Source organism: Salminus brasiliensis, chromosome 15 (genome assembly GCF_030463535.1).
Source record: "Salminus brasiliensis chromosome 15, fSalBra1.hap2, whole genome shotgun sequence".
Lineage (NCBI taxonomy): Eukaryota > Metazoa > Chordata > Actinopteri > Characiformes > Bryconidae > Salminus > Salminus brasiliensis.
The window spans coordinates 26,239,786-26,383,964 of NC_132892.1; the positions used below are offsets into that span (position 1 = coordinate 26,239,786).

The 144,179-nt window shown below is 40.6% G+C and overlaps 2 protein-coding genes and 1 non-coding gene across 4 annotated transcripts; 1 reads left to right on the top strand and 2 right to left on the bottom strand.

Moving 5' to 3' along the window:
* Positions 1 to 3,887: 3,887 nt before the first annotated feature.
* cd99 (CD99 molecule) lies at positions 3,888 to 34,110 on the bottom strand. The gene is made up of 14 exons (XM_072657218.1): positions 33,853 to 34,110; positions 21,507 to 21,530; positions 21,234 to 21,266; positions 20,221 to 20,247; positions 20,092 to 20,124; positions 19,884 to 19,940; positions 18,959 to 18,991; positions 18,827 to 18,847; positions 17,026 to 17,103; positions 15,793 to 15,825; positions 15,566 to 15,589; positions 7,136 to 7,252; positions 6,021 to 6,074; positions 3,888 to 5,410 (listed from the first exon to the last, which is right to left on the bottom strand). Exons 1-14 carry the CDS (start codon positions 33,908 to 33,910, stop codon positions 5,382 to 5,384), a joined length of 621 nt encoding a protein of 206 aa, XP_072513319.1. The 5' UTR covers positions 33,911 to 34,110; the 3' UTR covers positions 3,888 to 5,381.
* Positions 6,221 to 6,312, bottom strand: trnar-ucu (transfer RNA arginine (anticodon UCU)). Its single transcript is given in 2 exon segments — positions 6,221 to 6,256; positions 6,276 to 6,312. It is a non-coding gene; the product is annotated as a tRNA-Arg (tRNA).
* Positions 34,111 to 36,879: 2,769 nt separating the features above from the next.
* Positions 36,880 to 109,108, top strand: dhrsx (dehydrogenase/reductase (SDR family) X-linked). 2 transcript variants are annotated; one of them, XM_072657307.1, is made up of 7 exons: positions 36,880 to 37,395; positions 57,879 to 57,986; positions 61,927 to 61,995; positions 89,532 to 89,633; positions 94,301 to 94,508; positions 98,411 to 98,618; positions 108,492 to 109,108. In XM_072657307.1, exons 2-7 carry the CDS (start codon positions 57,932 to 57,934, stop codon positions 108,672 to 108,674), a joined length of 825 nt encoding a protein of 274 aa, XP_072513408.1. In that variant the 5' UTR covers positions 36,880 to 37,395; positions 57,879 to 57,931; the 3' UTR covers positions 108,675 to 109,108. The 2 variants fall into 2 exon arrangements, with proteins under 2 accessions (XP_072513408.1, XP_072513406.1); XM_072657305.1 differs by lacking the exon at positions 36,880 to 37,395 and adding an exon at positions 51,780 to 51,943.
* The last annotated feature ends 35,071 nt before the right edge of the window (positions 109,109 to 144,179 follow it).

Genomic DNA, 144,179 nt, shown 5'->3' on the forward strand with positions numbered 1-144,179 from the left:
TCAAGTCCTCGCAGCAATGCTAAAAGAAAAACTTCCCTGGACAGTGCAGGCAGTTACTCCAACAAAATCAGGATAAACTCTTTTTAATACCCTTGATTTTGGACGAAACAATGAATGAGCAGGTGTCCCAATACTTTTGTCATATAGGGACATATAGGTATTTCCATTTGTTTAATAATACCAAGTCCTCTAACCCCCATTATAAATGATATTCAATGTTTAAATATGGATTTAGGCCTAAGCACACTTTGCAGGTTGTGAACATACAGTATGACTAGCACACATGTTGTAACCCCTCTAAAACTCTTTCCCAAATGGTTGTATTGCCTTATGTTGCTCCTGAATCTCAAAGTCCCGATCGCAAGTAGTTACTAGAGCTAGAAATCATGTGCACACTTTTTACGGATTTAACTAAAAGTCTGACACTTTTAACTTCTATTACAGTGTGGGAAATCCAAGGATAAATCAACAGTAAATATTTACATGCCAGTGCCTCCCACCTCAGCCTGCTAATATGAGCAGGCTTCTGATGTGGGCTTGATTAATCAGAGGCCTCCCGTATTTGATTAGTGACACACACGTCTCTCTGACCTTCTTCCTTCTGCCAGACCAGAGGAACAGATGGCCATTAGATGACTATAATGTCACTGTTCATTGGACAGAGACAGAGGTTGGGACGGCCGATGGGATATGCTGACATGTGGAATAAAATCTAATTAAAAGAAATACAACATCATTTTTATTGTGCTTTGTAATCGAGTGACGACAGTGAAGTCTCCTTTAGTGTTCTTTAAGAACCCATACTTTCTGTTACTGTTGCTTAATATAGTTGAGGAATAGTATGCAGAAGTAATGCTTTAGTATAAGGTATACTATAGTATAATTAGTATGCAATATTAATGATTTAGTTAGAAGTATACTACAGTATGATGAATAATGTACAATAGTAATCCTTTAGTATTAAGTGTACTGTAGTCTAATGAACAGCAGATGCTTTAGTATGAAGTATACTACAGTTTAATTAGTATGCATTATTAATGCTTTAGTATGATGCATACTACAGTATAATGATAAATAGGATGCAATACTAATGATTTGGTATGCAGTATACTGCAGTATAATGAACTATATGCAATATTAATGCTTTAGTATGAAGTATACTACAGTATAATGAATAGTATGCAGTGCTTTAGTAGAAGGTATACTACAGTATAATGAACTGTATGCAGTAGTAATGCCTTAGTATGAAGTATACTACAGTATAATGAATAGTATGCAGTGCTTTAGTAGAAGGTATACTACAGTATAATGAACTGTATGCAGTAGTAATGCCTTAGTATGAAGTATACTACAGTATAATGAATAGTATGCAGTGCTTTAGTAGGAGGTATACTACAGTATCATGATGTAGTATGCAAATAATGCTTTAGTATGAAGTATACTACAGTATAATTAGTATGCAATATTAATGCTTTAGTATGATGTATACTACAGTATAATGATAAATAGTATGCAATATTAATGATTTGGTGTGCAGTATACTGCAGTATAATGAACTGTATGCAATATTAATGCTTTCGTATGAGGTATACTAGAGTATAGGGATTAGTATGCAGTATCAATGCTTTGGTATGAAGTTTACTACAGTATAATGAATAGTATGCAGTGCTTTAGTAGGAGGTATACTACAGTATCATGATGTAGTATGCAAATAATGCTTTAGTATGAAGTATACTACAGTATAATTAGTATGCAAATAATGCTTTAGTATGAAGTTTACTACAGTATAATGAATAGTATGCAGTGCTTTAGTAGGAGGTATACTACAGTATCATGATGTAGTATGCAAATAATGCTTTAGTATGAAGTATCAATGCTTTAGTATGAAGTATACTACAGTATAATGAATAGTATGCAGTGCTTTAGTAGGAGGTATACTACAGTATAATGATTAGTATGCAGTAGTAATGCCTTAGTATGAAGTTTACTACAGTATGGTTAACAGTATGCAATAGTGCACTGTAATACTCTACTCTCTACTCTAATGAACTGTATACTTTAGGCATTCTGTAATATGAACTATCCTTTAGTGTAGTGACCTGCATGCTATACAGATCCTTCAGTAATGAACTGTATGCTATAAGAATGCCTTAGAATGAAGTGTGCTTCAGTTTAAGAAATGATAATTATGTTATAGATATACTTAAGCATGAAATATATACTACAGCTTAATGAGCTATTGTGAGTATACTACAGTTATAGAGTAAGCAATAGAAAGGTGTAGACGGAAGTATACTGTAGTTTACAATTATGAGCTTGTGATGAATGCTTAATATAAAGTATGCTGTAAGTGCTCCTGCATGAACTATTTCATTAAAATCCACTTTTAGCCTGTTCAAGAACTGAAATCTCACTCACCTGGCATTCTGTCATGTGGTCTGTTCCTGTGATTCCTGGTAGACCTATTTCCAGTACAAATGTATGTTGCAACGACAAATCAAAGGACAAAAACAATGGTTAGTGCACAAAGTTCGTTCCCTAGACAGCCACCGAGCTCTACACTGTCACTCTGTCACTTTCTGCCTGCTTCAAATATCTAATTGGTTATAGATAAAAAAGAAAAATGCTACCAGACAGCCTAGTCTAGTCTCCCCTGGATTAGGCAAAAGCCACTGAAACTCAGCCGACAGAAGGTCAGCAGGAGAAAAAAATAAACAAATGTTTCTCTGGGCATAACGGTCATGAGGCCCTGAAGGTCATTCAACTGAGCGCCCACAACCTGCAGGAATTACGCCACTTTAATAATAACGTCTGGCAGCTACGTCATCTTTAAAAGATAAAGATGTACTACTGCTCTCCACAAAGCATCAGATTCATCCGGATTACAAACAACACTTTGGTCTTTACTGAGGTCATTTGATTTTGAAGTCACAGAAGGGTAAACACTGACAACCAGGGATGTCCTGATCTGATCCAGTGGAATCAGGGCCGATAGGTATATTTGAATGAATCGGGCATCAGCTATTTTAATCCCAGTCTTGTTCAGAGCGCCATCTGGTGTCCTCAAGGCGCCATTCATGGACGTTATTGTATATATAAAAAAAAAGTTATTTCACACCAGTAGACTGCAGTGTTGTAAAGGAGCTGGGATCTAATTGGTCAGGGAGGAGAGTCAGACTGGATTATAGTTTACTAAACTAAGTCAGTCAGTCCAGAATGTCTCATAGAAACTGACACTAACAATAAAGGGATTTTACTGAATGTATTAATCAGCAGCTCATCTCATCTGAACTGTGTGACTATATTATTTCTCCACACACAAACATCCAATCAGTATCAGCTGATACTCAGCATCATCTCTACTAACATTTAAACACACTGTTTAAACCACCTTTTTTGAAACATTGTCCCCCATATTTTGGGCCTTGTGGTATACCAGGGAGTTAGAATCACAATATATGCTCAGGTACATATTATATATATGAAAAAAAAAAATTTGCTCTATGGTTTGAACCCTGTAGCTGCTCTGTACACTGTTATTAATTAATTAATTCACTTGGAACAAACTTTACATTGACTTCCATTCAAACATTTTTGCCTTCTGCTGTGAAGCCACTATTCTGGATACACAGGTTTTTCCATTGGACAGCGACAATATACATGTTGATGTCACAAAAAAATGGCAACTTTACATTAGACAAAACAATACTTCTTATCTTTGAATGGAAATCAATGCGAGAACATTTCATTCACAGTCATTTTACGCATTTCTATTGGTTCAAATAGGAAAAATGTTTCCAAAAAAAAAGTAAGAGACATCAAATGTAGACAGAAGATTTTTGTGTAACAGCAAGGTGTGTGTGTGTGTGAGAGAGAGAGAGGGAAACTTAAAAGGCCTAGTGTTTATTTTATTGTTAGGCATTCCATTATGGTCACTGCCTTTATTTGGTTTAATCCATAACATCAACTGAAGAACGCAAATAAATGTAGCACTCAAAACACCAACCAGGGTTGAACCACAAATCTGAATCACTATTCAGATGTAAAAAGCAACACACACACGCTCAGATAACACAGCTTAATTTGACCTAATTTTCCATTTACAAAAAAAACAAACAAACAAAAAAAAAAACACACACCCAAGCACCACTCATTTGCAGAAAGTGTGAAATTCTTCATTGGCATTAAGAACAGAAAAGGTTGGCAAGTGGATTCATCGTCAAATAGCAAAATGCATTCTGTTAAACACGCTTCTATTAGTGTCGTCAGTGCACCGGACCATTGCACGACTGTCATGTACAGAACAGTTAGTGATGTTACTTTACTGATTGTCACCTGCAAGGAAACTGAAGGATAGCCTAGTGTAATTAAAACTGATAAAAGCCCCTTTGTACAGAAGGAAAAGAAAACTGAAGTGGACAGAAAGGACAGAAATGTACTGCGCACAGTTATGCACAAAGTTATAGTAATGTATACATCCATATAGAATTTCAGCCCATCCATATCAGCTTGTACTGTAATAAAACTGTACATTTGACAAACATCCATCAAATATCCACATTCTCCAACTGCCTACATACTCAGTATGCTCAATATAACTGCATTCATCACTTGTTCTATTTTACAATGGTTTTAGTGCTCAAAAACATAAAAATACCATCATCACTAATGCAAATGCAGTGACTGAAAGACGTGTGATCTTATGGGGCCAGTTCTGGTCTTTATATAGCAGTGTTTGTATAACTGGAATGTTGCTTTTATTGATGCATTATCACAACTGCTTTAACCAAACCTTTTCATCTCTAAAATGGTAACTACTTAACCTGCGATGCAACACGATTGTATCCTGGACCATTTCTATTGGTCCACTCATGTTAGATGTGTATTTTTTTTTTTTCAAAATAATGTAACATTTTAGGCAGCTGAAGCTATATGTATACTAAATAAACAAACAAAAACAGCAAATTAGCAAAAAAAAAAAAAAAAAAAAAAAAAAAAAAAATCAAAATTAGCAACATTTAATAGTTGAAGTTCATGTTGATTTGTTCTGTGCTTCCTTTCACTTAAAGTACAAGTATGCCAAAGATACTACCGAAATAACATGAACAGACTATAATAATAATAATAATAATAATAAAAGTCTGTTTAATCATCCGTTCTCACGAACGCAAGAGTTCAAGTTTTAAAGCAAACTGTTAGGCAATATACACGCTTTAAAAACAAAAATCCAAAACTGTCCACAACTAAAAACACAACAATTAATCAATAAAATGATCCACAGTATAACACATCATTAAAATCATTAAACACATTAACTTCAGACTCCGGTCAGCAGAGCCGTATTCTCGTCAGACCTCAGCTGTAGATGCATGATCTCAGAGTTAGGATGATTTCAGGAGGTTACTAAAAACTGTACACAGTAAACAGAGCAAAACAGCAACAGTTATTAAACACAGCCTAACATACATCATCATACATAATGCAGTAAAAATGTATAAAAATAACTGACTACATTCAGGCCATGCTGTTTTTAGGGGGGACTTTATTCTTTTTAACATCAGGCATATAATTAATCTTTAAAAGTAATATTCATAATAACCTATTTAAAAATATTACAATACTATTATGTGGTTTATAATGATATGTAGTATCATTAATAATGGATCATTAAATATAGATTTTGGTTTGTGAAGTAGAAGCAGTGAAGTATAAAGTAGAGATGTTCAAGAACAAATAAACTGTGTATACAACTAGCCAATAAACATACATCAACAATAGGAATGAATTTACCCAATGGATAATTGTGAGAATATATTTAATAACCAAGTTTTACTAACTTTAAGATTAACAATTTTTTATTAGCTACCACACAGTTACTGTGTAAAAGTGTTACCATGTGAATGAATTTGCCCATGGATTTATTTTCTGTTGTAAGTGATTATTAAACTTACTCTTACTCAATAACTGATTTATAAATAATAAATCACCAATGATATATATATATATATAGCGCAAGTTACCTTGGGGTTCAGAGTTTGTGCCAGACTGGTTCCTACCACTTTCAGGGTCAGCTCCTACACAGACAAATAAATCAATCAAATCAATCAATCAATCGATAAATAAATCAATAGTGCTCTCCCTTATGCAACATGAGACTTCACCTCTATTAACACAGAATCTTGTCGGTCCCAAACTGTTTTCAGCATTTAATTAAAAACCTCGACTCTGGTGGGACTCGAACCCACAACCTTTGAATCACTCCGCTAAGAGTTACTTAGAAGTCCAATGCGCTATCCATTGCGCCACAGAGCCACCTGTTGAGGCCCCTGCTCAATGGAGCTTTGTAATCGGAGACCGTCTGCCAGATGGCAGCTGTTCTTCCACATTTGCGTCACTAGGGGCAGTAGAGGTGCTTGTAAACAAAGAGGCACTTGTGAAGCCAATGTTGAACACATTAAAGTTTAAAGGGCTTAAAGCATTACACTTTCACTGCAATTAAAAGCCTATTAAAAACAGAGCAATATTCCTTTTCATATTTCTAATATGAAATATTATAACCAATCTCCAGCTCTAAAACTCCCTGGTACTTAGAACAGAGCAGAAAACACAAGAACTCAAAACAGCCATTCTTGAAAGACTCTTATATAAAAAATAATGAATACATTGTAATTGTAACATTTTGCTTTTTAAGAAAAGGGAGTTGAACAATTATACATACCTGCTCAATCAATTAGGCATTTTTATACAGACACCTTATTATCAAATATGGACAATTTTGTTTTACCACAGCGCTCGTCCCCACAGTCATGTATGGAGGCCATATTTCGAGGTCAAAGATCTATCATTAAAACTACAATAAAGTGTAATTATATATATAAATAAAACAAATTACAAAGCTCTATGAAGTAAGGTCTCTTTCAGTTATCAGAAACATTTGCATTCCTCTCATATTTTTATACAAAGCTTTTAGTTAAAGTCCTTATTTCAGAAAACATTCCTTCTGCTATAAAAGTTGCCATTTTGGAGAAACAAGGTTTTTACATAACATTAATGACCTGCGGTTAGTGACCCTGGAGTATTCCTTTAAAGGGTCAATTGCGTCCCATTTATTCAGTTATCTACAGGCAAAACCCACCTCCTTGAATCTTGAAGCATAGTTTCTTCTTCTGGTAAGCAAAGTAGCTGGAGGCGGCACCAAGTATGGCCACGCCCACCGCACTGATGATGCCGGCCATTTGTCCACTTTGTGCTCCTGCACAACAAACAGGAACACAGTTCACATACATCAGCCTGGTCAGATTAGCCCCTCGTAGTCAGCAGATGCACAGTTCACTTGACGACTCCTCCCACCTTTCAGGAAGACAACTGAATGTGGAGATTTTCCACAGTGACGTTTTAATAGTGGTCAAAACCCCTTACTGAATGGACAGGACTGTTCAATAAGTTTAAGGACACTGCTAAGTTTAAAGAATTATGCTGTGTAGACCATCACAGTCATAATATCCAACACACAGTCCACACATAGACCTATATAACCTAGTACAGTTTAGCCCCACCCATTTACTCTATAAGCTATAAGGATTGCTTGGTTGGACTGCTTTTAGAATCAGGCACAAAACAGCACAAACAATCAGAACAGAGCTCAGTTACAGACATATATCTTAAAAGCCACAGTAACTAAAAGTACAAATATATAGATAAATATATATAAAGAGAGAGAGAGAGAGAGAAAAAAAAAAAAATCATATGAAAATGTACTGTGTCTATTTTTCTGGTACATATATCTGGTACCCTATGGGCAAAAGTATTGGGACACTTGCTCATTTATTGTTTCTTTTGAAATCAAGAGTTGATCCTGCTTTTGTTGGAGTAATGGTTCCAACAGTTCCTATGCTCCACAGCTCAATGCTGGGGGGCTTTATACCTCTCTAGCCCACGCCCCGTGGCATTAGGCATGGTGCCAAAAGATTCATTTTAATCTGCTCCAGAGTTTCCTGTTCTGCTGGCAGTACTCATCTACAGGGACTAGACAAGCTGTGTATTTGCACATTTGCCATCTGTGCCAGCAATGGGTGCTTAAAGAACTTAAAGAAGCTGAATGCATTCATTAGAAGCAGTGTCCACAAACATTTGGACATATATGTGTATGACCATTTTAAGTTTCGCAAGTCAAGAGTAATGGAAACTTTTAAGCAGTAGTTTTTCCAGTCAACACAGGATTAAAAAAAATAACAATAAAAGTGCAGTATGTATTTTTACCACTAGGTGTCAGGGCAGCACAGGAATTCCCTTCTCAGCTCAAACTAGTAAAGGGAGGCGAGCCACAGGAAAACAGTGGCACCAACAGTGTAAATATATAATACTCACATTAAAACTGTGCGATTGATTCTGGAATCTACTGAGACCTGAAGTCATGGTGGTTTTCAGGTAAAGTGTCCTTTGTGACTATGCCTGACTATGTGAAGATGTCTGGGGAAGGGAGAGCAAGTTCTAGATACAAGTGACTCATTAGTCCAGTGATTCACACAACCAACGAGATCGGACAAGGATCCTTAGTCAGGCCTGTAGGCTCAGCCACTTTAATTCACTGGGGATTTACTAGCAGATCCCACCCTTATGACAAAAGCTGTAGTTCACTACAATGCACTACGCCAGTATTATAGACAACTATGAATCAACACTACACTCTCAAAAAGGGTACTACACTGGAAACATGGTTCCGTAGGGTGGTGTTGCAGTTCTCCTATCCTATGAAGTTGCATTGACTTGATGCACTGAGTTAGATCTTGTATTTACACCACAGCTTTTTATTCGGTTTGTCCACTTTCAAACTTTAGGGCACAAATGCACGTTATCCCTTCAGAAAACTGACCGCAGTGATAAATAATGTAGAAGCTGTATCCTCTGTTCTGTAAGACAATACAATATTTTGCATCTGGATTTTTACCAAAGTAGAATTGTCAGATTGTTTGCTTTGGCCTTATTCAGTATCTCCAATATGTGAGTAAAATAAAAGGATATTGGGCAGATACAGTGCCTTGTAAAAGTGTAAGCCCACCCCCCACCCACAACTTTTCCTATTTAGTTGCATTACAACCTTGAGTTTCAATGGATTTTTATTTGGATTGTTTATAGTGAAACTACACAACAGTCCAAATTGGTGAAGTGAAAAGGGAGGAAAAACAAGCACTGAGTGATGAAGCTATGAAGCCACTAACAGTTACCCTCAGAAGTCAGAATTAGTCCACCAAGCAAGCGACACATTTTCAAACAGGTCAGAGACAAAGTATCCCAAACTCTGAACATCTCACAGAGCACCAATAAATCGATCATTACAAATTTGAAAGAATAGGCCACCACAAAAAGCCTGCCAAGAAAGGGCCACTCACCAAAACTCTCAGACCAGGCAAGGAGGCCATTAATCAGAATGGCAAGAAAAAGACTAAAAGATAACCCAAAAGGCATGCAGGAGGCTCCCCAAACACATGTACAAGATACTCTGGTCAGACGAGGAAGGAAAACGCTGTCCCATGGCGGCATCATCATGCTGTGGGGATGTTTTACATTGTGCGAAATAATGGATGGTGCAAAATACAGGAAAATTAGTGAGGAAATCCTGTTTCAGTCCTCCAGACATTTGAGACTGGACGGAGGTTTGTCTTCCAGTAGGACAATGACTTCAAGCATACTGCTAAAGCAACACTTGAGGGTTTAAGGGGAAACATTTAAAGGTCTTGGAATGGCCTAGTCAAAGCCCCTTAAAGCGCAGACCTCAATCCAATGTAAGAATCTGTGGTATGACTAACGAGTGCACACCAACAGAACCCATCCACCTTGAAGGAGCTGAAGCAGTATTGCCTTGAAGAGTGGGCAAAAATCATTGGTATGTCTCTATTAAGTATTGACTTTTTGTCTCTTAGTTTTTATTGTGACACAAACAAGAAGACTATTTTGCATCTTCAACATGGTAGGCATGTGTAAATCAAATAATAAAAATGTTTTTTAAAAATTAAAAAAAAGAAATAAAAATTGAATTCCAGGTTGTAAGGCAACATGATAGGAATAAGGCCAAGGAGGCGATACTTTCGCAAGGCACTATATAATAGGCCTCTGGTAGATATGTCAAGGAAAATGAGAGAAGTGTGAATTTGCCTCTAGAAATTGCCTCTAGAATTTGTATCTAGCAGCTAAAAAGCAGAAAATAATAATTTGAGATTGTACAAGACATTGCACAGACGTTGCACATATTGTGCAGCCCTACTACATAGTAACAAGCAGCTGATCCGGAATCGGCCTCAATTTTTGACCTCAAATCTTGTTACCCCCCACCCCCCCCAATTGTTATCACCAATTTGTACAGGTTCAGCACACCCACAGCCTTTTTACAGGTGATTGCAAACCTCAGCAAAAGTACTGGGATATATAAATATGGTGATTTGTACCACATCTCCCACTTCTAACATGTTGAGTACAGCATTGAACACTCGATATTCTATACTGGCTTTCTCTGTTGCACAAAGGAATCTAAAATGTACACATACCAACACAGTGCACCATTTATGCAAAAGAAAAGGGTGTGCCTCCTGGCTGACACCTAGAAATGCTGGAGAACCACAGACACACTTATTATCTTGGCTTTAGCCTTTCTGAACCCCAACAGAACATTAACTTTATAAAGAAACTTGATAAAACTGAACTAGGTCTCTTAGGTCAAATATGCAAATAGAAAGGTACCTGTACAGAGGCCACTTTACCAATAAGATCTGCATAGAAATGAACACACATCACTAGCTTTTCCAATGAAGAAGCTTAGACTTTTCATTGAGAGTTTATTAACAGACAAAAGAGCATGAGCGCCATTCTGAGGATCTCGAAAGTGAAACACTTCGAATGCACATTTGCAGAAAATGTGAAAAATAAGAGCCACCACCAGGGAACAAAAGTAAAAAAACAAACACAAACACAAACCTTCCAATGCCAGCAACAAACAGCTGAAAGTACAGTCTATTCCAAGCAAAATAGTATTCCAAAGTCATTAAAATGGGTTAAATATTGGAAAACCTACAAAACATAAAATAACCCCTCTCACATAAGCCTTTTCTTCCACTTCCCATTTCCCAAAATAAGCAGGCTTTTCACATAAGGTGAGGAACACACGCAGACCTCATTTCACTACGGCTCAGTTTGATCTCGCCTCTTCCCTGAGGGGTGAACGCATGCTACGTGTGGGCTGAATGCATGGTATGTACTCTGGCACAGGCTCTCTCAGGCCTACCAGTGTGTCAGTAACAGACTGAAGGTAAGCTTGTTATGACAAGACCAGTCTCTGGGCCAAAAAAATAAAACACAGCTCTAAACGATAGCTTCTCCAGAGCTTCAAGTTAGCATACCACCAGAAGACCCTTTTAGCATGAACACGCAAACCGTTCTGACATGCAGAAGACGGCTAAACCAGGCCGTTATCCAGCTCTAGTCCTAAATCTAGTCCCAGAAAGTTCTCAAAGCAAGCGGACTACTGTTAGCGATCCGTTAACAACTGACGGAAAGCTTGTAATGACCGTAGAGGCAAAGAAACAAAAAGGTTCAGTCAGTCAAGCATGCCACCAGAGGGCACTTTTAGCATGAGCATGCAGAAACAGTTTTAGCTAAACAGAAATACCACACACACACACACACACACACACACAGTCCATAATCATGCTCTGAGGTAATTCTACAGCTAAGAAGACTACTGTTAGCGATGGTAAGACACGTTTCAGGGCAACAATACAGCTCCAAAACTTCCTTGTTAGCCTCTCAAGAGCTGCGAGAGACGGCACAATCGATTCTATCAAAAGGCAAAGCAGACAAACATGCAGTGGTCAATGTTCTGAGGTAAATTTAGAGCCAAGAAGGCCAAGAAGAGGGTGAAAGACAGAAGAGCTCAGAACTACTAGCTTCTCAACAACTGCTGGCAGTGTTAGCAATCAAACCACACACACACACACACACACACACACACACACACACACACACACACACACACACACACACACACACACACACACACACACACACACACACAGTTCTGACAAAGCCGGGACAGACACGCAAAGCCATTCCTTTCCACCCAAAGATTAAAAACTTGATAAGACCATTCAGATATCAGGCCCATTTCAGCCATCAAATCAAGCTCTGAGGTCATTTTTTGACTGAAGAAGATTGTTTTCCAGTTTTCCAGAGATCACAATCTAAGCTGTTTGTGCCGGAGTAGAAACAGCGCTGTAACACATTGAGGAGATGTCTTCAACCAAAGTAGTAGGGGGGGGGATAAAGGAGCATAACCAGCAGAGATTTGGAGAGAGGAATGTTGCATCCATGCCCAAACGGGGGAAAACCCCTCCATACCATAGAGTGGAAGAACTGGATCTCTCAGAGCTTAACTCCAAAAAGGAGCACTGGATAAGCCATACATAAGCATGTGTTAGCAGACCTCCAGTGTGCTCAAGAGGTAAAAATCAGCTCACTCTAATGACGAGAAAAGCGGAAAATGGAGGGGGGTGGAGGCAGGACGGAAATAAATTAGATGGTCTAGATGGGAAGGTGGAGGCAGGAACAGGGTTGTATGAGAGGGGTCCAAACATTGTTTATCTTTCTAAAATACCAAATTCATACAAAAGACAAATGACTGGTTCTAAAGCTTAAGGCAACATCATACACCCTTCATAAGACCAATTTAAAAACAAAAAGTGACCTCGTACCAGATCCGGAAACGACATCCCTAGCATATAAATCTAGCACTGCAGCTAAATGACCAGAAATAGCATCAAATGTACACCACCAATTCATATCACCATGCCTTCTACAGAGGCCAAACAGGACACACAGCTGAAAAGCGATGCCCATCAAGTCATTTAGGATTGCTTCTCTCCTTCTGCTAGCTCCAGGAGCTCCAGGACCCTTTCAAGAAGGGATATGACTACTTGTTTAGAGTTGGCAATCCAGGCAAGGAGGCCTTCCGGAATGTTATCTCCTAGTAACTTCAGGAGCTGCAGCCACTGCGGGTTTAGGTCTGCAACGACAGGATATCGAAGCAGAGATTTAGGGCAAGGCCTCTCGCACAATGGACAGCCAAATCAAACCATTAAAAGGCCATTAAAAACCATGCTTCTAACTGAAACAACTGAAAGTTCGCTGCCATTGCAGGACAAGGCGAGCCACCACCAGCATATCAGGTTAAATGAAACCGTTCAAGAGAACTAGTGGATCACACTTCCACAATCCGCTATTTCAGACAGTTCTGTTACTGGCAGATAATTGCTCATCTGTTTCGGATAGATGTGAAATTTGATCGACATTTTCAACTGATATCTGAAGATTCATTTATTCAACTACAGAGGAGCAGAACATTGGGGTGACACTGAACTAAACCATCTGCATTTTATTTATTTTACTGTATTTGTATCCATCTACAATTAAGATTAATGATAATTAAGGTAGATGTAGTCCTAAATTTTTTTTTTCCCAATTGTATGTATTGGCATCAGTCTTGAATGCCCTATTGGTGTATCCCCAGGCAAAAATGTTGTACGGATGGTTCTAAAATGAAGCCATGAAGTTTGCCAAACTAATAATTATATATATATATATATATATATATATATATATATATATATATATATATATATATATATATATATATAGGTTCTTGTCTTGCATGTCCAATTCTGTCCAATCAAGTTTTCATACTCAACTTACAAAAATGACAAAACAGCTTTGCTTACAAAACCACATTCATTGGTCATTCTGTGGATTTATGTAAAGACTGCAGTCATGTGTGTGCTTTTTAGTTTTAGCCTTTATGGTTATTTATTTATTTTTTAGGACTTTGATCATTTTACATTTGAAAAGAACAGTCTATTTATATTTCGTTGGGGGAGGGCACTTTGCATGTTCTGCCCACTTTGATAACCTCTTATCATTTGTTACCACACCCTTATACAGTAGTGGGTCCACATTTGCAGTTCACAAGCCAGTTACAATTTAGGTAGCATATTCTGTAAATGCTAGTAAACAAAAAAAATAAATAAATAAATAAACCTGTACATAGGCCCATACTTCAGTTCTTCACTTTCTTAATTACATAACAGAACATTTGCTTCATTTTTAGTTTGTTATGTAATGAGGAGAGTGAAAATGTTGAACTGTCAGTTTAATAGTAGTTACTGAACAGTTCTAGTAGTTACTGGTTAATAGGGGTTAATGAAGCCATATTTTTACCTATTTTTATTTTGTACCTCAGGTCCACCTATGATGCTTGTGTGGTTTCTACACAATGCATTTTGTAAAGGAAGACTTTCCAACATCTGTTTTTTGTTCGTTCTGATAGGCTGCTCTGTACTCTTTGCCTCATTTAATACAAAAATGAATAAAATAAAAAATAAAAAAAAAAGTCCAGCTTGAAACACGCCCTTACAGCTTTAATGTGAATGCATGGACTACACATTTAGCTGTAGGATACACTATGTGAATGCACTGGCTTTTGGGACATTGCAAATGCAAGTAATTTAAAACAGGACAAAGGGACAGGACTGTACCGAGCTTCCTGCTAACAGAACACAAACAGAGACAGCTGTGCTGCTAGCTTAGCTGAGCTAACTCTACTGGGAGAAGAACATGGACAACGGTCAAACAGCTCCCATTAAAACATTTTTCCACCACCCCTCAAAAAAAACAACAACACAAGATCAGTGTTGTGCAGTTGGATGCGTGAGGTTACTCAACACAATGGTCCATAAAACACCCTTCCATCCTAACCAGCACAGTCTACCAAAGTGACAAATGACAACAAACGATATGGTTCTTTATCTTCAAATATGGCTAGCCACTGTAAGTTTGTTAAGGAAACCAAATGTGGTTTGTCTTATATTACTCAGGAGAACCCCTAACTAAATATATATACATATATATAAATATATATAACTATATATGTATATATATATATATATATATATATATATATATATATATATATATACATACACATATATAGTTATATATATATATATATATATATATATATATATATATATATATATATATATATATATATATATATACATACACATATATAGTTATATATATTTATATATATGTATATATTTAGTTAGAGGTTCTCCTGAGTGATGCATAGACAAACCACATTTGGTTTCCTTAACAAACTTACAGTGGCTAGAGGGCTACTTCAAATTTCAGAAAAACAAGTGATTATGCATGATGCATGATTATGTATATAATATAAATAAAGGTGATTTTCAAATTAGTATTAGCTCTTCCATTACATTAATATGTATTTGCACTTACATACTGCAACAATACAACATTAATTAATGGTGCTATGAACTTTGTATACATCATATATTTTCATTTTCTTGCCCAATATGATGAAATTAAATTTAGGCAATAAATAAGAATAAAATGTCTTTTTTCCTCTTTCATGCTGTACAACTGTAATTCATCTAAATCGTATCCAATACGGAGGAATATAGGCAGCAGAATATACTTTATAATAAATGCTATTATTTACCTTCACCTTGAGATTCTCCACCACCTTAAAAAAAAAAAAAAGACAGACATCAGATACAAATAAGCTTTTTATAAGCTTCAGCTTATTGATTTAATTGTGTAAATAAATAAACTGAATTGAACTGAGTTTCAGGTTGAAATTCCATTCCAGCCTTTACTATATTGTTCAGACTAATGCAATCTAGCACTGCATGCTAATCAGATGGAGAAAGGCGGTTTAATAATTACCGCTAGAGTCGAAGGAAGAGTCACCGGCTCGCCCTGCAACCACACACACAAATATAATAAAATCACCCACAGAACGAACACAGTCAGTACACTTTCACTGAAAATCATGGAGACAGAATTCGTTTTCACTTTTTTGCCTTTCCTAAAACTAAAAATCTAAATATGAACATTAATAGATGAGAGATATCCAGGTCTACACTGCACACCCACACCAAGACAGCTATACACTTTACGATCAAATGTTGGGGAAAGGAAATGTACAGAAAATATCCATCACTGTAGATGTAAATATTAAAACAAGACACACTAATGATCTATTTGCAAGATTTTGTCAGGTCATCTGCCTTAAAAATGTAAATAATAATACTTTTGAAATAAAAATGAAAGAAATGTCATGATCTAATCATTACAGTTGTCATTGTTATACAGCCCTCACAGTCATTTTCTTTTTGCTAAAGCTTCCTAGCTTATGGCTTAAATCTTTTTTTGCTCTTGTAATTTCATATTTAATCTCACAATTTAATTAAATGTAATAGTTTGATTAAAAAGTTGAAATTCACATACATATTTATTTGCACCTTTTAATTTATTGCACAAAAAAATACAACATAAAATACGACAAACACAAAGTTCATATTGCCATTAAGTGTTTTCTTGTCCAATATGATGAAATTAAATAAGGAAAAAATGTCATATTTAAAAGGATCTGTTTACATATTTTCCACTTAGAAAATCAACTAAACTTCCGTTCAGAGGGTTGATATGTTTGCATACTCTAAAACTGTAAATTGTATAATTTGCTTATAGTTTAGCACTACTAAAGAGGGGGGGGGGGGGGGGGGCAAAACAAAACACATGACATTGCTGTTTTCGGGATGTTTAAATGGGCTGGATTTGCGTTGTTGTAAACTGAGCCAGACTCCTCCCTGCTTGCGTAAAAGGTTACATAAGTTCAGCTGGGCAGGGCGGAACACCCGAATTGGGATTTGACTATTCAACATGTGGCGTTCATTTACTGTGGTAACCATGGATTTCTATCATTTAGTTCTTTTCCTTCTTTCAGCTCTCCAAACTTCCTGTGGTGCAAACCAGCCATACATTTGGTTTTGATTAATTGAACAGAGTTGCCTTTTCCACAAACATCCATTTATATTAGGCAACAGTAGTTCTGCACTGTACAGTAAATACTTTTTACCCCTCCACCTTCAGAAAAACCAAAAGACGAGTGCCTACCTCCACCATGAGTTTCATCAGGCTTGTAGTCACTGTTACCAGCCACACCAGTCAAGTCTGAGTCAGTAATTTCACCACCTAAACCAATGAAACACATTACTGGAGGGCTGAGAACCACAGGGACAATACTGGATAGTAAAAATACTCGCACATAAACATGTTTGGACACACACACACACACACACACACACACACACACACACACACACACACACACACACACCTTCTATGTAATAATGACTAATGGATTAGACACAGCCAAGTACCCAAAAAAAAAAAAAAAAAAAAAAAAAGTAAGTAAAATCCCTTTAAATACCTGGTTTCAATTGGGAAGTTGTTCTTTACAATTCATGAGGAGTTCCAGCTAACCTTTCTCATATGTTTTGGTCCTGTCCAGCTTTAACATCTTTTTGTTTTTGGCTGCTTTTCTTTCATTCTTAATTGTAAAACTGAACCTCGTTTGGTCTAATCCCCAAAATTCTACTTTCTCAGCTGTGTTTTCTAAGTGTTTGCATTTTTGTACCCTTACAGCTAGACGTCTTATTTTAGTTCTGTGGAAAAGTTTCACACCGCCTTCATTTGAACGCTGGCTTAAAGATGTTGCATTATTCTTGTTTCAGTGGCAACACGTGGCAATATCTTCTTAATAGACCTACTTTTTGCTTTCTTAATAAAAGACTCCACAATAATAGGTTCTCTAAATGTCCTCTTTTTTGTTTACTGTAATTTTTGTATGTTTTGGGAAATTTGTATATCTAAAGTTAATTTAAGGTCATATCAAGTGACCGTGTGGGTGAAAGGGATGTAACTGTACTGGTACTGAGTGTATATGTTGGTCATCTCTGTTTTGGTTGTGTCAACCTCTGTATCATGCCAACCCAATAAACAAGGGTCAAGAATGTAATTAAATGTATTATTATGAACATTAATATTTTATTTCATGCCATTTTGCAGCATTTATATTGGTCCATTTATTATGCAATTTTACACAAAGAAAAAAAACTGGTGCATTTAAGTTCTGTTTAAAAATAAAATAACAGTGGTGATACACATGTTTTGTTCTTGCAGCTACAACATGCAAGTACCTATATGTAATTTTTATCTACTTTTTTTTCATAAACCCATATATTTTATAAACCCATTTCTCTCAGCAATGATGTTTTTACTGTAGAAACTCCAGATCACAGTAATCATAAATACAGTAAAAAGAACAAGATCTAATTTTGAAGAGTATAGTTAAACTTGTGCACTGGTCTGAAGAACAAAACTTTGTTCAAGATTTCTTCAAGACGTCAGCACGTGGATGTGCTCAATACCATCAGCGGCTCACCTGATTTACCATCACTAACCAAATCATTTACCAAAGCAGGTGTGATTATTGTAAATAATACTAGTCTAGTTTTTTGGAAAATTTGGGGGGTGTTTTAGTGAACACAGTGATGGAAAACCATGACTTTTTGTATGCGGGCCAACAGTCAATATTACACTCAATATTAAGTGTTTGTAATTACATATATGCATTAGTTCACTTCAATTATGCTGACTGCTCATTTGCAGAAATCAGGCTTCTTACGCTTTTGAACGCAAGGTTGTTCTACTCAAATACGACTGACACTGTTGGAACAGAATAGAGGATTTTTTATACGTGTTGTGCGTCCAGGTTGGGGGGGGTCCTATTCATTGGCCCAGTCTGTATTTACATTTATTGCCCGTTTATAAAATCAAACATGCCCAATCTGGAAATACCCTCGGTCAATCAGGGCAGTATACATGTGTGAGAATGTGTGCATTTGTCTCTTACCTCCAGATGGTTTCTTTGGATCTACAAGAAAAATTACCATTTCAACATTTATTTAATCAACACTGCAAAACAACTGGAAGCAAACTCATTCTCTCTCTCACACAGACACACAATAAATAAAACTATTCATACCATTATCAACGGCATCAAGGATGTTGAAATCACCTGTCAATCAAACACAAAGCCAGTAAACAACCAGAGATAATCAGTTGGAGTGCTCGCTATCCAAGATATCAAAACCTACTGGATGTCACAACGATAATGAAGAAAATCAATCACAACAAACCTCTCTCTTTTCTCATCAGCCACATCTCAAGCATAATTATAGGTGCTTTGATAATGTAACTTAGGCTACCAGTTAATACTGATTTACCAGATAAGAAGTATTTATTTTCTTAGGGATTGGATATGCTCACACAGGAGACATATAATACAAATACTGTACAGGTTCAGGTAAAGTAGTAGCCAGTTATAGCCTATGTGGTCTAAACAGAAAAACAAATGACAAAAGTAGAAGGTTTTGACATGTCTGTGGTAAAAGGGTTAATGCAACTGAAAACACCAAGATCACATTTGCATGATTAACCGGATCTACTCGTTTCCTGTGTGTGGCATTAGTCTCACCATATCTGTGCAAGCTATTAAACTAATTTTTACCATTAACCCTTTAAACATTTAAGGCCTGTATGTGGCCCATATTTCTATTCATCACTATAAAGCCACATAATCTATATTTATATATTTTTAATAGCATTTACTGAATCTTTTATAGTAGATACTGAATCATTTATGGACAAGCGTTCAGGAGGTTAATAAAGATAACAGAGACTGTATTGTTTTTATGGCCCCAAGGTAGTGGTTCTCAAATGAGCCCCCAGGGGCCTCCAAATGTTCTCTATTTGTGCTCCAACCCATATGGTCTCCATTTTTGCTCCAACCTACCTACTAAAACCTAACTAAAAGTTAGAGCAAACACTGTGCACCAGCCCTAAAGAACTAAACAACACCAAGAAATACTTTGTCTTTGAGAGACTTGAGGACACTAGGAGACTCTTACCGGTGCCTCCAGTTTTAGATGGGTCCCCCGCAGGCTTCTTTGGCTCTGGTGGTGTGTCTAAGAGGTGACAATTGCAAAACATGGACACGTCACTGAGTGAAATGGCCTTCTAGGAAAGCAATTTTTAAGTCTAAAACGAAGAGAAATCCTCTGCTACTACAGTCTGTGTACTTTCAGTATAATAGAGCTTTGAAAACAAAGACGATACCTGGACCAAGGGCCTCAGAAAGATCAAGGGTATCTGGGAAAAATCAAACAGAGACAGAAATCACACAGTGGTAAGCAGTCTGAATGAATGACATTGGGTATTCATGTACATTAATACATGTGGCCTCACCATCTCCACCAGTTTTGGGAGGTGTTTCTGCAGAGCAAAAAAATACCACACACACTTATTACTCACATGACAATACAGAAATTAATATAAAGCATGAATTATACCATTACATTATACCAGTTACCATGACCTATGCAAGCAGCAATAACCACAAACCAAGTTTGGGCACTCCGGGACATAATTCATTTGTTAATTTAAGAGAAGAACTATTAAACCATCAATAAAATATATTAATTTTGCAAATGTTTAATTATTTCACAATTTATTTAATAAATAATTCACAATTAATTTTCATTCAGTAAATGCTTTCAGGCTTGTATTCCTCACTTCTATAACTGAAATAACTCAACCGCACTGATTTCCATGTACTTTCTGAATTAATAATCCTACAATAAGAGGATACAATAATAAAAGGTCCACAATAAGAACTTTACTCAAAAACAGAAAAGCATAAATTAGTCATGGTGAAATGTGCAAGTCTCCAGTTGTAAGCAGCTGAGAATTGCTAATTGATGCCCTTAAAGCTTTAAACTTTCTCTGTCTGAAAGGTCATTAAGAAATGGAAGTTAAGGGAATTGTGGAAGTCAATGAAAGACCTGGAAGAACAAAAATATTTCAAAAGAGAACTGCTTATTCGCTGGCAAGAATAGCAAACTAAATCCCCAAATGACAGACACTTAACAGACAGAGCTTAACTTGGAGAACGATCACAATACAGGCAGACAAATCATTTGATATTGTCCAAATTATACAATCATTAAAAGGTGTAACACTATGTAGCCTACATATTAATTTACCCACAATTACATTCAAATTCAAGTAAACTGAATTTCAAAATTTGGTTACTTTGCAAGCATTTTCTTGCTGGTTATTGCTGCTTACAAAAGGAATGAGCTAATAAAAAAAGAAAAACAGTTTCTGAGTAGTAATTTTATTCACATAAGCAATAGAATATATAACAAAAATGAATGAATGAAATGTAATGCACATTATATACAAAAAACAAACTGTACTTGGTGGAGCTGGAGCTGGAGTTGGGACAGGGTCTGTAAAGTAATATGGCAAAATTAACAAAATAAAATTAAAAATAATAATAATAATACACAAGTGAAAAGAGCAGCCTGACATAGCATAAATGGTACATATGGGCCAAGAGAACTGTCCATTATACATTCTCAAATAAACAATTTCTGCAGTTTCAAAGTGATTTACTATAGCAAACTGCATAAAGTACACTAGAAGCTATGTGCAATCTTAAGGTAACAACAAGAGCTGTTCTTACTTACCTAGGGCATCAAAAAGGTCAAAATCTGCAAGAGAAGAGACAGAATATTAGCAAAACCAGCCGTCTTTAACCGCTTTCCAAAATGACTGTTTTCATTCAGGTCATTTATCCAATAATAAAGAACATTTAAAAGCTTCTGGAAGCCCTCACAGAAGTCATGGTGGCAGTGGACTTAAAATAGTAGGTCCAAGAGCTTTCATACTTCTCAGGCTATATAAGAGTTAACACTTTTTGGATTTTAGGAATCCGTTGGAGATAGATAGAGCCACTCTGTAACGCATATTATTTCACAACAGCATGGCTCCAACATCGGAGAGAGTGAGTTTTGCTTCTGGGACTGCCAGATGTGCCAATTCATGATAAAAAAAAAAAAGATTCTCCTAGATTTAGCATAATTATGAATCATGAATAATCATCACTGTAGTCCACATTCATTACCACTGCCACTATGGCATTATTTAAAGCAAAAAGTTACAAATAATGAATAAATCATGACCATTTAAGTGTTTTTACTTACACTCTTCACAAATGTGTTCTTTTTGCCTGAAGAACATTTCAGTAGACGATTCTTTAAAGAAATGCGTGTGTGTGAAGAGTGAGGAATCTTTTCCAAGCCTATACGCAGTACATTGACAGACCTATTCTGAGAGACTTTAACTTTATCAGGAGTTACAGGATGTGCATGTTGATGCTGGCCATTGTAAAATGTATGAGCACACAGAATCTGAGCTTTCTGTGAGCTACCGTGTGCTCAATCACTATGTGAAAGAAGCTCTGTGCTGCCCTTATTGTTAGATGCACTATGATTTGGTCCAGGCGAGAATGTGAGCTCTTTCAGAGAATTGTTTAGATTGGCAAGCTCTTATTATTGATATGATTAATTGGAACACGATAAAACAAAACTAGTATTCTTTAAATTATTTGTGTTTTCTTCTAATTTTCATTATTTATATCTTAAAACAATAATCCATGAGAAATCCTGCTATTAACCCTCAAACCCAACATCTCACCCTTATAAAATAGGTTTCTAAGTTGTTCTTGGAAAATGTTTAATAGAAACAGAACAATTACATTACATTACATTACATTACATAGAGTTTCTTCAATATTGAAAGATTTCATTCCAGCATAAAGGTAAAAGGTTCTGTATCCATTAAAGCATTTTTCTAGAACTAGACATCCATATCAAGGACCACTTAAAAACCTTGATTTTTAAGACCAATTAGATTAGATAGTGTTAAGGAGTAAAAGACCTCAACATAAGGTAAAAGTTCTATACTAATAAACATTCTTCCAAGAACTGTACATCCAAGTCAAGAACCATTGAGGAACTTTTAATTTGAAGACTAAAAGACATTAGGTCTTATAGGATTAACTAGGAATAGCAGATTGAACAGCAGAAACAGACTTTTTGCAGGGTTAAAAATGTAAAAAAAAAAAAGTGACTTCAATGTAAAATAAAAATTCCATTAAAGGTTATTTTGAGAATCATACTTTCAGGCCAAGAAGCATTTAATATAAAATCTTTACAAAATAAATAAATAAATACATTATTTAATTCATTAATAAAAAAATAAGAATATAAGAAGTAGTAATGTGAATTCACAGTGTACTTGACTGCCTATGATCAACTGGAGTAGGTCTCAAGCTTCCAAACAGCCCAGTGGAATCGGCTAAAAACAAACTGCGTCATTGTTTTCTTGCAGGGCCATAAAACAGAGGTTCAAGAAACCAAAACCAGATGAGTGGAACGTTTCAGTCCAGTTTAAAATGTTTCTGTTGTCGTAAAGGAGGGGGGAGAACCATCCTAAAGGAAGATGCAAAAAACGCTAATCTGAAAATGTCATGGCATGGCAATAACAAACAGATCGAAGCTAAAGAGCACCAGATCCCACATCATGGAAAAATAAGTAAAAATGCACATATTATAACTATACTAACTATACTAATTATATAAACTGCAAATAAGGATTAGTTGCGCAATGCCATAGAAGAACCACTAGAACATAAACGTTCCAGGAGGAACACTTACACTGGTGTAAAAGCTTTACAGTATGTAGACTGTTCTTTAAACCTTATTGATGGTCTATCATTGAAACTGGTCCTCAGAGACTCCCAGACGGTCCAGTCTACATTTTTGATTGTACCATCACTTTGTTAGGTTAGGTTGGAACAAATACCTGGACCATCTGGGATCACTAAGGAAGGGTTTGAGAACCACTGCTTTAAAAGAACCTATAACAGGATCCACAGTTCTTACAAGTCACACAAGTTGCTTTCTAGAGCGTACTAAATGGATCCCCTGCTAGACAGCATTCAGGACTGTCAGCATTTTTTGCAGGAGTGTGGCTTCAATTTCTTTAGTGATCACCAGAACTTGTCAGGTCACGCCTACCCCATTACAGCGTAGCACGTCTGCGTGATCATGATGCCTCACAGGCAGTTCGTGCCATTTTACACAAACCTGGGACTAACGTCTCACTTTTTAATTCGAACTGAAATCACATAAGGCGGCTTAAACAGGAATCTAGGTGTTCCACCTAATCCGGAGTGTGTATTCACCAAAACACACTCTACATACAAACAGCACACCCTTAATACTTCATATACCATTCAAATACATGCTCCACCGTGGAGCTCACTCCTATACTGAAGCAGAAAGTCGCCATCTTGTTAGCTTTCATTCACTGAACGAAGACGAGCGTTTCCACAATGAGAAAAACAGCAAAAGCTGCCTCAGATCTGCATTATGAAACCAGCTGCAGACACTTCCCCCATTGTCAGACCAGAGTGTTGCTCAGGAGTGCGACTGTAAGTGCGAGTCACATATGAAACCAACATGACTACCATGGCAGCGCACATCCTGTATGATAGGTTGCCAGGACAATGTTGTGTTGTGCTGTGTTTGTGGTCCGCTCGTCCCCCAGGGGGTGACTAAACGTTGAGTCACAACTGAAACTGGAGAATGGTCTTTTTAACTGGGTGTGGCTCTATCCCCGGCCTACTCTTCTTCAAAAGAATATCCCAGTGTGTTAAGGCCTAATCTCTAACCTGCCGTTTGGGTAAAAGGCCGTGGCTGCCAGACAGAGGAGGAGGAGGAGGAGGAGGAGGGAAAGGAGTTATGTCGTTGATATTTTGATGTAGTTTGTTACACAGAGAGCTTCATTTCCTCAACATTCTGACTTACTCTCTCATCATTGTGTTGAAGGTTTTCCTGCTGCTACAGTTAACGTATAATTTGCACACTTAATCTCTGTAGACTGCCTGTTTGTCTCATACTTCTTGCTGGGCCCTGAGCCAGTCTGTTCACTGTTGTGTGCTGATTGTACTGCAGTTGTATTAGAAATTCGGTTTATTCACAGGCAGACAGCAAAATCATACATGGGCACAGCTTAGTTGATCTACGGTGTGAATAAGGTATATTTTGGGAATGCTTTATCTTCTCCAAGAAGAAAGGAAGAGGAAAGAAGCAGGATGAGGTTGGTGAGGTGAAGGGATTACAAAAGGTAGAGGAGCAAGCCAATACCCAAAACGGTGTGAGGAGACCGGGGGAGGGGCCAATGGGAGAAGGTAATTTCAACATAAAGGGTGCGAGGAGAGATGATAACGGGACGGGGGTCATTTCAATACCCACAAATGGTGAGAGAAGACAGGGTAAACACACAGGGGGAGTGAGACAGTAATTACATTAACAAGAATGGTAATGTAAAGGTACATTGCTACTACACTGCCTCTTTCGATTCTCTGTAATTACATCTACTCGTACGAAAAAGCTGGCATGGTACTGTACTGTCTGTAGTCGGTGTCTTTCTGATTTAAATAGTGTAGGTCTGTAAACACAGTCTGTGTGTTTATGCTGCACTGACATCCTGGAGGTACATCGCTTTGGTCCACAGTATACTTGTATAAGGTTTCTCTGAAATTCTCCCGTAGTACGTTTACATAAAGTTATGAAATGTCAATAAAAAGTCACCATACATACATAACACACATACTCACTAAATAATTTACAGTACATAATCAGCATCACAATATTTTGACAAGCAGACAAAAATGCACTAGTAGTGCCATATTCTAAAAATTACTATAAAAGAGATACTAAACTGAATCCAGTTAAACTGAATTTTATATAATTTTATGCACTGATATCCAGAATTTGCTCACTATTCAATAACAATCTGCCATATTGAATCACTTGAAATGTGCTTGCAAATGGGATATAATTTTACCCAGAGAGCTGATATTCTCTGATCCAGGTCGCATCCTGACATACTGATATTTAAATAACCTGTATTAGACTGTGGTCATTTCCAATTTGTGTTATATAGGCACATAATTAAAAAACCCAGTTTTTTCTGTAGGGGGTTCAGAACATGTACACAGGTCTCTTTTCTAAGTTTGGGCAGAATGAACAGGGTTCTTGTTCTTTTGCCAAGTACAGGAAAACTACTGTCAACACACAACAGAACTCACAAGGCTAACTGGTAGCACTGTGAAGACCAGCACTGACTAAGCTTCTAAACAGAAGATCATTATTATTCGGGAAACACAAATGTAATGTTTGGAAATACAGGATGTTGTAGTATTTGTGGTGTACAACTGGAACACAGTTCATAAAGCCCTGATCACAGAGTGATTGGTATAACTGATGCAATCTTTTAAGGTACTGTCTTCTCTATGAGTGCAATAGTCACTCCAATTATCAACACAATGCTGGCATGTGTCGATAGTGGCGTTTATGGTCCGAATTTCCGTACTTCGTAAACTCTAACAGTAGACGAAATGCAGTCAGCAAAAAGGAGCCGAGTGATGAAGGCTAAAATGCTACATAAATGCAGTGATGCCACAACCATCCAATGCTGGGGTCCAAAAGAGCACAATTGGCCTCACACTCTCTCAGGGAAGGGGAGATAGCCCTCCCTCTCCCATCATCAGCAAGTGGGATGCTGGCCAGTGTGGTTTAGTGTCTGTTAGCTGATAGAACAGCTAGCCAGTAAAGTGAGTGGTGGCTGGCTAAAGGATACCCATAAAGGAAGTGCATGCTACTTTATACCCTCCCAGCAGTGGTACTATTGTAAGACAGGGGGAGGATCAGCTAATAGAAGAGCTGGCTAGCTGGCTAAATAGAAGAGGTGATGCTTTATGAGCTTTTCTTTGCAGAAAGAAAAACAAACAAACAAAGTGCTGTTTATTAATTGGTGCCATCCAACATTTACTGTACACAGAATATACTGTATATTTAATATATTCTGTATGTAATGAAATCAAACTATTTTTAAACAGTCGAGCACAGCGGCAGTAACTCTCGACCTCACGGGGTTAACAGAAATCATTTGAGAATTACATTAACTCGCTCAAACCGTCCAAACGCAATGTGGATCACTGGGCCCAAGCACAGCAGGCACGATTAGCATAAATTAGAGCCACATGAATGAGCCAAAGCCGTCATTTTCCATAAATCGCGTGTGTAAACCCAGCAAATCAGGTTTTACAGAGCAACAGCACGGAGACACCATGTGCCCATCTGGTGATCAGTGTAGAAGTTTTCCCTTCATGCTGATTTAGGACCAAGGCCTTCTACTGAAATTCAGACCTACGTTATTCATCATAGAGAACTGCAGAACTGTTGCAAATAACACAATTGCAGAACTGATCCCAGATCAGTGCATGATTACACCGTTTTTTTTTTTAAGGGCAGGAAGCCACCTAATACTCATTTCTAAAGGACAGCTACCCAGTTTTACAGGTGTATCTATGGCAGGGAAACCTGCCCAAGTGACAGTCTGTGGGCCTGTGGTATCTGTCTGAACACTACAGATATAGGAGTTAGCCACGAGTTTGAAAAACCTTATGCAGCAGACGACAGCATGCCTGCGGTTTGCTGGGCAGCACGGTACAGTCACGGCATCACAGGAAGTGGAAAGACTGCTAGTCACGAGAACGCAAACACAGAACAGTGTGTGCAGAAGATGCCTTTTTCAGAACTTCACTACTGAGGTTTTGTGGCCATAACGATGACGTGACGTGGTTGGAGTTTGTGCGGTGCAACGTTGCCTGCATTAAAAGATGTACCATCTTGTAGGTCTTTCGCCCTCAGCACTGCTGGAGGCCCATTCTGCAGTAATGTGCGAGCTGTAAACACAACAGGACTGATCAAGTGTAAGGTGCCACAGAGTGCATTTACTCAGTATTTCATCAAGATGTTATTTAAAGTATGTATGTGACTTTGGTCATGGTGAAAAATACCCAGACGTGGTTTTACACTCTCACTTTACAGCCCTATTATTTGGCTCTAGAATGAAACAAGCCATTTCCCTTTTATGGTGGGTTCATGAATGATTTAACAAGCTCTGCTCTGATTGGCTGGTTTACAGCGAGGCACTGGGATGGCTCACACAGAATCGACATGTCTAGCCACAATGTTAGCAATTGTAACTGTTTGTGACTGTTTTTAGCATTTGTAATAAAAACTGTTGTCATTTTTGTGCCAAAATATGATTTCTACCAGCACAAGTCTTAACGGATAGTGCCGTTACCCAGTCAGCGCGACGTGTGGTCTGGTGGTGATGTGAATATGCACCCAGGTTACTTATGCACATTCTGAAAATGGCTATCTTGGAAAATTACCTACAAAAGTAACAAAAGCACCATGTTCTCAGGAAGTGACCACTGCATCTTGAACTAGGGCTAGAACCCTGATGTATGCAGGTTTTGGGGGCATAAACAGAAGTGAGGCAAGACGGTTACAGAACAGTTTTGAGTTTTCAAACCTCTTTTGCTTATTTGAGATTTTGAGGTTCATGGTATGTCTCTTCATTTTGTTCTGTAGGTCACATTTATCCCTCATTTGCCTTGTATTCTACATTTTCTGTCTTATGAACCAAAAACAGCTTTAAATTATTTCTTCACAAACCCCTTTAGATACTGATAGTTTATTGCTGTCCAAAACAAAAAGGCATCTCCTTTTTATGATTAAAAAAAAAATGTTCTTAGACTTGAAACAGCAGTGGAACTAATATATATACACATACACACACACATACCCTATCATATAAAATACATTTATTTAAAGTCCCAAGATTTTTCCACCAACCCAGAAGACTCAATTGGTTCTTAAACTTGTCATGGCTCTATATGACACCATTGCTTTTACCAAAGCACCCCTGAGAACCCCATTTTGTTTCAATAACATTGGACATTTCTGGACAGTACTAATATGTAAACAAAGCCTGTTCTGACTGGAGCTTTTTAACTGGGCCTTACTCTAAAGCAGTCCAGGCTGAAACACCATTTCTACCTTAAAAGAATGGACGTGAACTGCTGTGGGCTGAATAGGTGGATATATAAAGGATCTAAATAAAAGTTAAGGTACTGGCCCTTTAAACATTTTATTTGATATTCCGAGTTGCTGAGAACGACCCCCGAAGTTAAGCTGAGGTTTAAGAATATCATCTTACGCTGCGTCTTAATAAGCCTCGAATGCAACGTGACTCAGTCTAACTCTAAAATGGGTGTATTCGCATACCGATCCTCTTAGTAATAAGCATTCTGTAATATGCAGAAACAGGTTTATTATATGAGCTGTAATGTTGGGGTGGGCAACATAATCATGTGTTACCACTGTAGTGACAGTGATAGTCTGTCTCTATACACGAGTATGTTGAGGGAGCCTCCATTCAGGAACACTAGATAACTGTATGTATTGTTGAAGAACTACATTTAGGACCAATCAGAGACTCTGTAAACAGCAACCGGTGCACAGTGAACTCCATAAAAACACTAAGGGTCAGTTTCTCAGCATAGATTATGCTTAGACTAAAAAGATTTTTTTTTAGTGGTGAACCATTAACTTGTTACAGACTAAGCTTAATACTTGTCTGGCTGACCAACTCTTCATGTCCAAAGCTCTGTAGGAACCTGCTCCTCCAACATTTCTTCTGAAATCAAGGGTTGTAATAGAGAGTTTGTCCCCCCCCCTGCTGTAACACTGTCTACCTCTCTGGGAAGGCTTTATACCCAATGTTGGGACACTCATTGCAAAGATTTGCTTGCATTTGTTCACGAGAGCATTAGTAAAGCCAGGTACTGATGCTTGATGATTAGTTCTGGAAACTCTAGAGAACTCAAAGTTCCACTGCCCAACAGCCCAATGCTGGGGGCTATATAGGCCTGCCCCTCCAGAAAACACTTGGGATCAGTAGTGGCTCTTCTCTATTCTATGGGCAATGCTTTTCTACACAGAGAGCAGTGTTTGCGCAACTGGATGTCTGTGTAAGCAGCTGATTTTAATTTTTAAGAAGGGCTGCCTGCCTGCATACGTTTGGACATACAGTGCCTGTACTGACTGCAAGGTCATAAAAAAAAGAAAGGCAACCTGTCCAACCTTGTCCATTTCGGTCAAACACAACTATCTTTTAACTACCTTCACTTACTCACATTACCGTCCCAGCTCTTACACAGACACACATGTGATGTCTGCTATTGTGGACATAATGCAGCTGAAGCATTTCCCATGGCTAAAAATAGGACACAGTTAACACCACCCCTCCCCCCCAAACTTATATATATATATTTATATATTTGGAAAAGTATGAAAGCTCAGAAGTGGAAGTGTATGTAAGTAGGTCATGAGTGATATACTTAACCTAACAAGATGATCCTGTATACAAGCTTTCCATGAATGCTTTGGGTTTTTTTTTTTTTATCCAGAGCAAAGAAATGAGTTTAAGCACTAAGGCTATGAGGCCTGGGCTTAAAATATGTTATCACGCGGTGCCAACACTTTTCAGAGCAATTCGCCCCACTATGAATCAAGCATGGATGACTCATTCAGCGAGCATGTGAGGTTTAAATAGCGCTGGCCGGTAAATCGTCTACGCTGTTACACAACACGGACACTGGCACAGTACGATACTGCTATTCAGTGGTAGAGACATGTCCGAAACGTCCTTAATTCACAGAAGAACTACTTTTGTGATAGGGATATTTAGGTATATAAGGATAATCACTTAATATAAGAGTTCTTCACCAATTGAAAGATTCTTTAAAGGACGTGAAGGTTAAAAAACAAGTCATTTATTTACTGGGTGTAAAAAAATAACTTTGAAAAAACCTATGAAAATGAAAAACAGTAAGTGTTTTCTGAAAATGTGTTTTCTGGATGGTTACAATTTAAGATCCAGATCAAGATTTATCTTCAATGTCCATCTTGTCTTCAGGGTTTCTATGTTCAGCCATGTCATTCACTGGCTTCCCGTAGCTGCTGCCTGCATCAGTTTCAAAACCCTGACTCTGGCCTGCAAACCAAAGAATGGACCAGGCCCTCTGTACTTAATGGCAATGGTCAAAAGCTGATCTGTACCAGGAGCCCTTTGAGCTTCGAGTACGGCTCGGCTCGACCCACCATTCTTTAAGATCCACGTGTTATGGAAAATTATATTATAACCACATTATAATTTTATGTTGATTCATAATAGATTCATTTAAAATCCACTCATTCATTGTAATCATGCTTAGCCTGGTGATAGTGTGTGCTAACTATAATCATGTGTTGGCCTTGTAACTGCCAGTACGGCATATGTTAAATCGCTCTTCTCTTTCCATGAAACACTATTGTTTTTCCTTTTACCTCAGTCTGCACTGTGGTTTCGAACTGCTAACAGACTCAATAACACTTTGCTACTCAATGCATATTCTTGTCTGCCTTATCGATTCTTGACAGAATTCCACAACACACGGAAGGCAAGCAAAGACAGTTTCCTGTCCTGGAGGAATGAACTTCCTTACAGGAGTCACTTGCAGTCTTCAAACACAGACTGAAGACCAACCTCTTCCAAGAGTACTTACAGTAATGCATGTTGAGTATTGTGGTCTCCACACTGACTTTTTCCATTCTACTTAGGAGTATCTAAGCTCAGAGGTATCTTTATGATCCTGGCCTGTAGAAACTAGCTAAGATATTTTCTGAGTAAACAGTGAAGCACTTTTGTAAGTCGCTCTGGGTGTAAATGTAAAAGTCATCTCAATCATATCCAAGCAAACAGTAAGACATAACAAGAAAACAAGGCCTTCAGGGACTGCAGGCCACATACAACCTATTGAAGTCCACATCATGCACCAAAAAGAAGCTCAGGAACGTTACAGGACCCTCTGAATTATGAGGTTGTTGACAAGCTGGAATACAAACCTGCCAACACTGTTGCATGCATTAAAAGTTCGCCAACCTTGCTAAGGTACCTAGTACTAGTTATGAGGTTTTAGCAGTAGTAGCACGGTCAGACTTGCTGGTGTTATATTTTAGTCCTGACATTCATTAGTAGCGGTACTACTACTAGACTCAATGAGCTGTTAGCAAGGAGAGCATTAGCTTGCCATTAGCATGAATGTAGCAATATATGCATTTAGACTACATTCAAGTGTTAAAAGTGGACAATTATTCCATGTGTTACCATATGTTTGAGGTGTACTCTATGAGTGCCAATATCCAACAATAACGGCACTCAGAATGCATTGTTAAATATCAGGAAGTCGTAAAAAAAGCAACAGCCAATAAACACTGCCAGCTGCAAAGTCCTGGCCTCGATGGACAGCCCGTTTCCGTGTTTGAAGCACCGTGCTGATGTTCCACCACAGCAAAAACATGGCGAGAAACTAATCCAATAGATGAAGGACAGAAAGCAGTATGGGTATCAAAACCTAATAAATAGGGACTGTCAGAACTGCGGTCACTGCACTAACACACTCGAGGTCATGCTACATCGTGGATATTGGAACAAGCCCGGCTGGGGTCACAGGGACAAGGCCGAAGGTCTTGCCAACATCTCACAGTATAGCATGGCCTCTCGTGTATTATTAAGTAAATGCATACAAATCTAAACAGATCAGCTTTGTAATGTTTCTGCTGAGCTGGAACAAAAAAAACCATTGTTATTTTTTCCTTATAGAAATAACTGCAGAGTTCCTAATATGGCTAATTACAAAATGAACTTTAGGTTTGTAGCTCAAGAAAACACAACACCGGCAACAACATAAGGCTTATAAGACACTCCTTTAGCATAGCTTAGCTTACCTCAGCTAAGCTACAGAGTCTCTAAAGCCCGGATGGGATTCCTGACAGTTTTGTGCTTTTTCTGCTAATTTTTACTCGTCTGTTAATTACCAGGTTGGATTCTGGCCCATGTTGCCCACACCTGCCCTAAAGCATAAAGATTATTATATTGAGGCCCTCAATTTAATAAATCGTTTCCTAGATTTACTAGGGTGTTACTAACTCCCCTCCATTTACTAAGTCATTCCCTCCATTTACAAATCTGTCCCCTCCATTTAATAAAGCATTTCCTCCATTTACTAATCTGTCCCCTCCATTTACTAATCTGTCCCCTCCATTTACTAATCTGTCCCCTCCATTTACTAAGTCATTCCCTCCATTTATGAATCTGTCCCCTCCATTTATGAATCTGTCCCCTCCATTTAATAAAGCATTTCCTCCATTTACGAATCTGTCCCCTCCATTTACTGAATCTGTCCCCTCCATTTACTGAATCTGTCCCCTCCATTTACTGAATCTGTCCCCTCCATTTACTGAATCTGTCCCCTCCATTTAATAAAGCATTTCCTCCATTTACGAATCTGTCCCCTCCATTTACTGAATCTGTCCCCTCAATTTAATAAAGCATTTCCTCCATTTACTAATCTGTCCCCTCCATTCATGAATCTGTCCCCTCCATTCATGAATCTGTCCCCTCCATTCATGAATCTGTCCCCTCCATTCATGAATCTGTCCCCTCCATTCATGAATCTGTCCCCTCCAATTACTAAAGCTTCACCTCCATTTAATAAGTCGTTTCCTCAGTTTAACTAAGGCGTCCCTACTAAACTGAGAGAACAATATATTAAACTAAGGGTCAGTTTTAAGTCTGTAAATATGACTTTTCTGTCTATTTCGATCCTGTAGGGACTTCTTAAGTAGCAGCACTATAAGTAGCAGCACTATAACCTTCCATATCTTTAAATACAGAGACATGCTGGGACACTACTGTAATATTTGACTGTGCTCTTCTGGACGAGGCCCAGCAGCAGGGCTGCGGCTGTGCTGGGTGTAATAACAGCGCAGTCTGTTTAGGTAAAAGATGTGAAGGTGTGGCCGCTGAAGCTGGAGAGTCATTTTACTCAAATAACTGCGTGATTTCACCAGGTTTTAATCTCCAAGTGAAGTTAACTACCTTCTACTTCACGTTTGCTTGGTTTTGAGCTGAAGTCCAAGCTGGAGTAGCCCAGCAGCTGCACTACACCGCTAGAGCCGCTCGCCAGAGCCCTCCACACACACAAGCAGAGGAAACATCTCCTACCTTGAGCCCTCGACACCGCCAGACCCGCCAGCACGAGAATCCACAGGTATGAAGTCATCCTGCTGTTCGTAACTAAACGCGCACGCTGGAGGATCCTCTCTGTCTGAACTGCATCCAGAACTCGCTCAGAGCTCGTAGAGAAGTTCTCAGAAGTAAAGCTCAGCAGAGTCGCAGGGTGTGTCCCAGCCTGAGCCTGAGCCTGAGCCTGAACAGTCCCCCTGTTTGAGCCTGCGGGGAGGGCCAGGCCTGCCCTGCTCGGGGCGTGTCGAGTGAAAGTGTGCTTAGTCTGCAGCGTGTTTGCTTTGCTCGGGTCTGCTCAGGTCCTCCTTTTAACTCGTGCTATTTAAAGACGTATGACCTCCTGTATCCTCCTCTGCTACATCTCAGTACTGATATTATTAGTATTAGTAGTATTGATGCTGTTACCAACATTACCAACATTACCAACAACAGTTTGCCCACAGTTTTGGGCTTTTCCTGCTCAAGCACACCTGATTTCACTCACCTGCTCATTAACTGCCAGGTTCAGAGTTGTCCCCTGTTAGAGCAGGGGGATGAGTAAACCCTGCTGGATTCTGGACCCTCTTGCCCACAACTGCCCTAAAGCATCAATGTAGAAAAACAATTGAGACGTTTAAACATTTCCTTTATTTAATAAATCAGTTTAGCAATCTGTTCCCCTCAACTGAATCATCTGTCCCCTCAACTGAATCATCTGTTCCCCTCAACTGAATCATCTGTTCCCCTCAACTGAATCATCTGTCCCCTCAACTGAATCATCTGTCCCCTCAAATGAATAATCTGTCCCCTCAAATGAATAATCTGTCCTCTCAACTGAATCATCTGTCCCCTCAACTGAATCATCTGTCCCCTCAAATGAATAATCTGTCCCCTCAACTGAATCATCTGTCCCCTCAAATGAATAATCTGTCCCCTCAAATGAATAATCTGTCCTCTCAACTGAATCATCTGTCCCCTCAACTGAATCATCTGTCCCCTCTACTGAATCATCTGTCCCTTCTACTGAATCATCTGTTCCCCCAACTGAATCATCTGTCCCCTCAACTGAATAATCTGTCCCCTCAATTGAATAATCTGTCCCCTCTACTGAATAATCTGTCCCCTCAACTGAATCACCTGTCCCCTCTACTGAATCATCTGTCCCCTCAACTGAATCATCTGTCCCCTCAAATGAATCATCTGTCCCCTCAACTGAAAAATCTGTCCCCTCAACTGAATCATCTGTCCCCTCAACTAAAAAATAAGTCCCCTCAACTGAATAATCTGTCCCCTCAAATGAATAATCTGTCCCCTCAACTGAATAATCTGTCCCCTCAAATTGATCATCTGTCCCCTCAACTGAAATATCTGTCCCCTCAAATGAATAATATGTCCCCTTAAATGAATAATCTGTCCCCTCAACTGAATAATCTGTCCCCTCAACTGAATATTATGTCCCCTTAAATTAATAATCTGTCCCCTCAACTGAATAAATTGTTTCCTCAATTTAATAATCTGTCCTCTTAAATGAATAATCTGTCCCCTCAACTGAATAATCTGTCCCCTCAACTGAATGAGCTGTCCCCTCAAATGAATCATCTGTCCCCTCAACTGAATAATCTGTCCCCTCAACTGAATGAGCTGTCCCCTCAAATGAATCATCTGTCCCCTCAACTGAATAAATTGTTTCCTCAATTTAATAATCTGTCCCCTTAAATGAATAATCTGTCCCCTCAACTGAATAATCTGTCCCCTCAACTGAATGAGCTGTCCCCTCAAATGAATCATCTGTCCCCTCAACTGAATAATATGTCCCCTTAAATGAATAATCTGTCCCCTCAAATGAATAATCTGTCCCCTCAAATGAATAATGTGTCCCATCAAATTAATAATTTGTTTCCTTCTTTTTTAAATGTTGTAGTATTATTGATGTTGTTGTTCGTGGCAATAAAGATGGCACACTTTTGTTATTAGTAATATTATTTATAGCGGTACTACTGCTGTTGCATAATTATTGTTTTTTATTATTATTATTATTATTATTATTATTATTATTGTAGGGTGAAATCAGGTGAAAGGCTAGCTGGAATATTGGGTGCAAGGAAGGAATACCCCCTGAAAAGGGTGCCAGGTATTATTGTTGGTGTTAGGGGACCAAGCATGGAAGATGACACACTCTTGTTATAAGTATTATTATTTACAGTAGTGAAAGTAGTATTGGTGCATTGTTCCTATGATTACTATTTTTTAGTATTGTTATTTATATTGTTATCATCACTATAATTGCTGTTGATATGAACATTATTATTATTACATATTGTTATTATTATTATTATTATTATTATGCTTATTAGTGTTGTTGTTATTGTTATTATTTGCAGCAGTATTGTCAAATAATTTCTTCAGAATATATATATATATATATATATATATATATATATATATATATATATATATGCAGCTGTGAAGAACATTACTTGATGTAAAGGTTCTTTACCAATTAAAAGGTTCTTCACACACTCACATTGTTTACTTTACTGTTAAGAGTGTATTGTACCACAATGTATTAGTGTTCCCCTGGATTCTGTTATTATTATTATTATTATTATTATTATTATCGTGCACATGTAATATGTTCCAGACCAGCCATTCCTGGAGCATGCTACCCTCCAGACTGCACTCGGGTTACAGGTATAATAACTCTGCAGGTGTTTGGGTGTAGCTTTGATGTTGCCTAGTCAGGAATGCGTGCAACCTTGTACCACAATACCCACGATCATCACACCTGCACTGTAAAACCTGCACGTGGGTGGTCTTATTTGCCTCCAGATTTGCCCCAGTTGCCCCAAGTTGTGCCCTCGCGCCCCCTGCACTGTGTCATCCTGCCCTCTAGTGTTTGCAGCGCGCCATCGCAGCGCGCGGGAGCTTTTGCGCTTTCAGTGCAGCACCGCGGTGCGCCAAAGCCACTGACGGTCAGTCAGTCAGCCTCTCTCTCTCTTACTCTCTCACTCACTCACTCACTCACACACTCACACACTCGCACACACAACAACACACATACACACACAAAACACACACTCCCCTGCATGCACCGGCTTTTCTCCTATCAGTTCAGTGTGTCTTTAAGCTCGGACGCAGCCTCCGTGGGCTGCCCACTGGACCATCGGACCACTGGACCCACTGGACCGCCGGTGTGTTGTACAGCTCGCGCTGCAGCAGAAGAACAAAAGAAGGAAAGAAAAAGAAAGAAAGTTTTGATGTGATTTCCCTTCTCCTCCACTTCCTCACGCGGATGCCTCGCCGGTTCGCCCCGCGCGCCGTTCGGGTCACGATGGTCAGCGTGTGTCCGCGCGCCGCGATCGCCGTGTGACATGCAGTCGCTGATTTCCCCCGTGACCAAGGCGGTCCTGGTCGCGCTCTTCATCTTCGCCATCTTACTCATCCTCTACGTGATCCTGTGGTACATATGCAGGGACGTGGACTGCGACCATGGCATCTGAGCGCGTGCACGCTGAGCGGACCGGTGGCCGAAGGGTGACCCTGGTGAGTGTCAAGGCGAGACCAGAGGGTTGTGGGGCTGGAGGTGGGTTGGTGGGTAAGGATTGGGGGGGGGGGGGGGGTCTTCATGTGAATATGAGGGGCATCTATAGCAGCCTAACAGAAAAGCGCCCGTCCTGATGTTCCCCTGGTTGTTCAGTCAGGTATGACTCATGTGTGTATAGGGCTTCAGCACCTGCTCAGAGCTTCTACCACATGTTGCTGCGGCTGGATGTCAATGAGCTCCTGATTCAGCTGACCGGGGTCAGCATAAAGCAGTGCACGGGGATGCAACAGCGCGCGCTGCCCTCCTGCACCGTTATTAAGGCAGCATGCATCAGAAGTTCACCCGCGCTTTTGCGCACACACGCTATGAAGGTCTCTCTAAACACCTCCAGCGCAGTTGCGTTACTCCGCAAGTTCCCCGCGTCCCTAGAGGTGTTCTCCTCAGGAGCAGGAGCTGGTGTTGGTGTTGGTGTTGATGGAGGGTTTACGGTGAATTCGGTGCTGTTGGAGTTAAGCATTGCTGCCTGATGTTTGATTATTCAACGTGGTGTTAATAATAGTCAGTAGTGTTTTATCCAGCACTGTGAGTGTTCAATAAACAGAGCCAGTGTTCATCCGACCATTCATTCAATGTTAATTTGGTACTATAAGGTCAAATTCCAGTGTTTTAGGTGTGAATTCAACACTACAGGTGTTTGTTCAATCCTAACTATGTTTATTCAACATTAACACTACAGGTGTTTAACCACCCCCGTTTCTGTATGCAACCCTCACTGTGTTTTTTCAACACCGCAGTTGTTTGTTCAAACCTAACCTGTTTTACTAATGTAGGTGTTTTATTCAATCCTGAGAAGATTCATTCAACACTGTGGGTGCTTATTCAACCCTCATTGTGTTTATTCAACACCTCAGTTGTTTGTTCAAACCTAACCTGTTTTACTAATGTAGGTGTTTTATTCAAACCTGACAAGATTAATTCAACACTGTGGGTGCTTATTCAACCCTCGCTGTGTTTATTCAACACCTCAGTTGTTTGTTCAAAACTAACCTGTTTTACTAATGTAGGTGTTTTATTCAACCCTGACCAGATTCATTCAACACTGTGGGTGATTATTCAACCCTTACTGTGTTAATTCAATAGACAGTGTTCATTTAATTGACAGTTGTTTTACAACCCTGTGGTGTTTATTTAATCATTGTGATGTTCATTCAACACTGCAGATGTTTGTTCACCACTGCATGCGTTTGTCCAACCTGTGTTGGTGTTGATTCAACACGGACGTTGCTTATTTAAAAGGTGTTTATTTAACACTGACTGCATTCATTCAACACTTTGTGTGCTAATTCAACCCTGAAGGTGATTATTGAACACCGACTGTGGTTATTCAACACTGACACCATTCATTCAAGTCTGCTGGTGTTTACTCAACACTGATGGTGTTCATTCAACCTCAACCCTGCAGGTGCTTATTCAAACCTGACAGTTTCTCCAACTTTGCAGGCATTTGTTCAAAACTGACAGTGTTGATTTCATATCGATCATTCAACCCTGCAGGCGCATTTTCAAACATGAGAGTTTATCCAACACTGCAGGTGTTTGACATTAGCCACGTTTATTCAACACTGCCAGTACTTATTCAAACCTTGTGGTTATTATTAAACACTGCAGTTGTTTGTTTGTTCACCACTAACAGCATGTATTCAATGCGGGTGGTGTTCATTCAATCCTGACAGTGTTCATTCGGTACTGCAGGGGGTTGTTCAATCCTGACTGTCTTCATTCAATGCTGGTGGTGTTCAACCATCCTGACAGTGTTCATTCAGTACTGCAGGGGGTTGTTCAATCCTGACTGTCTTCATTCAATGCTGGTGGTGTTCAACCATCCTGACAGTGTTCATTCAGTACTGCAGGGGGTTGTTCAATCCTGACTGTCTTCATTCAATGCTGGTGGTGTTCAACCATCCTGACAGTGTTCATTCAGTACTGCAGGGGGTTGTTCAATCCTGACTGTCTTCATTCAATGCTGGTGGTGTTCAACCATCCTGACAGTGTTCATTCAATACTGCAGGGGTTGTTCAATCCTGACAGTGTTTATTCAACACTGCAGTGTGTTGTTCAATTCTGACAGTGTTTTTTAATTCAACACTGCAGGTATTTGTTCAATGCTGCTGATATTTATTCAATGCTTTTCAGTGAACTAGACATTAGTCCAACACTTTGAGGGTGTTTGTGACTGGATGTGTTTAATGAGCACAGTGAAGGGCGAATCCCTCACAAGGTTAGATTGAGCACTGGGGGGTTTGCAGCACGAGGCACTGGAACTTTGTAGGAACCTGTAGCTCCGCACTGTTTCCCCTTTGTAGTGTCGTTCGCGATAATCCTCGTGCGTTTCTGCTTCCTGACTTCCTCTGAAGACTGCAGGAGTGCTCTCTGTGCAGACAGCGGAGGCAGGCCGGGGTATGTTTTGTTGGTGTCTTTGTTTTATTTATTTATTTGATGTATTTATTATGATTTTTGCTCCTCGCTGGTTTACCGATCTCGCCGGCAGCTCTGTGTGACTCACCGGTTAAACGCTGCTGCTCGAGACGTGCCGCGCATTCCAAAAAAACGCGCGCGCACTCGCGCTCGCTCGCGCTGCGTCCGCGCCAACGCATCGTAGTATATAGCCCACCGTGCGGTGCGGTGCGGTGTGAAGGACGAATAGAGGGCAGGGGTAGAAAGAAGACCCCCCCCCCTCCCTCCACACACGCACGTGCACGCGCCACACACACGTTTGCACGCGCATTTCTTGTTTTCTTTATTTATTTTGGATGGAATAAAACGGAGCCTGGCTTTGTGCTGTTTTTTTGTGTTAGTGGGATTCAGAGAGAGAGGGGGGGGGGGGGGGGGCTGGATGGAGCTGCAAAGTCGTTGGTTGGCCTCAAGTGGCCCCCAGTTGTGGATGAATTCAGTCACCGCTGCTCTCAATGCATCCTGACAGGGAGCCTGTAGATGTAAACCAAGTTTGATAACACAACAGCTGTTTTGCCATCCAGCAACATGCAATTGTAGGAGTGTGTGTTTGTTGTGTGTGAGTGCGCTTGTTTTTGTATGCGTTCAGGACAAACATGTCTTGACTTGAGGAAATAATTATTTTCTCCAAAAGCTGCGTTTCATTTTACACTGAAGGTACACAGCCATTTCTCTTTGGTTAGCAAGGTTAATCTTAGGTTATGATGGCTAATAGCAACATTAGCCCCATATGCTCCACGCCTCCATTTATTACACCCTCAGGATTGCTATTCAGTAAATATTTAGAAAGCAATGGGCCGCGCTGTTTCTTAGTTATACCAGTAGGGGGGGGGGGCAGGAACCACTGACAGTTCTGCAGCACTTAAGAGGTTAAAAAAAGACCCTAGAATGTCAAGCATTTTTCCTTATCATAGCTGATAAATGAGAGTTCGGTCTAGTCAGTGACGAACCGTGAACCTCAAACACCTCCAGCAGAAAATCCAGCAGAACCAAAACAGAGCTGGAAAAAGAGCCAATCTCAAAACCCTAAACTGTTCTGTAACAGTCGACTCATTATATTTACAGCCCTTTATTTCTGTAAACCCAGCACACTAACCGTGACAGCGTCTTCAGTACAATCACTTCTAGACTGTGGAAGCAAGCTAGGCTAGAAGCTAACACTAACTGAACCAAACAGGAGCTAAACACATATCGGAAAGGGAAATCTTATTTTAACCAGTAAGACTGGAGAAAGTGGAACCCAGGGAAGTTAGTGGGTGAAAGGTAGGCTAAAAGCTTGCTTACAGCACATTGCACTGAGAGGACACAATGAGAGGACAGCAGTGCTATCTGGTAAGACTCAGGAATAATTACTGTGTTAAACCTATGATACAGTATGTGGGTTTTTTTGGGCTGCTGCTGGTGTTGTAAACCAGCCAATAAAAGAGCTTAGAGGTTGTTGTTTTTTTTTTTTTTGTTTTGTTTTTACAAACCCTCTGTATAACACAATACTGCGTGTTTTATTCTGAGGCAAAATAACAGGGTTGTAAATAAGCTTGTAACACCATTTTCATCCCAAGCAAAGTCACATACTTTCTATTTATACATCAAAGAACTACTTAAAATACTAATATTAACCCTAAAATGCATTCTTTGGCAACTTTAAAAAAACAGTAAGTAAGATACATTGGATAATGTAGCGTCTGCATCGTGAGCCTATCCCTATGCCTTTAAACCAAGTGCCCTTAAGGTTCCTTGCCCTGTTTGTCTGCACAGTGTTGAAAGTGTACATCATGCAGGGCTTTGGTTGCCCTGTGATATTGGGCTCATTTAGCTAATTCTGATGTCACATGAAAACATTAGAAACGTCTAATGTTAAGGAAAGACAGAGGGCAGCGGCGTATGTTGGAGAAGTGTGCTGGGTGGAGGGTCTTCTACGCATGTGGGTCAGTTCAGCAGCGTGATCTGTTTGGACTGACGTCTGACAAAGGCCACATTAAAACGATAATCGGATATGGACAGTAAATCGGATTTGGGCCACTTTTACCTGCAGTGTGAATGCAGCCATAGTCAAAACTCTTCTGCCCTCCACAGCTGAAAAAGGTTGGCATCCAAAAGCCATAAACTGCATGATGTTGTCTGTGGCGGCATTATCGTAGCTTTAGAGTAGCTGCTCTTCAAATGTTGGGTACACACCACTGCTACCTCTGTTGTTTTCTTGCTAGCTGTTTCATATTCTTTACATAGATCACTGGAACGATGACTTCTCAAATGTCTAATTAGATCAGTGCTATTGAAAGCCTTTCCCCCCTCAGCTGCACATTTGTTGCACACTGCAATTCTGTTGTTGTCTCTGCTGAAACTGCGTTTTCACTCTGCACCATCAAAGCTTGACTTTGTGCTTTATAGTGTGTATGGAACTGAAAAAAGGCCATCAAGTTATCAGTTATGATTCAAGATTTCCAGAAAAAAAGTAAATAAATAAATAAATAAATTATTTCCATGACAGCGATGATATAGATACCTACATGGCACTGCCAACTCTCACGCATTGGTCATGAGACTCACATAAGTAGCCTTAATCTCACGTCACACTTGCCATTTCTCACGCATTTGTAAAGACCCCTCAGACTCTGCTTGAATCCTACTACAGCTGCCGATAGATTTCACTGACTGACAGCTTTAGTAAAGGGTTTGCATTCCGGCACATTCAGAGATGGACAAACTCCGTGAATTACGTATAAATAATACGTATGTCATCTCCATAGAAAGCATAACTAATAGAACAGGGCTCTCTGGAGTAGCCGCTAAAGATGCTAAGGTTATCATGACCAATGTCAAGCATCGAGAATGTCAACCCACCTAGCACTGGGCTGTAGAGCATTCTCTGGAGTAGTCGAGCATTTACTACCTTTGGGATCAATACCTGGCCTCATTAATACTTTTGTGGCAGAATGCAATCAAGTCCTCACAACAATGTTCCAACATATAGTGCAGAGCTCCTAGAAAGGGGACAAACTAGAGTTTTTATGGACAAACTTTATACATATATATATATATATATTATGCACACAAATGCGACATAGTATGCACATGACCCCAACGTCCTGACATTGCAGGAAAACCTGTATGTGTGTCTGTGTGTGTTTGTATGTCTGGCAGGCAGGCAGTTCTGAGAAGCAAGCTCGAGAGCCATGACTAAGGTCAGTCTCAAACGACACGCACTCATGGCCAAGGAATGCTGGCCCAGACCAAGTGAAATAAAGACTACCTAAAAATGTTAATGGAGACCACCAATGTAGTGCCAGTGTCTGTCAGATTCTGCAGCTTTCACATTCAGCAACTGTGAATCAGGCAGGCCATGCTGTTCACCTGTTCTACAGTCAGTAATATCTACTGCACAGATGCAGCACACTATGAATCATGAAGCGTGGGTGATGTTGGATAGCTAGGACATTTTGTATCGTCCAAGAATCAATTTAGAATTACCTTACTTTACCATAGTGTGTTTTTAACATGCTCTCATCGACCTGTTTCATCTCTTTTGGGCGAATACCGGATACAACTGGGCTGTCTCGTTACTGCATTAGCTCAAATGTAGATTGTTAGATGACTCTTTCAAGTGAGGGACTGAGTTAATGTAAATGTAGACATTGTTAGCAGTAGAATTTGTTAAAGTGAGTGCGGTCTGACGAAGTCCCGTTTTTTTAATGCTAATAAAATGTTGGACGACTTTGTTTAAAAGCTTCAATAGTAAAGGCTCATTCATAGTCCCTTTATGTATTAATTAATATGTCTATTTACGTCCACATTGTCCACATACTTTATATATATATATATTTGCATGGGCGTAAAGCAGCATGTCCACTAGAGGGCAGAAAAAGAGGGCAGTTCTTAGTCAAATGTTTGCGACAACAACAAACATGGTCATGGTGGAGGAAGGCCTGATAATAAACTGTAAACGCTATAACGGCTGTTAACGTCTGTAAACGGTGTAAAAATCCCCATACGTAAAACGATTCTCCATACCTGTAGCTGCTGCCCGCATCAGATTCAAAACCCTGACGCTGGCCTACAAAGCCAAGAACGGACCAGCCCCTCCATACTTGATGGCAATGATCAATAGCCTATCCGCACCAAGAGCCCTTCAAGCTTCAAGTACGGCTCGGCTCGACCCGCCATCCCTCAAAATCCACGGAAGACAAGTGTCCAGCCTTTTTTCTGTGCTGACACAGTGGTGGAACGAGCTTCCCCTGGGTGTCCGAACGGCCGAGTCACTCGCTGTCTTCAAATGCAGACTGAAGACCCTCCTCTTCAGAGAATACTTGGGCGAATAGCAGAGTACTATGGTCTCCTTATTGACTTGTGTTTAGTAGTGTCTAAAGCTTAGAGGTATCTTTGAATTATTGGTCTATTCAAACTAGCTGAGGTTTTTCTTGGGTAAATAGCAAAGCACTTTTGTAATGTAATGTAAATGCTCCATCCGTACCCATATCCGTATTTAATGATGAGCATTATAAACGTGTTTAAATACCAATAATATATCAAAACAACAACGATCTGCTCTGTTCATTGACATTTGTGGAGCTTACTACCCCATCTGGTGTATGTGGCTGCTGCTGTATGTTGCTAGCTTGCTAGTTAGCAAACCATGGTCTCCACAGTTAGCAACAACACAGAGAAAATACACCACAGTTCTTACTCCAGACCTGACTTATTTAAACACAGTCTGCTTTACAAAGTGTGTTTTGCTTTGAGTGTGTAGGTGAGGCAAAGCTGATGATACGCTAAACCCAGCACTGAAATAGGGGGTAAATCGATCCATTCTCTATCTAAACTGTGTTCTTTCACAGCTGCCGCTGCTGCGAGGTTGACAGTTCTTATAGAACATTGTGAAATCCCATGCAACCAAATGAATTACCCTCTTTGCGCTGTTCAAATGGCTGTGTTGAGTCACGGTCGGCTGTGGGAGAGTTGGTGCCAGTGACCAGTGACTGAGTAACACTTTTTTATCACCCCCAACATATTATTTAATTTAGTATAGCGGCAAAGCAAGAGATATTTATTATCTCTTCTTGGGAGAATTACATCAGACGTCACTGTGGCAGCTATGTGCTTCTGGTCTCCAAAATAAAGCAATGTCCTTCTCTGGAGACCTGAGAGCAATCTCAAAAGGAAAAGAAATCCTTTTTATGTAACCCTACTTGAACATGAGGGAATCTCACACACCTGCTCATGCTCCTTGTGTACTATAGGATTTGAATTCCAGCACCATAGCCTAGGTCTGATGCTCTGTTCCCTAAAGGGGCTACTCATGGAGTTGTTTTGCATTTCACACAGTAGAAGTCAGCTGAATTCAATATTATTTATGTGATGTTTTTAACAATAGAAGTTGCCTAAAGCAGGAGCAAATTACTACAGTTCCAGAGCCGTAACGAGCATTGCTGAAGGAGGCAGTATAGCAAACTCCCCCTAAGAGAAGAGAGCAACCAAGACAAAAAGAGTAGACAGAAGAAACACTGAGAGAACCTAAAGACTGAAAATGTCTCCCCCCCCCCCCCCCCGAATGTTTTTGTGGTTGGAGCATGTGTAGGTCAGCTGAGTGAATATATGAGTGACAAATACGTGCACCTTTACCTTTACCTGTATATAGAGGGTTATCATAACAAGCCCTCATATCTTTACAATGGTAAAGACACAGAAAAAGTGTTATTCATTTTAATGGACAACAACATAGGCACTTTTGGCCCATTTCTATTGGTCCATTTGTAACCAAATGCTCATACAATAAAAAGATCAGTTCCTCATTGTTTTAAAAACAGCCAAAAGCTTTGTAAGGCAGAATATTCAGGACCATGAATCGATGCACTCTGCTTGCTCCCACCGGTTGTGCGAACGCACTGTGCCTATTGGGCCATATTAGAGATAATTACTTAATCAGCATTTCATTGATTAGGTTAAGAGAGCAGATCATTGGAGGTGGAGCTGTTTGCACGCTCTGGGAGACATAGTGTAAAGACTTTACCTAATGTCCAGCTAACGCTAATGAGGAAAATGTGCTGACGCAGCTTAGTTTATGTCCTGCTTTGATTTTTGACTTCAATCCCGGCTCTTCTCCATTGTTACGTTATTGAGTAATTGAGAGGAACACTCAAGGCCAGTGTTTGTGGAGTGCCCTCAGTTGTCAAAGCTCAATGTCATCTCTCTGAATGTTCCTATTTAGGTTCAAACAGTACATTGTCCTCAGTCAAGTACTCATGCGCTGTGTAGAAATCCCTCAAACGCTGTGGGTGTAATTCAGAGCCTGGAAAAAAGCCTTTTCTCTGACCATCCTGATTCTGAGATCTGAACTGTTAGGTATTTATCTACGGTGCCCTGTGATGGAAATTGTGGTTCATTGTAGCTCAGCATATAAATGCAAATTTACAGTGTATATTAACACCACTATTTCCTTATATAACCCATCTGTAGCTCATTCACAAGCTCAACAAGTGAGGCTATGCAGAAATCTGCAATTGTAGGCCTCATGCTCTTCTGCCCCCTGGACACTGGACAGTGATTAAGGTAGACTTGAGACATGAGGACTGTTTACACCTGCCATTAACCGGTGGTTTTGGTGATCAGTTCACTTTCGGATTTCACTTGTGTGCATGAAAAAACAGGTGTATACAAGTCTAAGATGCACTGTGATCGGATTACGATCGGGTCACTCATGCCAGAGGTGGTCAGAGACCGTTATCGTCTACATTTAGCTCAAGTGTAAACGGAATGGGTTTACTGTGATCAGATTCCACCATTAATATGAATAATAATTACTGTGGACCTTGGCTTCTCTCTCCCTTACTTGCTTGCTCTCTTTTTGTGTGTGTGTGTGTGTGTGTGTGTGTGTGCTCATGCTTATTTACTGGTAGATGAGAGCAGCATTACAGAGTTTGTTCCCTTGCAGCTTACTGATTGGGCCATTATAGTAATGTGAGAACCATCGATTGTTCCACAGCATCGTAGAACCCCCAGTCTTCCTCTAAACTGTTCCCAGTCTCCAGGAGCAGGACAATTTTAATGAGAATTTGTGTGTTTACAGGAAGTAAATGTAAATTTTTAAATGTAATCCGGTCACACTGGGAGTGCATTTTAATGGCAAGTGTAAACAGAATCCAGTCAAAGCAGATTCAGATACTCTCCAGATATGCATGTGATTCTGTTCTGTTGCCCCTATGGGGGTTAAATGACTGTAAAAGACTGAAGCTGAGGTGAGTTAACAGCTGGCATTCTTTCATTAGCAAGCTTAGTGCTACTCCCAAGCAGGTTGTAGATGGTGCTGTAATGAATTCGGTATATCCGACTGGTGCATCATATACAACGGGTAAACAGAATTAGCTCCACCAAGCTTTACCTCACCTCTATAATTCAACAGGATTCGAGAAAAGTTCACCAAAAACCAGATAATACCCACCAAATCTGGAAATTCTGACAGAATCTGACAAATTACAAATTTTCCTCTGCAAGGTTAAAACAGCGCCTCTCACAGCCAAATATGTGACAACATACCACCTCCTGAAGGACAGTGAGTAACAGTCTTTTCACGTGTACATTACAATACATTTACAGCATTTAGCTGATGCTCTTATCCAGAGCGACTTACAAGGTTACTTGTATTACAGAGGTGGGCCAATGTAGTGTTGGGAGTTTTGCCCAGGGACTGTTGATGGTGTAGCACAGCATAGTCACCCAGAACCCTAGTCTCGAACCCTCGAACCCTAGTCTCGAACCCTAGTCTCGAACTCTAGTCCCCAACATGGTATGGTAGCTCGCTGGCAGGTAGAGGTGTTATCTGTTGCACCACACCAGCCACCACCCACACCCATAGCTTCCCACACCCTACTCCACCCACACCCAATTAAACTCCACACACGCCTATAAAACTACTATAAATAAGAATGTAAATAAATATTGTTAGCTATTAGTATTGTTTTACAGTGTTTAATGAATAATGAAAGTCTTTAAAAGTTATTTTATTAATGTACTATGTATGATTATGATGATAATTAGATCCATTCTTTATTTTTTTAATGATCTATTGTTCAGATCTAATGTTTGTGTGCTTTGGCATCATTGTTGTTGAGACAGTCATGCCAATAAAGCCAAACCTAAATTGAATTAAATTGATCTGCTAATGAATCCCAACATTCTCACACTAATAGCATGCCTTTACAGACTTTTCCATCCTGGGGGTTTAATACATCAGTTCTGACACTTACATCTATGTCTTTGGTAAATGAATGCAGGGCAGAATGGGATCTGTCTTGATTGTGTAAAATCTGTCTGTCCTGATGCTGTAGGCTAATAATTTGAATGTTTTCCAATAATGCGGTTAGGACCGTCGTTGTAGGTAGACTGCAATCTTTCCGCTATTTTGCCTGGTGGTCTCATTACTCTTTGTCTATTCCGCCTGTCTGATTGCTCTGCAAATCAAATTTGTCTGGATAAACAGGGTAAAAAAAAGGTTTTGCTCAGATTATTGGAGAATGTACATTTTGGGCATTTGAATGATCAGCAGTGTTCATATAACTCCCATCTGCTCCACAACGAAAAATTGCAGGGATAAACATCTTTGCATGACGGAGAAAGTAACAGCACAGCAAACTGATAAGCTACACCACAGTCAAAGCAAAACACAAACACGTTCACCTTCTTGGCCTCTTTCTGCTTATCTCAACACCCTGGAAAGATGAAGAAGATTGAGATTAGATAGGAGTCGCATGCAAAGATAGGCCTGTCTCATGAATAGGCAGCTCAGTCTCAGTCCGTGAATAGCTACGTAAAGCAATTAGGCCTGTAAGTTTAGCCAAATCAGAGAATCGCTAAACTTAAAGCAGCATTATGCAGCATTGGTACCTTAAAATAACAGCGTCTGAATCATTGTGATGCTCCTTTTATTTGTAACAGTAATAATAGCGTCTATATCCCTCTCACTCCGGGGTTTGGCGCGCTGTTAACTGCACTACTTAACTTTGGTGAAGTGGGCAGGACATTAAAATTCTCGTAATATCACCACCCCAGTTCACATACATGCTTCTTTCACTTTCAGTCATGGTTCTGTAGCTCTAAAAACATCTGGAAATGCATGTGAGCATGTCCTCCTGCAGGTGGCTCAAACTGCAAACTCCACCTCCCAACTGTAGGGGGAGCATAAGAGCAAGAAATACCAATTATAGCATATTGCTGCTTTAAATGCAGTTTTCACAATATGCAAACTACGCAAGCCACACAGGGCCAACACTCCTACATACATTCTTATAGTTCTATATTAAATAAGCCTAATCTACATTTCTAAAGCGTGTCAGATATCCCCAGTAGATCTATGCAGCTTGTATTTGTCAGTCATGTGTGTTTACTGTGTATAAAATCACTGAAGTGCTATTTTGGAGGTCTTTTTTTTTACTAAGCATTTGCAATAAAACTTGTGAAGCAGAAGCAAAGTGAGAGGATATAATACTGACCTAACCAAGGACTGTTATTTGGATAAATTGACATAACATTGATCAAGTGACCTGACTGCAGAAGGTTGGAAATGCTATCGCTAATGCTGTGCTAACCTCATACTTGGACATTGCCAGCTAACTTGTTTACAGTATAAGTGCCTATAAGTGGGCTATAAAAACCAAAGGACATGGCTATGTGCAAGCTGCTTAGCATAGCAACCTTCAGACCATTAATGCAAGATATTACAAATCGACGGATTTAGGCTGTAACCATGACGATAAAGTCCTAAAAAGGTTAGGATGCTTGTAAAGGCCTGTCAGGGCTGACAGGGGCTCTACAAATGTATTAATTGAGTATGTTGGAAGAGGGGCCCCGTGTCATATATGTAGATAATCTGGTATTCATTTATGGAAATGATGTTGAACTAACAATTCTTAAACATTGATTGAACAAGGATTGATTAGTCAGCTTGTTCATTAAAGAAATATTGAGTCACTAGCACAACCTAGCAATAAAATGCTAAGTGAAGCAAGAAGTGCTGTTGTAATTAGCTATTTATTTATTTATTTATTATTCTTTAGTGTATATAAAAAAAACAGGACAGTAATTTAAGCACTGTAATTAAAACACATCTTTTTTGCTGACTTAATTAAAGATCAGCAGCCACTCGTAATTTTTAAGCTTTCACATTTGAACAGTTTTCTCGCTCACATCGATCTTCACAAACAAACACAGCCACAACAGACCAGCAGTCCGCATCCACGCGTATATCAAACATGACGTTTGAACACAGCTATATCTATACAGACCGTCACGGTAGCGGCAGGCGTTAAAGGATGGCTTTAAACCACTGCTATCAGTCAGGGGCTGGAAAAAGCAACCTGCTGACAGTGAGACAAGACAACAAGATGCAGATAGCTACGCTGAATGTCATCATTATGATGTCTCGCCACATTAAAGAGACAGTGAGTGATCAAAAACGCCTGAAATTACTCTGTCACTCATTTGTTGCTGCCGAGTTCATCAGGGGGGCTATTCGAGCTAGGAGAGAATCTGATCATCTCCATTCTCCCTATGTAGTGCACTACGTTGGTCCTAACATGATCACCACTACATGTCATATCACATACTCTGTACATTTAGAGCAGCTTGTGTTTCAGACATGGTGACCACACGTCTTCTACAGACGTGTGGTGTTGTTATATATATACTAACTAAGAGACTGTTTAATTGTTCAGTTGTAAAACACAAGGTCAGAGCATGGACTCCACAAGACCTTGCTTGTTTGGCACCAAGACTTGTAAGTTGTGAGGTGGGGCCTCCATGAATCGCATCAATGGGCCTGAGGAGCCCATGACCCTGTCGCCAGTTAATCGGTCATTGTTCCTTTGACCACTTTTGGTAGGTACTGACCAGTGCACCCCACAGGACCTGCCTGATGTTTTGGAGATGTTCTGACTCAGTCGTCTAGCCATCACCATTTGGTTCTTGTCAAAGCGTCTTAGATTCTCATGCTTGCCCATTTATGCTGCTTTTAACACATCGTCACTGACTGTTCACTTGCTGCCTAATATGTAGATCCCACCCTTTGTAGTAAAGTTACAGCATTTATCTTTGTTGTTTTACAGGCAATAAACACAGACTGCAGAGATAAGCTGCTGTTTTTTGTGCCAGTGTACGTTATGCATGTATTCTATAGTGTGTGTCCATATATCTGTATTTTTTTAATAATAGATGTTTCTTGCTGTGTTTAAGAATGTGCTTTAAAAATAGCAGTATTGAAATAAAAAACAAACACCTGGTGCAACAGGCTGTTTAATTTAACATTGAAAACTTTTACCATCTTGACTTTAAAAAATATATTTATTAATTTAGTTTTAATTATGTCAAGGCAATGTTTACACGCTTACATAAAAAAGGGTTACCTTCAAAAACATCCTTACAGAAATCTCACACTGTTGAGGTAATTATCTTTTAAAATAATTATAATGTTTTTTTATAAATTCTTTTGATTTTTTAAATTGATGTTTATATTTTTTGGAGCACAGAAGTTTCAAAGTCTGGGCTGCAGAGGCCAAAAATTGCAAATTATTATTGTTCAAAAGATATTTCAAAAATGGAAATATATTTTCCAATATTTTGGTGCATATTTTATTATTTGCTCGTGCAAAAATAATATATAATAATATATAAGATAATAATTTTGTTACAAAGTATTTCTAAAATGAATCCATAACCTAGGTGACATAAAATGTAAAGAATAGCCCGTTTATTCAGACCTATTAAAGTGAATGAAGTGATATTGCTTTTATTAGTTTGTTTATTTGTTTATATTTGTTGTTAGAGGCTCCTCCCTCCGTCTCGAGCTGTGAACCTCCTCCTCTCGCTCGAAGCGGAACTATCGGCAGGGCGCGCTGCTTAATTCAGTGCTTGAAGACGGAGTGTAAACAGAGGGACACGCTTTAGCAACGATGTGGTGGCTGTTCGCTTTCCTGCTCCCCATCATCAGACTTTATCTAGTCGGCCTTAAAGTTCTCATCTACCAGCTTCTCAACAAGTCATTCACCTTACCAGGTCAGGAGCTTTGTGGTCTGCTAGCGAGAGTACGTGTTTTAAGCGCATTTGTCTGTGTGAGCCACGTTACTTATTAACGTTAGTGTAGGGCTGCGTCTCAATCCGCACACTTCTGCAGTTAGCGCGCTACGTACGCTACTGAACTACTGTTGGTGGAGCGCTAGTGTTTGTGCACTCTGTAGGGCAGTAGATTGAAGTTCGGGACGCAGCCTAACGCGTTTCGTTTCTCCGGCGGTTTGACAGCTAGCTGGGTAATGTTGTAAAAGTTAAACCGAGAGCGAAAAATAACTTTTTGACATTGTTTGATTATTTATATCGATTTTTATTTGTTTTAAACTTGGAAAAACTTAATTAAAAAAATTAAATAAAAAAATTAAATAAAAAAATTTAAAGTTTCTTTGTAACGTTACTCATTTACTCAAAATTAAACTTACTAACTTACTAACTTATTTGGATTGGAATACAAAATACAGAGTTAAAAATCTATATTATTTTTTATAATTATATTATTAATATTATATTATTATTATTACATGTTACTGATGGATTTTGGACATTCATGTTTAAAAAGTATCCAGACACCCTTTCTTATTCAGCTACCTTAAAGAGCCCCTTAAAAAACAGCTAATAAAATCTCTATAGAAAAGCATGGGACACTTGGCACCCCCCCCCCCCCCCCCCCCCCTTTTTTTTTATAACTATTTCTTAAACTATTTTAACTATGAGAGTCAGTGATCCAACATCAGTACTCATCCTCACTGATGTTATAGTGGCTAAATACAATCAAATCCTCACAGCAGTTTTACAGCATCTGCTGTAAAGCCTTCTCAAAGGGGTATGGGCTGTTACTGCAGCAAACAGGAGACAAACCCCTTGTTAATACCCTTGGCTGCAGAGGAAATAAGGAATATATGCATGTCTACAAACTTTTGGACATATGTTTGTAAGTGAGTTCAGACTGTGTTGCAATAACAAGTCCTGAAAGTTCAACCTCTGGCCTAAATTCCACACCAGATATTTATGGATTTACGGCTACAGTGGCCCCCCAAGGACACAGTGAACTCTCAATGTCTTGTGGCTACTTTACTAGAGGGTTCCTGAAAGCCTCCTAGCACAGACATCATTGTTGAATAGTAGAGCGAGGATCACCTTCAACTACCAGTTAGGATGCTAATGAGGCAGATGTGTAGAACACCTGGGCCTCACTGTTACTTTTAAGGAGGGAAATTTCACCAGTTGTTCCATGTTGGGTTGTGAAGAGGTTCATTGAGAGTGGTTCAGTGTGAAATGCTCAGTTCTAGAGGAGCTTACTGAGTCAGAAATGCTCATGATGGTAGTGAATGGAACCAGATGCCTAAAGAATTTAATGTCCCTGAAAGCCACAGCACAAACAATTACCATTACCAGTGGTGGGCAATTCTGGTCCTGGAGGGTCGGATTCATGCACAGTTTGGTGCTTTTCCTGCTCAAGCACACCTGAATCAAGCTCAGCTGATAATTGCAAGGTCTGTTGGAGCAGGGAAATCAGCAAACCGGACTCTGTGCTGGACTCTGGCCCCCGTTTCCGACCCCTGCTATTACCATTCTTACACAAAATGGTTATGAAACATGCTGCCAGGTGTGAGAGACATTGCTTTATGATAATATAGTTAAAAAAATTACCAAAATTTTTTTTTAAAGTACATTTGTGGCAGAGAGACAAATGCAGGGTATTGTAAAGCAGTAATTATTATTTGTATTTAATATTTTGTATTATTATTTTTCAGGTTTATCACTATTTTACCATCTTCAGCATTTACATGTAGACCTCAGAAGAGGTGTGTAGGTTCACAGGTCATTTTCTATAGTAATAAATATATGATATTCAGTTTTAATGTTATAGAAAGCACAGCTTGTGGTTACAGTAACCACCACATAAAGAAATGTGTGTTGAAATATTTCTCTATGATGAATCACTTCACACAAACCAGTCTGAAAGGCTTGGGTTGCATCTTCAGTTACAGAAATGTAAAGAAATTGATAAAAGGAAGAACCGTTTAACGGTTAAAGTGGTCCAAGTAAACGAGATTATTTTGTCTACAAAGATTTCCACAGACATACTCCTTGTAGTATTTGGGTAAAACAAGCAGTTTGTCCAACAACAGACATTTTATGCTGATGCTGCTACTAATATTATGCAGATAATATTTTTATTGCTGTCCCAAACCCGGCTGGTGCGCCCCCAAGAGGTTGTTAAACTTCAGTACCTCCGCCCTCAATTGGTGATGAAATAGGGAGGATACAGCAGGTTCAGGCTGGTAGTACTGAGTTGACCAGCTCGACTTGTGAGCACGGACTGCCGAGAACAATTGCAACTGGATCAGCAGCGTGGTGCCTGATGCATTCTGGGATATTAACACATCACGCCGTGATGCGTCCTCGATAACACCGACAGAACAGGAACACATCCGGGCATTCGGACCGCACTCGGCTAGATGTGAACTTTTGAATGGAGCTGTACCTGAGCTGCAACTCATGACGTTTCATAGGAACGCAGGCTGAGAATCGGCCTCTCTCTATTACTTAGAATTGGGAGGTGCCCTTTCCAAAAGAACCCTACCTTACTCTGAACCCTGAACCCTGAACCCTACACCCTACTCGCTCCTCGCTAAGCTCCACCTCTGCGTGCACATTCTCCACCCCCTAAGACTTGCTCATATTGAGGGTGGATGTACTCTTTAACTAAATAAAGAACCAGCTACTCAATCAAATGCTTGTTTCTATGGTTTTATATTGCCTAGAACCTTTGAAGTTTTGTAAATCTGACTAATCAAATCTAACTAATCTAACAGTTTGATGCGATGTACTTTATCTGGGTCACTAAACTAAACCCTGTAAATGCGTACAGGATCTCCAAAAGAAGCCTGGGTGACAACTGGTCAGGAATCAGTTTGGAGCTGGGAAAGCTGGTCTCGGATCAGTATGATGTAGCAGTTTCTCTTCAGCGATTTAAGGAGGCGAGGGATTAGACACGCTACACAATGGACTCTTGTTCGCAGCATTAAAGCATGAGTGCGGCACTGCTACCAGGAAAAAGGCAGAACTCCCTGAAGAAAGCCATCCATGGTGTTCTGTAACCAAGCGAATGAACTTAACGCAGTTCTTTTAATCATTTAACGGCTGCACACAGTTAGCTCTTATTTGTGTCCTTCCACCACATACAGACGCCTTCCTTGCTTTTGCTGTGAAATATCCAATTATCACCACCCTGTGGACTCCTCTTTAAATCTAGTTTGGTCTTGCCTTTGATCTCTATGGACTGTTAACCCAGTATTATTGTGCTGGCCCCAAGCTCAGACATGTGAAGTAAGAAGGAATGTCTGCGTGCTCACTTGGGTACACTGTAATGAAGAAGTCCTTAAAGCAACAACATGTAGCGATTTCACCTTTAACAGCTTCAGAATCCTGTTGATGCTCCACTGACTGTAATGGGGAGTACAGCATCTCTGTCAGTGCCACGTCTGAGCCGGGATGCTGCTACTGCCCTATGGTACTTTGCTGGAGCTGCACGAATCTCACGTGAGAACTGCGTAAAGCTGTGCCACCCGAGTCAACCCTGTAAATCTACCACCTCAGCATTTTTACAGCTGCCCATAAGGGGGAGGGCAAAGTCAGATTTGTATTTATGACGGTGGTGTAAAAGTCAATTACACTCTGCAACTGTAGGGGGAGCCCAGAAGCCCATAAAAACATATTCATGCAAAATGCTGCTTAAAAGGGGTTTCTTGAATCGACTGGATATTGATATTGACTGTTGTCTTTGTGTAACACTGTTTAATATACACTCTACGTTATTATGATCATTTGTACATCAGTTTACACCAATTCTGGTTAGATGCTAACTTCATTTCATTGGCTTGTACTTGTACTTTCTCAATAACAGTAAAGTTAAATCTATCATTTATTGGGGGGGGGGTGCTAGGGCTGCAGCTAACAATTATAATAACTGATATTGATTAGTTATTTAATTAGTCTAATCTAACTAATCTAATGATTATGTTTTTGGTTTATTGGAAACTAAAAGTGAATCTGAGAGTTTTTTTTACTGTAAATAAGAATTGCTTTTGTTTACAATACATTTATTTCTAGTTGAAACTGTTGCTGAATCAGAAATCTCAAAAAGAAAGCTGGTGTTTATTTACTTCATATTTCTTCTTTATATTACTGTTTTTATTCTTTAACTGCCTATGATTAGTGTGTTAATCAGTGATCTTTTTTTTTCCAATTACTTTTGTTTAGGATTCAGAGAGGGGCGTGTTTGCCTGGTTGACAGCCTGATAAATCACTCGGCTAATTATTTAGGGCTTGAATTGTATAGATTTTAAGTGATTTTAGCTACAATTTGTTTCAAAAGCCTCCTAAACCAGATTTAATCCTCTGTTAGTCCAAGAAAATATGTTACTGTGTTTTTCTGGTGATGTGATCAAGCATCGTAATTGTTGCAGTCCTCGTAGGGATGCACCCATGCACAGATTCTGGGCTGATGTCAATTTCCTATTTTTTTATGATCATATGCATAAATGCTAGTTTACAAAACCTATAAACTGGGACTATATCTGCCTGGATTAGCATTATGCAGTGTTCAGAGTCTGAGATACTTGAGGAATCTTTGGAGGTTCTTCAGTTTTAACTATATAGGAACTATATAGGTGCTTTGAGAAACCTAAAAGGAAATGTTTCCATAAATCACCTTATGAGGTTCCTCCAAAGGTTTCTCAAGGATAGTAAATTTTTAACAGTGTGGAGAAAGGTTTTAAAGAACCCTCGTTTGATGTCAAAGTTATTTATGACTTAAAAGGTTCTTCACACTGTATGTTTCTTATATCTTCTTATATCTTATAGAACCAAAAGTGGTTGTTCTGTGGCATTTCTCAAATTTGCCAGTCAAATCTCAGAACTTGTCTGATGAAAATAAGCAATTATCTGCCAATAATGTTATGTTGTTTTTTATTATCCAATCCTAACCTTGTGTGTTCTGCTATATATATAAAGACAAAAGTATTGGTACACCCACACATTACACCTACAGGAGCTTTTATGCCCTCCCGTTCATCCACAGTTGGTGCTGCGATTTTCAATCATTCTGCCTCCGAGCCATGCTGCTTTGCCATCAGCAGCCGGAGTCTGAGAGAGCACAATTCACCATGCTCTGTGTATAGGTAGATGGCGCTCTCTCCTATCATCAAAAGAAACAAACACCTGAATTCAATGATTAAGAGGTGTGTCCCAGTACTTTTGTCCAAAAAATGTAGAACATTGCCCAAGTTGATATGGGGAGCTTACTGTATGCTCCAGAAAGCATATGGGTGTGATTATGCAATTTACCAAAGACAAAAGACACCCTGCCACTGTATTGTAATGGTTCGGACAGTAGTAGGTAAGCGTGAGGACGAACGCTTTTCTAATCCCTACAAGTCGGCCAAAGCTTGAGTGATTTAACACTGAGGCTTAATCGTCCACAATCTGGCGCTAATGGCAAATAAATCCTGTCACTAAGTGAAATTAAAGAGAAGTTAAAAGTGGGGCAGGAAGCACTGCTATCAGCCTATTGTCTGTTGCGCACTGTAGTGTGAATGCCATTAGTGAGCTGCAGCTGTGTGCACTCTGACCCTCTGCATCTCCAAGAGTCCTGGGATTGGCCTTCATGTTTCTGTTGAATGATGCAGTAGTGCAGTGATGTTAACCAGTGTCTTCATTCATCTCTCTGCCTCTCTCTCTCTTTCTCTCACACACACACACACACACACGTCTCAGTTTCAATAGTCCCAGTGAAACGCAGAACATGTCCTTGATCAGGAAGGCCAGAGCGAGTTTGAGAAGAAGCATCATCATTATTTTGCTCTAATGCTCCTTTTGTCCTGTTCTCTCTTCCTCCATTTTTCTTTTCCCTGCCCAGTTTTGCCCAGACAGAACGGGAGGGTTGCCATAGTGACGGGGGGAGCCAGAGGAATGGGCTATGAAACTTCGAGACACCTGGCAAGCCTGGGCATGCACGTGGTCATCGGTAAAGTGTCAACTTGTACTTCTGTGATCTAATCGCACACATCACGCCTGCCGAGACTCTTACACTGGGGTCGGACACTCTTCAAAATAAAGGCGCCACGGTTGGTCCTTCGAGAGATGCTCTAGAAGAATTTTTGGTTTATTGAAGAAGCATGTTTGTAAAAGTGTGAATTTGAAGGGTCTTCACCAGTTCTTCCCACAAACATGCTTCTTCATGGAACCAAAAGTGGTTCTTCTAAAGCACCTCTCAAAGAACCGATTTGTGGCGCCTTTACTTATGAGAGTGTAGTTCAGGTTCTTCATAAGCTTAATGGTTTCATGGATCACCAGATCTTTCCAAAGGCAAAAAAAACACCAACCACCAAACAGTGTGCAATTCCAGTGATCGTCTCTTTAGACAATCTTTCATAAGCTACTTCATCTCTTACAAGCACTATATGTCCAAATATTTGTGGACACCCCTTATAATGAATGCATCCAGTTACTTTAAGTTGCACCCATTGCTGACACATGGGCAAATGCACACACACAGCTTGTCTAGTCCTTGTAGAGAAGTACTGACACCAGAACAGTACTCTCTGGAGCTGATAATCATGAAACTATTGGCACCATGCTGCCTAATGCCAGACGAGGGCATTGATTTCTATAAATTCCTCACAGCGATGCACTAGAATCTAGTAGAAAATCTTCCCTAGACCATAGAGACAGTTACTCCAGCAAAAGCAGGATACACTCTTTAAAAAGGGGTCCCAATACTTTTGTCCATATAGCATCATTTACATTATGGCCAACCCTATCCTCTTGGGGGCCGTTTTGGCTTAGTGGTGGGTTATTGTTCACAGGGTTGTGATCTCAATTTCCAGGTCTGCTAAGCTGCCACTGTTGGACCCTTGAGCATGGCTATTAACCCTCTCTGCTCCAGAAGCACTGTAGCATAGCCGGCCCTGCGCTCTGACCCCGCTTTCTAAGACGCGGGAAATGCAAAGAGAGGAATTTCGTTGTACTATATAAGGGTAGAAGTATAATGATCATAAAGGTACTTCAATTTGGATTTGACTGATAGTTTAATGATGTATTTATTGAACTCCAGAAATGAAGGATAAGGCTATCAGTATAGGCCTAGATGATTCCCATATTGGAGCATTCCTGTTTTTTTAGCAGGGCAACAGCAGAGGCTTTCATAACAAAGCATAGTCACTAAAATGCGCAGTCCATTTTCTGAGCTCTCTGTTGGTAAATGCCGAATTGTTCCCTGGACATCTGTAGTTGAGTTTCAGAGTCTTTCCGATTGGGGATTTGAAGCTTAATCTGGACACACAAAATCCCAGAATTGATTTACTGCCACTAGTCAGATTTTATGGAGGGACACCTCCATTCCTTAAGATTTCTGCTGAAGACAGCGTGACCTAAATAGAGTGAGCACAAATCCCCAAATCCATCAAGATTTCCTGTTGCAAACTCGAGGCGGTCTTTCCTCAGTCACGTCCAGGATTTTTGTGCAGGCCTGTATGGATGTGCACATGCATACATTTATCACACTTGGTCATGAGCTTCAGTCCTGCGTAGGTTAGTGTTTTTCTTGAGCAGTTGTTTGGCAGTTGTTTAGTACATGGTTTAGTGTGTCTCTACTCTTGATTCTCTCTCAATCATGAAGACATGTTAAAACGGGAACATTAATTTTCACACTCGCTTCACTTCACTCTTTCAGACATGAGTTTTTATCATTAACACTTGTGTCGGGAGCTCAGCCGTTAGTTCAGCTGAACTGGGCTGTCTGATATTCGGTGGAGCTGTAGCTGAGATAGTTAAGCAAAGGCTAGCTTAGAGAATGGCTACAGACAGATCCATGGGCAAACTTTAAATTCAGTGTTCTCTCCTTTCAACAGCAGTCGCTCGGTTATTAGTAGCTTATTATTGTATATTATTGTATACTGCTTAATACACTTAAAACACACAGGCCGTACCAGTTATCTCAGGAGGCAGTGTACGACATTAGCTCAGATTAAGTTGGGCTACTGGGTGTTTAAAATGAAAGAAAAGAAATCTAGCCATGTACGAAAACATGTGAACCAAACCATGGCTTCTGTGTACCCTTAACTCTTTACTAGTGTTGTTTTCTTTTGTTTGTTTGTTTGTTTGCTTTTACACACTTAACTTGACTGGACATTTTTTAGTCAACTTTAGCAGATAGTATTGTGTCGGCCCCTGAACAGCAGAGAAACGAGATCTCTTGCCTAACTTTCCAGAGGAAATAAATATTAAAATAAAACCAAACAATTAAACAAATACAGTTTCCTCAGTCAGTAAATTACTGGGAAGTGAGGAAAACCTCTTTAATAGTTAATCAAACCAAAACTTATATATATATATATATTTTTTTTTATTGCTTGGAATTTGTGCTGAAAGTAGATGGAAGTGTAGCCATCGCACTAATTACATCAGTTGTAATCATTCCTTTATTATTATATGTTTTAATAATATAATATAATATTATTATACCACAATTGCTTTAATATAGTAATTATTCACAACTGATCTAATTATCAGTAGTACTGTAGTGATTGTGGTATAATTATCAGATTGTAGCATACTCGTATCATATTATATTATGTGGTTTCATTACTATACTGTAGCAATTGTGGTGTAACTAACAATTACACAATTAACATAGTAAATGCAATTGTGGTCTAATTACTATACTATAGCAATTATGGTATAATTATAATATTATAGCAATTATGCTTTATTTACTATACTATAGCAATTATGGTATAATTATCATATTATAGCAATTATGCTTTATTTACTATACCATAGCAATTATGGTATAATTATCATATTATAGCAATTATGCTTTATTTACTATACCATAGCAATTATGGTATACTTATCATATTATAGCAATTATGCTTTATTTACTATACTTTAGCAATTGTGGTACAATTACTATATTGTAGCAAAACAATTTAATGCCTGTGAAAGTTTGTTACAGTCCTATTACATAGATTTTCAGCTTATGACCTCTTTATTAATGCAGACGCATACAAATAATTAGAAAAATGTCAAATATATTTAATAATTCTTCACTTTATTTAAAAATGGTAATACATACTTAAATACAGTGGTTTGTGTCGATTGTATGTTGATGTGTGTATCCATTCTGTTGTTTCCATGTTGTGATTTCATTGTTTCTTTGAGCACAAGGCCCCATACGTATGTTTACTGAGTAAACTCTTCACCTGTATCTCTTCACCACAGCATCAAGATACTGTTGAAAATGTAGAAGAACAATACTGTGACACTATTTTCAATACCATGTTCAGTCCCAGAAGTGTGAGAGTGAGTGTGTAAGAGAAGTGACTGCAGAAAGTCAGTGAGGAGATCTCATGCAGTAATGACGTAGGTCCTCTCCTGACCTGTTCATTTGAATGCAGAGAGACAGGACACTGCGGCTATGTTGCTGTTCATATCATATTCTTAACAAGAGGGACTACCAGGCTCTTCAGACCGGTGCCCCAGGATCACAGATTAAAATTCAGCAGCACCTTCTATTCAAAACTCCAGCCCCGAATCTTCCTGTGGCCCCCCATTTCTGTAATTACAGACAAGGCTGGGTTCTCCGTTTGAGTCCTGGTTTTTCTCAGTGGTTCATCATCATGGTCTTAGAGGGGTTCTCCTTTTTAAGCCCTGGTTCTTTGCAGTGGTTTCTAATCGTGCTTTTAGATAGGTTTCCTTTTTGAGTCTTGGTTCTGAGATATTATATTAAATGCCACACCAAACACAGCCCCCCCCCCCATTAGATTTTTTTTTTATAAACAGAACACGTCTTAAGATAATCATGAATAATTACCGAAATGCAGAGAGAGACAATATAGCTCTACCCAACTCACCGTGCTAATCATGCTAATCATTCATCTCCTGTTCTCTTCTACTCCATAAAGCTGGAAATGAGGAAGACGAGGGACTGGCTGCGGTGAGGAAGATTCAGAAGGAGGCGGGTCAGGGGAAAGGTACAGTGACACAGTTGAACAGTTGGGTTTGAACAGTCCACTCAAGGCAGCGCTGCATTAAGTCTCAATGTGTCTGAGAGTTAGAAGGCAAAGTAATGTAGACCTGCCTATTTTTGTAACTGTTAAGTGGCCTACTTTTATATTTGTTTAATTGCTAATTGCAGACTAGCTGTGTTCAGTAATTATTTGGCATTTTGATGAGCTTTGTAACACAGTGGCATTAAATGTGATTAACAAAACTGAAGGAAGTTTACATACTTAAGGTATATTTGATACAGATGGACATTTTAGGAAATATAAAATTCTAAAAATATAGGAATAATATTCCACCCAAATGGAAATGCGTGTGTACTTATATACACATTAGGGGTGTAAGAAAATATCGTCATATTGACATATCACTCATAGGTAGGGCTGGGCGATAAAAAATATTGTATTGCGATATATAAAGACATTTTCACAACACCGTATTCATCAGGATGGACATATTTCAGCCAAAATGCATCAGCAATGATTTATTTTTTTAAAATCTACCATCCAAACATCCATATTTAGTGCAGTGATTTGCATTGAAATGTGCTGCACTTTATCCAGTAAACCAGACGAATTACACTGTTAATAATGAAACGTACGGCTGGTCAGTGTTCTTTAAGCACGCATCACATCCTCGATATGCTTAGAAAAGCATATTGTGTATCACAATCTCAAATCTATCACAATATGATAAAATATTCTCATATTGCCCAGCTCTTCTCATTGGGCCCTATTTTAGTGATCTTTTGGCGAGCCGGCAACCACGCACCAGTCAGGGCGTGGCATTGTGTTTTTGCTTTCGCAACGACGGGAAAAGTACGCCCTGCGCATCTAGAAACGCTCAAAAAGCATGTTCTGAGTCTCTTCATTAATCTTGGGTGTGTTTTGGGCATAACGTGCAATAAACCAATCAGCATGTCACTCGCCATTACCTTCAAGAGCCAGGTGCAGCCTAGATTTTTTGCAGATTGCTATTTCAGTGGCACAATGTGGGGATGTGCACTCTGGGCATGCGCCTGTGTTGACAATTCACTGCCAAGATAGCAATGAATGTCTAACTGTTGACGTTTTTATGTTGATGCCTAGGTTGTTTTTAGTCAGTGGTGCACCTGTGTTTTTAACCTGAACACACCTCATTTTGAGACCCCCATGCCCCTCTGGGTTGATATATTCGCAAGCACCGTTGCAACTTAAACAATGCAGACAGAAGGCATGAAGATAGACTGTTGGCGGGGTATAAGATAACAGTGAGCCATAATGACCCATTATGCTTAGCAATACTGTGTGGATTCAGTGAGACAGTGGTATATTTTAATATGGGTTTAAATTTCTCTTGATGCAAAGGATCTTTATCAATTTAAAGGTCAAATCTCTATTACAAAAATTGTTCCTTTATGGACCAAAAGTGGTGCTTTTATAGCATCGCTCAAAGAACCTTTATTTTTTAGAGTGTAAAATGATCTTGTGATTCTTGTCTATAACTTTTCTGCAGCGCCTCCTATGTGCTATCCAGCTCCAGAGATCCTCATATGACCGTCCTCTGGTGTGCAGGAGCCTTTGACCAGGAGCTTATCTAATTTCTAATTTACTGTTAATTGACATAGATGACTGTTCACATATTTAAACATCCTGACTCTTCCTTTATATTCAGTACTGCTGCTGTTTCAGGAAGACATGTACATTAACTGTTACCAGAAGCTAATTCAGTCAGAATGAAAATACTTCAGCTAGGCTAAGGAGATTAGCACTGGCAAAAAAAAGCTGGTATGGCTGCTATGAAGGGGTGGTGCTTCACATCAATCAAACTGTGTGTCCTTCAGACAGACGTTCTTGCTCAGGACAGTAGTGTTGTTGTCCAGACTGTGGAGATGACAGACAGCAAAGCTTCAAGTCCTCTATTTATATTTTTTCTCCATAATGTCCTTCTGCTGTTACTAAAACCTTCCTAACCGGCTGATACTAATAATCATACAAACATGTTTTTTTTTGTAGTTTTTTTACACATTGGACTTTCAGTTGTTTTTATTTAGTTTCAGTTCTGTTTTCAGTTTTTTCATTGATTTATGGTTGATTTATTTATCATTTTTATAAATATAAGTTGAAAAATATTCATTTTTATTCAGTTTGAGTTTAGTTTTTTAGTAATATGGTGAAAATGGTTGTGGTGTTTGTGGACACCCCTTCTAATGAATGCATTTAGCTACTTTCAGCTGCACCCATTGCTAACACAGATGTTCAAATGCACACATACACACACAGCTGGTCTAGTCCCTGTAGAAAAGTGCTGCCAATAGAATATGACTCTCTATTTTATCTGGAACAGTTGAAAATAAACCTACTTGCTCCATGCCTAATACCAGACCCCCCAGCATTGAGCTGTAGAGCAGTGGACCAGTGTTCTTTGAAATGATGGTGGTGCACCATTCTGTATCTTTGGCATGAGTTAGGGAGTTGGGGATGAAGTGAAGTTGTGATCATCCAACATCCTGACCACACTACTGCTCTTTTCACTGAATACAATCAAATCCTTACAGCAATGCTCTAAAATCTAGTAGAAAGATTTCCATAGACTGTAGAGACAGTTGTTAATACCCTTGGTTTTAGAAGAAATAGTGAACGAGCAGGTGTCCCAAAATATATTACAAATAGTTATTACATATATTGCCCTTTATGTCTTAAAATCAATAACGCCCTTTTTTGATTGTCTTTAAAAGCGTATTATCTGCTGTGCAGCCACTGTATAAATGTAAAACTGTCCCTGGAGGGATTTAACACAGTTTGAATACTTCGGTAAATCTAAAAAGAAGCCTGAGCGCCCCATTCCCAAACTTCTGCCTGTCACTCCACTGCTATTAACTCATTAACTCATCATCCATAATAGGTGGGTCATTCTGTTACATATCTTGTACATAGTCAGGTTTTGTACCAGAGGCCACTTCTGGCCTAGGATGGCTCACACCATTGCTTTTATGATGTTCTGACTGATTGAATTGAGCCTGAATTGAATTGTATTCGTTTTGCTCAGCTCAACATGAATATTGAATTAGCATATGACACTGCTTTTACATCATATCAGCACCATAACTGGGGATTGACTACACATTGCCCAGCCACACGTATCTCTCCTTCTTTAATGCAGTAGTTTGAGGACAAATCACTTACTCCAAGTGATATACTCTGTATATCAGGTTCGAACCCCCCTGTTCAAGTAATGGTTTGTTGTTTTTCCTTTGCTAATTTCAGCAAAATGGAAAAACTCGATAAAACTACATATAAAATCTCACATAACTTTCATACATGCCCCAGCCACTCTAATCTGCCTTGCCTGGCCAGGCCTGACTTGAGATCCAGTTCTGTGAAGCAGCCTTATCACAGTAACTTATAACTAATTACTAACAAATAACTAATCAATATTACAATGTTATAACGGCTTATATAACGTTCTTCTGTGCATGTGGGTAAATCTAGAATTGGTCTCCCAGATAAATCCTTTGTTATTTAAAACCAAAAAACTTAATAATACTAATTACATTAATATTCTGATTGATTCTGAAGGGTCCTGTCTCTGAGTTTGATTCTCTGTGTCTCTGAGTTTTTGTTTCTTATTTTACCCATTTTACCCAGTTTGGAAGGCCAAGTACCCAATCCCCAATACTAGTACCCATTTATATGAACTCACCCTATCACTAGCCATGCCCTCAACACTAGTACGGTGATGTCTCCTCTTTTTGAACTGTCGCTGACGCTGCATCACTAGGTATCCAGCCCACCCGCTGTGCAGCTCCTCAGCTCCAGTACAACAGCTAATAGACATCTGTGCAGACCAACATCATACTGAAAGCGATGTGGGGAGAATGTGCCATCAACCCACCCTGAGAAGCAAGGTCAGTTGTGCCCTCTTCGACTGTGGCTGCTGATGGCAAGCTGCATGACCCACAACTCGAACCGGCAATCTTCGAATCATAGTGGCAGCGCCTTAGTCTACTGGACCGCTTGGAGCCCCCTGCCTCTGAGTTTGACTCTTCGTTGTCCCACCCTGAGCTGAAATGGAGATTCTGATTGGTTGTGCCTCTGGGCTTGACGCTGTTGTCCCACCGCCAGCTGAAATATTGGTTTTGATTGGTTATACCTCTGAATTTGATTCTTTGTTGTCCGACCCCCCTTTGTCTCCCTGTTCACGTCTGTAGGCCAGTGTCAGAGTGGTTTAGGGAGAGCAGATTTCTTTTAATAAGCAGCTGAACTCGGTAGTTGCCACTGAGAACAAGGGTTCTGAACAAGGGCCATACTGGAACCTTTATCTGGTCAGTTCTGTCCCCTAGGCCATATGTTTGACACCCATGTTCTATGCTGTCCCTCAAAGAACCATTTAAAGAACCGATTTTATTTTTAAGAGTGCAGTAAAGTGCCGTTATCAGCACCAATAGCGATACAGTGTTACTGTCAGTGCAGCTTTAGGTATAATGACAAATCCGGTTCATTGTCTTCTCAAGTTTTAGCACAGACGTAGACGTTGTTTACTGCTCCGCGTCCTCCATCTTCTCCAGCAGAGCCGCGTCTGTTGTTTTCCTGTCGTTTCCTGGCTGTTAGTTTGAGAGCAGTGCTGAGTGTATTACTGTCATACTGCACAAACAGAGCTGCTATGAGAACAAGCACGGGGAGAGGATGTTTGATGAATTTGCCTTCTAGAAAAAGTGACTGAAAAGAGAGGCGCCAAGCAGGAGGGAGGAGAAACATGCGTGTGTGTGTGTGTATGTGTGTGTGTGTGAAGCAAAATGAGAGTAAAATGTTTGATGAATGTGCAGACGCTGAATAACGCTGTCCCTCTGCCAGTCTCATTGTCATGCAGATGTGATATGGAGAGAGGCGCCATACAGATGAAGGAGAGAGAGTGAGAGATGCAGCCTCCTCTGCTTAATCTCTGTGGAGGGAGGTTGCACCAGACAAGAAATGAATATGTTTGTGTTTGACACGGCACAGCCCGAGACAGCTGCTCCCTTCTCGGGGTATGTTTGTGTATGTGTGTGTTTCTCCCCTCTAAGCACGGCACGATCCATCACTCTGCCAATCGGCTACGGGCTAATGATGTCACTCAGTCAGGTTAAACCACCTGTAGCGGAAAATACAGGAGCTTCCATTGAGATCCACTTGAAGTGTTTACGTAATGATTGGGAAGCAGCACGAGCTGGATATTTATACCCATTTCATTTTGCTGGATGTTGGAAGCAACTGAACTCTATATTATTTTTAAATATGATACGAAATAACAATTTAGACAAAACTAATAAATTACAAAAATCTATTTGGAGCACAGAAATAAATAAAACCTTTGCTAGATTTGTCACATGCAGTCTACTTAAGATAATTCATTTTTATTAATTTTAATGAATCAACTGATTCATTACTCTATAGTACATTAATAAAATATGGAATTACAAAATTTGTAATAAAGATATTATATACAGGCTGAGAAAAAGATTTAAGCAACTGTGAAAATCAGTATAAATAATACATTCCTCTTAGACATATACCCCTACATAACCCTTTTCCATTTGATCCTGTTGTGTTTGAAGGGGGGAATTAAAAACAAAAATTGAAACTAATTAAACAAAACAAATAAACATAATTATTTTTGTACAGTAAGTACCTATTTCCTCAGTTAAACACTAATATTAAAATAAATACTAATTACATTCCTACAAAAAGTTGTGAAAACGTTTTTCCATCACTGTTTTCAAAGTTCTCCTCATGGGATTCTAGTAATATGTAGAGTTCTCCTCCAACACCTAGGTTTGGTAAATCAGTGCTTAATGATGTTAAGCCAGGTGAGCATCTGATGGAAATTAAACACATCCATCCATCCATCTAAACAATGTTCAAATAAACCAAAAAAATGAATTCAAAATGCAAAACCCACACATTAAATAGAAAATAAATAATACAAACATAGATAATAAATAAATAAAAATATAAAAAATCACTATAAATACAACTTATAATAAATATCAAAATGAAAAATGAGTAAAAAAAAAAAGATAAGGATAAAAATACCAAAATCATATGAAAGGTTGACTGAATTGTGGTTAGAACATTTATTTATTATAAAAATGCAAGAAATAAAATGTAATAAATGAACTTCCCATACATGTTTCTATACATTTGCGAGTGCTGTAGGTGATAATTAGTCCAGTGAATAATTAGTCAAATCTAGGGTAGGGCAGCAGGGAATACTGTGTAGTGATGAGTAAGTGTATGGGTTTGCTATTATGTCCCTGGACACTATGTACTCTACTCAACTGCAGGACTCCTTGCCTCTGCCAAAACCTGCCTTATTTTGGTGTCTCTTGTCAGGCGTTAAGTAACGGAGGCAGCATGTTTCTGGCGTAATAAATAAGGCCACTTCTCGCCCAAGATGGCTCGCACTGTTTGCATTTACCATGTTGAAGCTGATTGAATTGAGCCTGAATTGAATTGAATTGAATTAGCTTTGCACAGCTCAGTGTGAATATTGAATTAGGATATGACACTGCTTTTACATCATATCAGAACCATAGCTAGAGCTTGACATTTCCCATCCTGCATTAAAGCAACAGTGCAAATCAAATGTACATCATTTTAAACACTTCCACAGCTAAAAGTTTGACCCTCAAATGATGTTTTGTGATGTTGTTTTTTAAATAGTAATTTCTGCCCAAATTCTCTACAAGAAACAAATTGAAATATGTACATTTCCATAATTTACCATGATTTTCATACAACAGAAAAAATAAAACAGTATTTTAAACGTACCATAACCTTTGTGCATGACACAGTTACTCTGACCTGCCTTCCCTGGCCGGGCATCTAGTTATATCAAGTAGCACATTAAAGTCATTTTACACATATTACCATGTTACTACTATTGTTTGAAAGCTGGAAAGACTGTTGTCCTACAGGCATGAAAAACATGGTGAGTGAAAAAGCTGTCAGTAAAAAAATGAGAAGTAAAACATACAATTAAAAAGAAACTAAAATAAAAGGACTCACAGTCATTGTACAGATATTAGCATGTTACAACTGTTGTTTTGTATGAAAGCTGAACACAATGTTGTCCTACAGATATGAATAATCATTGTCAGTAAAAAAACAGCTAAACCCAGATGCAAAATAAACTAAAATAAAGTGGAATTCTGCATTTCTTTATTAATTAAAAAAATGTTTTTTTAATGGCAATCCAATCCATGTCACCGGCTGTCTAATTCAAATATTTTTGTATATATTCAAATAATTTTTTATTTTATTTCAATCAATTAATTAATTAATCTTGTACATTGAGTACATTGAGGCTGACCCTTATTTGCAATGTAGCTGAGTATATTTGCATAAAAATCATATGGAGTGAAAAAGGTAAAGTTCATATTCAGTACCTTCAGTACCAGCAACATTCATATGAGACATTCTTATGAAAATTATGTTGCACTCTAAAACACAGGGGTCATTTATGTGGAATTTCTAGTTCAACATCTATGCACATTCAGGTTATATCCTCTTTTTGAGATCTCACATCTGTTATAAATAGTAAAATATTACCCATCACTTGTGCTCTACTGCTTTGACAATGGCACGCAGTGCTTGGATTGCCTGTTGCAATGCAAATTGAATACCTAGAGCTTGCAAACATTATTATTGGAGCTCAGATTGGTAATCAGGACCCAGTTCATCCAGAACTTTGAAAGCATTATAAACCTTTAACTGAATATGGTACGTAGTAGGTAACTAGTAAAGCCTATGTATGGGAAGGATGAGTTAATATGGTAAGCATGCATTAAGAATGTTCTATTCTTTTATATCAGCCAATAGATACCTGAATACCAGAATCACACTTAGTGATCAGAAGAAAGGGAGTCCCCCCCCCCCACACACACACACCCATACCACTCCTCACAGAGACTGCTCAATGCTTTGGGTTTCTGCTGTTGGACCCTGATAGCAGTTCACGTGCTATGCTCTCTCCATTCACAGCTGGCAAGCATGGTTTTCCTGAAATGCATCTACCATAGCTGTCTTCCTGCCTTTTGTCCAACTGTCGCTTCTGTCCTGAGCCTACAACTGGATCAGGATCTGGATCTGCCGTACGATCACACCGTCATGTTTGGTGACAGAAATAATGTTACATTGAAAATCTGGTCGCACAGAGCCTCTGCTCTGCTGCAGGAGTCTGTCTATGTTAAGCGCCACTCGGCTCTGCGGGTGAGGGCGTTGAGTGACTGAACCAGGGCAGCATGCTGGAGGCACACGCATACACGCACTGATCCGCTCCATCATAGTCCTGGTTTGACGCGGCGTGGGGGGACGCATGAGCTATCAGTGTGACACATGGCATTATTTCTCTGTCGCTGTGTTACGGACACAGCGCCAAATCCAGACAGGAACACATGCAATCTAAGGCCTGAGCGATAGTGTACAGTCAGGTATATAAGTATTTGGACAGTAGGACAGTTTTTTGGTAATTTTGCCTCTGTACACCATTGCATTACATTTACATTTAGGGCATTTAGCAGCTTTCATCCAGAGCAACTTACAAAAGTGCTTTGAAGACTTGGTGCTTGAAGACAGCAAGCGTCTCTCCCACTCGGACACCCAGGGGAACTTCGTTCCACCACTTCGGTGCCAGAACAGAAAAGGTCTGGATGCTTGTCCTTAAAGGATGTTAAAGAATGACGGGTCAAGCTGGAAGGGCTCTTGGTACAGACCAGGTTTTGACCATTGCCACCAAGCACGGAGGGGCTGGTCCTTTCTTGGCTTTGTAGACCAATCAGCAATGCAGGCTGCTACAGAAAGCCAGTGAAGGGTACGCAGCAAGGTGGAGGTGGAGGCGGAGGGTTGAAAATGAGTCAAGCTGCTGCATTGGCTCTGTCTTGCTTGGGTTGAGCTTAAGGTGATGGGCTGCCATCCATGATGAAATCCGAGATCCAAGCCGAGACCTGTGTGTCAGACAGAGGAAACGAAAAGAACAAGGTTGCTATGGTATCCCGGGTGGTTGCTATAGTGTTGCTAAGTGCTTGCTTGACGGGTGCTACAGCGTTTCAGTGTAAGGTGATTGCTGTGGTATTTCAAGCATTTGATATTGTTTTGTGTAGTGGTTGCTAGGTTGTTGCTAGACCGTTGCTGTGGTAGCCCAGATAGTTGAAATGCGGTTTCAGGTGGGTGCTTAGGTTTTGCCAAGTGGTTGCTGTGGTAACCTATGTGTATGTCCAATCAAAAAGCAGTATACAAGCCTGAATCGCTCAGTCAGACCAACATTGGAATTGAAGCGATGTATCAATTTCAATATTTTGAAAACCATGGGATGAGATATGTGGCAGAAAAATATTAATAAAAAGAAAATAAAATAAATAGAAAATAAAATGTAAACCAATATAGTTCATATTAATATTAATACAACCATAGTAATAATTGTTGGGGAAAAACAATAATAAGCTTTCTTTATAAGGTTCTTTGATTGTGGTCTAGGAGGACTGGTGATTTTCCTGATCTAACACACCTATACCCTTAAAAAAATGCTTCAAATGACTCATTGAGCAATGCCATAGAATGACCTCTTTTGGCTCTGTAAAGAACCATGTTTGTAATAGAGATGTGTGAGCCATTTAAAGGTCTAAAAAACCTGCACTTGATGTAAAAGTTCTTTACCAATTTAAAGGTTCTTCACACTCACACCTGCTCATTCATGGTTCTTCTATCGCATTGCTCAAAGTACCATTTGAAGCACCTTTAATTTTAACAGTCTAATAAACCTGGCATTTAAAAGCTTTGCATGGGGTGTGTTAGATCAGGGAATCCACCAAACTCTGGTGAACACTGGTCCTCCTGGACCACATCTGAATATAATTTTTTATGCCCCTTAACAAGAAGTTTTAAACAGCCAGCAGGTGGCTCAGCATCTGTGGAGCTTCTTCAGTCCTGCTGGAAAAGCATCCCAGGTGGCTCCTCAAAGAGCATATTAAAAGAATGCCAAGAGCATGTAAAGCTGAATCCACGCAAACAGGGGCAACACTGAGGAACTCTGAGGAATCTGAAACACAAGCTAGATTTGAGGGTTTTTTATTTAGTTGAGGGTGTATAGTTTCATATAGTCATCATTGTAATTCAAAAAGGGAAAACATAAGGAGAACCCTTGGTGAGTAGATGTGTCCAAACTTTTGACTGATTCTGTATGTCAGTTTGGCACATGGCCTGTTGCTAGAGATGAAATAATGTCTTCTATGCCCAAATACGGCAATACCAATCAGTCATAACATTAATACCACCTGCCTAATATCGAGTAGCTTCCCCTTGTGCTGCCAAAACAGCTTTGACTTCTGAAGGCGTCCTGTGGTATCTGTCAACAAGACGTTGGCGGCAGATTCTTTATGTCCTATAAGTTGTGAGGTGGATCCTCCATGGATCACATCAATGAGCTGAGGGTGCCCATGACCCTGCCGCCGGTTCACAGATTGTCCTTAAGACTGTTTCAGTGTCGGAACATCCCAAATTGTTACTGATGGACATGTAGTGTTCTCTAACAACCCTTATTTTCTTGACTGGCGTTATAATTCATGAGTGGTGTGTGTGTGTGTGTGTGTGTGTGTGTGTGTGTGTGTCTACAGTGGTCCAGCCTTAACTCCCAAAAGCAAAGCAGTCTTTTTCAAGCATAATCACGTCTTTTTTTTGCAGCACAGTTGATGTTCTTCTCACCGTTTCTACCCCAAGCAGACATCTGCTGTGGTTGCGGTCAGGGTATGTTTTCAGAGTGTGGGTTGCGTGTTAGCAGCCAGCTGGCTACTACTGTGGAGAACAGACCTCCACACAGTCGGGTTCTTTCCAGAACGTGCTCCCTCACGCTGACCGAGCTGGTGTTTTGGAAACAGGCTGCGGACGGCTGACCGCTGGGCGATCGTACCCCAGCGTGCGATGCAATTACTTTGCCGACCAAACATGAGTCAAGCACTCGGTGTGTCAAAGATCGGGTGTAGATGCGCACAAATTTATTGTGTCAAATGTGATGCAAAATGTGTGTGTTACAGATATATAAGCGGAATAGTTGTTATGGATCATCATCATTAATATAATTATTAATAATAATAACAATTAGTATAGTATACAGTAGTATACATTTATATATTTTTTTATTTTCCCCTTTCACACAATTTGACCCTGTCACTTTCAATGAAAGTCGAAGTAAAAAGATTACATTTATTCCATGTAATTTTGGAGCGTTTCTATTGGTTTATTCATTGTAAAGAACAACTAACAGATTTACAGTATGTCAGAGTATGAATAATGAAAATGAAAAAACATCACACCCGAGTTGATCCCATTCCAGTTGAACATGCAGTTAATTCTACACTCTTTCACAACATTACCAAAAACAGTTAGACGGATCTAAACAAAATATGTCCCAGGTTAGCACTGTTAGCATATTAGTGATACCAGTTAATAACAATGCATTATGCAGGGTTTTGCAAGTCCAAACATCATGAAAACACGTCCACAGATTGAAGTAGGACAGTACTTTGTGTCCGGCTGATTTAACGAGACACACATAGATAGAAGTCATCTTGGATTTTGAACTCTGGGTTAGTGAGGCTCCCCCGACTTTCCGAGCAGGACATCTGACGTGCCAGTGTTCCAGTTACAATTTTCTGCTTGGAAGTCAGAAATTCAGACATCGCGCAACATTAATGTATAATTAACTCATTTAAAATAGTCTATCAACCTGAAAAATAAAAGGGACAGTGATGTTCCCAGAAAGGGCTAGAGGACAGAGGTAGTGATCTGGTGTCCTCATGCCTCTACGTCACACAAAGCTTCTAGTCAACATGGTTCTGAATAAGCTGCATGATACCTGAGACATTATATTTTATGATTGGAGATCAGCTTTTGGCTAAAACTAGTTTTTAAACACACACAGCGGAGATGTACATGCAGGAAATCCAAAGACACCAGTAGGTCCATTGGGGGTGTGTGTGTAAAATAAAAAAATAAAAAATTAAATGGCTAAATTCTGTACATCATGACCTTAGTTCCGTCACCATCACTGTAAAGACCTCTAAATCCACCCGAATCCATTTCTCTCAAATAAACCATATCACACCAAACCAGTGTGAACGCTTTGTTGTATTTATTTGTGCAGGAATGTCAAGAAATGTGTGGAATTTCTCTTCAATAAGACATTAGAAAACAGTGTATTTGATTTTTAGAACTGTCTAGCAACCCTTGGTTAGGGCTGCACCCATTATTCCAGCTCTAATTTGCCTTAAGGGGAAACATATCCAGATTTTTTGCATCAAAACAAACAAAAACTGGTCAGAAGTGCAGACTTGAGTTTGCCAGTCCCGTGTGTAATAATAGTCGTTATCACATTGTAAATGAGTCCTATTGAAAATCAACAGTAATAACCTGTAGAGGCCATGCTAGTTCTGTAGATCTGTATAATGAGTGGGAAACACTGGCAGGAAGCGAGTCCTGAGCAGCTTATTAGGAGAAACCCTCCTCTCGTCCTCATAGTCAGAGGCAGAGGTCAAATCTCATGCTGGCAAATGCACTAAAGAGAGATCCATAATCAGGAATCAGAGCCGAGCTAGTGTCGTAACAAGGAAATACAGGAAATGCAAACAAAGCCTGTGAATTGCACCAAGAAAGTCACCTGAGACAGGTCACCAGCTGTAATTAGGAACTGTCAGCTGAATCACATTTCCAAGCTTTATACATTCTCTGACTCTTTCAACCTTGGACTCCTTAGCACTCTTCAGACATGGGCTTCTCTAAGCAACTGTCTGGTAACCTCAGAATGAAACGTTTTTTTAGGTTGGAGCATTTCAGGGAAACTGTGGAGGTCAGGATGTGAGCTGGCAAGCGTATGGTGGGCACTGTATAATGCAGTTTCCAGGCCTACGGTAACAGAAGCTGCAGCTTCAGCCATGTGCTTTCATGTCATTTCTGGCTTAGGTCACTAATGGTCCGAGATGACCCACACCACACGAGATGACCCTCATTTAACTGAATAGCTCATGTTCCTCGCAGTTCCTCTCAGCTGAACTGAACTGTATTGTATGCCTATGCCAAAAAGACTGTACACTTTTCATGTGATGCAATTACTTTGGCACCCCCATGTGAAGCGAGCGCCTGTTGTGCTGTCTGAAGGTCCCTCATTTGCCATCTTTGGTGGATACCACGGGCAGTCATCAAAACTAGGCATCTGGATGCTGGATCCACCTGCTTTTGTACTGGTTATGTAAGTTGCACTGCTTAATAAGATTATCATTTTGAGGATATACTACACTAAATTTCCAAAAGTTTGTGAACATCCTATGTGAACATAAGACACAGGATGTCTGTGTGTGTAAGTGTGTGCACTTATCAATCTGACCTTGAGGATCAGGACAGTTGCTCTTCTTTCTAATGAGATAACACCTATGCCACGGCAATCACTGCAAGCTGTGGTGTAAAGAAATTAGAAAAAAACTTCCGCCTCCCCTTCCCTGCATTTATGTGCCTTATTGATTTCCACCGCAGAGAGACAGATAAATCTTATCACACCCATTCTTCCTCCGATTTACTGTCCGATCTGTCTCCCAGCCTCCTCCTCTTCGAAGAAGGACAATCTGTCTCACCTTTGTGAAGACGGACCACCACGACTGCCTTGTGCAAGAGGTGTGGCTGGTACAGTATTTTTTACAGCGGGCAGGATCTTGTCCTCTTCTGGAGGCAAACAGGTTTGTCATCAATAATAGACGTCTTGAATAGTAAATGTCTCTGATAACCTGTTTCTATTCGTTGGGTCAGTCCACCAGAAGTATTTGGCCTAAAAAATTTAAATACTTGAATATAATATTGATTTTGTAGTTTTCTGTCCCTGTCAAAACCTTGGAAATACCTTGTATCTCCAAAGCGGAAACTTTACAGGATAAGGAAAAAACCTTCTTAACTTTCAATAGAAGGCAATGCAAAACAGTGTACTCCTATTTTAAGCTTTTTTCTGATCATTTCTATTGGTCTATTCATCATGAAAATGTTGACCCAATGTTCTACATTACAGCTGGTTTTCTTGTTGTACTGGGATACACAGAATAATATCACTAGTAAATTATTATTAATTCAAGTAATAATAATATGTTAATATAGTGGTAGTAATAACATTACTAAAGCAATAGAACATGATAGGGAGTGCGTTATAGTGAAAAAACAGCACGGCTGTGATAAAGCAGTCGTTTTTCCTTACAGTCTTGCTGTTATTTTTATGATAACACGCAGCTTTGGGTGTTTTCTGCATTTATACAGCAGTTCTGAAAAGAAACAAAGTAAGAAATAAATAAACTGAGTTGTGAACGAACCATTTAATATGCTTTAAGGTTATAGTTCCTTAACAAACCGCTTGTTGCTGCATCACAGTGACGAACTCCACTCACTGCTCAGCCTCCAGCTGCAACTAACAACCAACAGCAGGTTTTTGGCATTGTGTGTCCTAATAAATGAGTAGTTTACTGTTATGTTGGCTATTTCATAACACTGACTTGCTCTTGTTATCAATGCTCTGTTTACCTGCTAGCAAAAATAAAGCCTATGCTGATAACTGATGCCTTTGTTAGTTTAATTAATGCTTTTATGGTCTGCTATGTAGTTATTGTTGGTAGCTTCTATGAGTATCTTCAACCAAAACATACAGCTATTGGCATATCATTGCCATAGCATTACGAATGTCCATCCATTCAAAAACGAAGTAAACTGGCTCTGATTAAATGCATTAGCTGCTCAAACCTTTGGCAAAGCGCTTGGGCGTTATGGGAAATTGAGGGCCTGAAGTAACTTTGCGTGGTGTGTCCTGTAGTTCTGCTCAGCGATCCAGGAAAAAAGGTGATTTTTTTTAGCAATGATTTTAGTGGGTCACAGCAACATTTGCCCCAGTAAATTAGGTCTAATGTCGTCCCTGTTTAAGGATTCACAAATGAATGACAGGGGGCCACAACAACTCGACTCAGAGCTCAACGAACTGCACCACTTTCTGTACGACCACTGTGAGCTCAAAGAGTAAAGAGACTAGAAAAATGCTCAGTTTAACATTTACGGTGATGTTTTACCATGGTAGTGTATTAAACATTATAACAAACAACAAAAAAGATGAGTCATGAGCACCAAATGCCTGTGTGCACTTAATTGGGGACTACTGCACTGGGGGGGGGGGGGTATGTGTGTGTGTGCTGGCGTCACTTTGGGGGGAAAGAAGACATCTTTGTTGGTGTTGGGTGATGGCAGGACGCCAATCATGGTATCCACCAGCTGGCACACTGGCAGAATGTGGCCAGGCTCTTCTTGTTACCACACACTCTGCCAAGCACAGTAGATTGATATATGTAAGAGAGAGATAGGTGGAGGAGAAGGATGATAATGATGATGATGATGATGATGATGATATGGAGGTGAAACATTGTTGTGATTGACCAGAAGACGTCTGATCTGTTGGCTGGCTGATATATTTACTTCATAACGAGACAGCCTAACGGTTCATAATGAGGAGAAAAAACACATATGATGTCACCACATGGCAAGCCATTCATTACCAAGACTGGGATCCCCATCGGGAGAAGAACATCTGCAGGGTTCCTATTCAACCTGTCCTTCTCAGAGAGCTTCTGATCTAATGAGGCTGTGCAATACGAGAATCTTACCACAGTTTTTTTTTTTGTTTCCATATTCATCACATACCGATAACAGCGTTTTCTCCCTGAATAGTATTTCACAAAAGCTGAATTCTGGTCTAATAAACAAGGTGATATCAAGATAGGTAAGTGTAAAAGAAATAATTTTGATGACTATTGCACCCACAGTAAGGTAGGAGTGCACAGTGCAGCTGTATCTGAGATGTTATTCATTAATCATTGCTTCATTAATCAATTCAGATTTTTGCTCCAATTGGATTTGGCTGTCTTGGCGGTGAATGAATCTCTCCCTGAACCGCGATGCTAGAACCACATATAAAAGTCATATAAAAATCAGATTTGAGTCAGTCAATTCAGCCTGGTAATGTGAACATAGCCTTAGTTGTACTCAATTGATCCACTTGAAGGCCAATATGCTGCCTAACTGGGTATAGTCTGGAAGCAGCACAGCTTGGAGCAGTGTGGGTTTAAGGCTCTTACCCTGAGACACAACCAGGGGTCCCCAATGAGTCCTGGGTTTTGTTGACCCGAAGTTGGAGGTACAGCTGATCATTAGAACCAGGCTCTTGATGTCATGCACTGACACATTTACTGTGTGTTACTTTAAGCATCCCCCTTTTCTCCAACTCGTCCAGAGGGTTTATACAGGCGGGAATGGCCACTGCTGTCTTAATAAGAGTGCTTAAGAGTACTTGGACAAGATACCTGACACTACATGTACCTAGCATTTTAAGTAGCTTTGAATAAAACATGCTACATGGGAAAAACATGGAGTGTGTAGATACATCCTCATCCAGGCTAGTTATTCTGTTTCCTATTGCAGAAACTATTGTGAATTATTATTTGGTAACCATTTGGTTTGGTATATCTAGTGGGGTCCCACAGGGCTCAATTTTAGGGCCTGTTCAACTGAGGTTAATTAAGACAGTAATGTAGTGATGAAGTTGATGAAGTGTGGACATACATACAGGAACAGAGGTGTTAATAGTCTTCTCAGTCCTCTCACTGTACTTACTTGTCCACTTGTATTCGTCATGAATTATAGAATTATACTTATATATTCATTGTTATTGATTGTGACCAATTAGCGTTAGAATCAGAATCAGAATCAGAAATACTTAATTGATCTTAGGAGGGAAATTGCAGTTGTAACAGTTGCAACCGTTCATGTAAGAATAAACACTAAATTATTTTATTAAAATAAATTGAAAACAAAGAGAGAAAAAAATGAGAAAATGTTAAATATGTACATATATATCAATTATATGAATATAGTAAATTGCCATAGTGGTAATAACTGTGAAAATAAATATGAAAAGTTATTGCACCCGAGTTGCACACATATTACATTGAAGTACAGTAGTATACAGTATAATAGTGTCAGACATTGAGGGAGGAGTTATAGAATTTGATGGCCACAGGTAGGAATGACCTCCTGTGGTCATTCCTTTCATTATGCATTATCAGTAATGAAAACATGCTTGATCTTGAAGGTTACTGTCACACACTGGCCAAAAAGGGTTCTCAGGAGCATGTCCCTATAGGAAACCTCTCTTGCTTCACTAAAGAAGAGATGTGTTAGAGCTAAAGTAGCTCTGTAGAACATGGAGGATGTTTCTCTTCTGATTAAATGACTTTCCTAGAACTGCCAGGAACCATTTAGGAACCTCTATTTTTAAGCATTGCTCTCTGCTCACCTTCACTTCCACACATCACAGAGCGGCGTGGGCTCTGCTAGACGCCCTCGAATTAGAATCTCGATAAGGCAGAATAATAAGTAGCAAAGCAGGCACTAACTTGAGTTCTTTTGGCCAGAGGCTTACCAGCCTTAGTGATTCTGTTCACACACACACACACACACACACCAGCACTACTACTACTACAGCTTCCCAAAAATAAAGACACACTGATATGAAGCTGTAATGTTCAGGATTTGCTCTAAAAAACTCTCTCAGGCCCTCAGAGCAGCTCGTCGGACTGGGAAAGATAAGAGAAGTGGGAGATGTGGGAGAGGTGGGAGACAGAGTTTGCCGAAAACAACAAAACGTTAGCAGGCGAAAGGGGTCCAGGAGATACATGCGAGAGTGTGTGTTTTGGGATTCCTTGGCAAATCTTAAGAGGATTATACATAAGTATATGAATGAGAGCGACGGGGAGAAAAGCACTTCGGATTTGGAGAGGGAAAGAGAGAGGGAGAGAGACAGAAAGGAAGCAGAAGGAAGCAGAAAGCCATAAAGGAAGACAAATAGCTCATGTTCTCTCCCCAATGTTGTAAAATTGAATTTCCTCCAAATGCTAATATGTATTGATTTGATATTTGCTGAACAACAGTAATTTTGTTATTACACTGTGGCTGTGATGAAAGACACAGGTTACACATTGGGCAAGGCAGGTGAGTGTGTACGTGTACGTGTATGTGTGTGTGTGTGTGTGTGTGTGTGTGTGTGTGTGTGTGTTAAAGGTGTACAATAAGTCATTTTCTAAATAATGTTGCCTTTGGTGTGACCATCTAGCCAATCAGTGAATGTAATATTGGGAGCTGTATTCAGCTTGACCAGTCACAGATGTTCTTCCGATGTTTGGATGAACCTCAGCCTTCATATGATCCAACTGCAGGTATGGAACCATGTAACACGGTCAAGTACTGTCTGCCTGCTTTTCCTGTTTTGTGGGGTCCACACTTACATAAAAGCTCCTAAACGGTTCTAGGATCTAGCTTGAATTGGTGTAGAACCTTTTAACTGTGTCAACGCTCACACGTCTCATTCGCAAAAAATCTTCTACTGTGTACTTTTATTGTGTATTGAGCTGCTAGAGAGGAGCAATGAGGAGCGAAAGGGGGAAGTACTTTATATACATACATACCCCTTCTAATGAGTACATTTAGCTACTTTGTAAGTTGCACCCATTGCTGACACTCAGATGTGCAAATGCACACACACATACAGCTTGTCTAGTCACTGTAGATAAGTACTGCCAATAGAATAGGACTCTCTGGAGCAGAAAAACATGAACCTATTGGCACCATGCTGCCTAATGCGGGCTGGGTAGAGGGGTATAAAGCCCCCCACCCAGCATTGAGCTGTGGAGCAGTGCTTTCAAATCTAAAAACAGCAGTTTGAGCAGTAGTACAGTACTGGTATGTGTGTGTGTGTATGGGAGAGAGGGAATGAACTGTGACCAGTTACTACCTGAAACTCAGTCACCCTCTTCATTCTTAAAATCCCAGCATGCTCCACTCACTGGGCAAGGCTTTAGGGAGGTCACAAATTGCTACTCATTAGGACAGCCTGGGACAATGTCCTGTTATAGCTTTATAGGCTTCATACCCCTCTAGCTCACACCTGGCATTAGGCAGCTCGTAACCATTAGGTTCATGGTTATCTGCTGCAGTCCTATTCTGTTGGCAGTACTTCTCTAAGGACACTAGACAAGCTGTATATCTGTATTAACAATGGGTGCAACTTAAAGTAGCTAATCTGCAGTAGTTGAATAGGCAGATTATTTTTTTCTGGGTTTTGTGACATCACAAAAACAGTGGATTTGCAGCTTAGTTTCCATATATGGATTTATACACAGACTGGAGAGTGAACAGTACATTTAGAAGCTTTAACAGTGTTTACATCCATCCATCCTCAAACTGCTGTTTTTCATTCAAAAAAGTGAGAAAAACTCAGTGTAGCGCTTAATTTATCCTTTAAAAATAGACCTACCTCTCAGTGAAAACACCCTAAGGTTGTGTTCACACTAGGTTGTTTCCTAGTCAGCACATATTTTACATATAAACCAAACAGAGGCGGCTGCAAGGTGGTCAGAGTGCAGCCAGAAAAGCTTTTAAAAAGTTGCCGCGGGTGGTTTTTCTCCCATCAAAGCAGATCGCTTTCAAAAGTTCAACTTTTCAGAAATGCTCTGGGAGACATCTCTAGCTCTTTTATGTTGAAAACAAGCGAGATGTAGGGGAAGAGTGCTGGCGGAGTCTTGTTAGAGTAAATATAAGCAACCTGACGTTCTGTTTTAGAGATATTCAGTTCCAAATGTCATTGAAATGAAGTCGCATAATAATGGGATGTGCTGATGAAAGCTGCTGTTTTACTTCAGTTCATAAAAAAAAGAACTGCAGCAGGGCTCTGAGTGGGCCAGCAGTCTAAGACACTGCCAGTATGATCGCTGGTTCGAATCCTGGGACGTCCTGCTTTGCCATCAGCAGCCGGACTCTGAGAGAGCACAATTGGCCCTGCTCTCTCTGGGTGGGTAGGTTGCTCACTCGCTCTACCTACATCATTTCGGTGTGATGCTGGCCGGCCTGGGTGTCTGCTAGCCGTCGCATCAGAGCTGGGTACCCGTCATTTTCCTCTGAGTGCATTAGTTGCCCAATGATGTTGCACCGGTGGCAGTTCGAAAAGAGGCAATGGCTGACGTGTCAGTCTTCACCCTCCCAGTGTCTGGAGCATTACATGTGGTAGGGGCAGAGTATTAACAAGGGGGATGGGTAATTGGCAAAAAAAAATATACATATGATGGCACTTTGCCTATAATTTTTTTTTTTTTTAAATTGCAATATATCGTCTTATCTCCAGTATTGCAATATATTGCAATATACTGAAACCTATTCCCTGTATCACTATATGGATTGTATCACCAGGTTCTTGCCAATGTACAGCTGTACAACAGCCGTGAAGCAGTATAACCACAGTAGTTGTGTTTTGTCCATATTGTGCAGCCCTCACACACACACACACACACTGTTAAATGTATGTTACGCCATTGATCATTGCCTCGTGATGCACAGCGTCAAGTCCATCATTTGTCTATCCTGCTTATTATCCTCTGCACTCGGTCACCTCAGTCGAAGACCTCAAGAAAGCACTTATCAGACTACTACAGTCATAATTCAGGCCTCTGTTTACGTTATGAAGCTCTTATTAAACATGCGAACGTTTGGCTACTCGACTCTGCTGTTAGTTTGTGAAATACCAGAATCTGTCAGTATGTGATGCTAATAGAGGGTTGCCAGATTGAAGCCTATCCCACACTCTGAAAAGGGCAATTAGTGTAATGCATCTGGTAATTACAGTGATTGCGTGACTATAATTAGTTTAATTATGCGGTCGAGTAGCTAAGTCAAGAAAGGTACTTGCATCCAAAGCAGAGGCTAGAACTATGTGTTTTTAGGAACAGCTAAAAAACTGTGTAAAAACTTGCTAAAATGAAACATACCGTCAGGCAAAAAACAAGCATCTCCATTTTTGCTGTTTTTCACTTTTTGACCTTTTTGACTTTTTAAATCTGGCATATTTAGTTTAATAATTAATGGGCCAAAAGAAATGCTACAGTATTCCATTGAAAATTATGAAGACTTTTTTTGTAGGGTTGCATTATATATATATATATATATTTTTTTTTTTTTAATTAGTTATTTTAATACACAATATTTAAAGCCATTTGTCTCAGCAATTAGAGAGTTTTTTTTTTTTTACTGTAAATCACATTAGAACAGATTCAGGTAAAAATAAACATGGTTAAAAGGAACACAAATTTCTCATTTTAAAGAAAGTAGTTGAGATCTTGTAAGCTTGTGAGCTCCATCCAGCACATTCACAGTGATGTGAGAACCACTATTTTTTGGAGTGTTATTCATCGCCACAGGTACCTGAAACCCCTTTGACTGTATTGTAAAGGGGTCTTGTGAGCGAAAGCTGGTTCTTTAAAGGAATCTATGTCTGCTTTGTAACATACGGTCCATTTCCACAGCCAGTGGTTTTAGTGCTTTTTAGTGCTCTGTACGTAGAAAGAAATTAAAAACCTGTTGACTTAAAACACAGCTACAATAGAAGCCCATGGGCAGTTCCTTCAGCATGAGTTTTCTGTTCTTTACAAAGTACATGGAAAGTATTGCCCATCATAAGCAACCTTACAGCCCTTAACCCTCCAGAGCTTATTACACACTAAGGTGTATTACTCAGTAACTACAGGGACTTCTGTACAAACTTGGGGCTATTTTTTGGTAATAGAAGTTGGTACACCCACCGGCAGGCCCTAGGGGTTTTAGAAAAGGTGTTTTCTTCTATTCATCAGTGTGGTTGGTGTAGCATAGTGGGTAACAATACCACCCTCCCATTGGCAGGCTAGGGTTCACTTTCTTGAGCAAAACTCCTAACACCACTTTCTCTTACCCGTGTAACATGATTCAAATGTGGACCAAATGCCAAAAACGTACATCAGAACGAAGCGTGTACAGATTATGCATCTCTCTTTCCATCGTTTGCCAGTCATCCCACCCGTCTCTTCCTCTGTCTGTGTACAATTTTCCCCTCCCCTCCCTCTTTCCCTCTCCACCGATGCAGATCAATATTGCTAAGGTCATAGCAGCGAAAGAGCAAGCAGGGAGCATATCATTCTCCGGGGAAATGGTGGACCCAGAGGAACAGGCTGTATGTAGTAACTAAAGGAAATGCCACTATTCACGTTCAGCCACAGATTGCCAGTTCTGTGACGCTCCCTGGAGGTAATTTAAAGGCTTAAAAAGGGAATCATTTGCACCATTTTCTCCCCAAATGTGAATAATCAGCCGAGACATAACTAGTGTCTGATGTTTGCTTCTTTAGTGTTGCACTGGCGCTTCAAGGCTAATGGAGTTAACACGTAATGGAAGCATGTAATTTTCAATTGGAGTTGCTTTCTCTCGCTGACATTGTTTGATATACTGCTATCTGCTGTTATCTTAAATCGATATTTATGGAATCGATGGACCTTATTCACCAATGTCTTATAAAGAATTCCTAAGAATTAAAAAAATAGTTTGTCCAAACAAAAAGTCTAGGTCAGATTTTTTAAGTTTTTAAAAGAATTCACAGCTTTTAAAATTATAACCTCAGATGACCTCGTAAAATTGAACAAATTCCAAATAAGGAAACATCGGTGAAGGTCAGAATCTTTGTAAAAACTGAGCATGTGAGTTTTAAAATGGATTTTTTTGTGAGACGGATGATAAATAAGGAGAAGCCACGTTCATAAGCCGACACTTACGTTATTGTTTAGCGCCAAGTGACATACATCTTTACAAACCTTTTGAAAGACCCTTTTAGATTTTTTGTGTGTTGTGCTGGTTTTCTGTATTCTAAAGTAGCTAATGCTAACATTATATGCATTAGTGGTTTTGGATTAGCCATGCAAGTAAACAGAGATTCGGGCTGGACAGCAGAAATTAGTTAATCAGGTCCTGTTAGAGCTGTAAAGTGTCACAGAGTCCACTTTCTGCTTTACACTAGTACTATGTTAGACTTTAGTTTGTTTTATGATGATGAGATATCCTGAGTTTGAATCCTGAGCCTTGCACGCTTTGCCATCAGTGACCAGATTCCAAGAGAGCACAATTGACCATGCTCTCTCCCCACATAACTCTTAAGCGAATGTTGGCCGGCACAGGCATCTGTAAGCTGGTGTGGCGGCACTGGTGACCCGTCACTTTCCTCTAGGTGTATCGCCTGCCCTTACTAGTGGGCAGCACCAGATTGGAAGAAAAAAAAATATGGGGGGAGGGAGGTTAATAATAATAAATACCATATGGACTAAGACAGATTTCAACAAACGTATCAGTTGTCATAACTGAAGATCAGCAAAACTAAAGAAGCTCCAAACATGTCTTTGCTAGGTGACTCTAAATTGTTGGTAAATAAGAAATTACGACCCCGACTCTTTCTTTAAGTTTGTTTCAGACTGCTGAAATTGGAACATTACTTTGAGCTGATTTCAAATCAGTTTGAAAACTAGTCTTGTTTTTTTCCGACCTGCCGAAACAGATCACCCCCAAAAATAAACCCTGTTGATTAATGTCAGTGACTGAATCCACCCATAAATTACCGTTTCCCCCTCACTTCCTAGTGCACAGCTTTTGCTAGCAACACTCCTCCGCATCACTCCATCCGCAGAGGGCCACCGCAGGCCAAGACGAACTATAATCCACTTAGTGTGGAGAGGAGGGCCATTCCACACATTTTGTAATAAGCGACCTCGTTTCACCTTCGCTATTATGCCGTGCGAGCGGGGGAAGGAACCCAGCAAATACCAGGATTAGCATAACACAGATACCTAAGTCGACTGAAGCGATGATGTGCATATGAGCGGAAGGGCTGCAGGGTGGATTTGGGTTTGATAAACTGCCGTCTCAAACAGCTGTTCAGACGCCCTCGGGGTTCTTCTTGCTCAAAACCTGTGATAGGGCAAGATGTACTGCGTGAACTGATTAGGGTTTTGTACCTTTTTGGCTTTAATGCAACTAAGTGGAGCTATTGTTGTTCTTTTTGTTTTTGAGAGAAAAAAAGTATTATTTTTACAAGGTTGAAGGGGACAATAATATTAAGCAGTCAAACACTATTAACATGGTATCAAATGTAAAAGTAACTGCAGTCAAAAGCAATGGCTAGACAAAAAAAAAATGAAAGCAAAAATGTCCAGACATACAGGCCACTTCTGTGCTCGTGACGACTTTAATTCTTTTTAATTGTATATCTTACATATATATTCCCGCAAGTTCAGCAGATCTACAAACCCCTCTTCCTGTGCATGGGCGTCCTACAGCAGTGTATCCACAGCAGATTACGCTCGCGATTCCTGTTCCTGTTCTATTCTTTTTTTTTTTCATCACAGCAAACTAGTTGTATGTATTTGTTACATTTTATATTAGTATTAGTATTTGTTATATTTTATAATAGCAGACCAAGGGTTAAACCTGAAGACTAAGACTTTTAACCAATAAAATCTTAAATTGCAATTTACAAACCTTTACTTCCCTTTAGCCTCTTGCTGCTTTTACAGTACGGTTCTTTCTACTGGTCAGGTTTTGTCAGCGTAATGATGTGTACTTAACCTTAATCTGAAAACCTGGAACACTGAGAACATGGGAAATTAAATACAACTAACACTTAAGCGATGTTCTGTTGTTTGCTGTGAAGGAAAGCTAATATAAATAGTTACATTGTGAATGTGAATCAAACTGAAGGTAATCTACTGTACTTCCGGCTCTCCTCTCCTTGTCTTTATTATTTCTTTTTTAATAATGCATAGTTTTCAACACTGTAACAAAAACACCGTAATTATTCCTGAAATAGTCTTACCGGATAGTGCTGCTGTCTTCTCGTTGTGTCTTAGAGCTGGGTTAGCTTTTAGTCTACAGGCTGGTGCCTTCTCTTCCGATGTGTGTTTAGCTCTGTCGGTTTGGTTCAGTTGAGGTAGTCCACTAAGGTTGAACCAGAGCCTGTATTATAGTACAATAGCTGTTTGTAAATAGTAGGTATGTAAGTGAAACCACTAGGAAAATGACATCAGCAATGCTACACTTCTAAGGGTTTAAAACCATGTGACACCACTGATCTATTGTTCCTTCCTGCTGGAAATACTGGATATACTGTCCATCATAAAGATATTCATTTTCTATATGATCTGTAGCGATCCTCCACAGAGAGTGCGTGCCCTCTGTAATCAAGGCATGGCCACTCCAATAATTGTGTAATAACTCTCATCTGTGAGTCGTCATTAGCTCAAAGGTTACTCCAGCCTGATTAACTGAAAGATACAACTAATTAAACATAGGCAGCAAGTGGAAGAGCAATGACTTAGATAAACTCAAGCTCTTCTTTCTGCTCTGGAGTCTCCGACCTTCCCACACAGAGACAAGGGGAAGTCATCAGATTATATAAATTAGCTGTTGGGACACGTTTTTAGAAATGGCCTTAGTTAGATCCAGATCTAACGGGCTTCAGAGCTTTATACATGATAGATCAGCGGCAAGAAGTGGTTCGACAGGTGATTTTTAAGAGTCATCAGATTATTACACTGGTTGGTTACAGGAATACTATAGTATAATACTACAATCTCAGCTTTTGCATCTGTAGAATATGGATGTTTACCATGGAGCACAATTTAGCTATATTATTCTGTACTCTTAAATACATGCTTATAACAGTGGCAGGCTAAAGTTTGGCCACTCCTGGTCGAAATTTCAAGGATAAGTATGATAAGGATATTCTTTTCAACATTTCAAGCAATATTAGAGTATTATTTTGGTGACACTTCATTTGAAGTAGTCCTTTTTAAATGAAATAAACACTCATCAGATTCTCAAATTCTCATCAGATTATCAAGAGGTTTTTACTGAAGACTTACACCTTATTTGGAGAGTCTAAGTTCAAGTTCAGACCTGTAGATGTAGATTCAGTTGTAGAGAAACCACTGATCATCTAACAGTTCTAATAATGACACCAGTCTGTACCTTGATCTTAACTGGATTGGGTTAAGATTAAGGGGCCGGGATGATGATCAGGATTAGGTTTTGAGTTAAGATTGATGTTAGGACTAGGGCCAGGGTGAGGATGAGGGTTAGGATGAGGTTTTGAGTTGAGGTTGATGTTAGGGGCCAGTGTAAGGCTGGGTTGGGTCTATTAAGGCATCAACAAAACATCTTGAAGATATTTATCTCAGTATATTCAGATGCTTCACTGCTGCTGCTGCACTGATACGTTGTTGATGTGTTACTGAAATTCTGTTATAAGTTTATTAATCATCTACAAAGAATCTCTCAAAATAAAGTGTCACCAAAAGGGGTGCAGAATTTCATAGAAAGACTACCTGTCCAACTGTTAAGTACAGAGTGGATTGACCATGCTTTGGGCTTGTCTTGCAGCCAGTGGCTCAGGGAACATTTCACTGGTAGAGAGATGAATTGGTTAAATTAAATACCTGAAAATCCTGGAAGTAAACATCACACCTTCTTTAGAAAAGCTGTAAATGAAGAGGATGGCTTCTACAGCAGGTTAATGGCCCTCACAAACCCCCAATCTAAACACCATTGAAAATCATTGGATAAAGCTTAAATAAGCAGTGCAGCAGGACAGCTCAAGAATCTCATTAAAGCCTTTTGCAAGGAACAATGGGTAAAAATCCCCCAAACAAGACCTGAAAGACTCTTAGCTGTTGCAAAAAGTGTTTACAAGCTGTGATCTATGCCAAAGAAGGTGTTACTCCAAAGTACTGACCATGCAGGGTGTCTAGTTTTTTTTTAATAACGTGAAGCTAAAAAGATGGAAATTAAAAACTAATCTTGCTCAAAGCTCTAATTTAACTTAAAAGTTCTAATTTCTTAAACCGTGTTCATGAAGCTAAAGAAGCAGCACACTAAAAACAGCCCGTTCTAATTGGATGTTTTTCTCCATGATAAGACGGCATTTAAAAACATGACCCTTTGACCTTACATAAGCTTTAGCAGCGACAGTAATTTGTAAGCAGTTCAGCTTTGATATAATACTTAATTGGATGTGTACTTTGATGAACAGAGAACCCAGAAAAGGGTTAGTAGGTGAATTGCGTAGTTTATAAGAGCATGCAAAATAATGGCTTCCGTGGCAATGCAAAATTACAGGCCTCAAAAAGGGTCCTTTCCCTTTTACACCGGTGTATTCTGGAGGTCATCATTCTGTAACTGAAGTATTTAATATTTATATATCTTTGTCTTTTCTTACTCATAAAAATATCAATGAAAAAGCTTTCTCTCCTTTGCTTTCTCTTTACAGGTTTTAACTATCTATAATTCATTCTCAGCAGTATTAAGATTTATTCGAATTTAACTGCACTGAATACCCAATCAGTTGACGAATGTTTTGTGTTAAGGCCGTTCGGACGTGCTGTGCAGCTGCCCTTGTGGGTGTTCAGGCCATAAGCCATTCTGTTTGAGTTCTCTGTAAGCATGTATAATAAATGGCGCTGTATTGATTCTGATGATCGATGTTTGCATGTAGCTGCATTAGTAGTGATGTCACGGTGTGCTTTTGTTTGCAGTGGAGTTCATGTACCTGGACTTGGCCTCCTTGAAGTCCGTGCGACAGTTTGTCCAGAGGTTTAAATCCAAGGGTCTGCCTCTGCATGTTCTCGTCAATAACGGTAGGTGCTTTGATTATTATCATTTGGCATAATTGGTGACACTTTACTGAAGGACAGCATCCATGAGGCTACATGACACCTATATAAGCTTTTAACAACAACTGACATAAACCTATGTAAACTTTTTTTTGGCTGTATTCAATTTTTAACAAAATGTGAAATTCAGCGATACGCAGACGAAGAGAGGAGCCTACCTGATGACCCCTTGTCAAAAGCTTGGGATATAGCGGTTGATTAGTGGATGGATGAAGGGAAGGTTATGTGTAACATTAACTGTTAGGTTAAGGTTTAGGATCTTGTCATCTTCCTTGTCCCAATGAAAGTGTTGCTGATCAGATCCTTAAATGCCTCAGCAACCTTAATTATTAGGTGTAAGATCCTCATATGTTATGTATTAGTTCACTTAATGTTACATGCTGCTGGTCACAATCATAAATGGCCACAACAGCCTCAATTATTAGCTATTGTATCTTGTCAGTTTGGTGTAGTTAAATGTATAACTATGGGTGAATAGGTTGCTGATCAGATCATAAATGACAGCAACTTAGAAAGGGAGGTGCCTACCTGATACAGCTTGCGATGTAGTGTGTGAGTAGAGGATGGAGGAAGGGAATGGGCTGGGCTAGTTGTAAAGGCTGCTTTTGTCAATTTTGATGTAATTTCATCTCAGAGTGTGTTATAACAACTGTGTTTATTAGGAGCTCTGTCTTTTTTCTATTGGCAGATCATTTAGTTTGATTCAAGAAATACTGCTTGAAACTAGCCAAATGATCTGTCAGTGTAATAAGACTATAAAATTACTTTAGTTAAATTATCCTAGAATATTTTACATTACAATGTAAAAATGTGAAATATCAGATATTTAGACTTGAACAGAATGTTACTTGCTAATACGCTAACGCTTGAGTGGTGCAGAACCCTTTATGAACAATCCACATCTAAAGCTCTTGTTCAGAGGGCCTTTCGGAGGCTGTGCCAAAGTGTTCAAATTAGCAATTAAGAATTGTCCACTTGGACCAGAAACCAAGCACTCCTGTTTTTTTAGGGCTTTTTTCCATTTTTTTGTTTTTTTGGAAGTGTCTGCTGTGTGTCCTCGGGGCCTTAGGGGTCGTTTGTTTTTAACTGGACAGCTCTTATTTAGCAGCCCTCCCCGGGGAGTGTCTCCAAACGACAGGAACAGTCACACTCCGTTCTGTACGGGGGAGAATTAATAATTCACGCTCCCTCCCTCCCTCACGTCCTCCCACCCCCCCATGTCTCTCTCTCTCTCTCTCACCATCTCTCTCACTCTATCTCTTCCTCTCTCGCTCATTCATTCTCCATGGCGCACATCCCTTCCTGCTGATAACAGCTGAAGGACAAACGCATTTGTGCCGCCCCATTGAGGACCTAATGATGCAGAAAGGTCACTGCTTGACCCCCTCTGCGCCTCGGAAGAAAAGTGGCACGAGGCACTGTGGGTACGAGGCGAACCCCGTCAGTAGACGCAGGTTTTTCTCTCTAGAGAATCGCGCTGCTATGCTAATGACGTTTTTTTTGTTGTTGCTTTTTTATTGTTATTTATCTCTTTACAGGTCCTGCAGGTCATGCAGCTGCACTGTTTTGTCCGTGGTCGTCCGGTTTATTTGTATAATTAAAAACACGTAACGTTTCATTATGTTTTGAAGTGCATCGTCGGACTAAACGTTTCTGTAATCCTGATTACCGCACACTCCAGGGGGGCCAAGCGGTAATTCTGTTAAGAGCACAATTATGATGAAACATGTGTTTTTGCAAAGGCTTATTGGTGCATGGGGAATAGGCAGTGGGCACAGACAATAGGGGGTGCTTGATCTTTGGCAAGGATTTAGCACAGATTATTCCCCTGCCATATTGAAATACCCCCTCCTTCTAAAATTATCCCAGATTTGCTGTCAAAATAGAACCTTGCAGAAGGTGATGATGCCCAAATACCTTGAGCGGAAGCCAAAAAATAAAGTGGGTCAGGGTGATCTGCAGTGATCTCTATGTAGGGCTGCACAATTTATAGTACCTATTGGAATTGCAATACTGGCTGTCACAGTACTGCAATATGTACATCAGCTACATCAGCTACAAGTGTCTATTGTGTGCTTTAAGCATCATCTACAGCATTTTCTGTAAAAGATTTGATCAGCCAAGAGATGGTGAAAATAATACAGGCCTTTATTAAAGGGCAAATACCGTATCCACTTCATTCTGCAACGCCCACTTTCCAGAGTTTGTTGCTTCTGCCTTTGTGCAGAACTTCTGATCATATCGTATCAAATGGTTTATAGTCGTACTGTGTTCACAGTGAATACAGACTGAAGAAAGCTACTGCTCTGGACGCTGATCAGAAAGTGGCTATCCATGCTAACCCAACATTCCAACAGGCTATTTAAAGTTAATGTTATTTAGGAGTATTAGAAGATCTAGAGAAGAAGAGGACCTGCGTCTGTGGTTGATACGCCTGCTCTTACCATTCTGTGGAAGGTTAACTGGCTTATGTAGCTTCTGTGATTCTTCTAAGTTTATCAAATAAGAGCTAAGTGTCTCCCAAGCACCCATCACGTTCGCTTCACCAGAGCTCCATAACTGAACGACCTCTCTGGGTAAGAACGTTCTGGTGTTGATGTCCCCTCCACAAAACAGTACGGCATACGTATGGATGTGTGGATAGATGTTTTAAATCGAGCTCCTTCAGCCGTAGACGCAGGTCATCAAGTGAAATTCTCCTCTTTTTCTAATTACTGTGACTCCCTCTAACTGAGCCTATTATACTCGTCACTGTATGTTTATTATCACTGTGGTTTTACTCTATATCAGTGGATCTGCTGTCTCACTGAGGTTCTAACACAAAGTAAACAAAGATGGACCCCCGCATTATTCAATGGAAATAGGGTGGATAGTTTTCAAGCATTTGTTTTTCCCCCTGGAGTCCACTTACCATGTCTGTGTGAGCTTATGTACCAAAAACAGTCCTAATTTATTCTTGCATGACTGTTTTCCAACCTCTCTTTGTCTCTCAAACTTAAATAGACAGGCTGTTTCTGCCACCATGCCTTTAAGACTGATGTAAAATGCCTGTTCTGATGGGCTACCCTGTATTGCTTTCCTCATTCACAAAGCAGTCCAAGCCAAAACAGTCCTTATATAAAGTAAAATGGACTGTGAATGGACAGAACTAAACTGCTGTAGGCTAAGGAAGCAGACTTTGACATCACAAAAACAGGCAATTCACATTCAGGCTGTATTTGTAGCTTTGTTTACGTCCTGTCAATGTCCTGTGTCCTATATCACAGCTAACTAATGTTTCTATTAATATCTTAACCATAATACACAAATACTGTGACTCACATCCAAAGTTATGAGGCTATTGTGACGAGTCGAGATGCTCATCTCTGCCACCCGCTGTGTCTAACTGGTGGATTTGTGCGTCCATCAGTGGTTTTGTGTGTGGTTGGTGTGGCGCAACAGATAACACCTCTACCTGCCACTGAGCTACCACACCATGTTGGAGACTGGGGTTCGATTCCCGGTCTGGGTGACTGGGCTGTGCTACACCAATAAGAGTCCTTGGGCAAGACTCCTAACACTCCATTGGCCCACTTCTGTGATACGAGTAACCTTGTAAGTCGCTCTGGATAAGAGCGTCAGCTAAATGCCATAAATGTAAATGCAGTGGAACTCAGGAACTCTGGTAAACCCATTTCAAGCACCAAGTCAGTTTGTCCACATGTGTAATTATTTTTTCACAGGAAATATGAAGAATTTCTAATATTTGACTACATCTTTCAGGTTTAGGGTCAGAGTATCTCTTCACACAGTGCTCTGGGTCACATAGGGTCGTTATAAAGAGAGCTGAGATTGTGATCTAAAATATGTGGGTATTATCTAATATCGAGTGCCCTTAAAACAAATTTAAGAAAGTGGTTAAAAATCGAGAAAATGCCCTCAGACTGCAGAGGGTTGTGATATGTAGAAATAAGGTAGTGTGTTATCTTGTCCTCATAATGCAGCCTTAAATTCTAAGTCGTCGTTCCCAGGAGAAGCCATGTGTTCTGCATTTTCAGGAAGGCGCTTTTTTATAAAGGTGACGAACTTTTGAGTTTTCTCGGGCCAAGTCCACTTTAGCCTTTAGCCGTAGTCACTTAACAGCTCGAGTGCCCTTGTGGAAGTGCTAAATGGGTCACGAGAGGGCACCAGAACCAATCTACCGGAGATATCCGACCCTCCTCACCCTCTCTTTTGCTCAGGATGCCCTCTTCGGTATCATCGGATTTTCCGACAAACATTTCCAAAGCCACTGAAACCCTCTCCACTTTAGTCAAGAGCCTCTTTTTCCCACACAGGGACTGACTGACTCAGAATTTCTCAGGCGATTTAGTCTGCCACATCACTTGGACTCCAATTGCACGCCTCAGACTTGTGCTTTAACAGCTCCTGCGCCTCAGTTCCTATTACGCCTTCCGATTTGGAGAATCCTCCTGCGGCTTGCTCTCAATGGAGACTTAAATTGGCCATGTAAAAACGCTTCATGAAAAGGAACAAGCGGTAAAAGGCCCTTTGCCCTCTCCTGCCGTCCATCAGTAATGCAGTTCACCATTGTGCATCTCGCAACCACCCTCTTACTATAACAGCTTATCTGCCATTTCCCTCCCCTCTAGCGGGTGTAATGCTCGTCCCAGAGAGGAAGACAGAGGACGGTTTCGAGCTGCACTTCGGATTGAACTATCTGGGACACTTCCTGTTGACCAACCTGCTGCTGGACACGTTGAGGAATTCAGCCAAGAGCGGGCAGTGCTCCCGCGTCGTCACCATCTCTTCAGCCACACACTACGGAGGACGCCTCGATCTGAACGACCTGCAGGGCAGGTGAAGGAAGCCTTCTTTTTCCACCTTGCACACTTACATGCACACACTGCTATATTGGGGGTGCTTATCCATTAGAAGTGGAAAGTTTGATTTACATTACATTTACATAATTACATAATTTTGTATATTCATTTGCATTAATTGATAAATGTTTGAGTAATGACCAATGCAGTGCACGCCCCCTAGTGGGCCATGATGGTATGAGAATGGGGCTGCTAGTTTTTAGCTGTCTTTATTTTTTTAAACCTTTAAGTAAGTCAATATAAAACGTGGGAACAATATGTATAGGTTAGGTAAAAAATAAAAATGGAATCCCTGATCTAAGCATTATATTGAACATATTATACATGTATGCATATACAACACCCTAAGAATACACCCTAAGAACCAGAAGCCTTCTCTGAAACGTTTAGCTGGCTATAAAAAATGCTTGCAAGTTATGATTTCTGCCAGTGGAGGTGTTACAAACTCTTGATTCTGTAAGGCATCCCAACATTTCCATAAAACATCTACAGGTGGTTCAGACTCATACTCCAAAATACCCTAAAATCAGCACAACTCCTAAGGGTTAATCCTGCTCCTGGAGAGCTGCTCTCTTGCAGAAATTAGTTTTAGACCTTCTAATCAAGGTCTTTAGGAGCATCTGATTATTAGTGCCAGGTGTGTTGGATGAGTGGTGGAACTAAATGCTACAAAAGATCAGTTCTATAGTACAAGAGTTAGTCATATGTGTGTTATGATACAGTAAATGTCCAGAAATGTCCTTTTTGCTGCAGTGACAGCTTCCACTCCTCCATGAAGGCTTTATTAGGTTGTGAGGATTTGATTTCATCCAGACAAAGGATGTCCCGATCCAGTCATTTTGCCCCCTCGATTGAATCTGAGACTCTTAATGCTGAGGATCGACCGATACTAATCCAATCTGATCTTTGTGTTTGTATAAATAACACAGTCACATAGTTTAGATCAGATAGAGCTGCTGATTAAAATAATAATAAATAAATAAATAAAATAAGTAAAATCCCTTTATTTTTAGTAGCAACTGATTAATTTAGTTTAGTAAAGACATTTCTTTAAATGAGTGCTTTATAATATGTTTATTATCTTGTAATCCAGACTTTTCTCCCCGACCAATCAGCTCCCAGCTTTTTCAAAACACTGCAGTCAGGTCACTTCCTGATTTCTTTTGTTGTTGTTGGTCTACTGGTGTGAAATGACTGGTTTATTTGACTGGGTGAATGTGCTGTGTGTGATTTGGGTTATAGCGTGTGTATTAGCATTAGCACTCTGAATGGGCTCTTCAGTGCTGGTTAATAAACAGAGAAAGGTGAGCGGTTCTCCCGCAAAACAGAGTGTTTCAGTTATAGTTTTATAAAGGGTCTGTTTTCATGTTCCACAGTAAAATAGTTTCACACTGCAGACTCTCAACTCTTTTATTTATCTTCTGAGAAACGTCTGCACTGTTGCAGCCGGCTGGACAATAATATTCGTTAATAGCGTCTTGTGGACACCAGGAGGCGCTCCGAACACCGTGGTTAAAACAAAGACTCAGAGCTGGATTGGGATTATAATAGCCAGTACCCAGTCCATTAAAATATGCCTGGTGTGGGACATCCCTAATCCAGACACAGGACCATAGTGGAGGTCAGGGACTGTCGTTGGACACCCACCGTCCAATGCTGGGTGTTTCGTGTTCAGATCTCTGCATTACATTATCAAAAGATTTTGATAGCAACTAATTTTAATTATGTTTCAACCCTTTGATCTTATTATTGGCGTTAAAGGGCCACAGCACCTACCGCAAACAGTAAATTACAGTGTTTCCATTACTTCAGAATTTTATTAAATCGCAATTACAAAAGTAGGGCAGAGGGCTGTTAGTAAAGTTAATGCAGTGACAGTACTGCATTAAATTAAAGCCATATCAAGACCACAGAAAGCCACAGTAGATCACATATGACATGAAATGTACACAGAGAAAGGCAGCCAGTCTATATGTAAACGAACTAATGCTGAGGCCAAGTTAGCTCAGCTAATGATAATATCCTAACCCTGTACAGCTCACATCTTTTAGCTTGGAAACAGACAGTCTTAGTAGGGAAAGATTCCATGTGTATAAATGGATCTGAATAAATAGAGTGTGTGTTGCAGCGTTTGGACATCCATGAAGCATGATAGTCATTTTTAAGACCAAAACACAATATGCAGTGACGTACATCGTTAGCAGATTTGTCCCTCAGTGAACATCCCCTTTAGTACAGTCACACTGAGCTCAATGCCCTCAAAAACTAATTTACAATGGTTAATCATATCTCGGATGAAGCCTAGCATACTTTATTACTTCCATGTGTGCATCCTTTGTCACCCTGGACATATTAAAAGGCACTATCTTTGTAATGCCGTACTGCAGACTGGAGACGAAATATTCCTCTATTATCACCCCACATCTTTCTACTGAGCTGCAGTAAGGCAGGGAAGCAGACAGGTAAGACCTGCTAAAGAGGCAGATTTATGATGGTCAGTATATAAAACTCGATGAAAGCCGTTGACATTTTAACAATACAAGCTGCCGTTTTAACAGCCGCTGGCCTGAAACCTCCCCTTTTTGTCCTTCAGGTGTGTGTAACAGAACTACCATGACTCAGTAGACTAATGTGGCTAACTGTGGACGAATGCTAGTATAAACTAGTCATAGTTTGTGCACTCTGCCTATTTGCACTATGTCTATTTGCACACTGTACAGATGTTCTTTTCTGTAAATATCAGCTCTTTACTACCTTTAGTACTTATTACTTTTTTAATTTATCCCCTACCCTATTTATTGTTTAGTGTCATTTTTCCTTTAGTTTAAGACTGTGTTCTGTGTTTTTTTGTTACTTGTCATACGTGTTGCTCTCACCAAGACAAATTCCTTGTATGTGCAACATACTTGGTGAAATAAAGAGATTCTGATTCTGATTCTGATAAGCTATATATAAGCACTATATCGACAGAAGTCTTTCTGTCGAACTTTTTTTGTTTTTTCAGAAATCAGGGGTATTAAAAAAGAGTCTGTCCTGCTTTTGTTGGAGTAACCGTCTCTAGTCCAGGGAATAAGGCTTTCTACAGGATGTTGGATGGTCACTACCCCACCCCATCTCATCCTTAACTCCTCAACTCATCCCAAAAGTATTGGATGGAGCACCAACCATCATTCCAGAAAACACAGTTCTTCCACTGCTCCACAGCTCAATGCTGGTGGGCTTTATACCCCTCTAGCCCAATCATTACTGCCTTTTCTATTGCCAGTATTTCTATACAGTGACTAGACAAGCTTAAAGTAGCTGCATGCATTCATTAGAGAGGGTGTCCACAAACATTTGGACATCTGGTGTAGCATTCGCATGTCTGACAGAACCTTGGGATTTAAGCACACATTCAGGACACACATCCACACACCTAGCACTGATAGCGACTTAGTGCTACAAAACGTGCCACCTCTGCTTTCCTCAGGCCCTCTTTTGCATCAAGTGTCTTCATCCTTTCCTATAAATGCAGACAAGCGGGCAAACAAAACATGGTAGCAGCTTGCTGTCATACTCTGTATTCTGTGTGTGTGTGAGATAGCATCGCGTGTTGGCGTGTCAGTAAGCATTTTGTCTTCTGAGACTCGCAGAGATGGTGGAAGAGATAAGACGTAAATAATTCACTGGTATACCTGCCGATGGAAGAGGTCAGCTCCACACTCAAAATCTAGAATAATTGAAGATATTACTGTACGATTCTGGGCTGTTATGCCGCATTCCTGACATGGGCAAGTGGGATCTGCTGTACCATGCCATCATTTCAAGACGACAAATACAAATATAAGCAATAAAAACTGGAAATTTTGTGTGAATGTGTTTGGAATTTCTCTCTCTCAGGTCGTGCTACTGTGCCCATGGGGCGTACTCTCAGAGTAAGCTGGCACTGGTGCTCTTCACCTACCACCTGCAGGACCGGTTGTGGGCTCAAGGAGATCCGGTAACAGCCAACGCTGTGGACCCAGGCATGGTGGACACAGCCCTGTATGAGAACCTGAGCAGTCCCGCCCAGCTGGCCAAGAGACCTGTGGCCAAACTGCTGTTTAGGGTGAGTAAAGCACCGGTTTCTTCACCTTAACCCTTAATCCAGTTTAATTAAGAGGGTTCATTAAAAATGCAGAAATCTAAGGAGTAATTGGGCAGTTTGGTTGTGTGCTTCAGGCTTACGTACAGCTTTTTGATTGGACGCAGAAACTGATTTTAGGAATTAATGAGGAACAAAGCTTTGTGCGCCCTCCTTGTGTCACAGTGATACAAATACACTAGTAACATCCAACCAACCACTTAGCAACACCCTACCAACCAACTGAGACACCATAGCTACCTCTTAGCAGCATCTTTTAACAACTCTCATTGCAACCACTCAAAATACCATAGCAACACTATAGCAACCACTTGGCTTTCTGCATTTCTGCAACCCAGAATACCAGATTAACCACCTGAAATACTGAATACAGCAATACTAAAGCAACTACTTTGCAACCCCATAGCAATGCCATATCAACCACGTAGGATACCCTCGCGACCACTTAGCAACACCATAGCAACCACTTAGCAAAAACAATGATTTTTGCCTAGTTACCATGTAGCAACAGGCCAAACAACTGCCTGCAAGTGGAAACCACATAATCTACACAACCATTCCCTTTTCTTTCCAGCTATATTTAAGATTGTTGGACTCTGCAGAAGTGATGGAAGGTGGATACAGCTGGACATTGTTTGCCTTTTAAATGAAATGATAGTAATGTTTACTGGATGTTAACTTCTGGTGTACATACGTACATGATCTCCTCTAACACTGCGTGATCTCGCTGTGTTCTCTTTCGTTCGCTTTTTCCATGTTTGTATCCCCGTGATTATCAGTGAGACCAGCTGGTCCCTCGGAATTCATCTCGAAAGCTTCTCAGAGTCTCGAGCCGTGATGTATGTCAGGGTGAACGATAATTGGGTTTATTTTATCTCTGCACATCAAAAGGGTGTGCGTGTCTGTGTGTGTGAATGTGTACGAGCGCAAGAGTGGATGTGTGTGTGTGTGTGTGTGTGTGTGTGTGTGTGTGTGTGTGTGTTTGCTGGTAATCATCGATGACTCTCTCAACCTTTCAGATGTATCTTGATTCCTCCAGGATCTCAGATCAGAGAGCACAAAAGAACAAAAGGAAAAAGGAAGAGCTGAACCAAAGGGAGAAGGAAAGCAAGCCACAGTTGCGGTCGTTCCCTGGTGTAGGTTATGAATAGTTCAAAGTTCGCAGAAAATACACTCAGAACCTTCCCGGGTCCCTTATGGTGTATACGGCATGAAGCGCCTCGTCTTACTTGTACGTGTTGTTTTCTTTCTCTCTCACCTCATTGAAAATTGATCAAATCTGTGGAAAGAGCAGATTTCAAACTTTCAGTTGATTCCAAGTTGTGTTTGTAAGTATTAGAGAAGATAGACTACAAGGACAAAAGTATTGGGACACCTGTTCATTCATTGTTACTTCTGAAATCAGGGATATTAAAAAGAGTTTATCCTACTTTTGTTGGAGTAACTCCCCAACTCAAAAGAATTAGATGGAGTTCCACCATCCATCATTCCACCATCCATCATTCCAGAGAACACTTCCACTGTTCCACTGCTCCACAGCTCAATGTTGGTGGGCTTAATACCCCTCTATCCCACACCTGGCCTTAGGCATGGTGCCATTATTTCACTGATGCCAACAAACCTGCTTGGGGAAATCGCTTGTCTTTATCATGGTCTGTGTCTAGATGCAGTTTTACATGGCCACGCCATAAGCTTCTGGTGAGCTCTGCTCTGAACTATGCCATGGAAAATACAGCTTTCCATTCTAAGGCACCTTTATCTACTTTTGGGGCCGGTGTGGCCTGAAGGTTAGAGAAGCGCCCTCTTGACTGGAAGGTCGCCTGTTTAATCCCCTGAACAGGCAGGACACAACCGAATTGCCCTTGAGCATCTAAGGCACCTAACCCCCAACTTCTCCCTGGGCACTGCAGCTAGGGCTGCCCACCACTCAGCACTTGTTCACGGTCCCTTATTGTATAGTTGATTTCTTCAGCCATGAAGAAGAGTTAGGAGGCTAGAGATGTGAGAAAAGGTTGATTCAGTGATTGTTCAGTATCAGTAGTCTTTAATATGCAGTTTCCACCCTAAGACAAGGAGGATGGTCATCTTTCTTACCCCCACAATTACGTGGTTACTTTTCTGACTCTCACACCCACTGACCATTTTGATCTGTAAGTGATGGGAACATCAGACCTACCCTTACTATGTACTGGGCACACACTGGACACACTGAATGATGAATTGTCTACTATATAAATGTCCAACAACCCCCAGGAATGTGTGTGTGTTCACTGCACAGCTCTTTTTCTTCTTCTTAAAGGAATCTGTCCAAAGTGTATCCAGATAAAATCCTGACATGAAACAGCCCACTAGTGAAAGCTGTCGCCCTAGTATGTGTGTGCGTGTGCTCATTAGTGTGTGTGTGTTCACTGCACACATCTTCTTTGTAAAGGAATCCAGCTAAAGTGCATCCAGATGAAATCCAGACGTGAAGCTCAAGCTCATAGTTTGGAGGGAAAATATAAAAAAATAAGCAGAATTACCGACAACAGAGGTGTCCAAACTTTTGACTGTTAGTGTCGATGCTCTCGTGTCGCTGGGTTCAGTCGGGAGCCACTCAGTGATTAAAAATTTGTAATTCTGAGGAAAGAAGCTGACATTATGAAGATTATTCATTTCTCCTGCACATCACAAAGCCCGCTTCCACAACACGCTCGGCAACACGGCGGTGGTTTTGTCCACATGAAAGAACCTCCCAGAATGGGCCAGCAAACTGGCGACCTCTCTAGTGCCCTTCATCCCACAAAAGATCACGCTTATCTTTCTCGTCCGAATTTCATTTCCGTGAAAGTCGTGCTCTTGTCAAGATGAGTGTTGATACTGAATTATTTTGATGTTCATCACCATGGTGATTTTCCTTTTCACAGGCTTATATGTCGGCTCCGGGTGGCTTGATTGGAGATTAGTCTGATTCTCCTTGCTTGAACCACAGCTTTGCATGTTTGGGCGATAGTGTGAGACAAATTTAGGACGTTAACCGAGCCCAGACTATTTAGAACATATTAGCATATGTTAAGTGGTTGTTGTCACTGCAATATCAGAACATCATCATTTTAGACTATTTGACAACACTAGTGACCCTGATGAAAGGACCAGGAGAAATAGTCCTACCCTGATTGAGGTTAAAATATCATTAGATGAATGTAAAGCCTTTTCTAAGCCTGAAACTCTTTATTAACATACGCTTCCTGCTGATTGTTTATTCTGTATTGTTTAATGCTTCACTCTGAAAGCACTGGATGCTATGTGTAGTACAGGGCTTCCAGAGCAGCGTGATAATGAATAATGGATGCATCCTGGATCATTTCACGACTGGATAGATAAAGAAATGAAGGACATACACAAGGAAAATGGTTTGAAAGGTGTTGAAAAGAAGAATTTATTCCAGATGGGGGATATTCTGGTGTTTGTTCTACAGGCTTTAATTAGAGGTAATGTTGTTTTTACCTGTTTTCATTACAAGCTTATTTGGTTGTCTAAACTAAATCATTATCATTTGTTTACCTTATTTTTCTAAACAAGCTAAAATAATTACATTACATTCATACATACAGTGCCAAAATTATATTAATATTTCAAATAATAGAATGTAGCTTGCTTATTGTCGGTGTGTCGGTTTCTCATAAATAGCAAAACAAAAAGCCCCTGGGAGCACATTTTGATATATAATTTTTTTTCTTACAATAATATTTTACTTGGGTGTTTAGTGAAGTGTTCAGTAAAGTTTAACTAGAAAACACAAAGCAGAAATCTTAGTCAAGTCAAGTGGGTTTTATTGTCATTTCAACTACACATTACACAGTGAAACGAAACAATGTTCCTCCAGCATGGTGCAACATAGACAGTGCATACAAAACACAAGTGCAACACAATACAAGTGCGGACAGACAACACAACACTGTACAGACAGAGAATAATAAATAATTGGGGGTAGTGTGCAAATTATGCAGTGTGTAATAAATATTGAGTCCAGTGAAGTAGTAATGTTATTAGTGCAAATGCTTTGTGCAAAAATGCTTCCCATTTTATCTGGGGTAAATGGTTGGAGAGAGAGAGAGAGAGAGGGAGCATGTAACAGAAAAGACATCAGTTCAGAAGTTGAGTTGAGTTGAGAAGGCTTGGGGGAAGAAGCTATTGCAGAGTCTGGTCGAGTCTTATTAAATACTCCTCAAAAATCCCCAAAATGCACTTCTCAGACCTCACTGAGAACTGTGTGGGCGTGGCCCTCTATTACCGGCAAAGAACATTTGTTTTACGTTACCATGGCAACACACACATAGATTTTTTTTTTTTACTTTGAACTGCGGTTGTGATTTCTCAGGTCTTTAGGGTTTACTGAGGTTCTGATATCTATAACCGAATTAGCAGCCCATACACTCGAGCCACGACTTGGGGAGCGTCTGCCTCGCGTGTCCCGTCGTCCCTCACATCCGGCATCCAGCACCTCTTCGCTACGGTTACCAGCCACGCGCTGGTAGGACAAGGTACATCAGATCAGGCAACGGGCAGCAGACCTGAGGGATGACGGGGCACACGGGTCAGCTGCTTCCCGAGTTGCAGCTTGAGATTTAGCCTTCCACATCAAGAGGGGGAGTATTTCTGGGGAACTTCAGACTGAAGGCAAAAGCAGGACCAACACCCTTGATTTCAGAAGAACAACGAACAAGCAGGTGTCCCAATACTTTTGTCCATATAGAGTATATGCACATAGCCTTAAACTGAAAAAAGTAAAGGGGACAGATCGTGATGACATTCAGTAAGGGATTCCTTTTCAAATGAAGCAGAATCTAGTTGAAATGAAAGGGCCTCATTTCTGCTGTCTAAAGCAGCTCCCAGCTGGATTTTGCTGAGTAGAAATAAAGAACAATTTAAAAGCTTGTGTAGACAGCTGTACTGTTCAGACCCACGTCTCTTTCTGTTAAAACTAATGTAATGATGTTTTGCACTAGGCATTTCAAGGATCTCCTCTGAGCTTAAGCACACCCACATTCTAAACATTCCCACCCAGCAGTGAAAACGGGAGCATTTGCTCTGAAAACGTCAGAGCCTGTGCGACCTTGCAAAAGACAATTAAGTGCTCAAGCAGCGTATCCTGGATACTGTTGCATTGCAGATGCATATTGATTGCAGACAGGCGTTCAGTCTACTTGCAGCACACAGCTGGGAGGACTGAGTGAATGGGAAGTCTTAACACACCTGCCAATCAGTGGAACATTTAACTCTTGAAAATGACTGGCTGGATCATTTGCTGTTAAACTGACCAGAACTTCAAAGCAAACGTGTAAAGACCTGAACCGTGGCAAAGGCCCTTCAGAACAGTAGTTGGCCAAGATACACCTGGTGTTTGTTACTGCAATCCAACGAAGAAACCATGTCCAATGTTTGTAAATATTTCAGCTGTGTCTCACCACTCTCTATGGATGTTTTTGTCACACCAAAGGATGTTTTCAGCCTTTTGTGTCAGTTAATGGCCATGCTATTGATAGCTAACCGGTCATTAGCAGTTAGCGAGACACTTTTGCATAGTGTTCTATATTTGTAATTAATTAATTATGTGTTATGTGACCTTGATTTGTGTCCTTTAAAATAATTACATCAGTGGAATTAACCGATTTTAAATCAGGATATAGCTTCACACCGGAGGACATGGAATTGACATTTACTGAAATAGATTATTGTAAAGTTGTGCTGGAAATATGTATTAACATTTGAATGCTTTTCTTTTTTTATTTATGTAATTGAACCATGCTTGAGAAGGTCACACCATAGGACAATTTAATTAATGATTAATAATTAATTAATTAATCAATAAAGGAAAATAATTGTAAAAAGTAAAAAAATTCATTGCATTATTTGTTTATATAAATAAGGGGGTATCCTGAAAAGGGTACAGTATTGCTTTAAGCACAGTACGAATGTATGGGAACTCCCCATATCTTGATGAGTGTTTCTAGCATCTGGCTCTTCCTAAGCCTGAAGCGTCTGCGCTGTCCCAATGCTGACAGCCACCTCTGAGGAGGCTTTTCTCTCTTTTTGTGTGGAATATCGATTCCACCCGGCCAAGCACAAGTGTGTGCAAAGGCTTGCCGGCTTTAATCCAAATTCTCTCAGATGGGGAAGTGGAAGGGTGGTGAGGGAAAAATATTGCTCAGCCTCAGTCACCAAGCTTCAGACCCGGCCTTTTGAAGCACGTGCTCGGCCGTCAGCGTTCCACAAGAGTGGGCTGCCTCCGTAATTGATCCGTCTGGGGTCAAAAACTGGCTGACCGTCTGCATAACAATCTTACCCAGTCTGGAGTGCATGTTGAGAGTGACTGCTCGGCTCAGACAGATTAGAAAAGATCATGGGTGGATAAAAAAACAACCTTTAAGAAGAAAATATGGGCAGATTCCTGAATTTCCCTCCTTACTACAAATGTAGTTGATCAGACAACCTTGTATTCTGAAATTTGCTTCTTTAGTTTTCTACTGGAGCCACGAGACTAACGTACCGAACAATTACTGGAACTACAGTTAGTATTATAATGATCACTCAGCATTATGTTCAGGTGGTAGAATGGAGTGGAGCACACCTGGCGCTCCTTTGGTTTGCATGACCGGCACACAGAGCTGGGCTCCACTACTGTCATTTGAAGTAAATGTATATTCTCTCTGAAATCTGTTAAATTATTCAGTATGATAAACTGCACTGGGAGGTGCTTAAGCGGTGTCTGATGCTCACTACGTTAACATTTTCACAGTCTACTAGTGATACTAACAGTCACTGACTTTTGCATATTAGCAGACTAGGGCCCTAGACTCAACTAGGGCCTGTTAGGCACTCTAGCTTAATTGCAGTGATTATAACAATATACTAGTGTAATTGCAGCCCCGCAGTGTTGCTGTGATATAGCTGTTGGTTGCTAAGGTGTTGCAAAGTGTTGGCTAAGGTGTTTCTAGACAGTTGCTAAGGTGTTGCTGGGTGTTGCTCTGGTATAGATGTTAGTTGCTAAGGTGGTTTCTAAGTTGTTGCTATAGTATAGCTGTTGGTTGCTAAGTTGTTCCTAGGCAGTTGCGAACTAGGTGTTGCTAGGTGATTGCCAGGTATTGCTATGGTATAGATGTTGGTTGTTTAGGTATGTGAAAGTGGTAGCTAAGGTTTTTTTGCTGGTTGCTAAGGTGTTTCTAGGCAATTGCTAAGGTGTTGCTAGGTATTGCAATGGTATAGATGTTGGTTGCTAAGGTGTTACAATACTGTATCTACTGGATGCTAAGTTGTTGCTAGGTGGTTGCTAAGGTGTTTTTGACTGGTTGCTAAGGTGTTGTTAGGGTGCTGTTGGTTGCTAATGTGTTGCTATGGTATAGATGTTGGTTGTTAAGGTCCTGCAGAGTGGTTGCTAAGGTAGAATCTAGCAGAAAGACGCTTTCCCTAGATAGTAGAGACAGTTAATCCAGCAAAAGCAGGACCAACATCCTTGATTTCAGAAGAACAACGAACAAGCAAAAGTATTGATATGGAGCACCAACCATCATTCCAGAGAACACAGTCCTACTGCTAGGGGCTTTACACCCTTCTACCCCACGCCTGGCATTAGGCAGCATGGTGCCAATGGGTTGATGTTTATCTGAGTCCAGAGAGTCTTTGTCAGCAATGGGTGCAACTTAAAGTAGCTGAATGTATTCATTAGAAGGGGTGTCCACAAACATTTGGACATATAGTGTATATTCTGTGCTGTATTGTTTGTTGACATCATTGATCAGTGTTTGGGAAGTACTAATGTCACTAATGCTAACATTCACACACAAGGTAACAGCACGCCACACGCAGCTGTTTTCTGCCTGAGAGCTGTACTGCTTGAGCTCCCAAGTGGTGGTGCGACTGTCTAAGTGCAGTGTCTTCTTATTATAATAAGAATTGCGATAAACAATAAATGAATGTAATGATGGCAATGGTCAAAAGCACCAAGGTCTCAGTCTTGGTCTGCACCAAGAGCCCTTCGAGCTTCAAGTACGGCTCGGCTCCACCCGCCATCCCTTAAAATCCACGGAAGACAACTGTCCAGGCTTTTTTCTGTCCTGGCCCTGAAGTGGTGGAGCAAACTTCCCCTGGGTGTCTGAACAGCGGAGTCGCTCAACTGAAGACTCGCCTCTTCCGAGAGTACTTGGGCGAAGAGTAGAGTATTATGGACTCCATATTGACTTGAGGTGTCTTTGAATCTGCAGTCTATTCACAGTAGCTGAGGTTAATCTTGGGTAAATAGTGAAGCACTTTTGTAAGTCGCTCTGGATAAGAGCGTCTGCTAAATGCCATATATGTTAATGTTAAGATTATTTTATGCCACTGATATAATATAATGATGATATAATAGCATAGTAATGCTATTAAAGAGCGGTGACTTTTAATTATTAGGAATATTTAGACATTAAATATTGTCATATTGGGATATAAAAATTCTACAAAATATAATAAACATGAATAACATAAAACATGGATAAAATATAAACACTGTTTTTGAACTGAGTCAGTGAGTCAGTGTACCGGCTTGTTCACATTAATGGGCTCTGCTCGCTCATTCTACAGAAAGCCAAAAGGTGCCCACACCGGAGCTGGGGAATGTGGCTTTTTGGACTTTCTTTTCCGAACTTTCTGGCTGGAATTATGCAGGAATTGGGGAAAAACAGCTGTTTGCTGCAGGTAACACATCTGGAAGGGGGTGTAATGGATCACAAACCTCATGGTTCAGAACGGATCACGGTGTTCACATCGCAGATCAGGAAAAAAGGGAGACAGACTTTGCTCTCCACTGAAACACCAGAGTGATGTCACTTCAGATGTGTGACCATTGTCATATTAAGCTGGACCAATCACCTTCCGTGCTGGAAGCGGCTGTGTTCTGATTCCTACTATACAGAGTGATGGACTCCCTGGTGCTAACTCTTTACTCTCTTTGCCCCATGAGGCTCATTAGTTTTACACATCTTACAGTAGCTTTGGTTCTGAGTTTGAGTCACAAAGCCTGACAGACGGACAGCATATTAAATACACCACAGCGTTCCTGCAGCCATGTGCGAGGTCAGGGGGGCGTGCATGACGGCTCTGAACCTTTCCTGGACGTATCATAACATCGCAGGGTGGTTTCAGTTTGTCCTGCTTTGGAATATAGGCTACACACGTCCATGTACTGCTTGAGGAAACGGTGTGAAAGACGACACCACTACCTGTTGCAGTCCGCTCTGTGTGTATGGAGGCGTACTGCACTTTTTTCCTACGCGATAGATGTCGCTGCACGCTCACAGACTCTACGAAAGAGCCAGATTAGCACGACAGTGTTCAAATACATGCAATTAAACACAATGGACAACATTGAGGTCTGCACAAATGGTCGAGGCATGTCTGTATATTGTACGATAACTTAATTATCGTGACAGGCCATGTCTTGGGGGAAGGATGTGATAGCCTTCACTCTCCCACTCTGGAATTGGTGGCAGAGCTAGTCTGCTGGTTAGTGGGTGGGAATTAGCCATATTGACGTTAGGGGGAAAAAGCTAGTCTGCACACTAGTGCACATTTCTTGTGAGATTTCGGAATATGTATTGCTAGTCAGCGGCATTTCCTTCACCCTGCTTCTGGTCACGTCTGTTTCACAAGCAGATGCGAAATGTGAATTTCTTTTGTGACTGCGACTTTCATCAATCGGGGTTATCGCGCCTTCATTGAGATTGCTCTGGTAATTACGGAACCTTATCGCACAACCCTGTTCCGTGATTGATGTTACTCCATGTCTGATGGTATCTCGTGTGTGATTTCTCTCCTCCACAGACGCCGGCTGAAGGAGCCTCCACCGGCATTTACGCCGCAGCTGCCTCTGAGCTGGAGGGGGTTGGGGGGCTCTATCTGTACAACGGCCGCAAGACCGAGTCCTCAGTGACCTCCTACGACGAGCAGCTGCAGGCCCGGCTGTGGATGCAGAGCTGCGCTCTGGTGGGCCTTCAAAAGGCCTGAGGAACCCTGAGAACAGCTGGAGCTTCGGATTCGGGGCATCAAAATGCTCGATCTCATGACGCCCACATCCTCATCTCATGCCTGACACAGTGCTAATTTTTGTGGGAGTTGAGAGAAGTAGCACCCACTGCTGCTTCTTCCTTCCTAGAACACTCAAAACGACACCGCGGAGTGACCTGATTGCCTACACGAATGATGCCTATATGAATAGTAGCGAGAAAGTAGTGAATTTCAAGCGGAACAATAATAATAATGTTTAATATAAACGATGAATGAAAGGTTTCCTGAGCTAGGCGAATCAAATGAATCGAACTGGTGATTCGGACGGACGATCTGCACTATGCGAACTTGTTAACTGTGTTATTATTGTTATCATTATTATTAGATCCACAGAATCAGAACTAACGCAATAAAAAGTTCTACTGATTTGCCAAGCTGGGGCTGAGGTTGCTGCAATTTTGGATGCCGTCTGCATACGGTAAAGACAATCAATGTACAACTGGATCATAGTCATGTACTGCCTCAAACTGTCCAAGGTGGACACCTCTACACTCTTCTCGTCTTCCCAGCTGTGGGAAATTCAGCTACTTCTTCTTTTTGTGCGCTCTCCAATCGTTTAATCTATCCCTAAGTACTTCTGTTCCATTTGGTGACTCCTGAAATCAGATCAGTCTTTCTCCGACGCTTACTGATGGTCCACCGACTGCAGTTGAGAACATTGCAGATGCACTGCTGGAGGTCATTGGTGGTGGGAAAAAAACAGTAGAGTTCTTCATGTCATTCGTCCATTGTGCCATTGAAATTCAGTGTATAGATTCCTTCAGTAAAAAAGAGATTGCTTTGCCCCCCCAACCCTCCCCCCCATTCAGGTTACCGCCTTGTTCCCTGAGGGGGACATTTTATTACTGTGCCCATCTTCTGGTGACTGTGATGTGTGATATGTGATTCTAGTGTCTTTGTAAGCCAGTAACAGCGTTCAGTTCCTCTAATATGTTGTCTTTTCAATCTTGCTCTTAACCACAGGTCTGGGTGAGATGGGCCATCTGAGGTGTGTGCACAGGTTTCCTGAAGCGTTCCGAGTGTTTCAGTGCTCAAACGCATGTTTTATTCCTAAGATGATTTCTAATTAAGGGTCAAGCAAGAAGATCAGCTTAACTCTCGACCAGACCAGTTAAGACGATGTTCTCACTAACAGGCGTTTCTGAAAACTTGGCGCAGATTCTGATATGATGACTGATATATTGACTGAAGTATTTGGACAGTGAAAGTTTTTGTCATTTTGCCTTTGTACACCCCCTCAGTGGATTTAACAAATATTCTGCATTAACCATTTGGAAATTTCAGCCATTTTTACACAGTCCCTCCATTGTCTACAGGCTCAAAAGTAATTGGACTAAATAACTGATAAGCAGTTCCACCATGATTTGCATAACAAATTACGAAGGCAGAAAGTCTGGAGTTGATTCCAGGTGTTAAAATTGTATTTGGTAGCTGTTCATGGATGCTCTTAAGGCTCATTTACACTTCCTTTACATGTGAAAATGAAGACGTGTGTTTCAAACGGTGTAACCGTCACTGCCCACATACCTCTTGTATGTTAAGCAATACATCCATTAGAGGGCAGTTTAGGCCATTTTCGTCGTGTCCATATGGCAGTGGTTGTGTTTGGCAAAAGGCTCCGTCTGTATCCGCATACATATTTAACATTGAGCTTAAATGAGCCTTTAGCATGCATTCCGTAGAGTGGTGCGCAGCGTCGCAGTGCGTCAGTTTCACACTCACTGTGAAATACATCATTAATATACGTGTCTTCAGTTTTTTCTGTCCATAGAAATCGGGCCTTAACTTGAATATGGCGAAGGTAGGGAAGAGTTAATGACCCAATGGAAACCAATAGAACTGGGTCATTGATGATCAGTGGGCATTTATTGATCATGTAATGCAGTATTTTAGTTAAACCCCCACACCTTTATGACTTCTAGGGTATTCAAAAACCAACTGAGGTGGTTTACGGTGGCAAAATTATGATAAACGTGGCGTGGTCAAAATACTTATGGACTATCTGATACTTTGAACGCATTCATCCACCCAAGGTCTGCTCTGATTGACTAATTATGTTGGACAAATGAGTGACGGATCACGCCTAAAGATGAGACCAATGAGAAGAAAAATAAGATGTGAATAGAAAACAGACTGTTGTAGTTTGGTAGAAGAGGCTGCTGCTGCTGCTGCTCCTGCTGCTCCATAAAGACTCTCTTCGAAGTGTCTTTTGTCAAAATCCTGGAATGCGGACCTCTTTCCTCAAAGTGCTCCTTTGATCTGCAGAAGTCTAATTCTCTTGTGTTGGTGTCAGATGTTACTGTGTTATCTCTGTGTTTGTGTGTTTAATGTGTTTAAAGTGACCACGCGACTGATTTGACCAAATATGTGCCCAAATAGCTGTTCTACTTTACAGGCAGAACTACTCCCTCCATCTACCTTTCCCTCCGGTTTCCACCAGTGAAGCGCTGGGTTCCCTCTTATTTTAGCCTGCGCTGCGTTCCATGTGCATTAATCAGTCAGAGTCATCGCATTCTCATCATGATTGCGAGGGTAATTACAGCTGTAATTGCACTTCTAGTGTAATTACTTCCTTGCTCGACTACCAGTCGGATTAATTAGATAGTGATAAGATGGCGAGAAATAAATCTGTAATAATATTTGGGATTACGGCAATGAATTGATCAGAAATGCTGCTCAGCACTAAATAGGAGGAGGACGCATGCACAGACACACACACACACACACACACACACACACACACACACACACTGTGTTGATTGTGAAACGGCAAACCACCGCTCACTGTGAACGGGCCGCAATGTTTTGATCGTCTTTCCCTCTCTCTCTCTCTCTCCCTCTCTCTCTCTCTCTCTCTCTCTCTCTCTCTCTATCAGCCTTTCCTCTCTCTCTTCACATCTCTGTCTGTATTGTTCTGCATCTCTCGCTCTTTCTCCCCATCTCTCTTCTTTTACTCTCTCTTCCCATGTCTCGCTCCCCCTTCCTCTGCATATGTCTCTCTCTCCCCTTCCTCTGCCCATCTCTCTCTCCTCTTACTCTCTCGCTCCCCTTCTTTTGCCCATCAGTCTCTCTCCCCCTTTTTCTACCTCTCTTTCCATCTTTCTCTTCCCCTCTCTCACTCTTTCCCAATTACTCTCGCTTTACCCATTTCTCTCTCTCTTCCATCTCTATGTCCTTCTTTCTTTTTCTTCCTTTCTCTCTCCCCCTTTCTCTCTCTGTACCCTTTCTGTCCCACATCTCTCTCTCTCTCTCTCTCTCTCTCTCTCTCTCTCTTTCTCTCTCTCTCTCTCTCTCTCTCTGAGTGGAGCGTTGGGCTGAGTGTTGAAGTGTCTGTAAATCATCAGCTCTTAAACAGAGAATGAAATCGCTTCTGCTTGGATGCTCTGATTGAAATGATTAAAAGCAAGAAGAAAAAAGAAAAAGGAAACCAGTGAAATTGATGTTACTTCAGCTGTTGTGTCTTTATTTAATGTGTGTGTGTGTGTGTTTGGGTGGGGGGGAGCAGTGGGTGGGCGGGTGACTGAAAAACATGAACATCAGATTAATTTTTTATGGCTCATAATAATGTGATTTGCTGCCTGCGAGTTCTTTTTAAGGACACGCTGAGGAATGAAAAATGAGCTCCATTAAAAAAACGAAAAAAGGGGCAGAAGAAAAGCTAAAGAAATTTCAGCCATTTGGTAGTCAGAACAGAGTGTGTGGACACATGCCCGTCCTCCTGACACTGATGAGTGTGATCAGTAGAAGCACGACTGAGACATTCAGGTCTGTGCTTCACGCTCTGCGGCGCTCTCACATGGTTGGTTGTTTAGGAACTGATCAAATAGATGGATCTGCTCTCAGCATATGGCTGATGTAGTCTAGAGGGGAAAGCCGTATAGGGGTCGCAAGCTGTGTGTGTGTGTGTGTGTGCGTCAGTGAGTTTAGCTCTGTGTGGGGACCTAATGTCCCCGGCATAGTGAAACAAATTCTGACATTGCAAATGGGGACATTTGGCTAGTCCATGAGGACAAAGGGGTTTTACCCCAGAATTATGTAGAGTGACACAAAAGGACATGAAACCACCAAAAAAGATTAAGGACTAAGAATATGTGTTTAGCCACTGTGGGGACCAGTTGCCCTTAGAATGGCTTTTTTGGGACTATATGTCCCCAAAATGCTGGAAAACATGTAGAAGTGTGTGACGCTTTGGGGACTACATTTCAATACCTTGTTACAGGACAGAAAGTCACTGCGTTACTGTAACACGTTACTTAGTACTGTTACCCCCTGTCCTGGTGGGTTTACTACATAAACACCAGAATACAAGCTGCTCTGGCTTTGTTTGGACCAGATGTCCCCAGAATGATAGCAAACATACAAATGTGAGACACTCTGGGGACTTAAATAACATGTAATTCAATACTTTAGTACTGTAAAGTTACTTTGTACCGTGGTAAATGTATTTCAATTTTTAAAAAAGGTTGTTACATTACTGATACACTTTACTGTGCCCTGTGTTTCTCCCTGCACTGGTGGGTTTACAATAAAATAACCAAAATGCAAACTGTTTTAGCATTATCTGGGAACCATACGGCCCCAGAACGATGAAAAAACGAAAATATGTGACCTTGTGGGGACTTTTAAGAAAGCGTTTATTTGCTGATGGTTGCTGGGGCTAAGGTAAAGGTGGGCTTGGTTTAGCACAACAGCATCAGCAACAGTTACAATTACACAAACCAATGGAAATTGAACCCCACAAAGACAGGAATACAAGCGTTTGTGTGTTACAGGCTCCTCGCTGCAGCAGTAGCTGACTCATTTCTGTCACGTATTCCCTCAACAGCCTGGTAGGATCAAACTGATCCCTCTGAAGTCCTGACATCCACACACTCCCACCATTTCTCTCACATACGCAGAGACACACACACACACACACAGAAGACTTTCTACACTCCCATGCACACACACACATACACACACACACACACATGCAGTAGCTTGGCTTAACGACTAATCACTACCGACTACTGTTACCAGCTTACAGAGCATGTTCAATCACACTGCACCTTTATTTATGACTGGACATACCTTATTCAAGTCTGACACCCTAACAAGCTATCCACACTCTTGCGCTCTGTTGCTGACGTTATTAACGAGAGCTGCAGTTTCACAGGCAACATAGGGGTGCTGAAATAAGAAAGACATGTCATTCATGGCATTTCTGTAAATTTCCCTCGCTTTTTGGAAGTAAATGAGTTGACTGTAGTGTGTAAACCCTGTTCAAGTTTCAAAATTCCCTTCTTTCCTCAGTCCTCCAGTCCATATTTGGAAATTAATGGCAATTTTCCACTGGGTGGTGTAGTGTGGTGCAGCACGGTGCACCTTCGAATCCATCAGTTTAGTGTCATTTCCACTTCCAAGCTACCTGGATTTACGTACAGTACCTTGAAGTACCTGCACGGGCTGTGGTACCCCATTGGGATGGTGTATCAATCAAGGTATAAAACAAATCCAATCTTTTAATAAGATATATATATGGACATCTGCTCATTCATAGTTTTTTCCAAATTAAAGGTGTGAAAAAAAGTTTATCCTACTTTTGTTGGAGTAACTGTCTCTACTGCCCAAACAGAAGACATTCTTCTTCATTTCGGAGTGTTGCTGTAAGGATTTGATTGCATTCAGTGACGAGAGCATTAGGGAGGTCAGGATATTAAATGATCACCCCCTCACCTCATCCCCAACTTCCCAACACATTCCAAAAGTATTGGATCCACATCCCAACCATCATTCCAGAGAAAGCAGTTCCACTGCTCCACAGCTCAATGCTAGAAATACAGAGGATATAATACTCAGTGATGGATTTAGGTATTAGGTATGGAGGACATGCAGGGGTGGCACAGGGCGCCTACTCAAAATCGCTGTGTAATTGTGATTTTTCACACTTTCCCAAACGTTGTCCGGGTGCTTGTATATTTGTGGGCTAGATTTGAACTCTGCTCCTGCAGCTTGTGTCCCTGAACAAGGAAAGCTATCCCTAATTTGTCACTGTCCTGGGCCTGCTGGGGCTCCTCTGCTCTGGCCTTGTCGTACTTTGGTCTCTGTGGAGCTTCGTTTTGGCTTCACTGATCTCCCTGGTCAGAGATACTTTCACCCTCACCCTTATCCCTTACAAGCAGGTGGCGTGTGCCTTTTGTAACTAGACATGTCAGAGTGTTTCTGCGTTCTTTGGCAAATTAAGTAGAATGATGGTTGGAGGGATAAGCAAAAAGTCCCGGCTCAGAAAAAGACTATTTAATACTATCTCTGACTCATATCTTACTAAAGGAAGGAGGGAATATAATGAAAGTGTAAATTATAAACTTTTACTCACATTAATGTTTGTATGTAGAAAAGGAGATGTATTAATGTCAGCTGAATTGGATATGACATTTATTTGTTAATAAGTTTATTATTTAGTTAATTTAATTAACCAAAATGTCTTTTTTATTAACCAAAAAAATAAAAAACATTTACCGCTTGTCCTTTCTTAGAGCACTTCTTTCCTTTCTTAGCACAGTAGATACTGACCACTGCATACCGGAAAAGCTCCACAAAGACCTGCCTGATGTTTTGGAGATGGTCTGACTGTGGAGATGCCATGTCTAGCCATGTGGTCTAGCCATCACAATTTGGTTCTTGTCGAAGTGTCTCAGATTCTTAGTCTTGTCCATTTTGGCTACTTTTAACAAACACATCACCTTCAAGAACTGACTGTTCATCTGCTGCCTTATATATCCAGCCCTTGACAGATGGGTTAATGACATGTTTAATAAATGAATTACATATAATATTATATATCACACCTTTTTCAAGCCCAATATTTCGATATTGCTTTACAATATATTTTTTTTGTTTACTTAGCTTTGATGTTAAATAAATTGCATCAGACACAATGATCTGGTCAAGACAGCAGCCTAAAACATTAGTTTCAACATTTGAACAGACTGTATACAGAAGACCCACACAAGACAAATAATCTTGACCCAAGCTGGTTGTCAAGCTGGTCATATTGGTGGACTATTTTGGTAAAGCTGGTTGACCTGTTTGGTCATGCTGGTCATCGAGCTGCTGGTCATCAGGAGCAGTTTAGCCCCGCCCACTCACTCTGAAGTTATGAGGAGAGTTTCATAAAATTGTGCCACCAAGCATTGTTTTCAGTAGAAATGAGGAATTAGAAGGACTTTAATGGGTTAGGAGAGTGTGGGCTAGAACAGGCTTACTAAGCGTGTTTGCTTGACTGGCACCACCATAAACAAGACCGCTCTGATACTACAGATCGCAGCCGGTGAGCTTAGTGCTGGGACGCTGTAATCGGCCCAAAAGCCTGGAGCCAGCCAATCTCTCATCATTCCTCACAGCCTGAGGCTCAGACAGGGATTGGAGGTGTTGGTGGAAGTTGTCGTTTTGGGTAGGCCTGTCACTATTAACAGCTCAAAATCAGCAATTGCAATTCACCTTCTCAATCAATCAGCAGTGATTAGCTGTCAAACTGCAAGATGATGCATATTTTAAGTTCTCACACAGCTCTCTCCACATACAACAGCATCTACGTCAGCTGTTTATTACCACCAAAAACATTTCATTACTATAACTGTCACACTGTTTGGTTTGTCTGGGGTGTTTTGCAAAGGCTCTATGAAACAGGTGTTGCATCTTTCATGTAGAGCAATTTTTTCTTTATTCCAGCAGAATAAGGCATTGTCACTAAGATTAGAGGATCGCTGGTTCGAATCCTGGTCATGCTGCTAGCCATCAGCAGCCAAGGCCCCAAGAGAGCACGATTGGCCTTGCTTGGTTCAGGGTGGGTATATGGCACCCTCCCCACATTGCTTTGCTGTGGTGCTGGCTGTCACTGGCGTCTGCAGGCTGGTGCGTTGGAGCCGGGTATGGGGTGCTTCCCTCCAGGTGTGTTGATTGCCCGGTGATGCAGCATCGGTGGCAGTCCAAAAAAGAGCAGCTTGACTGCGCACATGTCATAGGGTGTGTCAGTGTGTTGGTCCTCCTTAACTAGTGTCAGGGGAGAGTACGTACATGTTGGGTAATTGGTGATCAAATTGGTAAGAAAATGGGTGGAAAACTGGATAAAAATATTGTCATGTTTATAAAGACATGGGAGCCATATTCAATATGAAATGTGACTGGGTGGTACATTTTATTCCAAAATAAATGAAATACATATTTTACAGTAATTTACAGTAATAGTAAAATGTTTGAAAATGTTTTCCATCTCTTTAACGTGAAAAAAACTTAATGATGGAAAAGCCTGACATTCGAAAACATGCCTAAATATTGCAAAAAAAACAAACAAAAAAACACCAGGTTGAGGTTTAAAGTGTGATTTATTGATAAAGGAGAAATTGGCAAAAATGATGAGATGTTCTGGAAATTATGGAGATGTTTTAGTTTTTTTAGCTGGAATGACATGAGATTTGGCACTACAACCCTTTAGACCTGTTGACTGTGCTGGGGCTCAAATGTGTTCGATGGTCGGGGGGGGGCGACTTCAGCTTACATTAAATAGCCACTTCCTGCTCCGTCTACTATCTCTGAACTGCTAGGGCTACAGTCAGGTACGGCTGACAGAGTGATAGAGTGTTCGACTCTACTGCGAGCGAATAAAGCCTTAAACCCTGCTGTTCAGTAGGATCTCTATCAGTGGTCTCACACTGTATGACACAAGGTTGAAAATACTGATTCATTTACATTTCTGCCTACAATTTGTGAATCTTTTAAATAAAAATCCCTGATGACCAAAAGCTACAAATAGCAACCCCTTGTGAAGAAAACTTTGCCTACTGAATTAATGTAAGTCTACCTGTTATAGAAAGCCAGGGTTAGAGCGTATGATCAGCCAAGGGTCAAAGGCCTTGCTCACGACAGTGATAGATTAGCAGGTGCTGGTTTAAAAACTTAGCAAGCCACTGTGGCCTTTATGTGGGTGAGTCATGAGGAAGTCCATGAAGTATTTTGCCTCTAAAAGCTCTGACTACCTTATTAATCGTCAAATTGTCCAAAATAATGTGTAATCTGAGCGATAATCATCAGACTTAGTTTCATGCTAACCTGACTTTAGCTGTGGCCTCCTTGTCTGTGTAGAATTCTGGGTAAGGAAAGCTGTTTTTTTTTTTGCAATAAGTTTGCAATGGCCAAGCTGTGCTGGGAGCTGTGAGTGCTGTCAGTGAGCGAGCCCTGACATGCAGCTATTAGCCCCTCTGAGCCCCGAGACCGAGCTCTGCCGTGAGGCCTTATCTCCAACCAGCAGCAGGCCCTGCTTAAACACTGACAGAGCTGTCTCGATAAGCCTGAAACTCACTCTCTCGCTCTCACTCTCGCTCCGTCTGTCTGTCCCAGGGTGAGGCGTGGAGTACATTCATATTTAACAGGAGTTTATCGCGTCACTCTGCTCCCCTGAGTGCAGATACATGACGATAGAGAAGCATTTTTAAATGTGCGCTAAATGCTAAGTATCTATTACACAGGGACTTAGCGAGGAGGCCTAAAATCACACTGTGGCTCTCTGAGAGCTCCTTTATTGTTGCATAACATCAGGTCAACTTAAAATAGAGCCCCATCATACACTATAGGGACAAAAGTATTGGGACACCTGCTTTTTCATTGTTTCTTCTGAAATCAAAGGGAGTTTATGAAGAGTTGATCCTGCTTTTCCTGAAGTAACTGTCTCTTCTGTCCAGAGAAAGCTTCTACTAGATTTTGGAAGTGCATTGCTGTTAGGATTTGATTGTATTCAGTGACATAAGCGCAGTGAGATCAGGATGTTGTATGATCACCACCCCACCCCATCCCCAACTCCTCAACTCCCCACCTCGTCCCAAAAGTATTGGATGGAGCACCATCCATCTCAATGCTGGGGGCTTTAAACAGGGATTAGACAAGCTATGTATGTGCACTTGCACATCTGTGCCAGCAATGGGTGCAATGTAAGCTGAATGCATTCGTTAGAAGGGGTGTCTACAAACGTTTGGACATAAAGTGTATTTATTTACAATATGAGGTGATTCTGATGTTTCAAGCAATGTACTGTATGTGTGACCAAGTAGACAACAGTTACCAATGATGGCCATGAAGTATGACAGCACTGCAATCAGCTCAGTCACCGAAATGCTTCCAGTTTATGCTAATTAGCAGGGAAAAGTCTATTTTTGAAAGCAACTGGCCGAGCATGCCATCATTAATCTGATCGCTAGGCTGAGATCAGAGATCATCTCGGTAGGTGGTGGATTCATTCTTGAAAGAGGGAAATATGCTAGCTAGCCGCTAGCTATCTGTCAGAATGCTAATGTGATTCTTTATGTTAGCTCCAGACAGCAGACAGTTCTACTGTACGTTTTAGTTTGTTACATACACTATATAGACAAAAGTATTGGGACACCGACACAGGGAAAAATTAAAGCACATAAAAATGCTGTGTTTCTGACTAGCGCAGATTTCTTTGCAGTTTAACTTGGAGCTTTGGCAGAGATGGCATATGTTCATAGCTGTAGTAGCATAGCATAGCATTATCTGGCCAATATTCCAGGTTGGACTACACCCAGCTATCAAAGCCATTTAGCTCAAACTTGTGGAGTACACCTGATACCTGGGTCAGATTGAGGTCACATCACGTTTTCTAACCTAAAGCGAACCGCTTGGGACCAGGCCAAGACCACCTTTTCCCAATGGTCTTAAAAGACTTAAAAGTGCAGGTGTGATGCCCTATGCCCTAAGAGAAGTGTCCTAATACTTTTGACCATATGGTGTACGTACTGATCACTATAACGTTCACCATGTGCATATATGCCTTTAGTTATGTCCGGAGGCTGAGGTTGGTCTCTTATTTAATTTTTTGTGCCACCTTAAATGGTGCTATGGTCACATTATGGTTCCAACATTTAAGGTGGAACTGAAAATCTGAATGAGAAGCTGGTGAATTAGAAACCAGCGTCCTCTTCGTGCTAAAGCTTATTTTATCTTCACACCTGACATGACCAACTCACAGATGTGCAATACAGACTTTAGAGGACCCAGACATCACGCTTATGTATCATGGACCCCTATGCAATTATTTATTATATCTCTTGAAAAGAGCAACCCAGCCCCATAATGCTCCCCAAGAATAGCTCTATTGATGTATCAGCCATCATGTGTTTGCTAATTGCCATGAACACAGACACAGCAGGTTAGCATCAATTAGCGCTGCATGTAGCCTTTTTCTGAAGGTTATTACATTGGTACAATTGCTCATTGAGTATCTTCAGGTAACTACAGGAGACAAATCACAGGAGAAATGCACCAAGATCAAAAGCGTTAGCTCAGTGGCTACGGGTAATGACCATTGCTAGGAGCAAGTGTTTTGATCATTTCGTTTAATAAGGAAAAAGGCCTGAGAGTTTCATGTTTCCTTTTAGTAGCTTGTTTAGCTTGCTCACTGTGAGCATCAGTGGGTAAATGCACTGCTGGTTCATGCAGGCACTAGCATTACCCTACTTATACAAACAAGATTATGCATCATTATGTTTGATGTAAAGACTGCAGTCGGTTTCCCATGTTTTCAGGGATTTGCACCGTAGTTGTAGGTTGTATTTGTACTGTAAGCTCATAAACTCATGTACTCTATATTGACAAATGTATTGGGATACCTGCTCATTCATTCTTTCTTCTGAAATCAAGGTTATTAAAAAAGAGTTGATCCTGCTTTTGTTGAAGTAACTGTCTCTGCTGTTAAGGGACCAACGCTATCCACTAGATTATGAAGCATTGCTGTGAGCAACAAGAGCATTAGTAAGGTCAGGATGTTGGATGACCACCACCCCACCTCATTCCTAACTCTACAACTAATCCAAAAAGTATTGAATGGAGCACCAACCATTCCAGAGAACACAGGTCCACTGCTCCACAGCTCAATGAAGCAGGGCTTTACACTCCTCTAGCTCACACCTGGAATTCAGCATGGTGCCTATAGGATTGTGTCTATCTGCTCTATTCAATTGCCAATTGTCAAATACTTCTCAACAGGGACTAGACAAGCTAAGTGTCTGGGCGCAACACAAAGTGGTAGGAGGGGTGTCCACAAACATTTGAATATATATAGTGTAGGTTCAATTCCTGCTTCTTCTGCTGCTTTGTGTCTCACATTAGCACAATTAAGTGCTGAAGAAATGCTAGCTTGGAAGCTCACAAAAGTACATTTGCTGCAGTTAAGGAAATGTGTGGCAGACCTTGAGGCGTCTGCTGAAAATGAGCCTTTCTGAAAAGCATCATCACAGATGACAAGGAACATTTTTCAAATCGAATAGTTTTCAGTGTCACAGAGGCAGCTCCCACTGTGCACCTCAAAGAGCCTTTAAAAAAAAAGAGGCAATCATTCATAGACGGCAAATCATTAGTAGGTTTCTTTGAACATACCTACGCATAACGATCAATAGACTACAACAGAAGTCAGATGATGTCTGCTGAACTGACAATGAGAAGGACAATGGCATGATCTTAGAAGATAATGATGGAAATTTGATGTAGACTTGCATGTTTTAATAGTCTCTTTAGTTCAGAACTTGCTTCATGTTTGGCACCAGAAATCAGGTGGACGTTTATAGATTTTCCCAATCATTCCTCCAGACAGAGCTTTGGGCGTATGATTTGAAGATCACAGAATCTACATCTGCATAAAGTTCATTTAGAGTTCTCAATTTGAAAGGACTTGACCTTTTTACGTGTGACACCATGCAGACTCCATGGTTCAATAGACCTTCTCCTACTGTCCCGCTACTGACCTTTTTATGTGCCCATAGGGACTGTTTATTTGGTCGCACCTCTTTGTTCTTAATGAATGAACTTTTTTTTAACAAGCTGTGAGCAACACATGCTGGGTGTAGAGGGTGTGTCGAGGACCGCATCGACACAAATGTTCTCCAAATTGTTCAGAACCAGGAAACCCATGAGGCTGTAGCATTGCATTAGCCAACCTAATGTGATTGACCTTTCAATATAACAAGGACACACAGCGTTGCAAATGCGAGGCACCACTTTTACATTGAACCCCCCGGTGTGCTCTGCCAACATTCATCACCAGAAACAAGCTCAAGAAGAGTAAAGTTTGTCTAATTGCAAGTTAGAACTAGAATGTCTGCTGTTCTGTTCACTTTTAAGCTACAAGAGAGGTAAGGAAGAACTCTCTCAGAGCAAGAAGAAGAAACTGGTAAAAAAAAAACAGAGGAACCAAGAGGAACCAAAGGGAATCCCATTCTTCTCTGGTTGACATTGCAAGATCAAATGTGGCTTAAACTCCACTATGGACAAAAGTATTGGGACACCTCAAGGGTATTTAAAAGAGTTTATCCTGCATAATTAGAGTATCTGCCTCTACTGTCCAGGAAAAGATTTTAGAGTAGCATTGCTGTGAGGATTTGATTGCATTCAGTGACAGAAGCGTTAGTCGCCTCATCATCTCCAACTGCCCAAAAGTACAGGATGGAGCACCATCCATCATTCCAGAGAGCACAGTTCGGCAGTTCCACTGCTTCACAGCTCAATGCTGGGGGCTTTCTACCCTTCTAGCCCACGCCTGACATTAGGCATGGTGCCAATAGGTTCATGTGTATCTGTTACAGAGAGTCCTATTCTATTGGCAGTACTTCTCTACAGGGACTAGACAAGTTGAGTGTGTGTGCGAGCATTTGCACAGCAGTGGATGGCGGTTAAAGTAGCTGAATGCATTCATTAGAAGTGGTGTCCACAAACATTTGAACATGTAATGTATCTCAGAACTGTCAAGACATGGTCCACATATTTACTGCGCACAGCTGATTGACAGCCCCCTGTTCAACACTACCAGCCTGTTAGAGCTATAATACTTATAGAAACATGACAGGGTGGGTAAAGCTGGGAAATGAGTCAACTGGGCTCTGTGTTCACTCACTCACTCGCTAAAAAAGGACAAGCTGTCATATGGCTATACCTTAACCCCTTAAAAAGCCTATGGGCTGTCAGCGGATCGAAAGTGTTATAACAAACTTCCATTACCAGAGAATAGCCAGAAGTGCCTGTAGTTACTGAATAATACACCTTTGTGTGTAAAAAGCCTTGGAGTTAAGGGGTTAAAGAAGTGAGGCAAAGTGTGCATTCGATAAAGTCCAATACAAAATACTGGCTCAACCAGGTGGACCAAAGCAAACCAATGGACGTCTAAAAGAACAATAACACGAATGACAGGCCAACAAAGAAAGTTACAAAGTTAGCTAGTTAGCTTGTGGTCATGCTGGTTGGGTTAGCTAGCTTTCTCCCTACCGAAGATTAGGACCACCCAATTTATTATTATTATTATTATTATTATTTTGCGAAGGTTTTATAAGGTCAGGACAAGGACAAGACAACCATATTTACCATTAGTATTGGACATAGATGGAATTAGGCCACCACCTTTAACCCATCAGTTTTAACCCATTCAGTGAACACACACATACACACACTACTGATTAAACACACACAGTGACAGTGAGCATACATGCCAGGAACAGTGGGCAGCCATTGCTGCAGAGAGGGTGAAGTGACTTGCTCAAGTGCCCAAATGCGGCAGCTTGCCGAGCCCGGGTATCAAACCCACAACCCTATCATCAATAGCCCGGTGCTCTAACCGCTGAGCCACTTACCACTGCCAGAAGAAAGTACAAAACCTAATGAGTCATGCTAACAAGCTAGCTCTTTTTCCAAAGTGCTCTATGTTGCGGTGTTTCTAGTTATTGCCTTCCAGCTAAAAGGAAGCAGTGTTCATAGATATTAGATCATTTTCTAATTCTACATCCATTCGTCTGTGTTTATGCAGGCAGATGGCTCAAGGATGAGAAAGCGTGGAGAGCTGCTGTAAGTCTCAGGGGGTGATTAAAAGCTATTAGCATTTTTAACTCATGCTTGTTGCCGCATGCCAGCATTAAGATCGTTATTGCGGTAATAAGTGTTTTCGTTGTTGTTCATTTAAAGTAATGAGAACCCGATGATAGAGCACATTCTCAACAGGGTTGTATTTCACCACCATTGGGAGTTCTTCTCCACATGGAGGGCAGGAGGAAGGAGGAAAGCAGGAGTGATTGAGAGAGAGGAGGAACGAGTGGGCTTTCTAATTAAGGATTTCTATTAATTGAAAAAGGACAATAAAACAGATGCAGATTTCAAGGAACTCTTGCCCTCCCTTTTCCTTTCCATCTGTTGCTGCTTTTTATCCCATTAGTGTGTAATCTTAGAATTCAGGTAATAATCTTAAGGCTTATCCAGTAACAGATATACTCTTATCAGCAGTGTTTTTGTAGTGTTTTCTTATTAAGGGTTTCGCTTAAGCTGCTCTTATTTTGTTTGTCAGTGGTGATTCTAGGACATGTATAAATGGGGTATGCGATACAGCGTGACCCTTGACTGCTGTAGTGTGAACAGTCGGGGGGGCGGGAAAAGCACTTGATGGGTAGTGTAGGGTGAATAAAGCATCCACAAAAGGTTTTCTTTTCCTGGGTCACTTTTTATTTACATTTACAATGAATTAATGTCCATTTAACAGTGGACTAAGACAGATGACTGCAAAGTCATATGCATCAAGCTTGTTTTGTTTTCTCTATATGTCTTGGGGTACAATTTGATGCTTGCTACCGTAGAGTAGAAGATCCCCCTCAAAGCAGTTGCTGGGCTGACTATATACAGGTAGCTCTTTCCCCTAGGACAGCCCAAGTAAACCGATGATACACAGCCTACCTATTGTAAATATACAGCAGTACATACTGAGGCAAATACTCATCATTGATGAAGCATACACAATCATGAGGACATCAACAGTTATTGATGGCTATCATGTATCGTGTACGGGGGGGGGGGCATTGGCCATTGGGTTCATAAATCTAAAATATGTGTATTTATTAATGACCTAGAACTGAGGCATTTCTACAGTATTTATGTGAACAAAAAAACCTTGATGATTCTGACACACCATGAACGTGAGCACACTGTTTAGTTCAGGAGAGATTTCATGAGCTCGCTGTTGCTATGAGTACCGGTCCACAAGTCCTGATCTAGGCCTGATCTAATCTAGGAGTGTGTGAAATCTGAAGCTGCGGCAGCTGTAGGAAATTTCATCAGTTGTCAAAATCATCCAAAGCTTGTTTTGAAGGAAACGTTTATGTAAGACACACGCAATTGTTTTAATGATTGATTAATTCATTTATTGATTCTCAACTCTGTTGTTAACAATACTCAAACATATAATATACTACATATATAGTGAATTCTGTATATGTGTATATGTTCTGTATATTCCATACAGTACACAATACACAGCATTTAATAGGGGATAATCCTGAAAAATTACACTGTGATTTCATCTGGTCCTTCTTAAAAAGGTTGGGAGTATTACAGACAAACTATGATGATGTACACTACTCATAAGAGTTTACTAGTCTTATCTAGTCTTATAAGAAAAAAAAGCTCTTTTAAAGAGGGCTGTCTTTGTTTTAATGGATCTAAAGTGTCTCTCTGAATTTTGTTGTTTAAAAAAAGACAGTGTGCTGGATGAGAGGAATCTGTAATTACTCTATTAACATGTTCCAATCCACCATGTGAACTAGTTACTCTTTGGTGGCTGTCATGTAATAAGGCTATGAAGCAACATAACTGCTGAGCTGTAGAAGAAACAGAAAAACCATACAAGCTATTTCTTCAGAGCATAAACAGCAAAACGGAAGTCTTTGGTTCTGATGAGCCTTTTTAAAATGTTTGACAAACTCTTTTGTACTGAAAGAGTGAGAAACCTCTACTAGCTGCTAGCTAGGCTCAGTTCGCTTACATTTCCAGTTCCTAATACTATTTTAAAGCAACGTTATGTGGCATTTAATCTCAAAGTAACAGCTTCAAAATCATGTAAAGACTCCATTGACCTGTAAAAGGGAGAATGGTAACGCTATCACTCCCACTCCAGGCTCCGTGCGCTGCTACAGCACTATATAACTAGGCAGAACTGCACTTGCAAGAACTGTGTAACATTTCATAGCCATATTTGTGTAAAATCATGTAATAATACTCTACCGCCTCAGTCCACATTCTGTGATGGTATCTCTAAACTTGTCCAGAAAAGCATGTGTAAAGCATGTCCTTTATATGTGGCTTAAAGCAAGAATTACAATTCCCGACTGTAGGGGGAGCCCTAAAGCAGGAAACACCATTTCTTGCACAATGCTGCTATAATAAAATAGCAGATAACAGTGATTAAAAAAATGAATGGGGTGAGTATTCTTGAAAATGACTGCAGGTGAAGGAGAAGCTCATGGTAAAAATGTCACAACAAAGTTGCAGTTTTTCCAAACTTTTTTTCCACTGCTTGTCTCATGTGCTGATCTACTTTCTTCCAAATGAGTGGGTGGAAGCATTCTAATTATGTAGCCTGTTATGTGAAAGACAGTTCGGTTCCCAGAGTGGCTGCTATGCAGATATCGGGGGTAGCCAGTGTCACCTTGGCCACCCATCTGGCTTTGGCACTGATTAGCGTGCAAACTTAGAAACAACTGAATCTAAGGTGCTAAGAATTTCGTCTCATCCTGGAGACCAGATTTTGGAGACCAGGATTTGATCATTTTAGCTGACCATGGACACTTGAAGGTGGATCAGGTCAGGGGGATCAGAGTTGGTTCTGTGAGAAGGTAGCTCTCCAGGAGCAAGGATGGTGACCATTGGTCTAGGCTTTATGATGAAAATGCTGGCATGCTCAAAGAGTGAGAGGGGGTGAGAAAGTGGGAGGAGTGTTTAATGTCACTGAGTTATCTGTGCACTCTGCCTCCCTCAGGCATGCAGTATCTATCTATCTCAGGTCAGAAGGTCATAAAACATACACACAGACCAAAGAAAGCCATGCAAGGATGAATGTGCACACTTCTTGCCTGACAGGAGGCTAAATAAGGCCCCATCCAGATACGGAGATTTCCATCCCTCCGATTTTAAAAATATTTTCGTCCACACGGAGACAAAAACGCTTGCATAGCATGCTAGACTGGGCAGTACCTCATTAAGAGATATCAGAAAATCACCAAGAAGATTCTAACTCTAAACGAGCTTTATAGATTTGTAATAGAACAGAATTAACATTTATTCATATGCAAAAATCTAAAATCTAGTGCTGTCTGAGTGTAGCCTCATAGTTTCTGACTTATGTAGTTACAGGGAGTAAGAAGATACTGACAACACTTTAGGCCTCATTTTCCATCCATTCTTTTTTTTCACGTTTTCTCCCAATTTGGTACAGCCAATTATCCCACAACCCTTTGTAACTTCTCATAGCACGAGCAATGCTTGGACGAAAGTGCCAGGTCCTCAGCTCCACCTCACCAGCTAACAGATGCCGGCTGCTGGCCAACATCGTTTAAGAGTGACAAGGGGAGAGAGCGCCATCTACTCCCCTGGAGAGAGCACGGCCAATTGGGTCATCTACCAACCGAGAGTGCACAGAGCCAATCTTGGACTCCGGCCACTGACACCGAAGCAGGCCATGGGATTCGAACTTGCAACCCCTGGGCCATAGTGGTAGCACATTAGACCGCTGAGCCACTCAGAGCCCCTACCAACCATTCTTAGGAAAAATAAATCTTACAATACATGTACACAGTTTTTCTTATTTGGGACTTCTGAGGGCAATATGGATCCATCATTATAAGAGCAGAGCTGTGAACAATTCTGTGGTTTTAAAAACATCATAAATCTGACATACATGTTTGGTTAGGACCTTTCTCAAGAACAAATGTAAGAAAACTCTAGATATTGGTGAATGAGGCCCATCCTTTAATTTATTCAGTTAATATTGCTGTGCCCTCCAACTGTCTGGTCCTTGAACTGTTCCTCAACATAGACAATGACATTGAAAAGACTTCATGATGTAAAAGCATGGACGTCATCCTTTCTGCTCTGGACATTAGTGTCCTATTTTGAATGAGACACCTGCGCTGCGGGGGCTTTGAAATACATCTTTAAAAATTATTCTTAAGGCACGTTTCTGATCCAGTGCACTTAAAAGTAGGCCCAAATAGGCTCAAAAGGGATCCATGTCCCAGCTTCCTCTCTCACTGAACTATCTAAAGCTGCAGGGTTATGGCACAGTGCCTTGTGGGTGAGATTAGGTATCTTAAGACAGATGGGCAGCGGACAGAGAATGCAGTACACAATACATTATATGTCTGGACAGTCCCTGCTCCTGGCTACGGAGAGACGGTAACACGAATGTGAAGCATCCAGGCAGAAGGAGGGCTAAGGAGAATGGGTGTTTTTTCTTTGGGCTCTTTGCTTTCTAGCGTTCTGTCTGCTCAGGTACATTTCCAGAAATCAGGAAAAAAAACAACGGAACGAGGAGTTCTATTAACCTACATAGGACAACTTCAGATGAGAGCTGCCTTTCTCATAAAAACAGCCAGGTTAACAGAATGACAGGATGTACTGACCCTATACTGCCCTTTTTTATTAATTATTGTTGTTTAGCCCTTAAACTTGCTATACAGTAAGTGGCTAACGTTAGGGGCATTTTCACACCTGTAGTTAATTTGCTCGATCAACAGATTTTTAGACTTAGAGGATCACTGGTTTAAATCCCAGTCATGCTACTAGCCATCGGCAGCCAAGGGCCAGAGAGATCACAATCGGCCTTGCTCTCTCCAGGGTGGGTAGATGGCACTCTCCCCCTCCCATCGCTTTGTTGCGGTGCTGGCCATCACTGGCGTCTGCAGGCCGGTGCGTTGGAGCTGGGCATGCGGCGCTTCCCTCCAGGTGCATTGGTTGCCCAGTGATGTTGAAAAATGAGCAGCTTGACTGCACACGCATCAGAGGGGGTGGGGTAATTGGCGGTCCAAATTGGAGAGAAAATGGGGGGAAATCGGATAAAATTGTGGATTGTTTCCAAGATGGCATCAATTAGGGTTTCTGAGCTAACTGAACATTTTCACTTTAGGATAAGTGGGGTGGTGGTGGGTCTTTATTCATTTTCTAAACCCACTGGTGCATGCAGAGTGACGCAGTTAGAAATCAGAAGAACTAACCAGGGTAAAGAACTTTGATTTCACACTGACCTTAAGGGGTCATTGCGGAGATGACGTTTACCTTGCTTCAACCAACAATGTGACGTAATTGCAGAGAAAACAACCAACCACAGAGACCTTGCCTGGCAAATTGCTCTTTACCTAGAAAAGAACAGTCGATACATTGACTCCAAACACATTTTTATCAGAAGCTAATGGGCAGATGCTTCTACACACAAGGAAATTAATCAGAATTCCTGTCCGTGGTAATTGTGACCATATGCTACAGATGTGGCAGCTCTAAAAAGCACTGAAGTATTCCCCTAAGCGCTGTTGCCTGGTCTTCATGACAGACTCAACCTTGAAAAACAGTGTGAATAGTGTGGCTGTATTCAGTCAGAGTGAAACATGACTGTGTAATCTGGTGGCTATAGCATAATCAGTATGGGTTAAGGTGTGTACCTCAACGCCTCAAGGACATAGAGAATGAGTTCTGTCAAAAGCCATGTTCAGGAGAGGAGAGGGCTGAAGGTCACTCTGACCGATGACGGAACAAGGGAAAACGCGTCTATGGATTACCGACACCATAATAGACACTAGTGCACAATACTAGCACTGCTGTTACGGGCTACTGTGGACACAACAGCTTACGCCAAGCTTCTTGAAGCCTTTTTAATAAAGATGTGTGCACAAAATGCTGCTGGCCACTGCTTCACATTACACACTTTGATGAATGGCTGCACCTATTTCATGTGAAATAGAGCTCTGCTTCTGATGAAATAGCCCCATTGATGGATGGCTGACACACTAGTCGTAATATTGGGGTCGTTAATATAATACAGACTCTGTGTCCGTAATTTCAAACACTGGAGGATTGCAGTGTGCGTCACGGTCTGTGTATTCACCCTGAGGAGGTGTGTGTGTGTGTGTGTAATACTGAAAAAACGGAGACAACAAGAATGTGTGTGTGTGTGTGTGTGTGTGGTGGTGGTGGGGGGGATGTGTGTATGTGGGTGCTAAAATGTATCCTGTAAATAATTAGAGCTTCTTAAAGGAGGAATGACCAGATTACATTGCTCATTTACACACCTCCTCATCAGAAACACTGAAGTATGATTACCCAAATCCACTCAGCCATCATCCATCAACACCAGCAGCCCATAATTAAAACCAATAGCGTATTCCATGAGCGTACAGCAGCTACTACTGCAAGAGACTGGGTTATTCCTTATCATCATCTGGGCCTGATTTGCATTTCAAATGCAGTTTGTCATGCAGGGAAGGCATTGGGTCTTTCTTTCTCTTTTTTTTTCACTTCCCCCTACTGTTCACACTGTTCACACTTGTTTCAAGGTTAAACGTGACTGAAGGGGGCGCAGCAGAAAATGAACGGCTAAGACAATTAGGGGAAGAAGTTCAACACGGCTTAGCTTGAATAATGCATGGAGGACTTGCTCCTGGACATGCCTTATATAAAGCTCTAGATGCAATCACACACGTTTTGTCTAATCATATGTCTGAGTACATGTGTGTATAAAGCATTACACACTAAAATAAAGATGCTACACAAGGTTCTTTGAGTGATGCTATAAAAGAACTGACTTTGATTTCATAAAGAGCCATTTTGTACAAGAGATGCGAGTGTAAAGAACCTTTACAATGGCTTCAGTAAACCTTTAAAAGGTTCTTCATACATACACAGCCCTTTTACAAAAATGGTTCTTCCATGGCATCCCTTAAAGAACCCTTTGTAGCCCTTTAATACCCTGATCAGCCATAACATTACCACCACATCTTCCTACTTCCCCGTTAGCTTTCACTAGCCACTATCTGCATTTTTAAAAACAACAAGCATGGCTATATATATATATATATATATATATATATAAAGAGAGAGAGAGCGAGAGAGACACATTAGCCAGACACTTTTAGGAGGCTTACCGTCTTTGGGTGAAGCAGTGGATTTGGAAGCAGGATTTTACTGGGAGGCATCCTGTCGTGGCACACCTGATGAAGGAAGTTGATGGATTTGCCAATAAGCTGGACCTATGCAGACACAGTTAGACTGTTTTATAAACTGAAGAACTAGCACAGCCTAGCATTTGGTGTACAATTATCAGCTGTAACAATAATACCAATGACTGGGGAGGTGGATAACAATGAGTATCTTAAGCTACAGTGGTCAACACCTACTGAAAGCACTCCAAAAAAAAGGACAACAGGTGAACCAGCAACAGGGTTATGAGCACCTACGGCTCACTGATGCAAGGCCCCACCTGAGAACTTACAGGATAACATCTTGGTGCCAGATACCACCAGGTCTTGTGGAGTCCATGCCTTGAATGGTCAGGTCTATGGTGGCACAAGGATGACCTACTCAATATGAGGCAAATGGTGTTAATGTTATGGCTGGTCATGGATCTGTTATGAGGCAAACATTTCTGAAACAGGTCGTTGCAAGTTTCTCACAGTTGAGGAGGGTGAACTGTCCAGACAAATATCAGACACAGTTTACATGAATCGATTTGGTGAGAAAATCAGATTAGGGCCACTTCACCTGCTGTGTGAATGTAGCCTCCGAGATAATATGGAGGACAGAGCTGTTCACTGACACAAGATAGATTAATAAATACCACTAAACATCAGAAAAGACACAATGTGACAGAAACTGAAGCTAAAAGATCGCTTCTACAACAGGGCAGTGATACATCTTGATCATTCTGTGGATCTGTGAGTAGATCTTAAATATGCAGGGTGTTCAAAACTGCCCAAGAAAATGACAAATACAATGTCACACAAAAACCTCATCAGTTTATTGCATGGGTTTTATCCTGAGGGCTTTGAGGTCACTGCCTTCATCTGGCCATCACTGATGTCTGACCCAAAGGTAGCAAAATTGCATTACTTTCAAGGCAGCCATTAATAATGTCATGGCCTGAGGTAACAGCTATGATATCGTGACCTGAAGTTAAGCCAAAGCCTAAAGAAGCACCTTCAGGAATCTTGTTCTTGAGCTATGTGCATTACTCTGCAACATGGCCCAGACATGATCTCCATTAATCTAGCAGTCAATGTCATTTATTTCCTCCAGTCTGGCTTTTATTAATCACTTGTTTTGAAGGTCTACTGTTTTGTTGACCTAAGACCATACCAATGTATGGTCTTGTATGGCAACTTGAACACATTTTCACTTCCTTAACACATCAGGTGTCTCTTCAGAGGCAGGCTATCCTAAATTTCAGTTTGGAACACCTTATTTCAGGCAAGATTGACCATGGAGTCTTTACATGGAGTGTAAACAGCCAAAAGAACCCATGCATAGACAGAATAAGGCCAAAACATTTATTAAATTAGTAAACCGACAGGACCAACATACCAACAAAGACCAATAACCCAGTCAAACATGCTTCAGGTATGGATTTAATGTTTAACTGAGGAGTCATATTGAGCAGAACTTCTTTGGGCTGCAGGCTTGTAAGGAGTATCCGTCAGGCCTCGGGTCAAGGTATAACCAGTTAAACTTGCAGAACCACTGTAGAAGCCTGGTGAGACCAGGCCAGAGGAGCCACTGGATGTCACCTGTGCCACCAAATTAGATCCCAGTCGGCTGAAGCCAGGCTGTGTTTGAGTAACCTGGCTTGGCACACCAACAAGGCTGCTAGAAAGGCTTTGATCAGAGGTCTGGTCTGCTGGACTGGATGGTCCAAGGCTCGCAACGGAAGCTGCATATTGACCACTTGTGGCACCAGGAACTTGGGATGGGGCACTTGGAAAGCTAGAGGTCTGCCTTGAACTTACATCTTGAGAGGACATGCTCAGGTAGGGGCTTTGTTGGGCAAAGTCACTGGCAGGCCATAGGCTGCTGGATGTCACACTGGCACGAAGGCCTCCATATTGACCACTTGTGGAACTAGAAACTTGGGGTAAAACACTCTGAAAACCAGTCTGAAAACTGCTAGAGGTCTGCCTCAAGCTTATATCTTGAGAAGGTGCACCAGGATAGGGGCTTCCACTTTGTTGGGCAAAGTCACTGGCAGGCTGTAGTACCACACTGGCACCCTGGCGAGGCGCACTGGGAAAGCCAGTCTGGAAACTGCTAGAGGTCTGTCTTGAGCCTACATCTTGAGAAGGCACACTCAGGTAGGGGCTTCCACTTTGTTGGGGAAAGTCACCAGCAGGCTGTAGACGGCTGGATACCACACTGGCACCTTGACTTGGGGCACTAGGAACTTGGGACAGGGCACTCAGAAAGCCAGTCTGAAAAGTGCTGGAGGTCTGCCTTGAGCTTATATCTTGAGAAGGTGCACCAGGATAGAGGGTCCCAGTTTGTTGGGCAAAGTCACTGGCAGGCTGTAGGCTGCTGGGTGCCCCACTGGCACCCTGACGAGGCGCACTGGGAAAGGCAGTCTGGAAACTGCTAGAGGTCTGTCTTGATCCTACGTCTTGAGAAGGCACGCCCAGGTAGGGGCTTCCACTTTGTTGGGCAAAGTCACTGGCAGGCCATAGACGGCTGGATGCCACACTGGCACCCTGAAAAGGGGCTCTGTATTGACCACTTGTGGTACTAGGAACTTGGGGTAAAACACTCTGAAAACCAGTCTGGAAACTGCTAGAGGTCTGCCTCGAGCTTATATCTTGAGAAGGTGCACCAGGATAGGGGCTTCCACTTTGTTGGGCAAAGTCACTGGCAGGCCATAGGCTGCTGGAGGTCACACTGGCACCCTGACGTGGAGCTCCATATTGACCACTTGTGGTACTAGGAACTTGGGATGGGGCACCAGTCCCAAAACTGCCAGAGGTCTGCCTCAAGCTTATATCTTGAGAAGGTGCACTCAGGTAGGGGCTTCCACTTTGTTGGGCAAAGTCACTGGCAGATGATAGGTGGCTAGGAACTTGGGGCAGGGCACTCAGAAAGCCAGTCTGGAAACTGCTAGAGGTCTGCCTTGAGCCTACATCTTGAGAAGGCAAACCAAGGTAAGGGCTCCCACTTGGTTGGGCACTGCTGGATGCCATGCTGGCACCTTGACTAGTAAAGAGCCTTGCTGTTAACTGGCGTAGGGGACCTGGTGGACTCTGGCTCCCTTCCTGTGGAGCATACCAGCTGGGACTGGAATATTGAGCACCAAAACTGCCTTGAGAAGGTGCAGCCAAGCTACTGCCTAAAGGCTGAGGCTGGGACAAACTTACTGGCCTAGTTTGAAAAGCATAGGCAAGTTGTTCTGGCGACCTCTGGGGTTGGGAAGGCAGAGGGAGAACATTCGTTTGTTGACGCCCTGAAAACTGTCCTGCATAGAAGCTGCCCTGTTGCTGAGGGATAGGAGCATACTGGCCAGAGAAGCCTTGAACACCGGCTACAGACTGAAGGCTGCCCTGTGGCAAAGCACTTTGTTGAGGGCTAAGGGCATCCTGCCTCTGGGTCACAAAACTACTGGAAGAACCAAGCAGCTGGGCTTGAGGTGCAGAACTACCAGAAGGATTGTCACTGAACACATTGCGGTAGCTACCAACAAAGCCACTTACAGGCACAGCTACAGGAGAGGATATTTGGCTACTTGGGACCTGGCTTAACTGAACAGATTGGGAGATTGCACTGGAGCTAGGTTGAGCAGACACAACCCTGGGTTGGGCTCCAGTTGTAATAGCTCCTGAAAGAGGGAGCCCAAGAAGAGAAGGCTCAGGTTTTGGAAACAGAGGTGCAGAGGCATCACTATATGAATCCTGTGCAGCTTCTTTAGTCCACACTAACAGAGGAAATTAAGAGGAGAAAGATTAAGAATGCAAAATTCAAAGTTGACATTAAAACCTGTCTGAGCTGTTCAGTCTTACCTCCATATCCATTGGCACCCGTAAAAGCAAATACAGCAATCAGAAGTATCCAAAGCCTACAGAATAAGACAGTAAACAGTAAATAAGACAGTATAAACAGTAGTTTACACAAAAATCCACAGCATTAAGGAAACAGTAGCAAACCAACACCACTGAACTGACCTTTTGCATCTCCAAGCCATGTCTACAGCACCCCTACTCATGAACCAAGGCCCTACAACTTCCTCCTCTTAGGACACAGACTCAAACAGGGATACATGGAAAGCTTGCATGCCTGTCTTTTGAAACCCTCAATCAAGTCAGCTGATTAACACCACCTGCTCATGTGTCACATGACTTTTCATTTCAAATTCCCTTCAACTGTGAAACGTTTGATTGGTTGCCCTCATCATTACATTATTAGTAGTCTTCTAAATCAGTTTGTGTGTGTGTCTACATGCACTCACAAATCTGTTCATAATCCAATTCCTGCAGTTATCTGATTATTTAAGAGGTCATGTAAACAGCATACTCAGAATTCCTAGATCAGAGTATAGTCTAGGAATCTGATTAAGAAATCTGATAATGAGAGCTGGAGTTTAGCTCAGTAATCGGATTTCTCAGTGCATTTATACTCTTAACCGAAGCATTTTTGGATCGGATTTTGCATATTCTTCATCTTCTAGATGATGTATGTTCATATTGTGCTGGTGCTTGAACTTTGATTATTGTCTGACTCATGTAGACACAGAGTTTGCCATTATCTGATAACTCAAGTACATGTAAATGCATTGATCGGATTGCTGACAAAATCAGATTTTCTGCAGTTATCGGATTAAGAAGTGCAAGTATTGTACACTCACTCACTGATTCTTAACCTTGGCACTGGACCACGCCCAGCTAAATGACATGGACCAAATCCAAGATGACTGAAAAGTGGATGAAACTGAATTGTATAGTAATGTGAAATAAATGTAAGGGGGTTATTTGACCATAACGGTTAAGGATAATTATTAAGGCTATTTATTAGTCGTTGTATTTTCATTAACATAGATGCATGGTTTAAGAGGTATTCATGCTGCCATCACAAATCAGAATTGTGATAAATTCAAAAAGTTCTTGACTTGAAAGTTGCACATGAAAGTCATAATTTCTAATGGGAGGCTTTCATCCTTTTGACATGTCAGAGAGGACAGAATCAGTATTTGATGGATAGACATGCTTGTACTACTGACATCACAAGTGGGACTGACTAGCACATAAGACAGCATTGATTTTCAGTAAGGCAGCATCCATCCATCCATTCACCAGTCCTACAACTTAAGCCTATTTGAAGCCGCAACATCCTAATCACATCTGTGTGTCCTCAATGTCTTCTTTTATGTAAACATCAATATGGTCACCACAGCTAATAGTAAAGCTAATCAACAATTGGTTATGGTTACTATAACTAATCAGAGTAAATTAGCAATTGTTGTGTAGCTAATAGTAATTTCTGTAGCTAATTTGTGCTCATATAGCACCATCAACAATCGTTATGGCTAACGTAGTAATTGGCTAAACGGCCAGTTGTGAGCTAATGTAGCATGATCAACAATTGTTCATGGTTACTGTAACAGGTGTCTCAGTGTTGCCTTGATGTTTTCTCTTCCTGCTCTGTGTTTGTGTTTTGGGGTCTCTGTTTTGGTTAGGATAAGGTTAGAATTAGACCAGTCATTAGTGTTCCCACCTGTGTCTCCTTTGCTACCCTGCCCTCTCGTTATCTTCACCATGTGTTCCTTTTTGTGTCTTGTGCTCTTAAACCCCTGTGTGTGCTCTGTTCCTAGTCTAGCAATGTTGATGTCTATGTATGTGGCTTGTTTGCAGGCTGTTTGTGGTCTAAGTCCTGTTAAATAAATCACTAGTTACTATAACTAACCAGGCTAAGTAAGCAATAATTGTACTAGTAAAGCTATTTTTGGCAGTTAATCATGCTAAATAATCAAGGTTTTGCTAATAGCTAGTAGTAAAATTGATTGTGTGCTAATTTAGCGTGATCAACTCCTGGTTATAGCTACTAAAACTGTCCAGAGAAAATGAGCAATTGCATTGTAGCTAATGCTTAATCAGTTACTATAACTAACTAGACTAAATGAGCAATTGTTTGGTAGCTAACAGTTAAATAATTATGTGCTAATTTAGCATGGTCAACAATTAGCTATGTTTTCAACTAACCAGGCTAAATTAGCAACGGTTTTCTAGCTAACACTGGTTATTTTGCCTACATTTTGTTTGTTATTCATTTCTTTTATTTGTTCATTTTATTAAATATGTCGTTCATATATATTTCAAACTCATAGAACCCATTTATTATGCAGACAATTTTATGTTAAGAAGAGGGAACTTAGCTTACTGTTTCATGACAATTACAGTGACCAGACGAGTGTTCATACACTAGACTTATTTGTAAACGATTCAAAATTGCTCCCTGTGACACATGTTTGATGATGAAATGAGTGGGTGTGTTAATATGCTGTAATATGTCCTCTCCTTTGATATTTTGATATGCAGGGCTAATGCAGCCCATCTGCTCTCTCTCCGCCCAGAAGCAGCCACCTGTAATGACTGAATTCTCAAGGTCAGCGGCTCAGCACTACAGTCATTAATCACACACCAAACACTAGCCACACACCCTTCCGTCCACGTCATCTTCTTACTCACCATGAAATTTGAGTTCCTCAGCTTAATTCACTTCAGTTCAGTAAGCAGCAGTGGTGGCAAAGCATCATCCCAGTAGCAGCTCAATGCATCAGCTGGATCTTTATCAGATTCAAATCAGGAAAAAGGAACTGCTTCTCCACATATGGCTCAATGGCTCTCGCGCTCGCGCTCTCCCTCACATATACTCTCGTACAGTAGTCAGTAATCGGGTACTACAGGCATTACCTCCCGACCTCTGGCTCTCCACATCAAGGTTAACAATTAAATATGAGGCCATTCTGAGGGTAATTACAGATGCATCAGTGCTAGCAGAACAGGCGAGATGGATTTCATTTGACTCGCTTTGATTTCTGCACACATTTCCCATTTCCATGCAAATTCCACTGCAGTGCATTTCACCGTTAGCCACGGGCGTCAGTGAGCTCTGCGGATTCTCTGATATTGCACTGTTGACTGAAATTAGCTTAAATTTTCCGCACTGGAGGGGTCAATCAATGACTCACTGTCGATAATAATGAACTCAATCCGATAATTAAAACATGTTCTCTCACATTTGCCCTTTACTCGATTTTAGATTTTTGTTTTATTTTATTCATTAATATGATCTATTCATCTGTCTTCTTATCTGCTTCTTCCTGGTCAGGATCCGGGTGGGTCCGGAGTCAACCAAGAATCACTGGGAGCAAGGTAGGAAAATGCCTTCAACAGAGCACCAGTCCATTGTAGGGTACCACACACACACACATTCACTCACACACCTAGAAGTCAATTTAGTATAGTTGTTCCAACCCCCCAACACCACATTTTTGGTAGGTGGGCGGAAACGAGAACAACCATAGAAAATCCACATGGACACAGAAGGAACCCCCTGAAGTTGTGAGACACACACACTGCCGATATTCCTTTAATATTAACATCAAATTTAGCTAAACTACAATTGGGGTGACACGGCGGCACCACAGGTATTGCGCATGGCCTCGGTTTGATCCTCGACCAGGTATGTGTGTGAGAAATTGTGGTGTGCTGTCCTGTGTCTGGGTGGGCTTCATGTCGGGTGCTCTGGTTTCCTTCCATCTCCCAAAAACACACATGGTAGGTAAACTGGCTGTGCTAAATTTTCCCTGGGTGTGGGTGTCCAGGCAACGTAGTCTTCAGTGGAATTCATACATATGCGACTAAATGAAATCAAACGATTTGAACAGAGGATGTTACGAATCCTTCCTGTTTCTGCTGTATCTGCTGTAAAAACATGTATCTCCATTTTTGTCCAGTTCTTAGTTTTCTCCATTGTTCTCCACTGTAGCTGCTTCTAGATATAGATAATATAGATAATAGACCAATAGAAATGCTGTAAATTACTTGGATTAAGCTCTTATTTTACATTGACTTCCACTCATTTTGGAGAGACATGTTTTTCATTGGACAGTGATGATATACTATATAGCTTTTAACATTAGTGTGTAGTATGTAATTGGGATGCAGACACTGTTTTCTCAATTCTTCTTTGAGTACATGGCAGACAGGCAAAACAGCACCAATAGTGGACAAGTGCTGTAGTATGAATAATACAAAATGTACGAATGTCTGCAAAACAGTGCCAACCAGTGGATAGGAGCTCGCAAAATATGTATGTAATATCATCACGCAAATGGTATGCATTTTTTGGGACACACATTTAGTCATATATGTAGATCTTGTTGGTCCAGGGGGCATTCCTGCCTTGTGTCCAATAATTCTGGATAAGCTCTGGACCCACTACGACCCTGAGCAGAAAAAAATGGATAAGAAGATGGGTGAATTAATGTATTGACTACTTCCTTTAGAAAGAGCTGCACTGTAATCTAGAAGGCGCTATATAAATAAAGGTTATTGTTATTATTATTACAGTGTCCACCAGTTTTACAATCCTCAACAGAATGTAGCAGAGAGCAAATGGAAGACTGTCGTTAGTGGGCTATTCAGTGGAAATGGTGAGGTAGATCACGGCTCCTTTATGGAAAGGGGGAATGAGCGTAGTTTACTACCAACATCAAACAAAATTGAACAGCACTCAAGCAAACAAAGATTGTATTATATGGATGACCTTGCTTTGAGATGTTCTATTTGGTGCTTGTATGCAGGCCTACAGGCACACACACACACACACACACACATACTGAAGTAATCAGCTCCCTGCAGTAGCAAGCAGCCCCGATAGCAGCAATTGGCCAAGACAACATTCTTGTTTTTCCGTAATCTTCCATCAAAATCGAATGCCTTTTGAGGGTCTTCTGACTTCTGATTACATCACTGCACACCAGCAGACAGGGAAAATGAATCAGTAGTATCACGCTTCACGTCTACCACCACCCCCCACCTAGCCTATCATCAAGCCAAAATAGTCAGCTAGCTTAGAGAACCTCCTTGATACCAGTTTCAGTTGCAGATACATCACAGATACGGAATGACAATGCCCAAAAGGTTCATCGTGCTATATGTCCAAAAGTTTGTGGACACCCCTTCTAATGAATGCATTTAGCTACCTTAAGTTGCACCGGTTGCTGACAAAGATGTGCAAATGCACACAGCTCGACAGCTTGTCCAGTCCCTGTAGATTAGTACTGACAATAGAACATGACTCTCCGCAGCAGATAGACGTCAACCTATTGGCACCATACTGCCTAATGCCAGGCGTGGGCTAGAGGGGTATAAAGCCCCCCAGCATTGAGCTGTGGAGCAGTGGAAGAAATGTGTTCTCTGGAATGATGGATGGTGCTCCATCCAATATTTTTAGAATGAGATGGGGAGTTAGGGATGAGGTGAGGTGGTGGTCATCCAACACCATGACCTCACTAACGCTCTTTGTTCATATAGTGTACATCATTTATATAAGATGTTATGGTAGTGCTAGGAACCTGTTTTTAGCTCCGCTAGACATGCTTATTTTCAACCTTATCAAATCAGGGTTCAAGAACCCCCTCTTATTGCTTCTTCCATCTTCATCTCTTCAAGCATTCGGCTAACCACAGTATAGCTTACTATCCATCGTTCATCCCGCTTTCACGCTCCATATCTTGATGTGACAATGACACATTATCAGCAGAGAGTACTATTAGTGCTAATTGACATTGTGCTGCAGCTTTGCCTCTGTCGGCTCGAGCCTGGACACTTTGTACTCGAAGACAATGCAGGAAAATTAGGCTAGCCTAGCCTAGCCATTCAGCAGGAGAAGGACTGTGTGGGCTGCGGCTTATTGAGAGAAAATGGAATGTGTCCGGACACATATCCGAAGCAGCCGAGTCCGAGGGGTGAAAATAGGATTTGTCAGTGTCACGGGAATAGACATATTCATCATCGCTAGGCGACTGTCATCACAGCCTCGCTCGCGCACGGATGCGCACGCTACGGTTTAACACGAACAGACCGGGCTTTAGCCATGCGCGCGCCTGGAGGAAATTTAGGATTATCCGTTCCTGGCCTTGTTTCTTGCGTCTGTCAGAGGTCATAAAGAGGGGTTTACGTTGTCATTGTATTTGCTGCAGAGGCTCCGTTTACAGTGCTATTTCTTAGGCTTTTATGGAGAACAAATGAAGCAAATCCAGTCTAATAAATTTAAAAGCAAAGAGCAGATTCCCAACCTTTTGTGTTTAGCTTGTGAAATGCAGACAAAGCACAGGATTTACGCATCAACCCTGTCTGAGGGTTTGAACACACCAGCAGGTTTTTTACATTGTGTGAATATTTCAAATATATATAATTTCAAATATTGCAAAAATATTAAATATAAATGAATGAATATATATATATAATTTAACGAATGCAAATATAAACATTTAACTGAACAAAAGTCCTTTTTGTGACGGAAGGGACGATATCCCCTTCAAATCAGCTCACATAAGTAGTTACACACCAAATTGTAATATGTAACGTATATAATATACAAGTAAAATGTCAAGTATTGTAATGCAATGCATATTTTGTTTATAATAATTATTCAAAATAAAAATGGCACAGGATCATGTCTGCATGATTTGGGGTTCTAGGTGACATTCAACCCAGCCTAATCACATGACTTTATTTTGGTATGCAAGAATAAATCCCTAAAAATATCATTACTGAGTAAAATACAATAAAACAATATTTATGTTTAATGTAATTGGAATCTGTACTGGTCCAATCTGGTTGGAATCTGTACTGGTTTTTCACAGAACTGCTGACATTTTGTTGACGAATGTTTTCTGATATCACAACAAACATTTTGATTTTACTATATATATATATATATATATATATATATATATATATATATATATAGTCATATGTAAACTGATATGGCACGTTTCGTTCTTTTTAATGTGTCCAAATACAATTATGAAGACATTATCTTGGTGCATTTATAAATAAGAAATACAGAAAACAGTAAGAAAATAATGTAGTTATTTACTGAAACAAACAATGTCATGAGTCATTCAGTATATTGCCTGCAGAACAAGAGTTAGCTTTTGTTGAGCATTAATGGTCAAAATGAAGACAAAATTTGGACATCTGTTTTTTGTTAAGTTTTAAAAAAATTGTCACATTGTATGCGGCCAATTTCAAATGCATTTTCTTTTTACATATGTTTACTCAACAAAACACATCATTTGAACAGATGTGTCCAAACTTGTGATGGTAGAAGCCTGCCGTCATTTTGACCATTTATGCTCAACCAAAGCTAACTCTTGTTCTGAGAGCTCTATACTGAATGACTCTGCCCATTTAGTTTACATTGCTGGTAGAATACACCCTGTCTCAGTTAATAACTGCATTACTGTATTTCTCATTAATATATGCACCAAGACAATGTCTTTGGATTCTATCTGCCTAATAAACTTGTGATTCAAATTCTGAATTTGATTCTGATCACTAGGACGTTTTGTTTTCCTACAGGCCGACCTGTACTGCAGCTTCTTTTTTTCTCGCTCTAACACACCTGATCAGAGCCCTAAGGGGATGTGGTGGGTAATAACACAAGGAGCCATAACTGAGTAATAATATAACTGAGTAATAATGTGGAGGTGGGCTAACCTACTGCATGTGTGAATTCATTCAGAATGAAGAACTGCACAAGTAGAACTGTGGCCTTTCCTTTAGATTTAACATATCAGCAGAGTGGATTTGACGTGAGTTTAAAAACAAGGCCTAGCAGGCTTCAGCCAAGTAACCGGTAACTAGGCCGACCCTAAAATAGCATGTTTTATAAGCCACTTGCAATTGAACATTCAATGTGTTTCCCTTAGAGAACCCATTTTTCTATCTAGACACAGTGTCCTTGAAAGAGGAAAAAGTCTCTGAATACAAGAAAACATGCTGTGTGAATGAAAAGCCTAGCCTAGCCTGGCCTAGCCTAAATAAGCCTGCAGTCATATGTTAAAGGAAACGCTCTGTCAGTAATGCTAATGCTGCGAACAAGGAGCGTGGCAAATCGTTGCTGTCGCGCAAAAACCTTCTTAACCACTTAAATGGCCAATGGATTGCCGGCGGGGCAAAAGTTTTACTACACACTTCTATTACCAAGGAATTGCTCCACCAGTTTGCAAATAAGTCCCTGTAGTTGCTGAATAATATGCCTTAGTGTGTAATAAGCCTTGGAGTGTTAAGGGGTTAACTTTCAATAGACATTTTGTCATTTTGGAGCATTTCTATTGGTCCATTTATCATGAACACATTTATTTGGACATAATGTAAAAAAACAGCCAGATTCACACTATGTCAAAAAATGAAAGGTCTTCAGCATGGGAGCAATGAAATTGCTGATTGGCTGTATGACGACAACAACATGCTGATTGGTGGCTACTAGCTTCCATTCATTATAAGCAACACCAGCTTACATGGTTGACCTGTTCCTTTAACATCCATACGCCATCCACTGTGAGTAACAGACCGAAGGTCATTGTGTGGTCGGCTTTTGTGTGACTGGTTATCTCACTGGACACGGTGGATACTGGCTGACCGTGAGCACCTTGAGCACACTTTCTGTGGGTAATTGAAATGTCTAGACAAAGGCAAAAGGGCTTCAGGCTGAGAGAGCCTCGCCCTACTATTGAGGGCCTGAATGGACTTTTGCCACTGAATGAAACCTGCAGATTAATTCCTGCAAGGCGATATGTACTGTATAGGACCGCGAGAGGAGAGTGGAACTGATACGAATGAAGACAGTCAAGTCGAGGCTTAAAGCAGCACAAAAGCAGATAGAATATAGAGAGGAGAGTCAATTACTGCTATCAATTATAACAGACATGGATCAAATATTGTGCTTCAGATCAAAACCTTTTTCCCTGCCTTTTCCTTATTCAGATTGCTGACATTAAAAAGATCGGGGAAGACGACTGCAGGCTCCAGAGCATTCACACATCATTTGTTATTTAATTACAGTTTAATTAGAACCAATTTGCAGTCTGTTTGTAGGAACTGTCTTGACACAGATCATTTTATACAGGGAAATTAATCAAATCCCCGAAAAAATACAACCATGACTCCGTTGCTCGATTTTAATGGCGTGTCAGTCAGGTCCGTCTCCGTATTCTGTCTTTTTGAGCTGGTTTAACATCAGTTACTCCATAGTTGGTCTTCTTTTGGTGCTAAGTGAGGGAGTTTTGACTTATAGGGTCAAGATTCCAACATTGGCCACACTTAGATTACAACTACATTTCAATATATTTCACCTTAATTGCCCTTAATCCTAAACCTCACCGTACCCTCAATCTCAATCTGCAATCTAAACCTAACCCCCTTCACACTGTACCTAAACCTAATCCTATTCCGAATCCATACCCTAGCACGACCCATGTATAAAAGTGCACAAGTGATGTGACGTACACAGCAGACTCAACAAACCCTGAAAACAAGCCTTCTTCAGTCTCCTCCTGCCATTTTCCCA

Excerpts from the sequence above, each read along its gene's own strand:
- cd99 (XM_072657218.1), bottom strand. The coding sequence starts at position 33,910 with ATGACTTCATACCTGTGGATTCTCGTGCTGGCGGGTCTGGCGGTGTCG. Across the intron at positions 21,531-33,852 it reads GGCGGTGTCGAGGGCTCAAG|ATTTTGACCTTTTTGATGCC; the intron begins GTAGGAGATGTT and ends CTTCTCTTGCAG. Across the intron at positions 20,248-21,233 it reads TCCAGCTCCAGCTCCACCAA|AAACACCTCCCAAAACTGGT; the intron begins GTACAGTTTGTT and ends TTTGCTCTGCAG.
- dhrsx (XM_072657305.1), top strand. The coding sequence starts at position 51,841 with ATGTGGTGGCTGTTCGCTTTCCTGCTCCCCATCATCAGACTTTATCTA. Across the intron at positions 57,987-61,926 it reads GGGCATGCACGTGGTCATCG|CTGGAAATGAGGAAGACGAG; the intron begins GTAAAGTGTCAA and ends TACTCCATAAAG. Across the intron at positions 89,634-94,300 it reads GCATGTTCTCGTCAATAACG|CGGGTGTAATGCTCGTCCCA; the intron begins GTAGGTGCTTTG and ends CCTCCCCTCTAG.